This window comes from Phragmites australis, chromosome 24, assembly GCF_958298935.1.
Source record: "Phragmites australis chromosome 24, lpPhrAust1.1, whole genome shotgun sequence".
Classification (NCBI taxonomy): Eukaryota; Viridiplantae; Streptophyta; class Magnoliopsida; order Poales; family Poaceae; genus Phragmites; species Phragmites australis.
In genome coordinates this window covers 329370-469807 of record NC_084944.1, presented here as the reverse complement: position 1 = coordinate 469807, position 140438 = coordinate 329370, and the positions used below count along the sequence as shown (strand labels likewise).

Sequence of the window (140438 nt, the reverse complement as noted above, 5' to 3'; positions counted from 1 at the left end):
CGACACCATCATGACACGGCTTGAGGAGTTGTCCCAGCAGCTTGGTGAGGTACAGGGCGACACTGATTATGGTGGCGACACCGAGCATGACGCTCAGGACCGTCGTCGCCGGCGAGGACCTCGTCGTGTGGTACGTAACCAGGATGATTCTTTCTCTAAAATTAAACTCACTATACCTGAATTCAATGGTAAATATGATCCTGATGCTTATCTTGAGTGGGAACTTGCTGTTGATCAAAAATTTGCATGTCATGCTTTTCCTGCACAACATCAAGTTAGAGCTGCTACTAGTGAGTTTACCCATTTTGCTTCTATTTGGTGGCGCGAACATGGCAGCAAACATCCCACTGAAATTCCTACCACTTGGGATGCTTTAAAAGTTCTCATGCGCCACAGATTTGTTCCCTCATATTATGCTCGCGATATGCTTAATAAACTACAGCGTTTAAGGCAAGGTACAAACTCTGTTGAAGAGTACTATCAGGAGCTGCAAACTGGTATGCTTCGTTGTGGTTTAGTTGAGAACAATGATGCTGCTATGGCACGTTTTTTGGGTGGTTTAAACCGTGAAATTCAGGATGTGCTTGATTATAAGGAGTACAATAATATTACTCGTTTGTTCCATCTTGCTTGCAAAGCTGAACGTGAAGTGCAGGGACGACACGCGAGGACACATGCTAACTCTTTTGCAGGTCGCACCACGTCGTTCCACTCAGCCCCTAAGCCTGTGGCCGTGTCACACCCAGCAGCGCCATCTCCACCTAGCGGCACTCCGAGTGACAAGGCAGCAGCAAAAACTCTAGCACCACATCACGCAACAAAGGGCGCCTCTTCCTCTGGACGCACCAAGGACATTCAATGCCATCGCTGCAAAGGTTTTGGTCACGTGATACGGGACTGCCCCAACAAGCGCACGCTGATTATACGTGATAATGGTGAGTATTCTTCAGCTAGTGATTCCGAAGAAACCATATATGCTATGCTTGCCACTGACGTTGCAGGAACCGAAGAAGAACATGTGGCTGCCACTGACGCCGACAAGTATGAGAGTCTTGTTGTGCAGCGCGTTCTCAGCACGCAGGTTGCACAACCAGAGCAGAACCAGCGCCACACCTTGTTCCACACCAAAGGCGTTGTGCAAGAACGATCTGTTCGCATCATTATTGACGGCGGCAGCTGCAACAACTTGGCAAGCACGGATCTGGTGGAGAAGTTGTTTCTCTCAACGCGCCCACACCCACACCCCTACCATATTCAATGGCTAAACCAGGGCGGCAAACTCAAGGTAACACGCTCGGTACGTGTTCATTTCTCTATGGGGTCCTATCATGATTATGCCGATTGCGATGTTGTTCCCATGGAAGCCTGTTCGTTGCTGCTCGGTAGGCCTTGGCAATATGATACGGATAGCTTACATCATGGTCACACAAACCATTACTCTTTGATGTTTAAGGGCAAGAAAATAATTCTTCATCCAATGACCCCTGAACAGATTGTAAAAGATGACATCGCTAGAGCTAAACAACACCAGCAGCAACCGCACATACAAAACGAGATTAAACTGAAAGCTCTTGTTTTGCTAGCCGCTAAATCTGATTTCGATGAAGTACATGATGATAATCTGCCATGCTATGCGCTTGTATGCTCTCATGTGCTATTTTCACTAGATGATGCGCCATCTTTGGACATACCCCCTGCTGTTACTAAGCTTTTGCAGGACTATGCCGATGTGTTTCCGAAGGAGTTACCACCAGGTCTTCCTCCCATTCGCGGCATTGAGCACCAGATCGACCTTATCCCAGGCGCCCAGCTTCCCAACCGCGCCCCGTACCGTACCAATCCTGCTGAAACAAAGGAGATTCAGCGCCAAGTCCAAGCGTTACTTGATAAGGGCTACATTCGTGAGTCTCTTAGCCCTTGCTCTGTTCCTGTTTTACTTGTTCCAAAGAAGGATGGTATCTGGCGCATGTGCGTAGATTGTCGCGCGATTAACAATATCACGATTCGTTATCGCTATCCTATACCTCGCCTTGATGATATGCTTGATGAGCTTAGCGGTGCTGTTATATTCTCCAAGGTCGATTTGCGTAGCGGGTACCACCAGATTAGAATGAAACTTGGGGATGAATGGAAAACGGCATTTAAAACAAAATTTGGCTTATATGAATGGTTAGTTATGCCGTTTGGATTGACTAATGCTCCCAGCACATTTATGCGCTTAATGAATGAAGTTTTGAGGCCGTTCATAGGACTGTTTGTGGTTGTTTATTTCGACGATATTCTAATTTACAGCAAGTCTATGGAAGAGCATTTGGAACATTTGCGTGCTGTTTTTGATGTTTTGCGCGCTGCCCGTTTATTTGGTAACTTGGAAAAGTGCAACTTCTGCACACAACGTGTGTCGTTTCTTGGCTATGTTGTTACTCCACAGGGCATTGAGGTGGACAGCAGCAAGATTGACGCCATCCAGAGCTGGCCCACGCCGACGACAGTTACGCAGATTCGGAGTTTTCTTGGGCTTGCAGGATTCTACCGACGGTTTGTGCGTGATTTCAGCTCCATTGCCGCCCCGTTGCATGAGCTCACCAAAAAGGGCATTCCTTTCTCCTGGGGTACGGCACAAGAAGAGGCATTCACCATCCTAAAAGATAAGTTGACACATGCCCCCTTACTACAGCTTCCTGATTTCAATAAGATGTTTGAACTTGAATGCGATGCTAGTGGTATTGGGTTGGGCGGTGTTTTGCTTCAAGAGGGAAAACCAGTGGCTTACTTTAGCGAAAAATTAAGCGGTGCTAGTCTGAATTATTCAACTTATGACAAAGAACTTTTCGCTTTGGTTCGCACTCTACAAACTTGGCAGCATTATTTATGGCCTCGCGAGTTTATTATTCATTCTGATCATGAGGCTTTAAAACATATTCGTAGCCAAACCAATCTGAACCGTCGGCATGCTAAGTGGGTAGAATTCATAGAGTCTTTTCCTTACATCATCAAACACAAGAACGGGAAAGACAACATTATTGCTGATGCTTTGTCGCGTAGATACACCATGCTGTCCCAGTTAGACTTTAAAATTTTTGGCTTACAAACTGTGAAAGAACAATACGCCGATGATCCTGATTTTAAGGCCATCATGATGCATTGCAAGGATGGTAAACCATGGGGTAAATTCCATGTAAACGATGGGTTCTTGTTCCGCGCTAACAAGCTATGTATTCCAGCAAGCTCGGTTCGTCTTTTGCTGTTGCAGGAAGCGCATGGTGGCGGCCTCATGGGACACTTTGGCGTTTACAAGACACAGGAGATTCTGGCCGCACACTTCTTTTGGCCCCAGATGCGCCGCGACGTGGAGCGCTTTGTTGCACGCTGCACCACGTGCCAGAAAGCTAAGTCACACCTGAACAACCACGGTTTGTATATGCCGTTACCTGTCCCTACTTCTCCTTGGCTCGATATTTCTATGGATTTTGTTTTGGGCTTACCTCGAACTAAGAAGGGGAGGGATAGTATCTTTGTGGTTGTTGATCGATTCTCTAAAATGGCTCACTTCATACCATGTCATAAAACTGATGATGCTAGCAGCGTTGCTGAATTGTTCTTTCGTGAGATTATTCGTTTACATGGTGTTCCAAATACAATAGTCTCAGATCGCGATGCTAAGTTCCTAAGTCATTTTTGGAGATCTCTTTGGAATAAACTAGGAACTAAATTGCTTTTCAGCACCACTTGTCACCCACAAACAGATGGGCAAACTGAGGTTGTGAACAGAACCTTATCTACCATGCTTAGGGCTGTGTTAGACAAGAATCTGAAACTTTAGGAGGATTGCTTGCCCCATGTCGAGTTTGCTTACAATCGTGCTACACATTCCTCCACGAAAATGTGCCCTTTTCAGGTTGTCTATGGTTACATTCCACGGGCGCCAATTGACTTGCTGTCCTTTGATCCTTTGGACGCCCAACATGTAGATGCTGTTGCACGTGTTAAACAAATGTTGGACATCCATGCGCAAACGCAGCAGAACATTGCGCACACTAATGCTAAAAATCAGGCTGTTGGTAGTAAAGGATGTAAACTTGTTACTTTTGAACCTGGTGACTTGGTTTGGTTGCATTTGCGCAAGGATCGCTTTCCTATTTTGCGCAGGTCTAAGCTGATGCCACGTGCTGCTGGTCCCTTCAAGGTGTTAAAGAAAATTAATGATAATGCTTATATACTTGACCTGCCTGCAGAATATGGTGTTTCCTCTAGTTTTAATGTTGCAGATTTGAAACCATATGCGGGCGAGGATGAGGAGCTGCCGTCGAGGACGACTTCGATTCAAGAAGGGGAGGATGATGAGGACATCAACCCCGACACGGGAATGGCTACTCCAACTGAACCAGCACAGGCGCCACCAGGACCACTCACTCGAGCTCGTGCACGTGAATTAAACTTCGTGATGATTTTGAAGAATGAAGGACCAGAAGTTTCCTAAGTGCATGCGCCATCTATGCTCATGATGAACCTGCCCAGAATAATGTCTAGGTGTTGGCCACCTATGTGTTTTTAGTTTTGTCAAGAAATAACCAGGAAGGTGCTGCGCCACCTAAATCAGGAAAGGGGATCAAGGAGATGGCGTGTGGCTGTTTGGGCGCCTATTCCCTGCCTTGTGGGCAGGCTGGGCGCCTACCTTCCTCACGCCTCCTCCCCCTATTTAGCCAGGGGCTGCGCCCCCTCTTTTGCTTGGGTTTTCTTTGATAAGTTTAGCCATTGTGCAAACGTCCTGTGCTGCAGTTGTGCTCAGCGGCCACCTGTGGACAGCCATTGTGAACCCCAATTCGTGAGCGATTGATATTCAGTTTTGCCTTCATCTTGTTCTTGCTTGTTCTTCGATTGCTTGCAGGAATAGAACCTCGTGTTCAGGTTGATCTTGCCACCAGCAAGGTCAATAACCATTTGGAGTTGGTTCAGCAATTGCTAAGGCGCCACGACCTGTTCGTTCGTAGTCGGATCGCGAGAGTCACCTCCTCCACAAATCAAAGTTATCCCTCTCACCGAAAGATCGGGCACTCCAGCTCCATCATAAGCCCTTGATCATCTTTCTTCTTAGTGTTGCTATCTTGATCAATCTTTATGCACTTTCCATTTTCCTTTGATTATGCAAGCAAACAACCAATGGAACCATATAATTGCACTTGCATCCTTGTCTCTTTTGCCCTTTTTAATCTTTGCTCATTATTTCTTTACTTTTGCATACTTCATATAACATGAGCTTGACTTTACCATTTGCAAGTAAAAACCTATTCAAGCTCAACAAACTTATTAGTCCTTTAATTATTTTGTCATTCAACCACCAAAACCCACTAGGAGGCCTAGATGCACTTTCAATCTTCCTTTTTTGGTGATCGATGACAGCACAATTAAAGTTTACAAATGATTGATAAAAATGAGATTTTGAATCCTATGATATAGAGAGCCCCTCTAAATATGTGCATTGAATGAATTTCAAATTTTAGCCTTAAATACCAGATGCACATATTTAAGGTAAAGTATGGGAACTCCCCCTATATCTTAGCATCCATGGGGTACACAAGGTGTGTGTGAAAGTATTTGTGATGCGTATGATAAGATATACACAACAACAGAAAGCTGAGTCTCTGTCAAATGCGGACAATTCACAATCAAATACGGAACCTCCGGTACGGAAAAAATCGTAGAAAAAGTGGCTCATCCGGTTTGAGGCCTTGCCTTAGTGGCTTGGTGGCTCAAGAGTTATGATCGGGTGCCGATCGAGAGCATATCTTTGGTGGAGCTCCAATGTGGATTAGAGGTGGCATTCATGCTGTCGAGACCATAGGATAAAAATCCCTTGTGCCGAGTTTGTCTCTCTACCTTATTTATGTTTCTGCATTTATATACTTGCAATTTACTTGCTAGAGTAGCTTGGAATCCTCTTGAGTGGTCGAGTAGACACAGTAGATAAACCTAGAGTACATTTAGATAGAAATTAAGATAGATTTATCTTGTGAAGTTTTTTGAAGCTATTTTGGTTTAGGTTTCTAAGTGTCCTAATTCAACCCTCCCCTCCCCCCCCCCCCCCCCCGCCTCTTTAGGGCATCACCGTTCCTCACACCTCCGAGTACCAGCATAATAATTTGGTCTCTTTTCGATTCACAAACAAACGTTTAAGATGCAGAATTATAGACAAATATCACACCACCTTAATAGGAATTCCTTTCATCATCTCGTCATCGTCTTATTGACTCTTATGCTTGTATCGAGATGTTTCGCACACTAGACATGAATGCAAGTCTGATAAATCTTTACAATAGAGGATACAATCGTTTAGACATGCATGTATCATTTCTACATCCATCCCTAATGGACAAAGAACCTATTTGCTTCGTATGTGCTTTTGGGCAGCTCATTTCCATTTGAAAGCATATCTGATAAGAGTTCTAATAGCATCATGAAACTCTTGTCCAACCAACCATTGTTTGCTTTCAATTTAAGCAGTTCAAGCACGGATGACAACTTTGTGTATTCTGGTTTACATCTAGGGAACAACGGTTTCTCCCAGTCCTCAATCAAGCACATGAATTTTTTAAAGTCACTCTGAGCACTCAAGTTCGTTTGCATCGCACAACATCTGATCCAACTTATCATCATCATTTGCACCACCACAATCATCATCATCTGCACCAAAGTCCTCGTCATCTTCTCTTCTTACATCGACTTTCAGGTTCTTCAACGATACCAATGTCTTCGTGTAACACATTCTACTTTTCACCATGTTTGGTCCAACATGTGTAGTTCATTTTGAAGCCCCTAATAATTAAGTGTGATTGGATTTGTAGAGTTGCATTCTGTCTCAGAAATGATCTTTCGTTTCTACAATCACAACAAGGACAATATATAAATTCAACACCCTTCTCCAAACGATCCTCCTCGGCAGTTGCCAGAAAAGCCGTCACACTATCAAGGTACCCTTGGTTTGTACGAGAACCCTACATCCAGCCACGATCCATCTACAATATACGAAGTAAATTAATGTCAAATCAACCTAATAAAACAGAGCAACCAAGCTTTTCATCGAAAAAAATGAAGCTACCATGTATGCATGCATGAATGAACCATACAAATGATAATTAATCCAAAAATAATTAATGACTACCATTATATTATATACATGAAACCTAAAAATAAGAGGAAAACATTAATTCAAAACATATCATTAAATACTATATAGTTATTGATAATTTTATTTTTATACACTAAAAATCCAAAATTTATCTATCACAACTAGATTAAAGCTAGCCATTTATAGTAACACATAATTAAACCTTGATCTATACTTTGAGCTTCATATATACCTAGAACAATTAATATATTCTAGATCATCATAAAAAAAAAATCTAAGTCTAGATGTAGATATAGTTGATCTCTAAAGCCTAATTAGAACATAAATCTACATCATCTATGTAACACCCGGTTTCAAAGGAACAAAGCCGGGCATAACATATGTATGCCAAGGTCAAGTTTCATACATGCGTTACATCATCAGTGTATCATCATAATGCCATTATTACAATAACATTATTAACTTATTACAAAAGGATCCGAGGGTCTAAAAGAAAACACAGCGGAACAAGAGAACTTCAGTGCCAGTGGGTCTTCCATCTTCCACAGGCATCAACCAGGGGCACACCAGCCTAGAACAGCAACTCCGGATCAAAGTCATCCTCATCGAAGGAACCAGCTTCATTAACGGCTTCTGAACAGCTGAAGGATGCAAGAAAGGGGACAACAGGTGTGAGTACAAAATGTATTCTGCAAATGTGAGAAAATCATGCTATGGGGCTAAGTCAAGGAAAGGTTAGACACTCGTTAACTGCACTAAGAAACTATGATCTATGACTTCAACAATGGGCAGCCTATTTACTAAGTGAGGAGACACAACTATGACAAAGGGGAACAACTCATCGGATTCCATCCGACTACCAAGACTCACCAGGTAATTCCATTACTCGGCTACCCGACCAACTATACCAAAACCCTGATCCCAGCTCATCAAGAAGAAGTCCGAACCCGCTCTTGACCGTGAACACGGCTGATCGATCAGGTTTATACTCTGCAGAGTTTGCACAGCTTTCCCCACGAGTCGTGATTCCCGTGTTGCTTCACACTTCCAGGGTGTGGAGCCGGGGTCTAACTACAAGGCCTTTACAAAGCTCTTGCTGATCCGTAGGCACCCATTGAGGTTTCACCGCTAAACAGACGATTTCATCGCTACAGAAGCCCCCTCTTGTACCATTCGACCGTCCATTGGTGCCCACAGAACTGGAGAGGTGGCTAATTATTTGGCTAGGACGTACTCATATAAGCCCCGTGATTGTGTGGTTTAGCCAGGTTACATGCTTCAAGAACCGGTCCTTAGGATCCCACACAAGAACAACCACAAAACAACTGTGCATTACCCGCACACGTGCATTCCCACACCATCATCATACAAACATTATGTTAGGATCTCTATATCATGTTGCTACAAAATTATCATACCCAATTCTTATTACATAATTATTAGTCAAAATTAACATTTACCAAATTATGACAGCACTAGCACATCTACCCTTCATTACCCATGATTCATCAACGGCGACAAGGATAATAATACAAGAGCTAGTAAACCCTAACATGGGATTCCAAATTAGACAAGCATGCAATGAAGGATAACTAACTACATATGAATCCTAAAACAGGAGCAAGATGTTCAAGAACACTTGCCTTCAGCTAAGGGTTGTTTGAACTCTTCAAAAACTTGATCTTGTAGAATCCCAAATTGATCACATCCTAATCGACACATCGAAAAAGTACACAAGGGAAACTACTAAGAACAGTACACCAAACAATACTAAAACTAGGTAAAAACCCCGTAAAAAGATTCTATACGTCGCAACGAATATTTGAGCGTGAAAATCGCCCAAATCGAAGCTACAAGCAAAAAGTTATAAGCTTTTGAAGTTCCAGGGGCTTTTTTGTAAATTTTACTTAATTTCAGAGATTAAACCGATTTGTTTTTTATACTAAAAATCCTTTTTACTGTGCAAGGTGATGTCATAAAGAAAATGAATTATTTTTTAATAGGAAAAGGTTGGTGGACTGGGTCTATGGCTTGTGAACCGAAGGGAGGGGCTTCAGTCCACCGGTCCACCGTGGACTGAGGGAGCCAACGGGCATGCACTCGGTGGCGGGGTAGCTGGAGAACGGCCAGACCAGTGCTCTGGCGGCCGAACCTCATGGACGAGCGGTGGAACATGGAGAGGGGTGCGTGGGGATCGTCACCTTGGGGTGCTCGAAGGCCCGAAAGGGTAGTGGACGGCTGGCGACAAGGTAGACAGCGGCGACAGTCGGTGAAGCATCAGGAATGGGCTCTGGCAGCTCGAACGATGACGGCAAGCACCGGGTTCGACGTTGAAGAGTCCTGCAGGTCCGGAGAATGAATTAAAATAGCCGAAGATGGCTCGAAAACAGAGAGAAAGGGGCAGTGGCGCGCTTCACCGGAGTTGAAGAAGAAGGCGTCGACGGTGGCGTTTCCGGCGAAAGAAATGAGGGTGAAGGGGTAGCTCGGGTGCAGAACTTTGTGAAGAAGGTAATTGCTGGCTTAAATAGGCGCAAGAGGGGGAGGAAGTGGACCGGCTAGGTGGTTTCCATACAGCGAGCTAATGCCATAAATCAGAGTAATGGAGAAGGAAGGAGGGGAGGGGGCAAAAGGGGTGGTTTCGATGCAGCGAGTGAAGGAGTGGTGGAGATCGCGGCATGGTCGGATTTGGCAACTGAACGGCTCAGGAGGGGCGGCAATTTTGAATCAGGCAACAGAATTTGGAGCTGCCCAGGCGGACGGAAGGAGGAAGAAGCAGAGCCGGCTCTGGCGGCTCGGCTGTGGGCCCGCGAGGCAGAGAGACAGAGGAGGGAGGGGGCCGGCTCGAGCACGGGGGCAGTGGCCAGCTCGGGTGGGCACGAGCAGACTAGCCCGATGGCCCACGTGGGAGAGGGGGAGGGGGCCCACACTGGGAGAGAGAGGAAGGGAGAGGGGGATGGAGGAGATTGGGCCGGAGAAGGAGAATTGGCCCAAAAAGCTTTTGACATTTTTGAAATTCCTTTTCATTTTACATTTTGAACCAAATTCAAAAGAGGTTTAAACGAGCGCCTTCTAGCGAACTTTTGCAAACATTTTGCACACATAAAAACCTATTGCAATTACGACAGCATGACTGCATCAAACATGAATATAACCTATGGCAAATTTAAATTAGAAATTAATTTCTTCTATTTGAACAAAATTTACAATTCCTATTTTAATTATTGCAAAAAAAATGAAAATTTAGGGTGTTACAATCTACATCATCTAATGAATAGAATAAAACTTTGTCATCATGGAAAAAATCTAGATCTAGCTAGCTCTCCAAACTAAATCTAGATCATATAAACTAAATTAGAACATAATGCTTACTTTACAGTAACAAATGTCAATGAATCTTCAAGTTTTCACCAAAATCTAACATTTTTTTGTCAAAATCGCCGGCCTCTCCCTCCAAAAGCTGTGCACTGTTCTTTACTATTCAATCAGCACTGTTTTGCTTTGATCTAGAAGTAGGCGATGATGCACCATTCTAATATTATAGACGGCTTCATGTTTAGAGCCGTCTGAATTGAAGTGTCCCACCACCCCCCGACCATTTTCTCAGACGACTCGTATTTGGAGCCATCAATATTAATTGTACAGATGGTTCCTGTTAGGAGTCTGTCGGTGAATCAAGAACCGGGGGTCCCCGAATCCCGAGGCCAGGCCAGCAATCCGCCACGTGGCGCCATCCCGCGGAGTCTCCTCTGCGAGGTAAAAAAGATTAAGTCCCAGGAGAGGGCACTTGGGACCACAGTCAGTGGTCCTCGAGTACCCAAGTTTCCCGATGATCTGCGAAGTCTAAGTACCGGGAAGAAAGTGCTCGGGGAGATATACGGTGACCCCCAAGCACCCGAGTCCCCCGACGATCAGGAAAGCTAAGTACCGGGAGAAGTGTGCCCGGGGTCGTGAGCGGTGGCCCCTTGGGCACCCAAGTATTCCGAGGACCCACTGAAGGAAGTTCTGGGAGAGAGTGCTCAGGGCTGCGAGCAGCGGCCCCCGAGCACTCGGTTCCCCGAAGGTCCGTACAAGTGTGCCCGGAAGAGAGTGCTCGGGGAGGTGAATAGTACCCCCGAGCACTCGGTTCCCCGAGGATCAAGAAGGGGCATTCTCGGGAGAGTGCTCGGAGAGGTGAACAGTGACCCCCGAGCACTCGGTTCCCCGACGACTCAGAGAGCCTCCTGACAGTGGCCCTCGAGGGGCCCACCGATGAGGTGTCAGCCAGTCAAAGGCCCAAGGCCGCATTTAAAGAGCGCGCGTGGCCTGTCACCCCCAACTGCTCCCGGCACGCTCGGTGTCAGTTCCTGCCACATTCTGGCAGAAGGGCGTGGGGTCATTAAATGCACGGGTCCCATCCCGTGCCATCCGGCCCGTTCGGGATAACGTCGTAAGGGCCGAGGCGTTCCATCTGGCGCGCTGCTGTGGCAGGAGAACAAGACATGGCGGGCACGCCGGGCCGCTCTGCGGCTGCCCGGTGGGCCCTCTCCACGGCGCCCGTTGCCAGTGCATTTATGGTGACGGATGACCGGGCGTGGGGCGCATTTTCCACCCCCGGTCACTTCGCACAAAGGCTATGATGACGCTCTTTCCATTTATGGTATCTTGGAACTCGTGCCCCCCTCCCGTTCGGGGCACACTACTGCCGGTGGGTATTTAAAGCAGCCGGCAGCACAGACAAAGAAAGGCTCTGAAGTGAATCAATCGCTCACAAGCAAAGACAAGCTGAAGAAACTGATAATAGGCTTTAGGCAGAGAAGAGAAGAGAAGATCGAGAGCACCCAAAGCCAACAGACACACGCAGACCGAAGAACAAGGAGCCTCAGGTTCTAAGATAGACAACATTCTTGTAACCAGCAACATCCTTGAGGGACATTCTCAGGGCATTTATAGTATCCATACAGGAGTAGGGTGTTACGCCTCCGTGCGGCCTGAACCTGTCTAAACACCAGCGCATTTACTCCGTTCCCCACTAGATCATTCCACCCCACCGGCCATCGTATTCATACCCATTTATTTCTCCAGCGAACATATTCAGGATCATCCCCCTGGCCGAATCTCTAAAAAGGGGTCCCTCAGGATCCCTGCGATAGGAGTTAATCCTCCGACAGAGTCGTATGTGATATTTATTTTACTATAGATAGCTCCAAATATGAGCCGTTTGTATTAATTGTACGGACGGTTTTTGTTTGGAGCCGTATGTGATATTCGTTTTATTACATACGGCTCTAAATACGAGCCGTCTATATTAATATTATAGACGGTTCCCTACTAAAAGCATTCCACCACTTTCGGACACGTCTCGTCATTATCATAGACGGTTCTTGTTTAGAGCTGTCTATGATAATCTTTGTACGGATGGCTCTACAGTAACCGTCTGTATATGGGTGTCCCACTAAATCATTTCTGTAGTAGTGGGTCCCTCCCCCTTCTCCTTCCTCACCGAGCCTTGTTCCACTTCCACCCAACGACAGAGCTAGATCGATCACCGAGGCAAGCCGATCCATGGCGTCGTCGTTCATGTACCACGGCTCCTCCATCGGGACCGCGATCGTCTGATTTTACGGTGGAGTGAAGTCACCGTGAGCTGTTGGATTGTGAATGGATATATTAGGTTAGCACTACAGTACTGCTACAGTGCCATTGCTACAATGCAATCGCTAAGCCATCACCTTTCCTACAGTAGCCACCGTCAAGACACTATAGTTCTCTCACAATCTATTGTTCCCCTCTAACTTCACTCCTCCAAAGTAAAAGGAATTGGATCCAAGGGACAGTGGGGGTTTTGCTTGTCCTCGCCACGCCTTGCTTTGGTTCAGCTGGGTGGGAGGTGGACCGGGTGTTGGTGCACCGATTGCATTGGTATAAGGGTATGTCTAACTTTTTCACGACTAAACTTAGTAAAGTGTGGTTTGTCATAAAAATATGACAAATAAATTTTTAGTTATAAGTGTAACAAAGTTAGTTAAAATCTGAATATATACCGTGTTGACCAGAAGACTAACAAAATTGTAAGAGCTAACTAAACAATGGGCTAAAAAATTATAACATGACTAAGCTTAAACATATCAATAGTAGACATAACCAAACGTGCTCTACCTCCCCCATCTCCCAAGGGACCTGTTTGTTTTTTCTATTTTTTAGATCCTCTATGTCAATAAGTTGATGCCCCTCCGTATCCTTTACGTAGAGTCTGTATTTCTACTCATCTTTGTTTGTTCTCCTTACATCGTAGTACAGGCGCATGTATCAAAAAAACTCGGTGCACCAACACCCGATGCGTGGGAGGGCAGTTGCAGTAGGGGCCTTGCGTCACACTCGGTCATGGCAGCATACTCGATGACACGGGTGGCTCGCAAGCATGTGGGAGCCATTTACAGTGACAGACGGTGAAGCAAGGAGAGGTGAACGGCGGGAGACTGCAGGTGCAGAGGTTACTTGCGCGGTGCGGAAGAGCCGAGAGCACCGATGCATGGGCGACGTGTGGTGACCCAAAAGCTACTGCCGCTTTCTCATGTGCTGCGTAGTAGGATGGCAGCTGAACCCGTGGGTTTAGGTACCCGATGGATTTAGGTTTAGGTGTAATCGGGCAGCATGGTTGCAGAGGAGTCGTGGGCACGAGCGTGGAGTCGTGGGCACGGGCGCAGAGTCGTGGGCCGTGAAATCGGGCGGCACAGTTGCAGCGCAAGCACGTGCGCGGCGCAGACGTGGGAGGAGCGGAGGAAAGGGGATGACAGGCGGGCCCGAGCTGTTAGAGAGAGAGAGCTGGGGAGTGGGCTGGGCTTCGGCTAGGACTCAAGAGCAGGAGATGGGCCACGCCACAGCAAAAGAACGGTGTCACAAACCTACCCCCCTTAGGATGAATCTTGTCCTCGAGATTCGAAAAGATTAGAGAATAGATGGGGAAATTCTGCCTTCAGATCTTCTTCTCTTTCCCATGTGGCTTCCACTTCTGAATGATGTCTCCACTGCATCTTGCACATACGGATCCTTTTATTCTGGGTAACACGTTATGATGTCTCAAGAATCCTGACAGGGTATTCCGAATAGGAGAGATCCTCCTGCACATTCAATTCCCGCATCGGCAGCTGCTCTTCTAGAACTCTCAGACATTTCTTCAATTGCAAGATGTGAAACACATTGTGGATGTCGGAGAGCTGGGGTGGCAGTTCGAGCTGATAGGCCACTTCACCTCTCCTCTATAGTATTTTGAACAGTCCAATGTATCAGGGTGACATTTTCCTTTGACCTTGAATCTGCGAAGGCCTTTAATCGGAGATACCTTGAGATATACGAAGTCTCCGACTTTGAAGGTCAACTCCAGACATCGATTGTCCGCATAACTCTTCTGCATTGACTGTGCCGTTCGCAGATTGTTTCAAATTTTCTGTACTTGCCTTTCTGCTTTCCTTTAGAACTTTTGGGCCACATACTTGGCTTTCTCTGGTCTGATTCCAGAATAGCGGGGCTCTGCCATATAGTGTTTTGAAAGGGGCCATCTTTAAACTTACTTGGTAGCTATTATTATACGAGAATTCTGCATAGGGAAGATTCTTATCCCAACTCTTGCCATTCTTTAAAGTACATGCTCTCAACATATCTTCTAGAATTTGATTGGTCCTCTCTGTCTGTCCATCAGTCTGCGGGTGATAAGTTGAGCTAAAGTTCAATCTGGTGCCCATGGACTCATGCAAATGCTGCTAAAAACGTGATGTGAACTGGGTACCTCAGTCAGATACTATCCTTTTGGGTACACCATGAAGACACACAATCTTGGACACGTACAACTCCGTGAGCTTCGGTCCTCGGTATGTCTCATTGACTGGTATGAAGTGAGATACCTTTGTTAACCGATCTATTATGACCCAAATCGAATTATACCCGGACTGTGTTTGAGGTAATCCCACTATAAAATCCATGTCAATTTATTCTCATTTTCACTCGGGTACCTTTAGTAGTTGAAGCAACCCTACTGGTCTCTGGTGTTCAGTCTTAACTTGCTGGCAGGTATCACACAAGGTTACATATTCTGCTATCTCACGTTTCATTTCGTACCACCATTAACGATCCTTGAGATCTTGGTATATCTTGGTACTTCCCGGGTGAATAGAGTAAGTTGAGTCATGAGCTTCACTTAAAATTGGCTCCTAAATAGACTTCACATCTGGAACACATATTGTTTTCTTATACTACACCACTCCTTGCTCATCTTCCGTGAATCCTGGAGCATTGTCATTCTTAATGAGTTGTTTGATCTCTAGAGTCTTCTCATCTTCTTGTTGACCCTTGCGTATATCCTGGTCCAAGGTAGAATCCACTTCTATTATAATTGTTTCTGTGCTCGATACAATTCCCAAATTAAGCTCCTCAAACTCTTTACATAATCTAGGTTGTCTTTCTTGTATAGTCATTATACTGACATAGGCCTTTTTGCTCAGAGCATCTGCCACTATATTTGCTTTTCCTCGATGGTTTTTGATTCCAAGATTATAATCTTTGATGAGTTCTAGACATCTACACTGCGTGAGATTGAGATCGGGTTAAGTAAAGATATACTTCAGACTTTTATGGTTGGAGAATATCTTGCATCTTTGCCCTATTAGGTAATGTCTCCAAATCTTAAGTGCATGAACCACGGCAGCTAATTCCAAGTCATGGGTAGGGTAATTCTCCTCGTGCTTCCTAAATTGCCTTGAAGCATAGGCTATTATGTGGCCTTCTTTCATTAACACACATCCCAAACCTTGGCGCGAGGCATCACAGTATACTGAGAATGGCTTATGTGTGTCGCACATGCTTAGCACTAGGGTGGTGGTTAATCTCTTCTTTAATTCATTAAAGCTGGTCTCACGAGCGAGAGTCCACTTAAATTATTTTCCTTTCTCCAGTAGCTCCGTCATTGGCTTGGCGATCTTGGAGAAGCCTTCTATAAAGCGACGGTAATATCCTGCTAAACCCAGAAAACTCTGGATCTCTGTAGCGGTCTGCGCTAGCTTCCAATTTAGAACTTCCTTCACTTTGATGGGGTCAATGGATACTCCCCCTACTGAGATGATATGACCTAAAAAAGTGACTTCTTTCAACCAAAACTCACACTTGCTCATCTTGGCATACAACTGATTCTCCCTGAGCTTCTGCAGAACCATCCTCAAATGCTCTTCGTGCTCTTCCGCATCCTTCGAGAAGACCAGAATATCATTGATGAACACAACCATGAACGTGTCCAGATAATCCATGAAAACCTTGTTCATGAGGTACATGAAGTATGCTGGGGTGTTGGTCAATTTAAAAGGCAAGGCAAGAGGTACTTGTTCTTAATGGTCACCTCATTAAGTGCATGATAATCGATGCACATTCTTTGAGTTCCATATTTCTTTGGCACGAAGATAACCAGGGCTCCCCAGGTTGAGGTGCTGGGATGAATAAACCCCTTGTCTAATAGCTCTTTGATTTGCTCCTTGAGCTCAGTCAACTGATTGGCATTCATTCGGTACGGTCTCTTATATATGGGAGCAGTGGCAGGTACTAATTCAATAATGAACTCAATGTCTCAGTCTGATGGCATACCTGGCAATTCTTCAGGGAAGACATCTGGGAACTTGCTAACTACTCTGACTTCCCCCGCTGCCTTGGCCTGGTTAAGCTTGATATTCCCTCATGATGTTGTTGTGAATTTGAACTCCACCTTGGTGCCACATGAATGTGTCAACTGAACTATCTTGGTGGTGCATCATATCACTCCATTGAACTTAGCCAACCAATCCATTCCCAGAATAATATCTATTCCTTTAGACTCCAAGACAATAAGGTTTGTGGGAAATTCCACCCCTTTAATGGCAAGGATTATCCTAGGGCATACATGCCTCAATTCCATTTCTCCGCCTGGAGAACTGACTATCATCTGACTTTTCATTATGGCTATCGACGGACTATGCTTTTCTACGAACTTAGTTAAAATAAAGGAATGTGTTGCTCCAGAATCGAATAAAACTGTAGTGTGGTGAGAGTTGGCGGGAAACGTACCAAGTACCACATCCGGGGCGTCCTGGGCATCCTCCGCTGCAACATGTCAACTCGCCCACTCACAAAGTTCTGACGAGGTTGTTGCTGTGGCTGGCATCCGGGGCGGTTCTGATGCCGGTTGTTGGTTTGACCCTACTGTTTCTTGGGACACTTATTGACAAGGTGCCCGAAGTTCCCACAGCTAAAGCATGGGCTAATGGTACTGGATCCCTAGCCAGTGCGACCTTGCTGTTGCTGGTTCTGGTTCACTGGGTGTGGGGCCTAGTAGTTGAAGCGCTGCTGCAGCTAGGGCTGCTGCTGCCAGGGTTGACTAAAAGATCCTGAGGTCTGGTTAGGTGCCCTCTGTTGCTAGTTCTGGCCTGCCTAATAGTACACCTGTCCTGTGGGTGGTGGGTTAAAGCGAGGACGGGTGTTGTTGCATGAAGACTGACCCTGCATCATCCGCTTGCGCTCTTCTCCTAAATTATGCTTCTTCTTCTCCAGAATAAAGACTCTGTCAACAAGTTTCTGGAAGCTCGAGTACTCATTGGCTGAGAGAGAATACTGAAGTCCCAAGTTCAAACCTTATAAGAATCAGTCTTGTTTCTTCTCATCGGTGTCCACATCTCTGGGGGCATAATGGGATAGCTGCGTGAATTTGGTAAGGTATTCACGCACTGAAATGGGACCTTACTTTAATCCAAGAAACTCCTTCCGTTTCAGTTTCACTTCCCCTGCTGGCACGTGGTGCTTGCTTAAACTGTCCTTGAATTCTCTCCAGGTGATCTCTTGGGGGTCATCATGGGCTGCAGTGTAAGCCACCCACCAATCTGAAGCTAGTCCTACAAGCTGATGAGAAGAGAAGAGGACTCTTTCCCTGCATATGCACTAAGAAATCTGCAGCTTACTCTCAATCGTCTTGAGCCAATCATCAGTGTACATTGGCTCGACTGCCTGTGCAAATGTAGGTGGCTTGGTGCTCAAGAAGTCCTTTAGCTTGTTCTATGACAGTATTTGCGGTGGCGATGGTAGTGCCTGATAAGCTGGGGGTGCATGTTGAAGTCTTGCCACGGCCTACGCCAGTCCCTGCATAATCTGAGTCTGCGCAGCCATCATCTGCATTGGTTCCACTAGGTTCCGGTTGGTCCGCCTGTTCCATGAGGGAAACGTGTCCTGGTTGTCGCCCTGGGGGTGAGCATTGGGATTACCGCCTTCAGCGTTGTTCCTGTTGGTGCTAGCATTGTTCGCATTCCTCGTGTTCACCATCTGACGGTTGCCAAGACATGAGATTGGGAAACGAGAATAGGCCAAGGATAGATGAAGCATAACAAAGAACTCATGAGCCAATATATAGATCGAAGATGGATACAACTGCAAAAGACAAACTTTCACATCGCACCAACACACACAAAGCAAACCTAACACACAAGTTCACAGCATCAAAAGCAAATAGGTTCTTTACATCATAAAACAAATGACTCTAAACGGTGCTAAACTGCTACTATGGGAAAACTGCTAGCTCAAGAACAGTTGCCACCCTCAAAAAGGTCATGTGGTGCAACACGCAGAGCGGCGTCGAGGCAGAGCTTCTTGCTGGAGGGAGAGAAGGGCAACTCTGGCTCGGGCATCTCCTCTAGTTCCTCCTCCGAATCATCAGTCATCATAGCCTGAAGGGTGTGAATCATATCCTTTGCCACAGTGAGCCTCAGGTGCATGTCGTCTAGCTCGTCAATGGCTCTATCCAGCTCTTGAGTCAAGGTGTCGATGAGGTAAACCTGCTCCACCAATCTGGTGTCACCCTCCCTGTTGGTGCAGGCAAAGGTGACCTCCAAGCTGTCATTCCTACACTGCGGGTAGAAGCTATATTGGTAGTCTAAATAATGACATGGTACTCTGCGCAGATGACTCAAAGTGCCTGGCAAGCTGCGTCACAGATCCCAGCTGCAAAGGTCTCTTTCAATGCGAGGGCTGAATGGATCATGCACGCCCTATGGCCATCGTCGTCCGGGCGCTTCTCAAAGATGATCACCTCCACCATCCAAGTGTAGCCATGGCTGTTGAGCGGGGTCCTAATTCCCTTGTAGATCGGGACCTCCTGATAGCCCAGACCCTCGAGGATCATCCAAAGCTTGTAAGGGAACTCCCCGTATGAAGTCCAGAAGAGTGGAACTCCACGGGCGGCTGGAATGCCCAAGTAGCCTCTGCGGGAGCTCTAGTAGGAACGAAGCCTCCAACCTGCTTGCGGGGCGTCTGCTTCGTGCAAGCCATCTAAAATTTTGAAAGAGAGAGAGGAATCAGTAACCATTTTACAAATATTTTATAAATAACAACAATAGAAAGGAGGGTAGAAACGACACTGGTAGAGTAAAAGATTTTCATAAATTAGTTTTTGATAGAGATATATCCTTCATAACGACCATTTTTAGATAGGCTTACGTCCTACGATCAACACGACTCTGATACCACCTCTATCATACCCGATTTCAAAAAAACAAACCAAATGCATTCCACATGTATGCCAGGATCAAGTTTCATACATACGGTGACCTCATAAGTGATAACATAACAGTGTCATTACATAACGATAAGATTCAGTACAAAAGGACTCGTAGGTCTTAAAGAAACTACTAAGATAACTCCAGCGGTAGTGGGTCCTCCATCCATCCACAGGCATTGTCTAGGGGTGCGCCAGCCTAGAACCTGTTCTTCAGGTCGAAAACTTCTTTCGCCTAGAATTCAGCTCCATCGACCGGGATGTCCTCGAAGTCCTCATCTTCTGAGCAACATCAAGAGGTTGAGAGAAGGCAAGCGTGAGCACATGGAGTACTCAGCAAGTGTGGGAAAACATGATATGAAGGCTTAAAGCAAGAAAGGCTTGACTCAGGTTTACTGCATCTATGCCATCCTAATATAGCAATCATATTTACTATGTGCGACGACATCAACATTAAAGGAACAGCTAATCGAATTCCATCCGACTACCAGGCTCACCAAATATCCTATATCTAGCTACCAACTCATCAGGGTACCACCACCATACTACCCAAAACTAACCATCCAAGATCCTCACTATTCATGAAGAAGTCCAAGCCCGCTCTTGACCGTGAGCACGACTGATCGATCAGTTTTATACTCTGCAGAGTCTGCACACTTTACTCACGAGTCGTGATCAACTCTTTTGTTGGTACCCGTCGGTACCTTACACACTTTTAAGGTGTGCGCCAAGAGATCACTATAAGGCCTTTACAAGGTGTCTCCAAATCCGTAAACACCCACTAAGTTTTCATCGCTAACAGGGATTCCATCCACTGCAAATGCCCCCTCTTGTGCCACTCAACCGTTCACTGGTGCGTACATAATAAGGAGGATATCGAATTAATTGGCCAGACCGTACCATATAAGCCTCGTAGTTGCGCTGTTATGCCGGGTTACAGGTCCATGAACCGGTCCTTAGGATCCTAAGCAGGTACTTGCACATCACCCAATGCGCACAGAGCATTCATACAAACCAAACTAACCTGTCTACATCCCTATGTTTCATGTTGCTACAAAAGATTACCCAAATCGGATCATGTTGCATAGACTATTAATCAGATTAACATTTATCCCACCCAACTTGACATCACAACTAAACATTTCTTCCCTTGACACTCAACTACAACACCAATGACAAAGATAATCATGGAAAGTACTAATAAACCCTAAACATGATATTCCTATTGACAAAGTATGCAATTAGAAAGTAAAAGACACATTTTCCTACAATAAGATCAATGTGATCAAGGACACTTACCTGCAGCAGCGGGTTGCTCAAACTCTTCAAAGATCTGGTCCTGCAAGCTCACATATTGCTCATCTCCTATAGCAATCGCGGACACCAGAAACAGGCAAGCACAAAATTTAATAACAGTACACTAAACAGAAGCAAAGCGCTATGAAAAGCCTACTAACGGATAGTACTCGCTACCACGATCGCATGAGCGCAAGAATCGCCTAAAACAGAGCTATAACGGAAAAGTTATGAGGGTTTTAAGCTACATGGGCTTTTCTGGAAAAGAACAATGGCTAATTTGTAAAATAGAAAGTTATAGGGCTTATTTGTAAAATTAAGGGACCATTTTGTAAATAAGTAAAAGTTAAGAGGGCTAAAAGTAAAACAATGGTACTAACAGGGGCATAATCGTGAAAATAGTAAAGTTATAAGGGCCTAAATGCAAGATCATCTAATTTCAGAAATTAAAGTATTTATTTTTTTTAATTGAAAAATCTAATTAGTGCGTCAGCAGACTGACTAGGCTCTGGTGGGTGACGTGGCCGACACGTGGAAGGCACGTGGCGCTGACGTGGACTATGAGTGCTAACTGGGATTATGTGACACATGGCCGCTTCCTAGTGGCTCACGAAGGGGTATCCAGGCTTCTAATTGTGGTCGTCCATCTACAAGCGCTCAACCGAGAGCGGTTGGGGGAAGACGGGCGGCCGACGACGACGAAGACTGGCGGCCGACGACGACGAGGAGCGGCGGCACTTACCGGAGCTCGGCGGAGATGGTCGTGCAGTGGCGGAACGGTGTCGAGGAGCGGCTGAGAAGACTTCTTGTGCTCCTACGGTGTCGGTGACGTCCTCAGATGCGACGGGGAGGGCTCGAGCATGGCGGTCAGCGACAGCGGAGCTTTGAGCGGCAACACGGTGACTCTGCGTGATGGGGTTGAGCGGGGATGGGGGAACCAGGAGCACGGTAGGATTGGGCGATATTTATAGGCGCGAGGGAGTGCGGGGCGGTTGCGGGATCGTGGGCACGGGCACGGAGTCATGGGTGACGTTTGGCGACGTGGTTGCAGCACGAGCGCAGGCGCGGAAGGAGCGGAGGGAAGGGGATGATAGGCGGGCTCGAGCGGTCAAAGAGAGAGAGCTGGGGAGTGGGCTGGGCTTCGGCTGGGCCTCAAGAGCGGGAGATGAGCCGGGCCGCAACAAAAGAACGGCGTCACAGGTGGTGGGTGGGGAGTGATTTTGCTCTGCCCACATCCAACCTGATACATTGTCATCCCTAGCTCCGCTTATCTCGAGAACCACAATGATAATGGCTTATCTTGATCAACCTTTTTTGGCACCCAACACGGCCCAAGCACATACACGAACCCAACAATCGGCATAGTGAGGTGACACACTCCCGCCCAACGAGAAAATTGATTCTTTTTGCCATCGCAAAGACATGGCTTTGCTTATTTGTCACTTTTATAGTTGTCTTCATCTATTTGTTACCCGGAAGATCTTTTTTATTTTCTTGTCATTGTCCCATTTTAATTCGTTTTCCTTTTTTTCCTCTCAAACCAAGTAAAAGGATGGATTTGCCCCTGGCTCATCCCAGCCGAACCATATCCGACTAGTCCAACTAGGTCTCCTCTTGGCCGACTCAAGCTCATCCTCTTCCTCTCTCTTCCCAGCAAGATCCCGTTCCGAGCCACCGCTTGGCCCTCCTCTCCTCCCGCCACCGGTCGCTACCCCTCCTCTCCTCCTGGAGTCCTAAAGGGGTATGTGATTAAGCTAGCTATAATATGACTGATAAGGATACAGCATTCATTTCAGCTGTAGTTTTTCATAGGATAGATCGTAGGAGAGGAGCTTGGAGTTTTACCCAGAATGGATTCAATCTGTTCAGTCTTTGTTCTTCAGAAACCGACAGGTGCTACTGACAATACAGGCTGCCACAAGTGACTTGAAGCTGAACTGGCAGACTTGAAAGCAACACTGGCAGGCTGGACTGAAGGAGTCAAACGAACAAGGTGCTGAGATTGGAGAAGCTGAGAGTACAATGACAGAAGAGTAAATTCGAAACGCCCAGTTTGCTGAACTGTTAGCAAGCATCCTCCTTGCTCTTGTTGAGACCTTGTGAGCTCAGTGCACGAGGTGTGTTTGATGTGAACTCATGTAGCAATATTGAATACTCATCTTGCGTATATGATTAGAAGATCAAATCTTGTAACCAGAAAAACAAATCTTGTGTATATATATATGTATGATCAAATGTTGTATATATGACAATATATATGATCAAATCTTGTATTGAATTGTCATCTTGAATTGATACATACATGATCAGAAGAATTATTATGACCACAGCATGACAAGTTGTCGTGCAGCACAACATACATGACCAGGAGTAGGACCCAAAGGCCAGGAGGAGGAGACGGACGCGACGCCTCGTGCCGCACCCAGACCCAGCGACTCCCGCGTATATAGCGCAGCTCGCCTCGCCTCCTTCCCCTCCGCGCCCGCGACTCTCTCGAGTTGGAGTTGGGTTGGACTTGGACTCGATGATCCACCGCACCAATCCCCTCCTCCTCGTCTAAACCCTCGCGCTCGCAGCCCAAAACCCTAGCCGAGACGCCCTGCCGCCGCCGATGGCAGCGGACGCCATCGAGACCATCGTCGTCGCGCCGGCGCCGTCGGCCGAGGACTCCGTCGAAACAAGCATCGCGCCGCCGCCGGTGACCGCGGACACCGTCGAGAACATCGTCTTGCCGCCGGAGCAAACGGTAGTGACGGCGACGCCCAAGCCCTTGACTCTTCGATAGTTTGTTCACGTGCTAAATCCTTTTGGGCGATCGCTGGGGTTTTTGGGTGCAATGCGCTTAGCTAGTTCACGGTTCACCTTTGGTTTGGATTGCTTATTGCGTTGCGCCCTTTTTTTGGGGGGGTTCATCCCGATCATTATCGTCTGATCGAGATGCGTTGTGTTCTAGCTAGGAGATGAACCGGCTTGGAATGTTTCGTTTAGAGATTTGTGTTGCTGTGCCGAGCGTTTAGTTTAAGATTGGTTTTACTGTTCATACTACTATTTTCCCTGGAGCTTTTAGATCGTCAGGTGTCACACACTCACGCACCCAAACGATTGCTTAAGCGTTCGTTTTTGCTACGCTTTTCTAAACCACAATAAACCGGGCTTTGTGTTTCGTTGCTTCAAAATTTTGAATTTGGTGGTAGTCTCTCTCTCTCTCTCTCTCTCTCTCTCAACTTGTTAGCTCTTTGACTGATTATTTGGTTCCTCGATGCTTAGGTCACTGATATGAAGGAAAATGAAACTAACCATTGTTTGTTGGCGCTACCTTCTAACGATAGTGAATCCTATCATACAGTAATTTTTCTCAAACTTATTTCTTCTGTGTATATACAAGTTCTTAGTCCCCAGTTTACCTCTCATTTTGTCACCATTTTTGTTCGTCATTCACGAGCAGCCAGAGGAGGCTGTTCATCCTTTGGGGCATTTACTGGTGGAGGATCACCAGCCATCCATGGTACAGCAGATCATCATATGTCAACACTTAGCATATCACTACTGATCCATCTAGTTCTGACTCGTCTGTAAACTTATTATCCATTTACCCTCGTTTTTTTTTCTTTGCAACATGATCTAGGTTGCTTCTGACAAGGACAGCACAGAAAGTGAGAAACAACCACCACCGCCATGTCCTTCAGTCCAACAGCAAAAACCTATGGTGACAGTCATTTCTGCGTAGCTTAACTCTCAAAATATTACACTAGTTCCTTCTAAAGGGTCACTTTTACCTTCTCAATTATGCTGTGTTCTTTAACTCTTATATCTTTTGGTCCTCAGTTGGGTTGTGCTGGAAATGAGGAAAGTCAGGATGTTTCTACCAGTTCCAGTATAATTTCAATAAACTACTGTCCACCATCATCTAATATCCTGTTGGTGCGTAAGTAAAATCCATCACACTGGTTTTGTTCATCATGTTCTTTAAAACTATTCTGGTGTATTATTTTCATCTCCATACTCTACCGGTTACCTTTTCTAGATTCTGATCTTGATTAGTAGCTGCAAATGACAATTCTCCAATGTCTTTCTTCAAGTTGCCATCATAATTGTGCGTTAGCCAAAAGCTCGCACCTTAATACATTGCCGTTTAGAATTGTATACTTGTGCTGCCTAAACATCTTTCTCTACTGCTATATTTATATTAGGTTGCTTTTGCGGTCAGATCTGATGCATCCTCAATAGCCTTGGTATATTGATGGTCTTTGTTCAAAAGAGTACTGTTTTGTTCTTACCGATGCTATTTTAATGCTTTACTCAGAATTTCATTATTTGCTTAATTTCCTTGCCAACTGCACTTTGGTCATGTCAGCCCTTTTCATTTTGCCTCGTGTAGTCATATTCCTTTTGAACTAGACCGTGTGACCACTTTTATCAAGCTATCGTATGTTTTTGTTGCTTACACTCATAACTTATTTGAACTTACGATGATCATGATTACCGTACAAAGAGGGAGTTGCCTCAGCATTATCATCCCTGGTTACGTATGGAAGATCCATCCACTGAAGTAAGGAACCTCTTTCATGCAATGATCAGATTTGGCTCCATAGTTCATACTTGTTCTCCACTCTTCTAGGATAGGGACACACCCACACCTGCACGCACGTAGGCACAAGCGAATGCTGCAGATATAGTGTTATATTTTTGTTCTATTTGTTGTGCAGGACATTGATGATATTTCTGGCGATTCCCCTACAACAAATGACCAAAGTGATTGTAGTGATGTTGATTATTATTTTCACAATCCAATAAATCGTTGGGATGATCACTATCGATTTATCCATGGAAGAGACAGAAGATATTGTGGCCCTATAAGGAACTTTAATGACCAACGTGATCATAGTGATGGTGACTATAATTTTGACAATCCAATAAATCGTTGGGATGATCGATATCAATTTCCCCAGGGAAGAGGCAGAAGAAATTGTGCAAATTCATGTTGTTGTAATGCTAGAAGAAATCATTGGGATGGTGGTTATCCATTCTTGCCTGGTTTCATAAATCTACGCAACCCCATGGTAACCCATCTATGTTCCCTTTGTATATATAACTATACAAGCCATTATTTTACCATCTCAAAATACATCTGGCTATATACATTCTTCAGTAGTATTGTCATTCAAGGGTTCTTCATGTCTATTTGCAGCCTTCCAACTTCATACTAGACAGTACATATTTCATTATTTATATTTGTGATCCTTGGATATCTGTGATCATTTTTCGCTTTTTGACTGTTTGATTCCACATCTTTCACTTTTTTTTTCTGCCCTAGGCTTCTGTTAATATTGAGCATGGGAGTCGCTGGTCCTCTCCTGAACGAGACCATGGAAAGAAAAGATACAATGTGGTAAGCTGGACTTGTGTTGCGCTTTCATGACTGATACATTTTTCTTTTTGCTCTTGAAATAAAGGTCAAAACAGTTTGTAAACTGATTTTTGTTACTTCCACAGGGTGCCGCACTTTTCAATCCTCATCGATGGACATGTTTTCTTAATTGTATCCTCCAGTGTATGGTTCACACCGTTCCTCTTGTGTTGAAGCTTCAGAATGCCTATCACCCATATCCATGTCCCCGTAAGTAATCTAGTTCAATATGTTTCTTGCAATTCTTGTAAATGTCTTACCGTTCAGCATTATCTTCTCCACATTCTTACCTGGTTTTGTGATTCTATTCGGGATTCTGTAGGTGCTTCCATTGGATTCTGCTGTTACTGCTCGTTAAAACTGCATATTGATGAATCTATCAGGCTTTCCGGAAGTGCTTTCTACCCCGATAGTTTTGTCAATTGCCTGAGTTGTATGTTTGTTCAACCAACCCTTTTATTTTGCTTTGCATAAACTTCCTTCGCTGCGTCTACCTTGCCTTGCTGGTTGTTTTGCATGTAGTGCATATTTCAATTTTTAGTAGCTATGATGTTATGTGCAACAATAATGGTACTACTCACATGAAAAATATCGTGTGGTAACTGGTACTGTAGCAGATAGCATGTTGTTGTTGTGGAGGTTTGGAAGTGATTAAGTTGTTAGTTGCGTAATCTTGTCGGCTTGGTCATCTTACTTGCAATATATACCTCATGATGGTCCATGTAGTCTCATTAGTAGAAACTTTAGAATTTTAGAAATACATACTTGAAATGCATGATTGAAATACACTTCAAAGGGGTAATGATATTTCGAACTGAACATAGTTGTTTACAAATGATCTGTAGCCATATCACCAGAGTTTACGAGTTTCGTACAACAAGACGCGCATGAGTTTCTCCGCTGCTTGCTTGAAAAATTAGATGATGCCTCGGTTGCTCCCATGTCCTCATTGGAGGAACCCTCTTCAACTGAAGAAGGTAGCGTTGCAAAAGAAATCTTTGGAGGCCGCCTAAAAAGTCAGGTGTGCTCACTTATTCTCACTTGTAGTTAGTTGATCCAGATGATCTCCAGCGCCTTACTGTTATTAAAGACTTATATACGTATTTTCCCCTTTTGCTCAGTTGCGTTGTGTAGAGTGCAACCGTTGCTCAGATAAATATGAGCCTTTTCTTGATCTTAGCCTGGAGGTTAACATGGTGGACACTCTGATGGATGCATTTCAATCTTTTACAAAAGTTGAGTTGATTGAAGACTTCATGTGTGATGGATGCCAATCTCGTGTGAACATGGAAAAGCACCTCAAGGTAGAGCAGGCGCCAGAAGTTCTTGTAATCCATCTCAAGCGTTTCATTAATTCTGGAGTAGATATATATAAGATTTGGAACAAGGTCGAGTGCCCGTTAGAGCTGGATATAAATCCCTTCGTGAGCCCCTCGGATGATGTGAGTTCCAGACTTCCAGTTAATTCTAATTTGATTATATTCCCAACCTTATGGCTGATGTGCAATTGTGTTGTTGCATGCAGACATCTCAAAAGTATGATTTATATGGAGTTGTAGAACACCTTGGCCAATATGGCAAGGGTCATTATGTTTGTTATATCCGATCATCTGAAGCTGATTGGTACAAATTCAATGATGATAAGGCAAGAGAATCTATATTTCTATCAGTAATTTTTTTTGTTTCTAAGACGTCGTTCAGTTGCATGGTTCTGACCTTTCGCTGTGCAGGTATCAAGATTTTCTGAGGATGATGTTTTGAATGGTAACGCTTATATTCTTTTCTATGCCAAGCAAGGTTCATCCCCATGGTTCTCTACCTTACTTGATAGAGAGGACAAGGTTCCATTGGATAGTTCAGAACGTTTGGCAGAAGAAGGTTTTAGCGAACTTGCTCTTCTCAACAACAAAGAAGAGGAGTCCACATCTCATGGGCAAGGTGGTCCAGATTACTGCTTAGGTGGACGAGCAGAGGAGAATGAATACATGCCTAGTTTGCCGGACTTCTCCCAACATTTACAAAGAGATGCAAATGGCAATATCTTGTTGGATGCAGTAGATAAACTGGAAGGTTGCGTGCAGGGAGGCTCACAGCGAAAGAATGAGGACAACCGCAACTTACTCCAATTGTCACATAAACACGAAGACAATTACGATCACACGAATTTCTCCCTGCAGGGTAAGTGTGATCGAGTTCCTATGCTAAGATAAGTTTTCTAATATGATGTGTTCATAGTGTTATAGTTGTTTGTTACTTTTTAGAAAGGAAAAAAAAAGTTGTGCTACAGTAGACTTACTTGTCTTTATCTTATGTTCGTTTTTATAGAAGATGAAATCGTGGGTTCTTCTAGAGCATCATCTATCCGGATGTGCACCCCGGAGAAGAAAACAACTGTAGAGTCCATCTCCAATCATGAGTTGAGAAACGGCAACAACGGCACTAGTAAGAGCAACTGCAAACAGCTCTAGTGAGTCCATTCACATATAGTAGGGGTATGAAAACATTCTAGTGTTTGTAATACAGTCACTCACTGATATATATGTACTCTGGTTGCCGTGGATGTTTTAAACATGAGATATGCTCGCGTGCGTGTATGTATTTACAATGCGCCGAGTAATATATGGTCGACAATTGTATTTGTTTTTTAATCAAAGTTTTCACGCACAATCGGGAAGAGAATTTTTTAGAAACGTTTGCATTGCTTCTACTACAACCCTTTTTCTTTTTGCCTTGCTTGACAGGATATATATGTTTTTTAATTTGATATTATACGTGCTCTTGTGCTTGCAGATGGTGGGGAAGAAGGCAGAGGAGGAGGGGGTAAGAAGAGGAAGCGGAGGAAGCCCCCGTCTGCAGATGGTGAATCGAAAGCATCAAGGAGGAAGCACCGCGCCGTGGCAGATGCGAGGCACTTCCATCTGTGTAGGCGGAGAGCGTGGCCGGTTGCTGCAAAATTGAACAAGAGGCCAAGGTAGCTCAGCTGCACCTCCCGACATATCCGCGAAATTGAACGGAGCAGCCTTGAGATTGAGATGTACATATGAACCGAAAGGTCGTGACTAAATACTGCATTTTGGGCATCGATTGTGACTCAGCCCGACCGCCTCTCCGCTTTTAGTTCCGTCCCTCTGGTCCACTTGCTTACCAGCGCGTTTTTATCAATAGCCAATTTACGTCACGATTTCGGTCGTTAATCTCTGCGTCTTAGTTATTCCAGTAGTCGCCTCCCAGCTCTAGTTCAGGACCCATGCATACACCTGCGCTGGATTATGTTTTGCGTTGTCTCCTGTTACATTTGCAGTTGTACGATTTAAGATGGAAGATTGCTGCCATGAAGTGCCAAGATCTGCCTCGGTCTGGTTAAATAGAACGTACTCTCACCAGAGGCCGACCAAGTTTCGCTAAGCAACCAGGTTAAAATTGTAGACACCTACCGTACAGTCAGAACACATGCGTACTAAATACGGAATGGTCATTACAAAGCAAAGGTATACGTTTAGGTACCGTTTGAGTTCCCTCTGAAACAGAAATAAAACCACCGGGAAAACCATTTCTGTTACAACTCCAGGTGCTAATATGACTTTAGCCAGTACAGCATTCACGATAAGTTTTTCTTTTTCTTTCTTTCTTTCCTTTTTCTCTAAGTCTCATTTAAGGTTTTTCGATACCTACAAACTCCTAGACAAATCTGCCGGGCAGGCCAATTTGTCACCCAGTTGATGGGAGAAGCCAGCCACAGAAGAAACGTATAGGAGACTTCACTATAAATTTATACTTAGAGGATCCGATCCTGAAGATCAGTGATGATGTTGGACGCCAAAGAAGTCAACTTCTTTCCGGTTTCCCCAGCCATGTTCTTGAGAGAAGACAGATCCTGAGTGGCCTGCGGAGACAGCAAAACGAAGAGTTAACACAAGTCCGTCAAGGAAACAAAAACCATGCTACTGGAGTGTTACCTGGAATGAGATTCTGTTGATCAAATCTGAAGTACTAAGATTCACATTAGAATTGTTCGCTGGATGGCCAAATAGGTCAGCACTTGATATGGCAGAGGAACCCTACAACGAGGTAAAGTCAGGGGAGTGTAAGATTCAACGCAGTACTAATAAATCCAGTAATTCCAAAGGCAGCAAGCCATGCCAACTACACACTGCACTGCGCCTCTGTAAACACCAAACTTGAAACGGTATAAACAGGCCTGTTGTATCGCGGTTTGTAAACAAGATCACAGCTAAGCTTGTTAATATCAAAATAGTGAGGCAGTAATGCTTACAGAAAACTTTTGGAGAGATAATTGAGCCTCCTTTTCGAAACTGGCTTGATCACCGAAAAACTGAGAGGATGAAATTGACTTCGCATTCGAGAATTTCTGCCTTGCTTCACTACTTTCCTCAACCTGGACATCATTGAAACCGATTATTTCAGACTCCTTGGAACTCATCTCAAGAAAAAGAAAAAAGACTACTTTGAAGTTAGACGTCAACAAAAGAAAATTTAAACAAGGCTACATGGTACTATAACGTATTGTTATGCATATATGAACTACGGAGACTGGCATGATACCAGTAAGAGCTCAAACTGATATTTGAAAGGGCATAATTAGAATGAGCTGGAATATTTTAGGGTTAGCTACATGTTTAAATGCATTGGTAACAAATAGTCTATCAACAAAAGCTTATTGCAGAGTAATCATGCCCAAACTAACATAAAGTAACCAACAATTTGGACATTTCTTGAGCTAGAGAAGCATCAATGACATATGATCACCAATCTTCTGTTACCAGATTACTAAGCAGGAAGGTCAAAGTATTTATATATAACATGCAGAACTAATATTACAAGCAGGGGAGAATTCAAAACAGTTTTAGCTTCAAATGTGTACACCCAATCTATATGCAGATGTGATACGACTATTTTACCACCCCTACATGAATTAAACCTTTTAAACTATTGCGTTACTCAATGGTAAGACTTCAATGTGGACACGTCACAGTGTTTTTGGTCACTAGCTAGCTATTCCATAGCATGTGGCCACAGACTTTGACGACCTAACAGTGGGAATGAACACTCCTGAAAGAACTAGAAGTTGTCGTGTGTTTTTTTTTTTTTTTTTACTCTTAACGCACAGGAGAGTTGCGTGTCATTTCATTAAAGAGGAAGAAAACAAGGTATAACAGAACACCTCACCAAAAAGAAAAAAGAAAAAGGAACAACAACAGAGGCAATAACGCCTGAGAAAAAAACAAGAGAAGGAACACAAACAAACACAATCTCCGAATACTTCTCCCAAAGAGTTCAAATTAAGTGGAATAGTGGAACCTGTTTGGAGTTCTGACTTGGTGCAGACGTACTTACGCAAAATTAAGACAACTGGGGACAGGATTCATCATGTTTCTTTGAATAAAACAATGGTTACCTGCACTTTGGATGAACTGGATGTAGATTTTTTGTGGTATCCACTGTCCATCCCAAATTCAGCAAAGAAGTTCGAAGACTTAGGGGGTGCAACATGTCCAATCATCTGGTTATCTTCTGAACTGCTCCCAGTCCCAGCAGCAGGTGCATTTTCCACATATTCAAATCGGGAAGTATGGGATTTGCTCCTAGTTGTAGTACTCTCAGTCACCGGTGGCAGGACGGGAGCTGGTTTTTCGGGCTTCTGCTCATAGAGGCTTTCATTTGGCTGCAACAAATGGAGAAGTTGTTGGAAAGGAAATCCCACATTACTTAAACAGGCAAGAGAAGGAAACTTGGTCGTTGAAATTTAGTGGGAAACGATAAATATGAGTGAGTAATAATAGCTACTCTTCCTTTTCACTCATTTGGAAGAAGACAGGGAAAACAGATACTGTGACTTGACATCATATGAAGATGAAAAACAGGACCAAAAATGGGGCAATGGGTTCTTAAGTTAATGAAGTTCACACTCCAATGTACACTGCAGAAAGCATACCTTTGATGTAAGCTTCCGCGCACCGAGTCCACCGGTTTTATTTCCAGGCTTCTTCGCACCAATTGACTTCTTGAAAGAATGGGTTGGAGCTCTAGGTGAACTAACAATCTCAGACTCATTCTTCTCGTTTACATTTTCTTTTGATGCCTCTGTCAGCTTGAGATCTACAAATGCAGCAGCTTGATTTGAAGCCTGGGAAGCAGCAACTGGGGAAGATGGCCAACTATTATTCCCATCTTCTGTGGAGCTTTTAGCAACCTCTTTGGCAAGCAACTGCCGGTACAAGTCAGCAGCTCTTGAAGTATACTTTGCTTCAATTTTCCCACCATCTGTCCAACCATGCTGATTAAAGAAAGCTTGTGCACGGTTATTTCCTCCATAAACCATCATTTTTAACTGCTCTTGAGTCCATGAATCCAAATTTGTTGACCTGCATACCAGAGCATTTTTTTCAACATTAATTGAGGCATTTGATGTACTATTGGATAAAGTAATAATTATGTTAAAGAAATACATCAAACTTCCCAAAGGATAAGATGTTAGGTGGTCAGGATCAGAAGGAAAAGCAAGTCAGTTGCAAAAGATGAAGACCTATCTGACAAAGAATAGCATTCAGGCAAACTTAGTCAGCTTGGACAGGAGCTCATATTAAATACTGTATGTACTTAAAATCAGATAGTCAAACATGCTAAGTCTGTGATACTGATGTCAGTCAGGATCACCATCACCATACAGGAACTTTAGAACTGTATATCGCACCAAACAGTTGTAATTACACTGCAAAATCACCGAAAAAACAAGAATGTAGCACCAAAACTAGACCTTGCCCCTCATGCACAGCATAGATTGCGTATCAATCCGTATATGCGACACCATATTACAACATACTTTGGTATCACAGATCACATGAAACCTAAACTAGCGTGACAGGCAAACCAGAACACACAAAATTGAAACACGTATATGTAAAATCCCTAATCAGGCAGCTAAAAATTCAGATTTCGCATTCATATAATATTATCTGTATATAAAAAAGGCCCTCTTCTGCATACACACACGTGATCGATCGGTCAAGAAGTGCAGAAGATCAGTAGCATTATACATATAGTGAACCACGGCTACATTATACGTGGACGGGTGTGAGATGAAAGAGAAGCAGGTGGGATGGGGTGAGTGTGAGGAGACCTGGTTACCTGACGAAGGAGACGTGGACGCCGAGGCTGCGGTGGACGGCGGAGCAGTCGATGCAGAGGAAGACGCCGTAGGTGACGGACGCCCACGTCGGGTTCTTGGCGTTGCAATCGAAGCACATCTGCATGCATGCGCAAAGCATCGTCACCGCCGGAAATTACACGGAGAAGGAAAAAAATCACACACAGAGCAAGCGAGAGAAAGCGCGATCAATCTCGAATCCAGAATGGAATCAAACGGGACGAGATGATCAGCCCCTAAAAACAATAGGCAAGGAAGCGCACCTTGTTGTCTGATTTGGCGTGGAGCTTGCGGAAGACAGCGCTCTTATCGGCGAAGGCCTCCGTCGCCGCCATCGCGCCCACCCAAAGAGACGACGCAACCCAACCCGATCGAATCGAGGGAACCGCTCCGCACCGGATTAGAAAACTTTTACACCTACTCGATCGATGGATCGAGCGAGAGGAGATGGAAGGGAAGGGAAGGGAAGGGGGTGCAGGCGAGGAGGAAGAGGAGGAGGAAATGGTGGACGGTGTTGCCCTCGCCTCGCCGCCCCTCCGCCTTTGCGTGCGTGCGTGCGTGCGTTGCGTCTTCCGATGGAAGCGACTTCACTTTTGGGCCGTTTGTTCCGTCAACGTGGGCCCTCTATAGCTTTGTTGGGCCAAGACAATCTGTTGAGCCTTTACGGACCAGAAGCCAGTCTGGTGTACTTGGGCCTTTTTCAGGCGAGAATCAACGAAATTTTTTATTTTTGTATTTTTAAATCAAAAATTGTAAATATATACTTCCATTTTGAAATTTTACTATTCTATACTTCAGGGTGACAGGCCTGGGCGACGAGGCCTTGTGGCATCCACGTTTGTCCGTTTTCACTCAATCAACGGGCGATAAGTTTTTTTATTTAAGGGCACATCGGTCCTCCTATTAAGTATAGTGTTCACTTCATTCGTTTTCTACCCATGTAAAAAGAGAGGAGAAGGGAGGAATAGGAGAGCGGCGAAGCTTAGCTTGCCGAAATTCATCAGTGTTGAAGGTAAATAGCCTAACTTTAGTTAAAAAAATTACAAATCAGTTAGGTTTACCATCAGATCTAGTTTTGAACATATGATATGCATCACATCTAGGATTTAGTGGTATTAGACATTAGGTTTTTAAGGATAGTTGTAACTATTAGCGGTATGTTTTTTAGATAGTTGTATATGTTAGTCCTATGTATTTTAGGGATAGTTATATTGTTATTAGATTTAGATATTTAGAGTAACATGAGTAATTGTTAAGCCTATATTTTCTATAGGTAGTTGTATTATTATTAGATCTAGTTTTTTAAGCAACATAGCGCAATTATTTGACATAGGTTTTTAGTGCAACATAGAGTATCATTAGTTGTTTGATTTATTATGTTTTGTTGTTGTAATTTTTTATCGATCATGGACAGATATGTCGAATAAGTGGTATTTTTAGTTTTTTTATGCAAAAAAGAGACACTGTTTATGGTATCGTTAGCGTTCCATTTAATTCTTGTTTTGTAAACCATAATTATCATATGAATTTACAAGTATCAAGGTATGGCTCTCGACCATCTGAAGCTGCTTGATTCACGCGTGGATGATAAGCACCACTCCTACCTAACTGATATTAAGACGGCTAAGCTCTCGGTGCTTCGACCACGGGTTTCAGACGAACTCATGAGGTTGGAAGAGAGTTGGATTCTCATGTTTGCAATATATTCCCTTCACGTGCTTATATTCTTTGTGAAGTCTTGTACTTCTCTAGTTGTGGTTATACGAACTGTTCACCATTAGCCGACCGGTACTAGATCACGCCCCCTACAATACCACGCCTAACGACGAGGATGAACCAACCATGGGTTCATTGTGGTGATGATGATTGTAAGGTCTTTTAAGATCACATGTATTCCTTTTTTTTATTCTATTAATTTGTTTGTCTAATGATTCCTCTCTACACAGCCGACGTGGGTCAACGCATAGACGCACAGGGCGTACCAAACATCACACCCCAGTTTGGCAACCTCTTGTTCGGCGACATGAGGTGGACACATTACTCCTACGAGGATATACTTAGACGTTCCTCATTGGGAGTGTCTTCGTTGTGCACACGGGATAGAGACTATTGGTGATTTACATCGAGGATTACACGTCGCATTGGGAGATGCGCTAATTTGGTCAGTACCTGCAGTTCCCCTACCCAATTCTGTATCATGCCTGCTCACATGCATAGGTTTTTTTTTTGAATAATTAGGTGGATACCATCGCAAAAGTCCTATATTAAAAAATACCATCGGCTGTGAGGATGACATATGGGCCCTCCTTACACTGATGGTATTTTACATTTTTTATGATTTTTACGATGGTACCCAGTAAATTGCTCCTAAATTTTTTGATTCATTATTTTCAATTTTTATTCACGGGACCATACCTCGTGTAATAACTCATCTTGCATGTTCTTGTGGAAGGGTACATCAACTACCATGTGGGCGCCATTTATTCAACCGTGGAGAAAGCATTGGGACAACGTGTTAGTGGACTTCATTGATGAGGACCAGCTGCACTCTAACAAGATATTCACGGAGTATCTGGCCTGGTTTCTGCCTGCGTAACACCCCGGGGACCACCACAAACTCAAAATATCACTCAAACCAACCTATAGGTCGAAGCTTAAAGAAAATTTTGGCAGTACCTCCCCTAAAATTGGAGGTATAACTGGCAGCAAACATACATAGAGACAGATAGAAGTTTATAGAACATCACACTAGCAACATATACACTCTAGCACGGAGGAAAACGCCTGGATCACATCCAAGCTGCCACGGGCCAAATCATACATCACAGAGCAAAGTGTCACCATCTAACAACATAACAAGTTTAACCAAAAGAAAAAGGTGAATGTGCAAGCAACGTGCAGCTACCCACCCCACATGCACGCCATCACATCAAAAAGTACCTCAAAAGAAAGCAATGATGAAATTCAAAAATATTTCAACAAGCGAATTTGTTTTAAAGAGCTATTTAGCCACAATTAATAAAGCAATCATCTTTAATAAAAACTAGAACCGGAACATATTAGCAATATCAAGAAAATGTGGCTAAGCAAGACCAACATCAACCTCGACCATTATAACATCCTCTAGCTTGATCCTTCACAACTGCATCATATATAAGCAAAAATAAAAGACCTTGCAAAGTAAGACATTGATGACATTAAATTAAAGAATTTAATATGAATCCATATGCATGTACATGACATTCTCTTCGTCACACTTACCCCTCATCAGGTAATGTAAGGGTGTGCACCATACCCCTCCTCCGATAACATATAGTGTTATGTCGGTATGGTCGCGGTCAGAAGACGACGACAAAAATTTCAATGCATGAGATGCATATGCATGACATACTTCATGCATAACTAACAATATAACTTACATTATATGCTTAAGACTTCAAGAATTGCATAATGTAGTAATAAACAACCGCACGTGACATATCACAATTATTGTACTTCATAAATCAAGAATCAAGTAAACTTCTGAAAGTTAAACAACATTGTAACAAGCTCATAATCAAATTATCAGGTTAGATGTATGCATTGAACTTAAAATAATGGAGGCAACCAAATGACAAGTTAAAGTGTAGCTATCCGCTACATTCGCTTGCCTTCACTGGCAATGAAGGCGGGCACTAGTGGCAACCTGAAGCGACACAACTTGAACAAACACATCATTAGCACCAAGACACAGCAAAAATAAAACAAAAGAAGGCACACACTTCTATGCCTAAAACCCCACAAACTCGACAACTGAAGGCTAAGGAAAGACATATACCAACTAGCTCACTGGACGCCGAGCAAGAACCGCCTCTAGCTCAGTCAAAGATCAAAGAACAAGATGCAATGCACGTGCTAACTCTCGCCGGACAACAACACCAATTAGCCAAAAACTCATACACTGCTTAACCAAAAGGAGAAGGACCAACGCCATTGGAAATCTTATGACAAGAACTACAACCTCCATTATAACCATACACTCACATCCGACACCGATTAAGCCTCAAATTGAATTGATGCACTACTCACTAATCGGACCAACCACGCACTCAATCGATGACGTGGACAACCGACCTCAACCTCCTACAAGCATCTAAAGACTACGAAGAAGTCACCTTTGTAGCCTAACCGCAAACCGGCGAAGAAAAACGATGGGCTCGCGAAAGACCTCCTTCTCCTCCCTTCTTCTCCCTCTTTCCTCCCTTCCTCTTCTTCCTTCTTCTTCTTCTCTTCCTCTTATTCCTTCTTCTTTTCTTCCCTCTTTAGCCGACCGACCCCTCTTCTCAGCCCCCACTCCTCACCACCTTGCTCGCCCCCTGCGCTCACCAGTAGGTTGCGCTCTAGTCAACAACTGGTGGTAGGGCGACACAATGGCTGTGGGAGGTGGCAGCGGTTGCTTCCGAGGCAAGAGGCAGTGACCGGCGACGGCGTCGATGTCGGCTAGGCCGGGCAGCACCCGTGATGGAGGTGGCGGCTAGCGATGCGTGGGGGCATATCAGGCCAAGCGAGTGAGTGTGTGTGGGATAGGGTGGGAGACGATCCCGCTGAGCCTTATACTCTTTTTTTTAATTTATTCAATGGTTTAAACTCATTGAGCTCATCACGGATTCACCGAGTGCCCTAACGCGACGTTAGATAGCAAAACAGAATCATCTTTATGAGATCTATGCATCTATGGTCTCCAATCGTCCATCCAAGCAACGGTTCAAAATGTTAAAATTCGTTAAAGTTGTCCAAATGGGCCTTGTCGGTGACATGGGAACCGGGGGTCCCCGACTCCCGAGGCCAGGACAGCAGAGTGCCACGTGGCGCCCTCCCTCGGGGATTATCTCTCCGAAGGTCCGATAAGACCAAGTTCTAGGAGAGGGTGCTCGGGGCCATGAACAATGGTCCCCGAGTACTCGAGTTCCCCGATGACCCGAGAAGACCAAGTTCCAGGAGAGGGTGCTCGGGGCTATGAACAATGGTTCCCGAGCACCCGAGTTCCCCGATGACAAGAGAATTCACAGTTCTGGAAGAGGGCGCTCGGGGCCATGAACAGTGATCCCCGAGCACCCGAGCTTGAAAGTGCCTAGAGGGGGGGTGAATAGGCTTTTCTGAAAATTAAAACTAAAACAGCGGATTAAATCTGCCGGATACTCCAGTGAATGTCGGATACTCCGGTCCCGGTGAAGGTCGGATACTCCAGTCTGGTCCGGAGTATCCGGTCTATTCCGGAGTCTCCGGTCTATACAGGAATTCTAGAACAACTACGAATTAAAGCAAATAGCTAGAATCTAAGGTTGAAGCTATGACTACTGGATATCACAGAGCTAGAATAACACTTAACACTAGCAAGATGATCACTAGAGCAATTTGTATGATGAATCACAAATTTCACAAAATAAAATAAATTGCACGAATACGAACACAAGAGATTATCCCGGAGTTCGGCCACCTCACAAAGAAGTGCCTACGTCTCCGTTGAGGAGCTCACAAAGAGCCGGGTCTTTTCCAACCCTATCCTCCTCTAGCGACCACCAAGATCAAGCTAGAAATTCTTACTCAATTCGAAGATGTTTACAAACTTCCCGTGGCACTCCACAAGTTTGGGTGCTCTACGGGCGACGCCTTGCCGTCTAGAAGCACAAAGCTTCAAGAGAAATGATCGCAGCGAATGCTCGATGAAGAACTCAATGCTCAAGTGGTTTAAACCCTCTCCAAACACAAACTCTCTAAATTTTTGTAAACTTTGCACTAGAGATGGTTGGAAGGTCTTTGAATGCTCTTAAAGTGCTCAAGAGGTCTAAAGTTCACCAACAACAGCAAGCCCTCAATGCCATGGGGTGTGGGAGCATTTATAGCCCTCTCTCAAAAACTAGCCGTTACTGTTTTGTCAGAACTGACCGAAGTATCCGGTGAACACCGGAGTATCCGGCCCTAAATCCAAAACCGGCGTCAGAACGGTCACAGAACGTGTCAGAACTAGCCGTTACAGTTCTGTTAAATTACCGGAGTCTCCGGTCCTGACAGGGCTTCCAAAAACATTAAGTCCGGAGACTAGCCGGACCCTCCAGCCTCTCCAGGTACCGAAGTATCTGGTGAACACCGGAGACTCCGGTCCTTTTTATCAAAAAGATTAAAACTAAATCTCTTACCGGAGTATCCGGTGAACACCGGAGACTCCAGTCTTTTTCAATTAAAATAAAGCCCTAACCGAGACTCTCTGGCGGAGTCTCCCTCGGAGACTCCGGTCTGTTAACCCATAAATTACCGGAGTATCCGGTGAACATCGGAGACTCCGGTGTTTTTCCAATAAAAATAAACCGTAACCGAGACTCTCTGCCGGAGTCTACCTCGGAGACTCCGGACTAAATACTGAGTACCGGAGTATCCGGTGAACACCGGAGTATCCGGACTCAGTGAATTTTTGCAGAACTAACTCGGTGTCCGTGGGTGATTTTGTCTCTCAACTAGTTGGTTCTAAGGGATAGTTTGAGCATTGAGACACTAACCAAGCAATCAAATGCAATCCTCTTAATAGAGCGGCTATCCTAGACTCAATTTCAAAAGTAAAAGAATTTAAATCCTATTGAGTACTCTTTGTTGATTGTCCATTTGTTTCGACGGGCGTCAAACGTCACTTGTCTTTTTAACTAATGCTTAAACCTGTTCATAACTTAGATAAGCATATTAGTTCCTTAATTGTTTTGTCATCAATAAGACAAAACCCACTTAGGGGGCCTAGATGCACTTTCAGAGTTCCCTGAGGATCCGAGCAGTTAAGTTCCTGGAGAGTGCGCTCGTGGCCATGAACAGTAGTCCCCGAGCACCCGAGTTCCCCGAGGACCAAGAAAGGGCATATCCGGGAGAGAGTGCTGGGGGCTGTGAACAGTAGCCCACGAGCACTCATAGTTCCCCGAGGGCTTGGGAAGTCATTCGCCGATAGTCCCCACAAAGGCTCAGCGGTGAGGTGTCAATTGGTGAGAGGCCCGATGCTGCATTTAAGAGGGCGCGTGGCCTGTTACTTCCAACCACTCCCCCCACGTCTGCTGTCAGTCCCTGCCACGGTCTGGCAGGGAGGCATGGGGACATTTAATGCGTGGGTCACATCGCGCGTCATCCAGCGCGCCTCGGGATAACGTCGCAGGACTCGAGGCGTAACGCCTGCCGCCCTGCTGTGTCAGGCTCGCTCTGACCGGGCGGGCACGCGGGGATGCTCAGTGGCTGCCCGGCGGGCCCTCTCCGCTGCACCCGCTGAAAAGCGGAATGATGACGACGAAGACCGGACGGGGGGGCGTTTTCAACCCTCCCCGTCACCTCAAGCTGCAGCCTATGATGGTTGCTTTCCATTTAGGGTGCCTTGGAACTTGCGCCATCCTTTCTGGGCACGCTACCCGCCCCGACGGGTATAAAAGAGGGGCGGGCTCCCCGGAGAAGAAGGACTTGGACAGAAGACACGAAATGAACTCCGGACGACGACGACGACGATGGAAGAAGCACGAAGCTCTAGACTTAGACAAACATTCTTGTAACACGAGAGATCCTTAGAGAGACATTCCCTGAGCATTTATAGCATACACACAGGAGTAGGGTATTACGCTCCATGCGGTCCGAACCTGTCTAAAATCCCCTGAGCATTTATTTCCTCCTACATCCGATCATCCAACCCACCTGCATCTCATTTGCTCCCATTTATTTCACATACGATGCGGACTCAGAATCATCCCCCGGCCAAATCTCAAAGGGGGTCCCTCCGGATCCCCGCTTGTGGAGTTCACCCTCCGACAGGCCTCCTGGCCTGGCACGACCTGGTAGCTAAGTGGGCCGTCGTGCCGTGTCGGCTCACGTGCTGAGCCTTTGGTCTAAGCATGACCCACTTAAGGTCAGACTGTATTGTGCCGGTGTCGGCGACATGGGAACCAGGGGTCCCCGAGTCCCGAGGCCAGTACAGCAGAATGCCATGTGGCGCCTTCCCTCGGGGACTATCTCCCCGAGGTTCAAGAAGTCCAAGTTCTGGGAGAGGGCGCTCGGGGCCATGAACAGTGGTCCCGAGTACCCGAGTTCCCCGAGGACCCGAGAAGGTAGTTCCGAAAGAGGGCGCTCGGGGCCATGAACAGTGGCCCCGAGTACCCGAGTTCCCCGAGGATCCAAGAAGTGCAAGTTCCGGGAGAGGATGCTCAGGGCCATGAACAGTGGTCCCCGAGTACCCAAGTTCCCTGAGGACCCGAGCAGACACAGTTCCGGGAGAGGGCGCTCGGGGCCATGAACAGTGGTCCCTGAGTACCCGAGTTCCCCGAGAACCGAGAAAAGACATATCCGGGAGAGGGCGCTCGGCGCTACGAACAGTAGTCCCTGAGCACCCGGAGTTCCCCGGGGACCTGAGAAGCCCCTTGCAGGTGGACCCCACAAGGGCTCAGTGGTGAGGTGTCAATTGGTGAGAGGTCATTTGCTGCATTTAATAGGGAGCATGGTCTGTCACTTCCAATCACTCCCCCCACGCCTGCTGTCAGTCCCTGCCACTGCCTGGCAGGGAGGCGTGGGGACATTTAATGCGGCGGATCCCATCGCGCGTCATCCAGCGCGCCTTGGGATATCGTCGCTGGGCTCGAGGCATATCGTATGCCGCCCTGCTGTGTCAGGTTTGCTCTGATCGGGCGAGCATGCGGGGTTACTCGGAGGCTACCCGGTGGCCCCCCTACTGCACCCGCTAAAAAGCGACATGATGACGACAAGACCGGACGGGGATGCATTTTTAACCCCCGCCTGTAACGTCAAGCTACAGCCCATGATGGTTGCTTTACATTTATGGTGCCTTGGGACTCGCGCCATCCTTTCTGGGCACGCCAGGCCGTCCTGGCGGGATATAAGAAGGGGTGAGCACCCCGGAGAGAAACAAAGTCTGAAGAAGGTGGAAGTGAAGTGATAGAAGACAAGTTCAAGAAATTCAACAGACAAGCAAACAAGCTAACGAAACTGAGCAGATGCTCACGAAGATCGAAGCTCTAGACTTAGACAAAAATCCTTGAAACGTAAGAGACCCACAAAGAGGCATTTCCAGAGCATTTATAGCATACACACAGGAGTAGGGTATTACGCTCCGTGCGGCCCGAACCTGTCTAAAATCCCCTGAACATTTATTTCCTCTAGCATCCGATCATCCGTCCTGCCTGCATCTCCCATATACTCTCATTTAATTCACGTATGAGGTAGATTCAGAATCATCTCCCTGGTCGAATCTCAAAGGGGGTCCCTCCGGATCCTCGCTTGTGGAGTTCATCCTCCGACAGCCGGCCCGTGGCACAATAGGCCTAATGACCTTTTTTGGCCTGTTAAGCTCGTTAGACCGTTAATACATGAAAAAAACTCAAGAAAAATTAGAAAAAAATAAATGGGCTAGGCCATACCGTGTCGGCCCGATGTGTCACATCTCCAGCCCAGGCTGTCATGCTGTGCCAGCCCAGGCCGATTAAAAACAGGTCATGCCATGCCTGAATCGTGTCTACAGTGAAAGACCTCAGGTCGGCCCATTAGGCATGGCTCATCTAGACATCACTAAAATTCATACTCCTCACGGGTCCCACGATCACAACTAAAATTCATATTTTTGGGTATTACAGCCTCAAACGCAGACAATGTCACGTATACACCGTCCGAGGTGTTATGTGAGGAACCGTCCAAATAGTATTCTAATTAATCATCAGGAGGATCATTGTTCATAATCACAACCTCGACGATTAACCAGAATACCATTCCGGTAGTCCCGGCACGTGTTTTGTGCCCAGGATCGGAACACATGCCTTCCAACTCAAATATCACAACACAGTTTAATAGAGAGCAAATAATTAAACTGGATTACCATTGTTAAACAAGCAACTGCTTCCACAATTTACAACAAAATAGGAACAACAACAACTACTACGCAGCGGAAGAAAAACCTATACAACAAAAGAGTATGGAGCCGTATGCCCTTAGGCTCCATACCAAAAGCGCCGGAGTTCGGAGTAGAAGGTGCTACTCCTGCCCGCCACCCTGATCGGCAGGCACAAAGTAGCCGAACACTGCCCCATCTTCGCCGACCTGCGAACCTGAAAGCAACTTAAGGGCAGCACCCTTAGTACGAAGGTACTAGCAAGTCTTACACAGTATGAGTATATATATTCTCGACTCCAAGGATCATGCATTTAAAGCTGTAGCAAGGATTAAGACATGTTTAAGTTCATTAAGCGGTAAGCAACCTAGACTCTAGGTGTAAGCAACTGACTTAACCAACCACCGACTCAAACCCTGCCAACCAACTGATCAAAACAGATATATAACAACAAGTGTATAAAAGCAAACCATTCCCACCAAACCACCAACCACATACCGACCAAACCACCCCAATCCAACCATACCACAACCCACATCGAAACTCTACGACCAAAATATGGTCGCTCGGTGGAGATAAGCGATAGCGATGCTCATGACCGAGAGCGCGGCAGCTCGAACTGATTATACACCCTGCAGGGGGATACTCCTGGACCCACACGACACAGGGACCATACGGCTTGTGCCACCCGCTAAGATGCGCACAAGGGGGTACCCATGACAACCTTTCCCAACCAGGCCCAACCATGTGGATCAACCATAGCTCGGCACGGCGGTATTAGAACTACTCCCCGAGCAAACTAATACCGCTAAAAGCCCGGACTCAAACCGGACTCACACCGTCTATGACGAGGCCCACATGACCACGTCTGCGAAGGTAATCGGCTCGCCTACCATTATATCAGCATGTGGTGAGTAAGGTATGTGCTAAAGCCGACTACACCGATGATCGGTGCTTAACCGGTGCAAGCGGTCTACGGTGTCCGGGTTCCCTCCCCGAACTGCCTGAGGACTCCTCGTGAGCAGATGACACCCCTAACACCGCCCACACCTCGTCTCAACTCACCACTCACCAAACCGACTCATCATCAACACAACCATAAGTGCGAACAAATAATAAGTCCTAGGCTCGCGACAACGGTGGACGCCGTCGTCGACTTCTACCGGAAAGCCTAAGTACCACTAAGCATAGCGAACTAAAATTAGACCTCGATGACACCACTAGGCTCCTAGGAACAACACATGACACGTGACCGAAATGGGATAATGCATCGGCATAGGTTCTACCCAACTCGGTACCCGACACATGCAATGTATACATAAGCGTAGATAACATATTAAATTTTCAAGTAGACACGGTGCAATATGAACGATGCTTGCCTTGCTGCCCTGAATCAGAAAGGTGGGACGCCTCACGATCGCCCACGGCCTCCGGGATCGACGGATCGGCGTTCACTACAGAGAGCAACGCGTGCAATGTAATGAGCATGTATGAAATGCGATCATGTAAGAAAAATATGCTCCACAATACATGACAACATTATTCCAAGATCGTACTGTCCAAACCAGAATTTTCCAAGTGGTCTCAAAAAGTTTGGAGTTCCTACGAATTAACTACGAATTTTACAAGCTATCAGCTATCAGGAAAGCCTGATAAACCGTGCTCGGGGTGCCCAGGATGAACAGTACTCACGGGTACCCGGGGTGAACAGTACCCGGGGGTGCTCGGGGTGAACAGTACCCGGGGGGTGCTCGGGTGAATAGTACCGGGGTCCTCGGGATCGACCGTGCTCGGGTGCTCGGGGTGAATCAGTACAGGGGTGCTCGGGTGCTCGGGTGAACAGTACCCGGGGGTCGTCGGGTGAACAGTACCCGGGGGTGCTCGGGAGTGCTCGGGGGTGAACAGTACCCGGGGGCGCTCGGTGAACAGTACCAGGGTCCCGATACCAGGGTCCTCGGGATCGACTGTGCTCGGGTCGTCGGGTGAACAGTACCCCGGGGTCGTCGGGTGAACAGTACCCGGGGTGCTCGGGAGTGCTCGGGGGTGAACAGTACCCGGGGGCGCTCGGTGAACAGTACCAGGGTCCTCGGGATCGACCGTGCTCGGGTTCTCGGGTGAACAGTACCCGGGGGTCGTCGGGTGAACAGTACCCGGGTGCTCGGGAGTGCTCGGGGTGACTGCGCTCGGGTGCTCGGGTGAACAGTACCAGGGGTCGTCGGGTGAACAGTACCCGGGGTGCTCGGGAGTGCTCGGGGTGACTGCGCTCGGGGTGCTCGGGTGAACAGCACCAGGGGTCGTCGGGTGAACAGTACCCGGCGCTACAGTAAAATCAGCCTCGCGCAGCTCCAGAACAGCAACCATTACGAAGGGAAAAACTGGGCTAAACTAACCTGGGAGTCTCTCTAAATCAAAAGTAAAAATGCCTAGAAGGGTGTACAGGGTCTAGACTTTGCTCAACCGCCTAGTAACATGATTCCTAACTCAAATCCACATAAATCCTCATTTGTTCCCAGACTGCAAAACTTTAAGAACTTTGCAACCCTAGTTCCAGATTCAAGATCTATCCAACCAAAAATGAGCATACTTGCCATGGGAGCCTAGCAGACTCACCCAAGGTCCTTTGCTGAGGTTGGTGACCGCCAGTTGAAGGAGGAAACGACGGAAAATGGCTTGGAGAAGAGAGGAAAAACTGCTGCTTCCTTGCTTCTCCCAAAGAACACCAAACAAGTTCAGAACCAGCTCGAATTCCTTCGGGGAAACTGAAAATGAATTGGATGGACGAGTAGTCCTTGAGCTGGTGGTCTCGTGAGTACCACATATGTACCTTGATCTTGCTCCCAGAGGTAGGGATCCAAAAGGGGAAAAAGGGAGCCTAAGAGAGAGAGTGAGAGAGACAGCCAACTCCAACTTGCTTCCTCAAAAAGCCTCATATGGTGGAGTGGGTGAGGAGTACGTATGGGCAAGTTTGAGGGGAGAGAGAGCTGTTGCCCACTTATAGAGAGATATTTTTCCACCCAAGTGGGCCCCATTTACCTAGAGGAAAGTCCAGACTTGCTTCCAGCTCCTTTATTTCTCTTAGTTTTTCCTTCTCCCACCTCATTGACTCAAAGTGAAGTGCTCCAGTGACCCAAACTGGAACATGAAGCTGAAATTGCATGTTTTAGGATTAAAACACACAATTATGGATTTCGGGACGTGACAAACTCGCGTAGCGTATGTGCGGGACACGTACCCGGTGTACATGGACCAGGGATGGTCGTTGGCGGTACATTTCTTCAACACCAACAGCAGATGTACCCTAAATTTAGCTTACAAAGCACTTTTGTCAACCTATGTAACATTTGTTCGCAGAGGGACCTCGTGCAACAGATAGGGATGGAGGCCAGTACTGATATCCAATGGATAGACCATGTGACAGATGTCCCTGCCTCTGAGATACGTGGGGAGTTCCACAGGAACTATGAGAAGGCGTAGAAGATCACGAATATGTTCACTTGTAGGTCAATTTTGGACGTTGCTCATCGACTCTCCGCTTCTCGAGCTGCTCAAATGCCTCCTATTCGGCCTCCCCCCCCCCACCTGTGATGACGATGGCCATTGCTCTGAGTCCTCACCCCTCATCGACGTTCACGGCTTGGCCTCACCCATCCCTACGTTCGACGTATGCTTAGCACTACAACAGCTCCTACAGGTCCTCATACACAGGTGTCGATGAGTATTACGGTGGCAGCTCCTCTAGGCCATCTTACACATATGTCGATGCGTCCTCATCTTGCGTCAGTACTTAGAGAATCAAGTATCTATGTACTTCATAAATTCATATTTGCAATTGGTGCTAGCATGTTTTGCTCCATAAACCACATGCATAGCTCGATGATTGCAATTGGTGCTAGCGTGTTTTGCTCCACAAACCACATGCATAGCTCGATGATTTCGATGACATACAAACGATGACATATTACCTGGAGCAGATTATCAGAGAAGGTACCACGTACTATGAGGTTGACTTTGACACTTTCCTCGACTCGGGTTATACACAGAGATCGTGACCTCCAAGTTAGGTGCCACATCTCCTGTATGCACACAACAGATCTAGGAGGAGTACGCGACACTAGCTCCCAACAGCCGGCCTTCGCGGACAGTGGTTCCAATGGACTTGCTCACATACTTAGATATCCACATGAAAGCATAGAGCCACATGATATCGAGACCGTATGAGCATAGGAGATAGTTTCAAAACAGGGACTTATTTATGGTTTAAAAACTATTTTAATAACTATGTTGCTTCCATCAAATATTGTTAGTATCTTATTCTACTATACATACTGATAAGAGGGGATGATGTTACATAATACTGGTATAATCAATTATATAAGTGGTGTGACGTTGCTTTCTAATGATGGATTCGATGAGGACGCATGGTGTGGTAGCTAGCTAGGCCGGCCCCAGTAACAAGCATCAAAGTGAGAGGTGGCTCTGGCTGGTGCTTAATTTGACGATCGACTTGATCAAAAGATAAAAAGGACAAATGGAGACCCGGAAGTGATGTGATGTGGACCCGATCGATGGAGTGGAACAGTCAAAGCAGTGCGTGAACCACGTTTCTTCATCGAATTGGATACGAGTAGTATTTGGAGAGCGCACGCTCACCATATTATTTTCAGTAGATACTTTAATTTTTTTAATATTATTATAATATATTTTTTATTTTTAACAGCTAACGTATTTTTGTGCGATTGGCATGCGTGCGTGTATCACATGAGGGACATATGCAGCTCCCCTCCGCGTTGCTGCTTTCCAACGACAGGTAAACGTGGGGCTGTCCCCGGCCCCGCCACGCCACCAAAACGTGCGTGCTCGTAGCATTTGCGCGAGGAGAGGAATCCAAAAGCACATGAATTGCGTTGGCGTTGTGGCTGGCGTCAACCTGCACTAGGCAACTTGTGGGCCACGACCGACAACCCCGTTTTGATACATTTAAAAACGGTTTTTCTCAAAGAAAAAAGTCATAAGCTATTTAACAGCTGATTTTTTATCTTGGTTTTTAATGGTTTTTTAGTTGGCTGAAAAAATAGTTGTGACTAAAATGAATAAAAAATTAAGAAACAAACTAAGGCAAGCTTTTTTATTTTTAACACTGACTTCCGATGTCTTTATGTTATGTTAAAAAACTAAAAATGTATCATAAAACTCAACAACTAAAATTATACCGTCACAACTGATCCAACAAGCACATAGAAACTGCGGCCACGTACCTGCAAGTGGCCCCACCCGGCTTATTTTTTATCATTAATCTCCAGGTCGCGGAATCACATCACATCCACACGCATCTATCTGTTTTTTTTTTTTTTTGTTTAAGAAAGATAAAGAGAAGCACGGCGATAAACACGTGAAGACTTTGGGGGCCAGGTTTTTAACGATAAGATCGCGCGCGCGGGTCGCTCTCCTCCCTCCCTCCCTGCACGTGGGCCACTGTACGGACAGCAGTCAACGGTCAAACAAGCCGGCTGGTTTTTTTTAAGGAGGGAGCTCATCCTTCCTTAGTACTGTCTGCACGCGTATATAAGATCATAACTATCTTAAATTTTTATCTTAAAAATATTATTACAGCATCTTTTATCACTATTACAATATCCCTTATTTTTTATCTCCAGCAACTACTTTATTTTCTACCTTCTAATTCTCTTTCTCTCTCCGGATCCGCTGTCAGACTCTGTGAACAATACTGCTACAATAACCGACATGGTTTTCTGCACCCGGTCCCACTGCAGTCTCTGTGAGCAGTGCTGCTACAGTAGTACGGGTGCTACAGTAGTTCCGCAAAGTCGTTGGAGCGTTTTCTCTCCCCGCAGTACTGTAGCAGCGGATTTAGAGCTGCTACAGTATCCCGCAAATCACTGTAGCAGCCGGATCTGCAGAAATGCCCCCTCTGCTGGAGATGGCCTAAACCTAGCTTAAACATGCATCTACTTGGAACATGAAAAATATTATATCAGTGCTTCCGTAGTAGATGAGCCGAAACCTGATTTTTTTAAAAAAAAAAGAAAAGTCACTTGATATATACGGCCCTGTATCATCAGTTCTTGTAAGAATTATGTATGCATTCCAAGCAGATATACAGAGTGTGGCTCAGGAGGAAATAATTAAGGTCTTCTCTTGGGGCATGGACGCAAAGTTAGGTTCTGGTTGTGGTGTCTTCACTTCATTCGTACCAACAATGGTGCTGTCGGCTCATGACGGAGAAACCGACGTGCATAAAATGACAAAGTTTGCAATGCAATACCCTTTAATTTGCATTCCCACAACGTGGAAAATATGCCTGGTTCCCTGGACACCGCACTAATGTACCTACAGGAACTAGAGCAATTGTGAAATTTTAAATGGATTTTATGAAAAATACATGTTGTCCTTACAGCTACGTCAGAGATTATTTTCATTACTAATTGAATCACGATTAAATGACACGGGGAAGATCCGCTCGACGTTTTTTCACATCCAACAAGTAATTGATGCCACCGCTTGTCTGAGGGGAGGTTTCCAGATTTACCCCCGGCACGGCAAGGAGTGGCCACGTGGCAGGGGCTTCCTCTTTCGTTTTTTTTTGGGTCTGGGCCTAAACCATTCTCCACCCACCATTTCTTTTGCTTTCCCTCCCTCCCCCCCTCCATTCTCCACCATTTCCTCTCGTCGTCTCCTCCTCCGATGAACCTGTGGACGGACGACAACGCCTCCATGATGGAGGCCTTCATGGCCTCCACCGACCTCCCCGCCTTCCCCTGGGGGGCGCCCGGTGGTGGCAGCTCGGCCGCCACGCCGCCGCAGCAGCAGATGCCGCCGGCGGTGGCTCCGGCCTTCAACCAGGACACGCTGCAGCAGCGGCTGCAAGCCATGATCGAGGGGTCCAGGGAGATATGGACCTACGCAATCTTCTGGCAGTCCTCCGTCGACGTCGCCACGGGCGCCTCGCTGCTCGGCTGGGGCGACGGCTACTACAAGCCCTGCGACGACGACAAGCGCAAGCAGATGCCCATCACGCCCGCCGCACAGGCAGAGCAGGAGCACCGTAAGCGCGTGCTCCGCGAGCTCAACTCGCTCATCTCCGGCGCCGCGGCCGCGCCCGACGAGGCCGTCGAGGAGGAAGTCACCGACACCGAGTGGTTCTTTCTCGTCTCCATGACGCAGTCCTTCCTCAACGGCTCCGGCCTCCCCGGGCAGGCGCTGTTCGCCGGGCAGCCCACCTGGATCGCCTCCGGCCTCTCATCCGCGCCGTGCGAGCGCGCGCGCCAGGCCTACAAATTTGGCCTCCGCACCATGGTCTGCGTCCCCGTCGGCACGGGGGTGCTCGAGCTCGGCTCCACCGACGTCATCTTCCAGACAGCCGAGAGCATGGCTAAGATCCGATCGCTCTTTGGGGGCGGGGCTTGGCCTCCCGTGCAGATTCAGGCGCCGCCGCAGCAGCCAGCGGCCGGAGCGGACCAGGCTGAGACGGATCCTTCCGTCCTCTGGCTCGCCGACGCGCCGGTTATGGGCATAAAGGACTCCATGTCGCACCCGTCCGCGGCCGAGATCTCCGTCTCCAAATCGACGCCGCCGCCGCAGATCCACTTCGAGAACGGGAGCACGAGCACACTCACGGAGAACCCCAGCCCCTTCGTGCACGCGCCGGCGCCCCCGCCGGCGCCGGCTGCTGCGCAACCGCAGCGGCAGCACCAACACCAGCACCAGAACGGCCAGGCTCATCCAGCCCCCTTCCGCCGGGAGCTCAACTTCTCGGAGTTCGCGTCCAACCCCTCCATGGCGGCGGCCCCGCCGTTCTTCAAGCCCGAGTCTGGCGAGATTCTCAGCTTCGGCGCCGACAGCACTAGCCGGAGGAACCCGTCGCCGGCGCCTCCCACCGCCACCGCGCCCGGGAGCCTCTTCTCGCAGCACACGGCGACCATGAACGCGGCCGCGGCGAACGACGCGAAGAACAACAATAAGCGTTCGATGGAGGCCACTTCCCGCGCTAGCAACACCAACCACCACTCAGCGGCGACGGCGAACGAGGGCGTGCTGTCCTTCTCGTCGGCGCCGACGACGCGGCCATCGACGGGCGCACCGGCCAAGTCGGAGTCTGACCACTCGGACCTGGAGGCATCGGTGCGCGAGGTGGAGAGCAGCCGCGTGGTGGCGCCGCCGCCGGAGGCCGAGAAGCGGCCGCGCAAGCGCGGGCGGAAGCCGGCCAACGGCCGCGAGGAGCCGCTCAACCACGTGGAGGCTGAGCGGCAGCGGCGGGAGAAGCTGAACCAGCGGTTCTACGCGCTCCGCGCCGTGGTGCCCAACGTGTCGAAGATGGACAAGGCGTCGCTGCTCGGCGACGCCATCTCCTACATCAACGAGCTCCGCGGCAAGCTCACGGCGCTGGAGTCCGACAAGGAGACGCTGCAGTCCCAGATCGAGGCGCTCAAGAAGGAGCGCGACGCGCGGCCGGCCCCGCAGGCAGGCGGGTTCGGGCACGACGCCGGGCCGCGGTGCCACGCGGTGGAGATCGACGCCAAGATCCTGGGGCTGGAGGCCATGATCCGCGTGCAGTGCCACAAGCGCAACCACCCGTCGGCGCGGCTGATGACGGCGCTGCGCGAGCTGGACCTGGACGTGTACCACGCCAGCGTCTCCGTCGTCAAGGACCTCATGATCCAGCAGGTTGCAGTGAAGATGGCCAGCCGCGTATACACGCAGGAGCAGCTCAACGCCGCGCTCTACAGCCGCCTCGCAGAGCCCGGCGCCGCCATGGGCAGGTAATCGTGGCGAGCTCAGCTCACCATTGGCTGCCAGATAGGGACGATACTGTTACTCGTACTCGCCACCTGGTCGTCGTCTTCTGCCGTCGACGTTACAATCGCCAGAGATTCAGGAGGAAGAATAAGACGACGATAATGGTGGTGGTGTAAACTTTAGAGAGGAAAGATGGATGATGATACTTAGCTGCTGATGTTGTTCATCGACTTCTTGTTTTTGCTAGTAGCGTGTTACAGTAATTATTAGCAGGAACCGTCCGTCGTTGTCAATTACCTATTGTTATGAGTCGTGATGGTGGATCGATCAATGTACTTTACAGCAGGATTTCGCTTGAACTGGAGTCGGTTTTTTGATCGCATACAGTGCAGTGTCTTGGTTGGTTTATCATTGGTTGGTTCTTGTTGATTTCTTTGATGGATAATGGGTGTTGCTGTTTGGACGAGAATCGTTTTTAAAGGGATTTGTTTTTGCTAGTAGCGTGTTACAGTAATTATTAGTAGGAAGGATTAAGCAACCGTCAGTCGTTGTTAATTACCTATTGTTATGAGTCGTGATGGTGGATCGATCTATGTACTTTACAGCAGGATTTCGCTTGAACTGGAGTCGGAGATTGATTGGATCAACTGCTACAGTATTGCAGCAGAATATAATTGAAGATGATCTTATCATTAGTTGTGTTTCTGTACGAGACTTTTCACGTAAAGATCATGTGAGATCCTCTATTTTCTAATTCAACGGTTGAAAGGTAACGCGTACCGAAGAGAAAGAAGAGGAGACGCCCGCTAGAAGTGAGAATCCGATCTTATGGAATGTCGAACCGTGGCTGGCAGCGTGAGTTTAGCACGAGTACAATAGGATTTGCACATGACATGAAAGGACATGTGAGTTGGGTTTGGGTGGGTAAACTTCACATCAAACAACTTGCTAGTAGGAATGAAGGCAACTAAAGTGATGGAGAAATGAAGAGTACAAGGAGAGTGGCGCATGTGGCTCTCAACTAACGCCACCTTTAATTTGTGACTCGGGTAAAAATATAGAATTAGACTATATATATAAGTATATTTATTGAAATAGGTAACATGGTGTTGTATTTATAATTTTAATATTCGTATTTGATACATTATTTATTGAAAATAGAATTTTGCTACATCGTACGTTGAAAAATAGTGGACCCGTGTGCCGAATATGGGCTACAGTGCCATATTCAGCACACTATATGCCGAATATCAACCGTATTCGGCACACCGCGTGCCGAATACGGGCTACAGTGCCATATTTAACGCACCGTGTACTAAATATGAACTTTGCCTGCCGTGCGGTCACTAATTCGACACATAGTCATATTTAGCACACCGTATGACGAATACGGAACTATAGTCCGAATATGGGTTTTTCGACGTACGGTGAACCGAAAATCTATTTTCGGTAAATAATACATCAAATACGGATACTAAATTTGTAAATACGGTAACATATTATCTATTTTGATAAATACCACAACATATCTAATTTTAAATTTTTGCCGTGACTCGTAGTGCTGCTCTCTCCCTCCATACTCCCTGCATCACAAATCCTGTGCGTTGATCCTACTCTACATACGCAATACATCCTTCAGGTCGGCGATTAAGCCTGCTGCGGTTCCTCTAAAACAATTCTAAATTTTTTAATCTAATAAAACTAATTCAAGGACCAAGACAATAATACTCGGGATCGGAGTTGCTGTCTCTCTGCAGCAGAACCAAGTAAGCCGAGCGCATGTGAATCAATATGCAGAGATATTTATTGGCAAAAGGTTTGACGAACATGCAGAGAGCCAGAGATATATTAACCACCTCCGAGAGTGCGAGTCACATGCCGCAAAGAGTTGCTTTCTCTCTAGAATAGATCCAGGTAAGGACTGCTTTTGAAAGAAACCCTGCTGTACAAAATATTTGGGTCTGAATTCTGAAAGGTAATTTGGATAGCTAAGGAGAAAGCACCAGTGGTCTAGTGGTAGAATAGAACCCTGCTACGGTGCAGGCCCTGCTTCGATTCCCGGCTGGTGTATTTAATTTTCTAATCACTTTCCCTGTTCTGCTTTATTTTGGGAGGAGTTTAAACTACTGCAAAAGCTTTTGTTTGCAACATCTCACACAGTTTTGCTCGTGTTTCATGAAGACCCATGGTTTCAAGTTTCAACTACCTGATCAATCGCGAACGGCAAAATTGTGTACTTGAATCTCAAAGCGATTTTGACAGTTCTTCGCCAAAAACTGTAACTGTGTTTTTGGAAACCAAAGTTGGCGTCAAAACGTGAGTTTTAAGGCGAATTTTGCTGCTCATGAGCGATAAAGTACATTTTTTTGGCGTTCCGGGACCGCTGAGGCAACCTAGGGGACTCAATCATTCATGTGTGTTTTTCACGTTCTGGGCCGTTCCCGTGAACTATATCACACTTTTTTTTGGCTGCCGGGGCATCCCAGCTGACTTGGCCTTTCGAGCGTGTCTTTTCCCATGAGCTTTTTGGGTCTGCCGTCGCACCCGTTTGCGCATGCTTTCGTCGTTATTTTGGGTCGCCTCGTGAGCTATAGCAAGGCAAAACTCGACTCTAAAACCGTGAAGTTAAATTTTCTAATAAAGTTGCTTCAAATCATCAGCAGTGTATATGAAAACTGTTCTCTTAAATTATAACTTTGTTTTTAGGAAACGTGAGCTATATGAAGGTACAAATTGACCATAATACCATGAAGCAAATTTTACATATAAATCAGCAAACTATGAGCGAAAAGGCTTCCTAGCATCTTGAGAACGTTTGACAGACTAGAGCACAGAGCAATCTTGGTGAATTACCTCGAAAAGTATTACTTTCGTTTATGAAACTAAAAAAATGAATTTCAAACTGATACAAAATCGTTCTGGGCACAAGCTGGAGTAGAGCTCGCATACAGCAATACGACTGTAAACGATTAAGCAGGTCACACGTAGATATCAAACAGGCACACGCAATTCATTCCTCTCCCCCTCTCATCGTCTCAAAAAGACAAGGCATCATTGTAATCTGGGTAAAAAAAGACAAGATATTCATTCACCCAGCAACGAATGGATACACATTCTCAGCTCGAATATTATATGGACATGTATGTTACAAAAAAAAAGGATATGCTTTACATGTGTACAAAGAACAAACACGAAACTGACCTCTATGTAATTGAACCCTGTACATGCTATGTACTGAAATGCAAACCTGATCAGCTGCTCTTTGGTGGAGTATTAAGGCACAAACTGTATTTTGTTTTCCACGCTATGAATGCTGATAAGAATGCCTTCCACTAGGGTTTGTAGGAGCTGATGTTGGAGGGAGCTGAAGATGGTAACCGGACCAGTGCAGGTTGAGGTGGGGGTGCTGTAAGGGCGTAGGTGAGCCTTGACGACGAGCTCTCAATTAGCCCAGCAACTCCAGCAGCTGAAGATTGTGCATTGGATGGGAGGAATAGATCGTGTTTCTGGTCCTTGTAAGCGCTCCATACCTACAAAAGGAAAAATATTATTCAACCCACTAAGATTTTTTCATTTTCTGTTTGGTGAATCACTTGTCAGGATCACAAATCTACTCCCTCAATTTCATAAGCTAACATCGACTGTTATGAGTGAACTGTACTGCAGTGGTGAATTACTTACATCAGAAGAATTCAGGACTTCACGAACTTTAGCACAGTGTGCACCTTCCGTTGCAAAAGCATGAAGCACCTGTGTAAATCAAAGAGAAAAGATTGCACTAAATAAAGAGTCAACAGAACAATAAATAAGGTGTCAACAAACAAGCCATGGAGATTGGAGGGGCCATCTAAGCATGAAGAAATGTAACAGCAAAACTAAGTACATCAACAAGTCAATGGAAGCGGCACAATCCAACGTATGTAAGCTCCGAAAACTTCTGTTTTCTTTTATAATATACAGTGCCTACTTACAGGAAATCTATCCGTCCAATTCTTTTGTCCAAATACTTCATGAATTTTCAGGTTTAAAACATTTCAGGCTAAGCTAAAAATGCAGGATGTACAATATTTTACAAGTCAATCTAGATACCCAAAACAAGCAAAAAGGATGCCAATTCTACTTTATACATCATCAGTCCCCAGTTGGTTATCTCATATGCCTACAGAACATTTATGATTGATCCAATTCTGCGTTTTCTAGGGAGACCCGATTCTGTTTTGATTGCATCAATCTGATGTGAAGGCCGTCCCACAAAAAATAAACTCAGGGTAATAATGGAATTGAACTAAAAGGCTAAACGATATCTCAAAGAAAGAAAGAAAAGAGCTAACAGGAAGTTGATGTTTACCTCCACTGCCAAAACACGCCCAATTGAAGCCTCTGATTCATTCCACTTCATTTGATTACAGAGTCCCTGTCTTCCACCAGCACGCCAATCAAGAATACCAAGAAGCACTTCAACAAGACCAACCCTATTTTGTTTCGTTGTGAAATACATAACAAAGATTAGATGTTGCAAGACTTGAACACGATTCCAAGCAAAACTACGCTGAGTGAATATATGGTAAAGAACAATATTTTTGCCACTGAGGTAGTGTAAGATGATGCAAAGAAGCTTTTGAGAGCTACTGGATAGCATTCCTTTTGTTTTAGAAGGCTTGAAGAAATGGCACATACTGATTTAAATTAAACAAAGAAGGCATTAACTGTATCCGTGTTTAATCAGCATAAAAAAATACATCAATAAAATGGATCTCATAAGAAATTTTCTAAGTATGGAAAACAGGCATAACCTGAGATACTACAGAATACCTAGATTTGCATTTTGCACTGTTTCACTTAGTATTTGTCTTCTTCGTATCACGCAAACACGATTGAGTTTGGTCTTCAAATTGCATGGCTATAGAATATCACCTATAGCCGTTAAAAAACTTTTTTTTGGGAAAATTGAAAAAAAATTACAACCGAGTTTGACGGAAAATTTAGCTTTTAGGGCAATTTCATACGATATGCACCAGTAACTATATAGGCATCTTTAGGAGCTTACTTTAGCCCCTGTGCAACTAGCGCATCACGAGCCCGATTACCAGCACCGACTACACGCTTTAATGTCTCCAATGCCAGTATACTTCCACCTTGCCATCCAATTGCTTTCATAAGCAGTGGTACAACCTGCATGACAGTTGAAGCAAGAAAAGATTATGATGGGTCCTTCCTTAGATGCCATTCATGAAACAATGTGCAATCTATTAATCATACTGGATTATTTTTTAGTTTCTCCCTCAATCAGTTGTGAGAACTTATGGATTTTTCATGCTGTCAAGACAAGCATAATTCAAAATAAAAGAGGTAATAGTAGTGTTCTAAAAGTGCTAGGCGGGCTAGGCGGTGATTAGGTGCTAAGTGGGTGGGTGGCACCTAGGGCCTAGGCAGGCTAGTTGGCCAATTTTTGGAAACAGTGGTAAATAGTTACTGTTTGGAATAGGGCCAACAGGACTAACCAAAGTTGTATGGTCTGCAGTTGAACCGATAAAAGATGCCAGAAATTGAATCATCACAGGCTTAAATATTTATCTGAATACTACAGGGCTAGACATAATAATTACTTTTGAAAGTACTGCATTCCAGGTTCATGCTGAGCTTAGTATTATGTGACAGCCCAAAGTCTGTAAATACGTAATTAAGCATCATTAGCATTGCACTTAATTGTTTTGAGCAAGTTTTGACATGCAATTCAAATTAAACATAAGTGGTTAAAGTCAATATTAAATGGTGCTTTGTGAAAAATCTCACAAAGTTGTTGTATAACATAGAGTGGGAAACAATTTTAGAAATTAGTCCATGTCATATGAAGAATATAAATGAATTTTTCCAAATTTTTGAAAATTATTTTGAAGGCATAAAAATTATAACAAGTCAGAAAAGCTTGCATCTTTGGAGCATTTTGGTTTGAAATTGGCTCAGGCTATTGGGGTCAAACAAGTTAAAATAGATTGCACGTGAATTATAGTTTCACACAAAATTTGTCCCACGAATTTTGGACCACAAGAAAATATCCAAATGGTTTGGCAAAGGGATAGGGATATTTTTGGCTGGCTATTGTTCACGCTCATCCCTCTCTCCCGCTCTCTCCGTCGCCGCTTTCCTTGACTTCGGAGGCTGGCCACAGCCACGTCACCGGAAAGCTGGGTCACGGCACCGTGCTCCTTCCCGAGGTGCCGAGCGTCACACTTATCTCCTCCCCTCGGCCTCCCTCTCTGCTCACTCTCTTTTCTCAGCCGCCACAACATAGAGCAGGGCCGAGCACACGCACACACGCGCCCCCGCCAATCCATAGCGCCCGAACCACCATCTCTCGAGCCCGAGCCGTGAGGAGCACACAGGAGGGTTGCCGAAGCCCTCTCTTTCTTGGCCGGATTTTGGCATGCCACCCCTCTCTTCTCCGGCTCCGACGCATATCTTCGCCCCTCTCCGTCGAGCCACCGCATCCGTGCTCCTCGCCAATCAAGCCCGTGGTGAGCCTCCCCGTACCCTTGTGATGCTTGTGTGCGCGCTGTTTTTACCTTGTCTCGTCGCCGACGTGTGGTTCCCCAGTGACCTGGGCACTGCCGCTCTTGTGCGTCGCCGCTGGCCACTTTCCGGGCGAGCTCGTCGGCCGGAACCAACCCAAAAAGTTTCCCCGTGGTGCGCTCCTCGGTGCCCCGGCCAGGCCGATTGGGCCGCCGCTTGCCGTCGGCGTGTGCCAGCCGAGATGGCCCCACCCGCGGTCTTTGTGGCTAGCTAAAGTCTCGGTAGAAAAAGGTTTAGGCCATTTAAATGTTCGGTAATCTCAGAAAAAACGAAATTGAATATTGGTTATGTTGTTAAATCGGCTAGAAACTTGTAAAATGCATAGAAAATTAAATATTGCTCCGAAAATTGTGAAACCAATTTTGTTAGATTTGTATGATCATACTCTACATGTTAAAAATGCTACGAGTCATGAAATGTGTGCTGAGATTTAATGGATTAATGAAATATGTTTAAGCTTCATTAATTCATAATTAAATATTGTAACTCCAAAATTGATGAAATTAGTTTTGTTAATCTTATTTTATTATGCTCTGTTCATTAAAAATACACTCACGTTAAACATAGTTAACTTTCTAATTTGATTTGAGCTTGGTTTAAGCTTAAGTTAATCCATAACTTATTAAATGTTTAACAGTAAACCAAATTAAGGAAACGCATAATGTTATAGTCTCGTGCCATGATGCATTGCATCTCCACGGTTGTCATACACTGTGAATCATCTTTCTCTGCACAGCATTCTTGCTCATCATTGCATGCGTTCTTTTAGTGAACGAAAAACCGGAACGTGATGCAGGAGTGATCGAGGATGACACCGAGGCACACCACTTCCGTGAATTCTGTATAGGTAGCGTCAGACAGACCTCGAAGCAGCAAGGCAAGCATCTAAGCATACTACACGCTTAGTTCGAATTGAAGGGAGTCTCAATTGATTAATTATGCTTGATGTATGTTTGTATGTGTTGAGTCAAGTGTCGGGCTTATTCGGGTAGAAACTATGTTGATTGCATGATCGCTACGTGGTGTTGTTGTTTATCCATATCTTTGTAACCTTGTTCATTAGGTTGATGTCTAACTTAAAAGTCACTCGAAATGCTTAGCATTGCTTAGGTCCTCAGTAGAAGTCAAGTGACAGTGCCCTTGTTATTCGCGAGCATAGGGCTCAGTTATGGTTTACGAATACAATTATGATGTTTAGATGGTTGGATGAGTGGTGAGTATGAGACGAGATGTGGACGATGTTAGGGGTGTTGTCTGCTCAGGAGTCCTCGGGGCAGCTCGAGAGAGGAACCCAGATATCGTAGACCGCCTGCATTGTTTAAGGCTGTCCGTCGGTGCAGTTGTCTCTACCACTTACCTTACTCACCACATGTCGATCTAATGGTAAGGCGAACCAGATATCTCTGTAGCTGTGGTCATTTGAGCCTGAACATCAACGGTGTGAGCGGACAGGTTTGTAGAGGTATCTAGTTTGCTCCGAGAGTAATTCTAGATAACTCCGTGCCGAGCGATGTATGATCCATATGGTTATGGCTTATCGGGAAAGGTTGATACGAGTACCCCTTGCGTGAGACTGTGTGGACACGTGAGCCGTATGGTCCTCGAGTCGTGTGGGTCCAAGAGTATTCCCTGCAGGGTATAAAAATACTTCGAAATGCCACGCTCTCGATCATGAGCATGCTTTTGTTTATTTGCATCGGTCGTAGAGTTTCCGATTTTGGTTTGGTGGTTGTGGTATGTTGGTGTGAGGATGAGACGGTTCTTTACAGTTATTTTTATGATGGTCCTATTTACATTTATGTTCATATGGAGGTTTGCGGGGAAGTTTTGTCCATGGTTAAGTATAGGTGCTCACACATATATGTCTAAGTTGCTTATGCACGTTAATTTACTTAACCTTATGATATTTTTCCTTGCTAATGGCTCAATGCATAATCCTTGAAGTCGGGCTATTTATATGTGTCCTATATGGATTAAGTTTTGCAAGTACCTTTGTACTCACGCTGCTCTTTTAGGTTCTGCTGGTGAGGAAGATGCGGTGTTTGGCTACTTCACGCCCATCGGCGATGGCGATGGGCATGAGTAATGCATCTTACTCTGTCGGTGTAGCTTGTGGTGGCGGTGCCTAAGGGCAAATGGTGCCGCTCTCCTTTTGTTGTTATTAGTTGTTCTTTCGTTACTTAGTTTATCTCTTTATGTAAACTGTTGTAAATAGTTGTATGTTTAAGAACTTGTAATATAACTTTAACTACTCGCTCTTTTAAACTATTTTGTGATGCATATGTTGGAAATGCATGAGTTCCGATCTTAGATACAAAACACGTGCCGGGACTACCAGGGCAGTATTCTAATTAATCGTCGAAGTCGTGATTAAACAAATGATCGACTTAATCATTAATTAAAATACTGTTTGGACGGTTCCTCACATATTACCAAGCTTTATCAAAAAAAAAAATTATGAGAAGTCAAATCACAAAAGCAGCCACTGTTGTATCAGCAAAAATATAAAAAAAATGCTGTTAAAAATTGCACACGCCATTACCTTAGAAAGAGTTGCAACAAATGTAAGAAGTTATAAGTCAATACCTGAGGAGTTCCTACACTTGTTGCTGCCATAGCTTCTGCACAAGTTGTGCTAGATGCCAGCTGATGTAGCACACGCAAACAACTAAGGCGAACACGTTCTTGAGAAGTCTGCACGGTGGTTTCAGGGTGACCGTCAAAGTTGTCATCACTAGGTTCTGCCTGTGATCCACTTGTGCCCTGCCCAGATGCCATAGTTTCCCTTCTTCCCTCATAGGCCATAGCTGCAACAAGCTTTGGAACATAACCTAGGTAACCGACATGGTCTGCAAGTGCCGGATGAACCCGCAGCAAGGAAACCAATGCCGCGGAAAGCAGCAAAGGAAGCTCTGGATCAACAGCGTTTGCTTCATAATGTGTAGCAGCAACAGAGGATACATACTGATCTAGCAGCCCTTCAAGGAATCTTTTAGGGTTTCTCAGTGGAAACTTTGGGTCCTTTAGGAAGAGTCTTACATAAATTCCACCAACCTGAAATTTGCACAGCACGATAACATTTTAGCCAAAGTTATGGAAATACGCAATAAAGAAAACAGGATAGTTATAGAACAAAAAACTACCTGAGGTTCATCTTTCATTACATGTTGGCCAGATGCTTGTTCAGGTACATCCCAATCAACAACATGTCCTTTCAACTGCTCTTGGTAGAGGTCAGATGCCATAGTTGCCAACTGCGCAGAAAGAGAAGCTGCCATTGCAGGTGTCCATACTAGTTCAGGAGTTTCTGTTGTCTGTTCAAGAGATGAAACAACAGCTTCACCAGGTCCATCTTTAATTACAGAAACCAAACCGTCAGGCAGGAATCTAGCAAGTGTGATCGTCACCCTGGGACCATGCATTGGTTGCCCAACCAGTTTGCCCAGTAAGGATGCAGCTGAGGCTCTTTGCTGCATAGGGATTTCCTCTACATAATACATATTAAGTGAGTAATATGATGTACATAATTAGACATGTAAAGTCTCTGTAACAAGCTAAACATGAACAAATAGAGCCAAGAGGAGAGCAGTTAAGACGAAGCAATTTCTTTAACAAAAAAACATCAGGAACTTCATTGGAGTCGTGAGCATAAGAAATTTCAGCCAAAATTTTAAAAAATCAATTAATTAAATAAGCAGTTGTGCATTAAAAAAAACATCAGCTGGTACCAGAAAAACAGCAAGAGCATGTAGAATGCTAGAACATGCAAATTATGCAAAACAATGGAGATAAACAGAACATCAGCTCATAGCCACAGATGGATATCTAACTGTAGCAACTAGCAACAATATACTAAAGTAAATATCACACCTTGAAGTGGCAACATAAGTTCAAGAATGTACACGACACCACCATGCTTGGCAGCAGCCCAGGCTAGATCTGGTGTGCTGGCTAAAGAATACAGTACAACAAGTGCTCCATCCCTGCAAGGAGGATTGCAGTGGAGTATCTGAAATAGCAAAATGAGGCTTGTCCTTTCTGCAACCATGGCCTCCAAACAAGGAGCATGCTTTGTCAACAGAGAAAGAACACTTAAACAGATTTGTGGGATGTTGCTTTCAGGAGGAACATGCAGTGCAAGGCATTCAAAAAGAGGTATCAACCGTTCCTTGGAAGCAAAAACAGCAGCCAAGCCTGGATTACTTGTCAGAAGATTCTGCAGTAAAAAAGATGACATACAGTTCAGGAAATGTGCCTCATACATAAAAGCTTAGAAAGTTCTCTTTCAATAGAAGCACCTGAAGTGATATTAGCCCACTTTGGAGGTTTGAAGTAACTTCAGAATCTCCATCTGTCCCTGTACTTTCTTTTGCCAATGAATTATCTTTTTTCCCTTCATTAGTTGAACCACTGACTTCCTCATTTTCAGTAGTGGATGTGTCAATAACTGAGCCATGTTGATGCATCGTATTTTCCTCCAAATTAATGAAGTTCCACTTTTGTACTAATTCTGCTATAAATTTAAGCAGAGCAATGCAAAATTCTTCCTGATCACTTATTTCAAAATCCGGCTGATTGTTGTAAACTCTCAAGTATACATTACCAACATTCAATTCTTTTGATAAAGCTTCGTAGGTGAAAGACTGTGATTCCGCCAAATCGTATGAACCATCAGGGCCTTGACTAGCACGCTGCTGGTCAACAAATTTGAGGAGCTCCCCTCTGGTGGAAGAATTCCATATGATCTGCAGCAAAAGGAAAGTTTTCTTGAGCTCAAAATCATCTGCACAAAAACAACCTAATAGTATGGATTGTTGTGCAATAGTTCTCTGTGGAATTATGGAAAACAGCTTTTAATTGCTCATAATAACACAACATATATTGAAGTGAATCATCTGCACACGTACAACCAAATAGTAGATTGTGGCAAAATAATTGCACATGTAGTGTCACAAGGAACACAGCTTATATTTGCTCCTGAAGCAGTTGCATGATGTATATTGATGAAGCAATAGCATGCATCACTGTTCTGAGAGTGTTCATTCGTAGGCAAAACATTGTTAGGAATGGCAACTTGTATTCAATTGTAGCCCCATGAGGGCGATATATAGACTACATGAAAGAAACCATAGGACTAGGAGATTACCATAATACCCTTGACTATTATACCCTTAACAAACATGACCTGCCACACTTACTATTAAAAAGGGGTAGGAACTAGGGAGAATGTGACTATGAAACTGTCCTCGCGACATTTTTGAAGCTGATATCTGGTGATAATTCCCTAAACTGAGTCTTAGTGTTCATGACCACACACTCGTATAGCAGCACGTGCATGCATTCATGTGTATGTGGCTATGTGCTCATGGTAATGAAGTCATAGAGAAATTTTACTATTGGCATGTTACCGATGGAGTAAAATTAGCAAGTTGCTTAACATATTGCAGATCATGTTCGACTGATATACGAGATGATAAGTTTAAAAGATATCAATTTTTATGGACTTATCACAATGCTCTAGGCGTATAACACAATTGAAAATAGAACCCATTACCTCTGGTGACTCCAAATTTGAATTTAGATTTGATAATAACTCTTTAGGTGTGTTGTTTCTCAGCATATCAGCAAGCTTTGGAGTAAGAAGTGCCTTTAGTGCATTGTATGCAGGTTGGTTAGATGGACACAATATTCCATCGCTACTGACACCACAAAGCCTAGACAAAGCCTGAGTTGCACGAATAGCATGAAGATTTTTGGCGATCTGCACCCTTGCCCCAACACCATGCGTCTCACTTGTCTCATTCTCTTCAGCTGTTGAATCGTATTGAAGCAGTAGGGGCAGCACATACCTGCAAGTACATTTCAATTAGATATATCAGAGATATAACTCTGCATTTTTCATGCCTTTTTTTCCTCCTAATGTACCATATTTCAATTCAGTCAACAAGCATAATATGTACAGAATAATTCATTCAGTATCTAATCTCCATACGAATTATAGAAAGTGCAACAAGGATAGCAGGCAGATACCATAAAAATCCAGCCGCTAGCAGGGCATTTTGCAATTCAGATGACACTGAGACATTAGCAGCTGTTTGCAGAGCAGCATCGACAGCTGAGGGTACAAATTCAAGTTCTGTACAATGCACAATGTCCTCAACAAGACCACCAAACTTAAGAATCTCAACTCTTCCTGACTCAAACTGGCTGAGAACTGAGAATGTATGCATTATGTTGGAGACTATTCTTGCAGCTGGTTCATTTGCCGGAGTTGTGGGCTGAACAATGCACATACAACGTGAAAGAAGTGTTGCCAACAATGGAATACCACCATCTCGTATAAGTTCTTCTCCATTTAATGAAGAAGATGCACATCTAACAGAGCATTACAACAAGAATATGAGATAATGGATATTCAATCAAATTGAGTGGTTTTTAAGAAAAGGTATAAACATTGTAAAGTGAGTCTGTATTAGCTTACGTAAGCCAAATTAGCTCTGAAGCAGCTATCAAAAGAGGGGCTCTATCAGATGAAAGAAAATTGCTGTCATCTTTATCTACAGTAACTGCATTTAACAACATAGGATAACCGGCATATTTGAATGGTTCCAAGACATGTCCATATCTCTTGTACAAGATGCATTGTGCCTTGAGTAAGAGTAGCAGCCTCCAGACTTGTGGTCCCTGCAATCCCTGCATACTTGCCTGCATGTATAGATGATAGGTTCAATGTAAATAGTCAACAATGTGAAAATACTGGGGCTCACTTTTTTTGCACATATTCCACTACTTACACCAATTTGTAGGATAAGTTTTACAAGGTGGAAATTTTCATAGAATAAAAAATATATGTGCCAGTCACTTCAATGAAAGAAAAGGACGAATAAAATAAAACAACATAAGAAACAAAAAGAGAAGCCATGCAAAAGGTAGAATGATATCTGTGGCCATAGGAACGGAGCAGCACCTGCAATCGCTCATAGGCCTTTTGCACAGCAACAAACTTCTCCCTTCCCTCAGGGTTCTTGTCTGGATGGTATTTTATTGCTAGCTTCCGGTATTGGCGCTTAAGCTTCTCCTCGTCAATGTTTTCAATTTTGTTTCCCGAATTGGCCGAACTAAACTCGGATGACTGCTTGCTACTACCATTCTCGCCAAGAATAAGATCATCAAGAGAAATTTCCAATATCTTGCAGGCTTCTTCTTCAGACAAATCCATTGGACGTCGAGTTAACTCTTCACGCCACATTACCAACAACGACTGCAGAAATTCCACGTGTTCAACAATGGGCCAGTTAGGAAACCTAATCTCATCACATAGGTTACGAAGGTAGTAACGATGGCACCACATCTCATCTTTCAGATTCGGGTAAGTCACAGGTGGCATAGGAGCATAATCATACAATGAATGACAATGTTGAGCCAATTTCTGAGGAAAATCGCCGAGATGTTGCAGAACCTGCAAGAACAAATTGGATGAACAAAAAAAATCTAAACAAGATTAAAATCTCAAGACTTTAAAGCAATAGTTTTAACAAATAAAAATAAACAGTGTAGTTAAAAGACCTGACGAATAAGGTTTTCTCCCCGCATCTTGTGGGTCCATATAATTTCTGGTGTGTCAGAATCAGACACCATAGCACCCGCAAAAGCAGAAGGTCCACTGCGTTCTAAGACATACAGCAAAGATTCTGGGAGTAGTCCACCTAGTACACTACGCTTTGCCAAAGGCAAAGACGAAGATACTGCTGCCTCTTCACCACCATGAAAAGCTTGATGAGTATGTGTGGCCGAAAAGAGTTGTGCGATTGATAGGAGATTTGAACCAGGATACGCTAACGCAAAGTAAAAGGCACCAGTACTATAAAGTCGAATCATAGCTTTAGGATTTCTTGTAACAATAGCCTTAAGCAATGAGGCAGCCGCTTCAACAATGCTTGGTTCCCCAGTAAGCATAGCCTACATCATTTCAAATTGTTTTTGTTTTCTCTGTCAGTGTTTGATCAATGATTACACTTAAAAGAAAGAGAAAAATATATCCAAAGCAGAACATTGGAGAGTTCAATCAATTTATCACAATCTAAAGCATGAGTTTTACTGGTCAGAACAATAGCTTATCATAAACACAACTGACAACTGTCTGTGTTGTTTTGTCGATAGCTGCACTAACAGGTTTACTAGGGAGTTACAATTTAGGGCTCGTTTGGCAGGGCTCCAGATTCTCCCAGAAACGTTTTGGTTTCAGATTCTCTCTGGAAACGTTTCTCTGGTGAATCACCCTCAATTTTCTGAAAACGTTTGGCAGGGATTCTGGATTCGGATTCTTGAAGAAAAATGACCTGAGTGATTCTCGAAACGGGTGAAACACCATTTTGGGTGATTCTCCTCGTAGTGTTAAAAATGAGAAACGTTTCAGGTAATTCAAGGTGAAACATTTCACGTTTTGGTGCGTTTGGCAGGGATTCTAGAGAATCACCAGAGAATCTGAAACGTTTCTTGCAACCAAACGGGGCCTGTGATATTTTAATGGTCACTTACATCAGCACAATTTATTAACCGTGCTGTTTACCATCCTGTTTATATTTGTGTACTAATATATTAATTGTAATTTAAGAGAATGCTACTTGCATTTTAAGGGAATGAAGGCCCTTCCCATGCACATATATGATCGATAGTATAATCAGGCTACCATATACAACTGTTACGGTAAGGTTTCACTACCACTGCCGGAGGGCCTGAGCCACGCAAGGTGCAGGTGTGCAGCAGCAGAAGCCAGTTTAGGGTTCCTTGGCTTGAGGGCTTATTTAGTTGTTCAAGTTGTTAGGCATTTGTTATTCATTTAGATAATATTGTTAGGCAGCCATCCTACTAATAGGGGTTCAGAATTATCATTTGGGATTAAGCAATAATGACGCCCTCCCTGACCCTCTGCTGCGCCGGCAGCACCTCCTGTGCCACAGCACCACCCGATTGCTGCGGTCCAGGAGAACACCCTCCTGTTCATCACACCTATAGTTTTTGCCACCAAAACCTAACCCATAACCACAACATCTAGTCTCCACTGATGACAAAAAAAATGAAAACAAACACTTGAAGCTATAGAAGACCTGAGCAACATGAGGAAGACATCTTGGACTTGACAATATACGTTTCACTCTAGGAGTTGGAGTTACTATTTCGCCTGCATCATCAAGATCAGAGTGTGCAGATGCCATACTGTGCAATATGGATAATGCAGTGTCCCCAATCTGTAAACAGAAATCGATTTTGTGTGAGTGAAAAAGTGTGCAAAATATTTTTTTTTTGAACAAATAAATTGTGCTAGCTACTGAGAAGGGGGAAAATAGCAGCAAGATGTGTGTGTGATTACAAGCTTCAGATTCAATACCTGAGTAGGAGTCAAAACAGGTACTCTAACAGAGTGCCTAGCGCAGTCCTCGGATGTCACATAATCTTTTTTTTTTTTGAAAAAAATAAATTGTGCTTGCTAAGTGCTAGCTACTGAGAAGGGGAGAAATAGCAGCAAGATGTGTGCGCGTGTGTGTGTGCACGAATGTGTCTGATTACAAGCTTCAGATTCAATACCTGAGTAGGAGTCAGAACAGGTACTCTAACAGAAAGTGCCCAGCGCAGTTCTCGGATGTCACGTAATCTTTTCCAGTCAGACATACCAGAAGCCCAACACTTTGTTGTCCAATCAATTGACTTCTTTGACCACAGCCTTCGGACAGCATCCTTTTCAAATGGACCAACTTGTGTACCATCTTTGTCAATGTACATCCACTCCTTTGGAGGTTCCATAAATGCAGTTGCTGCGATGAGGTTAGATTGCAAAGGAATTGCTGTCCGCTCAGATGCTTCATGAGAAACAGTAAGCAAATCAACAGCCAAAACACAGCCTCCAACCAAAACACATGCTTCGACATTTGAAAGGTCATTCATCAAGGCCTACAAAAACAAGGAAAATAGAAGGGAGCAGATTTCTCAGCATTTGAAGGTATGTCACATCAGTGAAACCATATTAGTAATTGGCTATTGATAATTTTGTCCAAAGCTAATGTACATGTCCCAAAGGCATGTCAAGAGATCTATGGATTCTGATGTATAGTGCCCAAACAAGACAACATAAAGAAAGCCTGCTGATGTTTGCATATATAGTATATCTTATGCCATCTTACTATACATTATAAAATGGAAAAAATGCAAGAGGAAATTAGAGTACAGTGAGACCAACCTTTAACAGAAGTAGCAAACGATGCCTTAATGCCCTATCATCTGTTCTGTCTAATAGAACAGTAATATGCGCGGTGCCATCAAAATGCCCAATAACTTTATAATGTTGCTCATAAACTATAGCCATTGCCCTTGAACAAAGTTCTCTTACAGAAGAACCTCCACCTCCACCAAAGCCATCCAATCTTCCCATGTCACACCGATCATCAGATGACCCTAGCTCATCAGGAACCGCGCCATCCACAGTAAGACCAATATCTGCATCACACAAAAACCGATGGTATAGAGCTCTGAAAAAGGCAACAGGATCACGTAGCGGAAAATCCTGTGCTCGATAGTTGCTTCCACTTTCAAGCAGCAACCGTAAATAGTATTGCCCCACACAGACTTCTTTGGACAAGCTAGGGTAGCTAACCGAAAACTCAGTATAATTCCATGAAATTCTTGGTAAGCTGTCACTACCACCAGCATCCTCAGTGACTGAACTTCCAGGGACAATGTCATCGGTTCTTTCTTTCTCAACATCAAGGTTATGAACTTCAGCTTGCAATGCTTCCTTCAATTCTTGCCTTGTGCGTTCATTCCATATCAGATCCGCTCTGTTGTGATCTAGACTGAATGCTTTCCAAAATCCATACCAATTGCACAGGAGCCTGCCAGATCCAACAGGAGTGTTTTCAACCACAACCTGTGCAGGGACTGAGAAATCTGAATGTGTGGAGCTGATAAGGTTTCCATTGGCATTGGAGTCCACTGAATAAACATGTGAATCCAGCTGTGGTGTCCCAGTTGGATGATTATTTTGAGAAAGGGCCTCAGGTACAGAACCATGTGAAACTGAAACTGCACGAGAAGGATCAATGCTTATACCAGGTGAAGGGGTGTGGGCAAAAGGGTACTGACCAACATGCCTCTGATGGACATCTGCTCCTCCATAGGTACCCACATTGGTGGGCCTGAACAGTTCACCATCCTCAACACCATTTGGGGGCATCCCTTGTTCTGGTTCTGCTATACTCTGACTACCACGAGCCCTCCTCTGCTGAAGTATCCGTCTTTGCCTTCTGCTTAACGGTGCTTCATCATACTGGCCCTGTGAATCTTCATCTGGTCTTGTATGAAGATAAGCAACAAGTCCAGGAGGAAGTATTCTTGACAGCAAATCCAGAGCAGGTTGATAAGAATCAGCCCAAAGAGCAACAAGCTGCCGACTAACATCCCGCCGCTCACCATCAGGGAAGAAGAACGCATTTAACAAATGCCTCAGAAGAGCACCATCCTTCAATGCTGCATCGCGCATGGACTCTGCTGCAATTGCATCTTCCTCAGCGATTGTACGCATGATAACAGAAACAGTCTCTCTTACACTTTCTGCCGGATGTGCAAATAATGCAAACAAACGGCGGCGCAAACCAGCAACTTGACGCAGTAACTCAACAAATGTAGCATGTTGGGTTGTTTCACCATGGGGTTCACAAAGCATAGCTTCAAGGACTTCCACAATGGACAGAGATAATAATGGTGAAACTGATATTGGCTTCAATCTGTTAACAAGGATCGGGACATACATTGGCTGCGAGAACAGTACAGACTTTGCATGCATGTAGGTAGCATGGGATTCACCCCTTGTATCCATTAACATGGATGTATCTCCAGGACCACCACCAATTAGCATAGCCACAAGCCCAGCAGCTTCAGCTGCTACTCCTTCTGAACCATTCCTAAGCAAACCCATTATTCTTCCAACAGCAACAGGAAATGCCATCACATGTGATGCCACACTTCTTGATGTAAGTAGCCTGCGTAAGCATGCAACAAACCCCATTATTGTTGCTGCTGCTTTTGGAGATGGAGGCGGAAGAGGAGGAGCATCAGCAGGGAGGTTTTGTGGTGTGGAAGGAAGAAGACTAATTAAAGCCATTAAGACAACTTCAGGTACATCAATATTGACAGGCACTCCAGTGTAGGGTATACATGCATTGAACTCCCTTATTCTACGCCATAATCTGATTTTTGCTCCGGGGACAGTGTCAGATGAAACTACAGCCTCTTTAGCAACCGCAGCTAAATGTTTTATGTGCATGCTAGCAGCCTCCATATCAACAGCACCATGATGAGGCATCTGAAGATGGGCTCTCCCACAAGGTGGATCTATGCGATGACCTGGCATCGTCAACCTTGGTAGCACTGGAATTGCACACTGTCTCTGAAAGCAACAAAGAGAATTAAAGAAAACGTGAGGTGCAAGGAGGAAGGTGAGTATACAGAAAACACATGAACCATGACATAAATTAGACTCTGCGTACTATACTACTATCAGCATCAAGTCTACTATATGCTTGAGTAGAAGAAATTCAAGGACATGAGGAAGACCAATCCAAATATTATACATGGAGCTGCACGACAGTTACATTGCACTATGCAGCAGGTCGTTACAATTCAGTCCTCGCTATGTACATTTTAAGTCATTATAAAGTTATCTATTACATATAGAACATGTGATTATGTGAAATGGCCGTGTTCTACACATAACAAATAAGTATACACATTGAAATGGGAACATGTATGGTGCTTATCCAGGTGTTTCGGTCATCATTGCACTTCTGGTGCTTAGCAAGCATATTAGTATTTGCACAAAGAATTGTAAGCAATATATGTAGCACGTATTTGAAGAGACTATTCCATTCGTGCAACTTCTTATGTGTAACTGAACATAAATGATTTGGAAATAGAGATTGAATGCTGACCAGAACGCATGCCTTTAATTTTTTGTTCAAATGGATGACTTGGTTGGGCTAAAGTACAAGTGAGGCGGTCATGCTGGCTAATCACCATAAATTTGAGTGTTGACATGTATCAAGTCAGTATATATTTAACTCAAGTGGTGCAGAATTGAGAAAGATTAAAGAAGTGATACCTGATTTTGTAAAACACCCAGAACTGTAGCAAGTAAATTATCACGGGAAGTACTAGCATATACCTGAGTGAGAAAAGCAAAAGAGAATTAGGAGGCACCTTTTGTGTTGGGATAATGACCATGAATTCATACTTACATGAATCGGGCAGCCATCATTGAATTCAAATGCAAACATCTGCGGCTCTTCTGCAAATCGAACAAGGGCACTTACTGCTGAGAGAGGTCGGACAATGACAGCCTGGAAAGATAATTCAGTGCAAATATGTAAGAACCTATCATGCTAAAGATATAGAAAAAAGAAATGACAAGCAGCAGCAGCAGCAACTGAGCCATTTGTCCCTAGCAAGTTGGGTTTGGCTAGAGATGGAACCCAACAAGAGCCACAAAAGATGATATAAAAAAATATAAAAAGGATATGACAAGCAATCTAGGGAAAATATATTCAAAGGAGAAAACAAAGACAATGGTGCAGAAGTAAAGTGGTCTTTGGCACTAAAACTAACTAGTGTTTCCCGTAACTAGATTTGTCAATGGTTGAATGGTTACAGCATGTCCATATGTAAAAAGTTCTAGGCATGAACCATTCATAAAAAAAATGACGACTAATCATCTACCTCATAGTTCTCCGGACGTCTTTCAACTAGTGAAGTGTTTGTAAGAACAAGCAGACGAGAAACAGAGTCACCCTGTTCTCCAAGTCCACCCCTTGGTCCAACACCCAAACTCAAGCTCTCAATGTTAGCAGTGCCATGTGCAGCAGGACGTAACCTTGTTACTGACCATTCTCCGTGTCGAGTTTCAGCAGCTCCAACTGCATCCATAGCTGGGAAAGAAGTCCACAGGCAATAAAAAAACAAATGAGAACACAGTCACAGGCTCACAGGCAACAAACAAACCATCAGTTTAAGTTTCCGTGCCCTTTATTACATGAGATACATGTAGGTTTGACAACATAGATAAATGTGTTACTAATACATGAGATATATGTGAATTTTTTTATCATCTGATACTTGAAGGTGGTACTTCAATTTATTTTATTTTGGAAGGATAAATCAAATTAAGATGTTGCTTAGCTACAAAAGCATATGGATGGCAAGGTGGCATTTGCTGCATAAAATGTGATTCACTAGAAAAGAGCATATAGAAACGTATACTCATGCACCTTCATCGTTATAAAATAAGTCATATTAATAGCTTAATAGATTCCCTGATAAAAGAGCAGCACAAGTAAAGTTCATCGTCACTGGAGATAAAATGCCTACCTCTTTTTGCTATAAAGTCAGCTGCTGTCATTGACTGTGAATTGTCCGTAGATAGAGACAATCCAATCATTGACTTGGCAGTTTTCGTCTGAAAGATAGACGACATAAGTTACATTAACCTGTGAAAATCTGTTTCACTGGCAACAAGGAGTAAAATAACAGGAAAATAAAAATAGAAGGGCAGAAGGGTGTACCAAATGCGATATAATCGCAGTGTTTGTGCTGCCTGAAGCAGCCATAAAAGCTTTTGACTTCCTACCATAAAGGGGGCATAGCACAAACCCTCCACCTTCAGTAGTCTTCCTCCCATAGCTATCCCCCAATAGCACAATAGCAGGAGAATTCATATCTCTGAAGTCCAAGCACCAGCGCATATCACCAGAAGCCTCAAGGAGCTCAACACCCACTGAAGTAACCTTAAGTCTCTACGGAATGTTTGTTCACGTACAGTAATCAAAGTATCAGATATCAAACGCCGATGATTAAACAACAGTATATTACTTTGATAGAGCATTTTGTGAGTACGTTACAGAAGAGGTGCCCTGCAACCAGCTTTAGGTAGGTAGCTAACTAATCACCATTGCAGTGGTGCACGACAATAATCTATTTCTATTCTACTAGGTGGCCCACCCTCATTTGTAAGCACGTTTGTGGCACAGTTTGAATAGTAGCTTTTTTTTTTCATTTTTCCTGAAGATAGAAAAATCACAGAAATTTGAGCAAGGAAGATCACTGTGCAAACATTTTCACATTATTCTCAACAGTTGTGCTTGAATCGGTAGCTTGCTAAACTAAGTCTGGGGCTATGACACAATCTGAAGAAGGGAACACATTTTGACCCTCTGAATAGCTACAGGAAGCAAGTAGGGAGGGTATAACACATGCTACTTGCAGATTGGATTGGGCATGGAAGCATGCATCAACTGATCAGCACCAAAAAAAAAAGTAAAGTAAAATTATTTGCAGAAATTGAGCCTTGCATCATTAGTTAGTTAGTGACAGTAGCACGACACAGTAGACAGTAGCGGGATGCGAAGTGGAGAGCAAGGAGGTGCCAGAACACAGAAGGGAGCTTACGAAAGGTGCCCATTCGTGGGTGCGCCGGCGGAGGTGGAGGAGGGGGAACTCGAGCAGTTGGTGGGCAGGGGGGCGGAGGCGGTGGAGCTCAGTGAGGATCCCGGCGCGCAGCGGGGATGAGAAGCGCATGGGCTTGAACTTGGCGCGAGCATCGGTGCGGACGGCGAGCGTGAACTCGTCGGCGGCGGCGAGGGGCTCGGCGTGGTCGAACTCGGGGCCGGCGTCGTAGGAGTTGGTGAGGCTGAGCGTGGCCGGGTCGAGCGTGACGACCCCCGAGGCCGCTATGCAGAGGATCCGGCGGTACCTGCCCCGCCACGAGTGCTTGACGACGAGGCACCGGACCAGGTACTCCGGCTCCTCCATCGCGGCGGTGGGGGAGACGGCGGAGGAGGTGGGCGAGGCCTCGGCGGCGGCGTGGCGGCTGGCGAAGTCCATGGCGGCTAGGCCGGCATTAGGGTTCCGCGGCCACAAGGGGAAGGAGTGGCGCGAGTGAGTCGGCCCCAGCGCGGCGGCCGATCTCGAAGCGAGGCGAGATCCCCCTGGTGCTGCCGGTCGCCGGCGGCGCTGTGGGCGAAGAATCCTTGCGGGGATGACAGATGTTGTGTGTGTTGATGGTGTCTTGATCGATTGGAGTTGAAGCTGTTCCTTCCGATCTGGATTTGTTTTGTCTACCTACATCTGCATGGACGGAAGGAAAATTTTAATCGAGATGGGACGGAAGGAGTCCAGGGCAAGATTATATAGTTAGAATTTATAGACTTTTTTAAAATAAGTGTTTATTGCTTTAAATAAAAAAATAGTTAAGTTATGAGTTTAATTTTTAATCGTTTAGCACACCAGCTTTTTAAAAAAAAAAAAACTAATCTCAACCTACTTATTATCTTTTAATTCATTTCATAAGAACTCAACTTAAAAAAAATCATAAGTCAATAATAAATTTGACGTTTGTTTCAGCTTATCAGTAGAAGCAGAAGCTAAACATGACCTATATTGTAAAATTCCTCCCAAGTTGATTAGAGTTTTGTCTACACCACCATTAGTATGTAACAAAATTTCATATTAAATAAAAGATAAAAAAAAAATTTATTATGAATTATTTTACGACATAGGATCGAATAGTAATTAATTTTAGATATATTATAAAAACTAAATACTTTAGGATACATAATCAAATTTTCTTTCCGTGTTCGCTCCAGCCCCATGGATTTAGCTTTTCTTTTTCTTTAAAAAACTAAGAATAACAAACGGTACAAAAACATAAGGTAGTGTATGTATTGTCTACTTTTTGTTTTTGGTGTGATAGGGTTATGATTATAATGTAGGATAGCCCTGTCCGAATTTATCACTCCTAAAAGAAAAAAGCAACAGCTATATATACGAACGAGTAGGCTGCTAATGGGTCAGGTTGAAGCCGCTTTTTTGGGTTGGGTTGAGTTAGTATATCATGAATTTTTGAACAACTACGTCTGAGTTAGAGTATATCATGAATTTTGCAGCTATTTTTATCCTTACTCTAAGTCTCTAATAGATTTTTTTTACCTCTTTGTTTTTGTGGGATCTTATCGATAAGGTGCGATGGCTTAAGTTCTTCGGCACTCGACAACACCTGAGCTCTTAAGAAGAGACTCAAGATACTACCAAAGCATCAAGTTTAAATTCTTAAAACCTCTGAAATGTTGGAATAAAGTTGTAACAAAGTTCAGCTTAAAACTACAGTGTTGTAATACATTATTTTATTTGCAAATATATCTGTTTTTGTTATTGAGATTTCTAATCGGGATACTTTGATAATGGGGATATCTTGCTCTATTCCTTGCATTGCAAAGTAAGGGCAGCAAGCAGCAGCACGAAGCGGCAGGTAGCAGTAGGCAGCATGGCAGCACCGCAGCAGGCACCCATGGGTTGAACCTTTGGCTGGGTTGATTTGGGTAGAATTAAGCTGGTGAGACTTGTATTCTTTCAGGTTCGTGGAGTACCATGACCACATCAACAGACAACAGCTAGCCTTGTATTCTTTTAGGAGTTGGCACAGTCAGAGACTTCTTCAGAGTAGACATATTATTATTATTAATTGCAGGGTTTTCTTTGGGAATAATAACAAACAGGCTATATATGGAAGCGCGCGGGCAGATGAAGTACGTATCCCAGAAAATCTCGTGATTCATATGCCTTTTTTTTTCAATTATTACAAAGAGAGAGAGCATTTCTATGGTGGGCCTGGCCTGGTGATTCGATGAATCTCGACATGGCCCATTAACCTCGCTTCTCTAGCAGACCAAAGAACATGAACAACGGAGACCAAAAAAGCCTCTCAAAAGGAAGAAAGAAAAAACACAGATACCAAAGAACATGTATGTAGTGCACCCGAAAATCTCCATTTTAATTATTCACAGTCCAAAATTAATCACAATTATCAGTGAAGCAACAACTCAACACAGCTACAGGGGAATTGGGATTTTAAGAAAGAGAGAGCGAGAGAGAAGAAACAAAACAACAAGAAGGAATTCATGCATTGCAATGCAAGTGAAGTGCTCACTGATTTCTACTTGTACATTTCCTAGGAACATCAACCAGGAGATGGAGACCTCAGCTTGGTTCACATGGATGGCATGGCAGCATCCATCGATGTCAGTTGCATGCACCACCATAGTTCATCGTCCTCTCTCCGTTTCTCTCTGCATATCCATGGTCAGGAATCCAACCATGACGACAAAATTAAAGAACAACCTCCGAGGCATGGCTCATGCATCGCTGCATCATCATCGCCTAACTCATTTCATGCATGCATGGATCGATGATCTAGCTACGGACTGGATCCATCACTAGATCCATCCTCCAGCCTAATTAATAGTCTGGGAACGATCTCATCGCCTCCACCATCGACGGGGGGAACACGGCCCCGCCGTTGCCGGCGTCGTTGCTCATGTTCGCCGACACCATTGGGGCGAGCGCCGCGGCGTCGACAGGCGGGAACTGGCCGTAGAGCCCCCTGGGCGCGCAGAGCTGCAGCTCCGATGCGCCGGGCGCGAACAGGGGGATGTCCGGCGCCATGAAGTGCGCGTCCAGCGGCGGCATCAGCTGCGGGTCCCCGTAGGGAGGCGGCGGCCCGGCGTGGGCGTGGGCGTGGGCGTTGGCGCAGCTCTCGGACGAGGACGAGGACGACTCGTCCTGCGCGGCGGTGACGGCCGAGCCCCCGTTGCGCGCCAGCTGGGGCGCGCCGCGGGCGGGCCCGGGGCTGTCGAGGCCGGTGAGTTTCTGCACGATGGACATGAAGTCGCGCGGGTTGGTGCGGATCACCTTGGGCGAGTGCGTGTAGATGATCACCGGCTGCGGCTGCGGCTGCTTCTGTCGCGGAGCCGGTGCCGGCCGGTGGCTGTTGTTGGTGGCGGCGCCGTTGGACGACGACGACACGGACGAGTTGGTGGAGGAGGGCGAGGCCTTGTTTATGTTGTGGGAGTCCCTGTGGACCTTAAACGCGGCGTGTCGCGTCCCGCCCGCGCCGGCGCCGGCGCCGGGCTGCCGCGGCGATGTGGGGCTCATGGGCAGTTGGCCAGTGGGTGGGTGCAGGTGGCTGGCAATGGATGGAGACGATATGATAGATACCTGGACGTACGGGAGAGAGGGATCGATAAATAGCAGGGATGGAGAGTGCATGTCGGGATATTTGCTTGCTTGGGTGGTTAGCGGGCGAGAGGATGAAGGAAGGAAGGCCGCGCGGGGATCCATCGATGGTGGCGGTTACGCTACTACCACATGCACTAGCTTATTTTGCACCCCGACTCTCTTCTCTCGTGCATTGCATGCATGCACCCAGCCAATGACTGGTGGGTCCGGTGATATATATATGCTTCAAACTTAGATAGAGGCCCTTATTTAGGGAATAATACCATACTAATGCATTGCACAACAAGTGGTAGTAGCCTGCTTTAATTAGGTGGCGGGCCGGCTGAATAAGGCCGGTGTATGTGTGCATTGGCGGCCACATGCAGCTCGTCAATTCATTTCATCTGCTGAGCAGCAGCCAAGCCCAATTGACTTGTGGAGGATTAAATTTCTGGAGCCAATCGCGAGAGCCCACGCAGGCAGACACACTAGGGGCCACACGACGGAATGCCTCACAAAGAAATGGAGGAGTCCAACCACAACGGCTCCTCGTAACAAACTTTTCCCTCCCGCCCACCTTCTCTCCAATCCTGGATTGCTCATCCGCTTGCTTCGCCGATCGCCATCACCATCGCCTATAAAAGCAACCAATCCCCCGGTTTGCCCCTTTCGTGAACCTGTCATCCCCCGCTCCGCTCTCTCGGTTCCCAGTTCCCCACAGCCCCACCGCAAGAAACCACGCCATCGGAAGAGAAGAGAGGACACGAGCGAGCAGCAGACAGCGCTAGTGAGGCAGTCGGCAAGAGGACGTGGAGACGGAGGCGTCCATGGAGGGGTGGCCACGCTGGCGAGAGCACAGGAACAGAGGCAGCCGTTTCAGGGCGGAGATCGAGATGGACAGGGGGTCCTCCGCCATTCTTCCCAGGTAAACACCCCGGCCCAATCCTCATCTGCTTCTCTCCATCCTCTCTCCTGCCTGTTGCTCCAGTCCATGGATTCTTTCTTGCTGTCTTCTTCTGCATCCATGGGTTCTTGTTTCGTTGGTTTCTGAGCTCGTGTTTTCTTCGCTGGATTCGTGCTTCCATTCTTGTTTCTTCTTCTTTTCCCTTCTCTGAATTATTCGTCGTGTTTGATTCGCTGCACTGGGCAGGGGGTCGGGGTTCGGGTTCGCCGCCGCAGTGCGAGAGCCGCTGGTGAAGCTGCAGCGGCCCAAGTACGAGTTCGAGAGGTGGGATTGGGGCTACTTCGCCTGGCCTCACGACCGTCTCGACGGTAAGCAACCATGCTCACAAGCTCTCCTGGCTCATACTGATACGTCAATGAATTTGGACGGAATTCTTAACCAGGTTAATTGATCCTTCCGTATTGTTGGTTCCCAGATTGAGAAACTGAGGCTGTATCTCTCAGTTTTCGAAGGAACCAAGTAGAAATTGCCGTATTAGTTAACAGATTAGTCAGCAAAATCATGCTCGGCGATGCTGTGATATAGTTGTTTCTGACATAGTGAAAAAAGTGTAAGGAATTGTTCAGAACTGCACATAGGGTAGGTCAACGAATCTGGACAGGAAAGTGCCTTAAGTTCATGACTCGTTTCATTTGCTTTCAGAACCAAGCAGCAGATATACCAATGAATTATCGTAGTAACAGTGTATAAACTTCTACAGTTCAACAGTATGATTTGATTGATTCATCGCTACTCCTTACATCATAATTTCTGACAAAAATCCCTCGGCAAACACATTCTCTGACAAGAATATGAAAATGTGGCTGTTTATGCTGTAGGCCTGTAACATCAGAATTTCTGATAAGAAACTGAGTTTCTTGCGTCTGCTACTGCAAGCGTGCTCACTGGTTGTTTATGTGCACAAAATTGATGGGGTGCAACGTACTAGGAGGATGCATTTAAAGTTTCATGAAAACCATTCTAGTAGGATTTCACTGATCCATCAGAAGTTCTCCCTATGAATAATGCCATTGCAACCCAGTGTCTGACAATAAATTGAACTCATGGTCGATCGATTCAATGCTACTCCGTACTTTTAATAGTGCCATTTTAATACATGTAGTAATGCAATTTCGACACAATTTCTGACAAAATCATCAAGAAACACAGTGTCTAACAAGAAACTGAAAATGTAATTGTTCATGTGTTGGCTTCAGGGTGTTTTCGGCTATTTGTCAAAGTTTTCCATGGATTCATCGCTAAGTCATATTCTGAGCAATGCTACTGCAGTACAATGTCTGACAAGAAAGTGACTTTTGATTCATGAAGCCAATATTGAGATGAGGGACAGTGACCCGGAGGCGACACTTGAGGCGGACAGGAAGGCGAGCGAGAGCTTCCTGAACCGGAGCATGCTGCTGCTGGAGAGGTATGCGATGCACCAGCACGCGCAGGAGGAGTATGCTGCAGCCTGGCCTCGCAACCAGCTCGACGGTAAGCATGCTAAAGGTCCTAGTTGATATGCCAATAAATCTTGATCTCTATCAAGTTTCATAGTTACAATGTATAAACTTCCACAGCCCACACCATGATATGATCGATTCATCGTCAGTACTTAACTTCATTAATGCCGTTTAAACATACTTTATGTCTTTATGATAAGTCAACAGGGTGAAAAGTACAAGGAAGATGCATAATCTTGAAAAGTTTCATGGAAATTGGAAACCTTGGGACTAGGATCTGATCGATTCGCCACTAGTTCTTAATTTCAACAAAGCTACTCGAACATAATTTCGGACAAAATTCCCCAGGAAACGCAATGTCTGACAAAAACTGAAAATGTGGTTCATGCTGCAACAACATAGGGTTATATTAGTTATGTGCAGGGTGTTGTCGGAGATTTGGCGCTTTTGCAATGTTTGTTGGAGGCCATGGAAGTACCAATTTCATTGATTCATTGCTAATTCCTAATCTGAGTATTGTGTTGCAGTACAATGTCTGACAAGAAACTGAACTTCTGATTCATGCAGTCAATCTGGAGATGAGGGGCAGTGACGCAGAGGCAACACTTGAGGCAGATTGGAAGGCGGGGGAGAGCTTCCTGAGTGGGAACACGCTGCAGCTGGAGACGTGTGAGACGGATCAGCGCACGCAGGGGCGGCACAAAGAGCAGGAGAAAGAAGAAGCCGAGCTCCGGACATCCCTGCTCGTTGACGACAAGCCCGTAGCCGTAGGACGCAGATCGACACGGCGTCGCCGTGGGTGCGCAGAAGCTAACCGGATCATGCATCATGGCGGCGCAATGCAGGGTTCCTGGGCTTGTTAGCTACACACCATCTGGTTGCTCCCATGCCTTGGGCTGCATGCACTTCGAGTTTGATAGAATACATCAGTACATCTGGCCTGATATGGCTTTCAGTTTCAGCTCGTCGGCCGTTAGGATAGAACTACCACAGAGATGTTTTTCCGTATCCCCCCCCCCCCCCCCCGAGAGAGAGAGAGAGAGAGAGAGATGTTTTTCAGTTGAGACCTGTCAAAGAAACAATATTGAGCTCAGAACTAGGAGGGAGCATTTTTTTATGTATAGTAGACGGTATAAGCATTCCATTACATGGTTCAGAACTAGACATAATTGTTTTCAGTTCAAAACTGAGTGAAAACAATTTTCAGTTCACAGAAGGAGCGGTTTTGATGTACAGATATTGTGCACTAAAGGATTCCATTACATGGCTCTTCTGAACCTCAGTTCAGTCAGTTGGTCACTGACTCATTGTTTTGCGTTGTCTTCTTCATCTGTAGTTTCAATGGCAATACCATGGCCATGGCATGCATGGCCTGGCCTGATCCATCATGGTCCATGGTCACCTCACCTCACTGTCTCCTTCCCACTGACAGGCGCGTGACCTCCATTCATTCATCAGCATGTAGGGCACAGCCAGACAGGCTGGAAATTGGAGAGATCTTTGGGAGCGTTTGGTTTACAGTGTCAATAGCTTATCTGTAAATGACATTTGTTCGCTACAACTAATGTCCCAAGCAAGGTTTTCTGCCTTACAGCAAAACATAGCAAATGCAGTATGCTCCCTTATAATCTGTTGTCACTGTCGGAGCACAGAAGGCCAGCTGAACAGACAGAGAGATAGGGATTCCTGATCCAGCTAAAACACGCAACTACGTCACATGAATGGCAGCCAACCAACTGAACACAGAAATGCAAGCAATGCTGCTCGACAACACACAAGCAGAGCAGAGTAGTAGTTGATAGGAAGAAGAGCTGGCCCTGGGGTTGGTTATTTATGATGGGCATCTCCCCAACTACCGATCAGATCACCAGACACAGCATCTCCATGCATAGTACAGAGGAATAAATAACCACCACAAGCAACAGCAGCAGCAGCTGATGCTTGCATTGCCTTGCAGCTCAAAAATCGGCTGGCCCTCCATCCTCACTCTACAGTAGTAGCCTGTCAGAACATCTCAAGCCAAGGATGGAAGAAAGCAGCACCAAGGGATCCAATGCAATGCAATGCAGCAGAAAGGCAGGCAGGGTATTCAAGTCCCTCCCTGCACAGATTAGGTCGACACAAGAAACAAAATGGCACCACACACATTCACTCCACTTCAACAACCAGAGGCAGAGAGAAGTAAGCAAGCAAATCATTAAGCTTTCCAATCCAATCCAATGTAATGAACTGGGGAGCAACACAACATAACATAAAGATAAACAAGCAGGTTACAGAACGACAAAGGCAGTGCAGAGAGGACACAAGTCAATTCCCGAACCAAGACCCTTCTCTGCTGGGAATCACAACTGGTTCGCTCTTGACTCCACCTCTCACACTCTCTCCTACAGTTTCCATTTCCTCAAGTCTTCAAGGAAGCTACTAACACAGGTTGGTTATACAGAGTCTACTACCAACAAATCATACCCAAGTCGTCGTCATCTTCCAGCTTATTATTACAAAATCAAAGAAGCATACTGAAGCTAACCTTCACAGTCCTGATATCCGAGGAAGGGAACAGAGAGAAGCAAGAAGAACTGCGTGACCAAAATGCCCGGGGGGGGGGGGGGGGGGATGCTGTGTGATTTAGCCGGTGCAAGTGAGAGCTTGACAAAACCCTTTCTAGTTGTGAATAGCACTAGCTTCCCAAAATGATCAAAATGCCCCCACTGTTTGTTGGGGGTATTTTTGCCATTTTGAGAGGCACATGGCGGGAAAGAGGAGTTTTGAAAATTCTTCATGTGTTAGTTTTGGGTTCTCGTCAAATCCTCCCTTGTACCTGAGCTGTCAGAATACCTGAGATGCTAGCAAGTATCAAAAGTAACTAGACTTGCAAGGCATTTTGGTCTGCGTCAATCTGCTCCCCTCCGTTCCCACCCAGCCATTCTTGCAACTAGTCGGACCCTGCAGGCACCGCCTCAACCCGGCTCACTTCAGCACCTTTGAGTGCGGTTGTAATCTGGTGAATGGTATTGCAGACATGGCTGTTGATTGCAGTCACACTTGAGAGGTTGAGCTTGGCTGAAGGTACAGCACTGGCCAGCACCTGCATGCCGACGGTGAGGAGGCAACCACTGGCGGGCTCATCTGCGTTACCTGGGCTGCTTTCGCCGTTGCCAGAATTTGCGCTAGTTGCTGCAGGCAAAGGGTTGGTGGCTGGGAAGATGGCAAAGCCCAGGGGAAGGAGAGGGATGTAGGAAGGATCATCGCCGCTCATCGTCACTTGGATGGCATCGACATCCACAGTCGCAAACACCACAAGGCTTCCACCATCAGGGTGTGTGCTGCTCTCCTGCAGCAGAAGCTCCACATTCTGCGATGAGTTGCTTGCAGCCTGTGGTTTTCGGTTGCAAAAATGTCAGTTCTTCAAAATTCATGACAATACCTAATTAATGCAAAGATGCACAGTTCTTCAAGGTATTCTAAAAGAAATGAAAAGGGTGATTAAAGACAAGACACTGTTAGTTTTACTCACAAGAAAGATGAATAGAAACCATCCTCAACAGTTTACTCATGTTTTTTATGACCACCAGGTCAGGCAAGTCAGCATGTACTAAAGTGTAAAACGAAACTACGGGATCAATTCAGATTATAACGTTTCAAGGAAGCATATGATCTGCATGGATTGATACCATAATAGAAGGACTTCTTAGACATAATATTTCCTTTCGTTCCAGATTAAAAGTGAAGGTATTGACAGTAGCACATGAAACCGAATTTTTGGTAGCAAAGTAACAGTGATGCATGTGCTTAGCCTTAGCTAGCCTGCCTATCCAATCACATTTATTGTGGCATCTTGAGTACTGTACAGCTCAAGTAGAGGGTGTTAATTTCATGTCCTTGCCATTGGTAGCAAATAGTAAGTGCTTGTTGAACTATTAAAATGAACAACAGTTCTTCACGATAGCACAGTTACTGCAATAATTCAGTAGCAGTGAACAATCACGAAATTTGCTTCCTTTTTGACAATTTTGCTATTGAAAAAATAAAAGCTGTATACTTTTCTATTCACATGTTTCCTCAGAGGGAAATATTCATATATTAACAGTTACTAATGTATTATTTTCCAACTGCATACATAAGGCCTAGATGACGATTCCTAAATAATATCATGATCAGTAGCACTTAAGAGGTAGCTCGTCGTGACTATACCCTTCCAGTAAGTACCATGTACTGATAGGACCATAAAAAAGGCCAACTTAACAATTATGCTCCTGAAGCAGGAAATTGGCTACATAACATGTGTGTGCATAAACACTTCACTTTTTTCAAATACGAAAACAATTGAGTAACAAGTTCCGACATTCAGAAGTGGAAATGAGGTACTTACATTAATGCGAAGAAGAGAAATGCAATTCCTTGGGTGTGATCCATTTGCAATGTGTGCCACCTCATGAAGTGAGCCCCCGTTTGACAAAATCTCAAGCTGCAAAAGCAAAACATCCGTCAAGACACTACTAAATTTAGTTAAACAAGAAGTGTGCGCAAGTGAAACTAAGAATCCAAACAACAACCCGGCATGTAGATACAGACATACCTGACAGCGCTGTTGTTCGTCTGCAAGAAGCTCAAAGACCTGCTGATGGCTGAAAGGAAGCCAACTTGTGGAGGCGGCAGTCAGGATGACCCCGCTGGGCAGCCCTGGATCGGTGTTCTTCCGAGTAGTGACCCTGATCGTGTCCTCTGTAGACTCCGAGAGCGCCGTCCAAGATTGGCTCCCAGAAGCACTGATGTTGGCACAGAAAGTGGTGATCATCCGTCGCGACAGCTTCATCATATTTGTTCTCGCCTCTGGGGTGCGGATCACTGGGAATCACAAAGTAAGAAAAGTGAAAAGAAAAATGATGGTTAGACTCTGTCAGGATGGATGAATTACTGTTGTCATTCAGAATACATGCAGCACTTGATTGTTGCAATTAGCAAGACCGGTCAAAGGTCCCAAATGGCACATATACATACGCTGCGAGCAATTTCCTTCCAAAAAAAAGATGACGACGATAGAAAAATAGCATCTTGGAAGCAAGCACGCAGGATGAGCAAGTGACGTGGTGGAAAATGCAATTAGTACCAGCAATCTAGCAGCACGTTTGTACACAGCTGGTGAGAACTGGGAAGTGCAGAGCTATAGATAGTATACCTCCGAGGTCGGCTATGTTGCGGGCGAGCTCGCTGGCGAGGCGCTCGCACTGGCGCTGGAGGAGGGACACCCACCGCGTGGCCCCGAAGGCGCCGCCGCCGGCGACGTAGTCCTTGAACACCTGATGCAGCGGCTTTTCTTCCCCCACCATCTCCATGTGCTCCACCCACACCACCTGCATGCAAAGTACGCGTGTCATCCCATGCATGCCATGCACTCTTGTACAGGTGTCTTCATGCTTACCCTTGAATAGCCATTGGGCATGTCCCGGATCATGCAGCCGGAGGGGCGCCTCCGGCACTTGACCACCGGCGAGGTCTGCAGCGCATCCAGCTGGAACCCCTCCGCTGGGAAGTCGACGACGGACCAGGTGCCCTCGTCCACGTTGTGCACGCAGTACCGGAAGAACACCACCTCACGCGCCGGCACCAGAGGAGACGGGAACTGCACCTCCGCCTGCATCTGTTCATTCGTTCAACGCAATCAAATCAATTCAAGCTTGGTGCCTCACATTTTACGTACATTAACAAGGTATATGAGTTTTTAATCATCAGTTAACACATGAGAATTACCAAGAGGATAGATCCACTGCCCAGATGGCCAGAAGCAGCTCCATGGCTTATGACTTGAATGGTTCTTGCCTTGGACACGATCGAAGGGAACAGCTCCATCCACTTGTTCTGCCATAAACAAGATTAGATAGTTAATTTGAGGAATAATTAGGCAACATTTTGCACAATAAATGGATCAAATTAACTGAATACTCACTGCATCGAGGAAGGCATCGACCAGCGTGATGCTGTTCATGATGACCACCGCGCTGTCCCGCGACCCCTCGGTCCTGCTCGCGGCAGCCACGGACGCTCCGCCCTGCTTCCCGCCGTCGACCGGCCAGCTGAACATCCGGGCGTGCTCCTCGGCTGCCATGACCTCGGAGCTCGCGCCTCGGCGGCGCACCCAGAGCGGCTCGCCGGCGCGGCACATCTTGGCGAGGGTGTCGGCCGCCGTTGCGGCCAGGTCCAGAACCAGCTGCCTGTCCTGCTCCTGGACAGGCGCCATCGCGCCCATGTACGACGACGTGGCGTGGTGCTCGGTGATCTGGTGCGGCGGCGCGAGGGCGGGATGGATGAGGTCGCCGCAGCCCATGACTGGAGACTGGTCGGTGAAATGGCTCGAGTAGACGCTCATGTCGAGGTCTAGCGGCGGCATGAGCACCGGCGGCGGCGCCGATAAGCAGCCCAGTGCGGACGCCGACAGGCTCGGCTGGCGGCCTCCGCCGTATCGGGTGGCGATGCACGCCAGGCGGTCGAGCTGCATGCACAATGCACAGCGTTGGTTCGAATCGACATTTAGAAAAGTACTTGCTCGTCCAAGATTATGGCATTGCACGCCGTGCTTAGTGTTTAGGAGATCCGAGTAGGCGGGGAGGGGCACGGACCTCGTCCTTGAGCCTTGCGTTCTCGATGCGGAGCTGCTGCTCCTCGTAGGACATCTCGCCGAGGACGGCGGCGTGTCCGCAGTTGGGGCAGACGACGTTGCGGATGGCGGCCTGCAAGCGGTAGTTGTCGCCCTTGAGGCTCTCGTTCTCAGCGCGCAGGAGCACGTTGTCGGCCCGGTCCTGCTGCGCCTTCATCTGCGTGCGCCGGTTCTGGAACCAGAACTTGACCTGCCGGGGCTTGAGCCCCAGCTCCTGGCTCAGCTTCAGCCGCTGCTTGTCGTCCGGGTGCGGGCATTCCTTGAACAGCCTGCAAGGTCAGCCATGCAGCAATGCACGCATCAGATCAGATTAACCATTCCATTCGAGAACAAGAATGTGATAGAAATGCATCAGTGTTGCATGGTTAAGATGATTAATTCTTACGCCTCCATCTGCTGGATCTGGTGCGCCGTGTGGCGGTGGTACCGCTTCTTCTTGCCGTTGACAGCCAACTGGTTGTGCTGCTGCCCGCCGTCCGCCGGCTGGAGATCGAGGCCGCTGTGCTGCGGCTTCTGCTCCGGCCGGTCGTCGTCGACGTCGGCGAAGCTGAGCAGGCCGTCGAGGTGGCCGCTGCCGGAGCCGCCGCTGAGCCCCATGTCCATGTCCATGTCCAGCTCCAGCTCCTCGTCCTTGGCCACCTGGAGCGCGCCCATCACGCCGCCCTCTTCCTTCTTCACGCACACGATCGACACGAGTACATACCAGTTGTTCAGAGTCAAAGAAAGAAGACATTTTTCCTTTCTTGTAGACATACAGAAAAGAGCATGCAGCAAGGCAAGGGCACGGCGGAGTACTCACAGGTATTAGGGCGGCGGCGGCGCTGGTGGAGAAGTGGTGGAAGGGCATGGCGGCGGCGGAGGAGGACATGAAGCCGGCGAGTGCGCCAGGGTTGGGGATGAAGAGCGCGTCGGGGGAGGAGGAGGCCCCGGCCATGGCGGCCATCGAAGACAGGACCTGGCAGTCTCCAAACATTGTTTGTTTTCCTTCCTCGACCGGTGGATTAACCGATGAAGAAAGAAGTGACCAGAGCAGTGTGTCCCTAATAGAAAGCAAGAAATTAAAATCCAAGGCGAAGCATGGCAGGGAGAGTACAGGAGAAGAGGAAGAGGATTTAGCGAGGTGGGCAGGAAAGGGAAAGATTTGGAGGAGGGAGAAGAGGGGAACCGGAGGGAAATGGGTGCATTGTGAAATAAAGGAGGGGAGGGTGAATTGTAAATGGCATCAGTAAATACCCTGTCGGTTGTTCCGTGTAGGCGTAGCCCGCCCCTGCCTGCTTCCTCGATCTTCCTCAACTACTCAGCGCAACGCAACGCAAGGTTGAAGAAAAAGAAGAAGAAGAAGACGACTTCTTGGATAGGATAGTAACTCGATCTCTTCCCCTGTGCTCTCGTCTCGTCTTCCTCTCGCAGCTGCAGCAGAAGCAACGAGAGAGCAAGAGAGGAGACGGTGCTGTACTGATGTGCGCTCACTGTGACTTCCTCTTATTCCGCCATTCCTTCCGCGTGAGCGAGGCCCCACGTGGCAGCGACAGTAGTCGTACGTCTCCCACGTGGGCCCGCGTGTCAGTCACTCAATCACTGGCGCTTTTCTTTGTGTAGCAGCAGAGCGTATCGTGGGCGGGTGGTACAAATAAATGCGGTAATTAGGGAGCGGATTACAGCCGGGGTGAAGGGCAGGGGCAGTAAATGCGCGCCATAACTGCGCGCTCAGTAACGGATAGGGCCGACCAGTGCCGCGCGCCGGAGCACCCTCTGAAAAAAGAGAGGGGGTCACCGGAGCTGTCGTTGTCTCGCCGTCGCCGGTGGTCGCTGTCGCTTGACTACCAAGACGGAAAGCCCATCGTCGTCGACAAAGTCAACAGCCCTCTCGCTCCTTCCCGCCCTCGCAGAACACGTGCATCCGATCTGGGCCGTCCCGTCCGGTGGCGAAACCGCGTTACGGCGGGCCACGCCCATGTGTGTCGCCAGGCCATGCGTGCATGCATGCATGCGTACGTACGTGCGAGACCAAGATTTGCGACAGCAATCGAATCGCATGCACCAGCAAGGAATCGAAGGGAAGGATCGGATCGCATCGTCGGCCCGCACCGCACTGCTACTGCGATGCTAATAAGCAACCAATGCGCGTACCATATCTTCCATCAGTCGGTAGGTGCTATATCGTTGCTGATGCTCGATCGTCAGCGGAGGAAGGAAATTCGCCGGCCGGCCGGCCGGGAAGGCGACTGGTCAGGGAAATATATGCTCTGCTCACCGCCAAAGTGACCATGTGCACCTAATAGTGCGCGTAGCCCTCCCTCATGGTACGACGACGCCTTCTTTACTCAACTGCATGCACAAATTTACTTCAGGCATGTGATTTTGAGTCTTTTCGGGTTGGGGCCATACAATGTATGCAGCATCCTCATGGGCCATGGGAAATTCGGCAAACAACAACATGGTAGACGCAAGAAAATTCTATAAAATATTTTACAAAAATATCTTTACGAGATCTTGATTCATGTTTTCTTTATTCGATCTAACGGTTGACACGTGCAGAGAGACGTGTCGTGTTGAGGGAAATGATCTTTCAAAGGATTTGGTCCTATAAAATTTACTTCCATATTTAGATCAGACCCACACAAATATATCCCAAGACATAGAATATATTTTTATACTTTTAAATCTAAATTTATAAATATATACATTTGTTTTCAAATTTTACAAATCTATACTCGCCCTTCTTATATATCGTCTATTTGAAGGACAACAAGTGCATGTCATTCTTATAACGGACAGCATGAATATAGAAGTGCAGAATTTCAAAACGGAGGTATATATTTATAATTTTCGAATTTTAAAAACAAAAAAGTAAAAAAAAAATCCCAGCCAGACAGCAGTTAACACGTGGCCTTCAGTTGGCGTCCCTTCTCTTCTGGCTACGGACACTCACCTCGTCGTCGGACCGCCACCGCCAGGCAAAATGAAACCCCCTTGACCCCTTCCGCCAAGGGAATGGCTATGGCTCCCCTCTTCGCCGCCGCCTCCCACGCGTCCCTTCTCGTCCCTTCCCCCCTTCCACCCTACCGCCGCCCGTCGTCGACGAGTGGGGCGAGCCGCGAGCCAGGGACGCACGAGCCCGAGCCTCCCTCCGCCGCGGACCCGCCTAGCCCTGCCGCCGACGACGAGTGGGGAAAGGAGCCGGCACCGGCGCCGCCGGAGCCGGAGGGAGGCGACGAGGAGGCGGAGAGGAGGGAGGAGTTGAAACGATGCTTGGTGGACACGGTGTACGGCTCCGACTCGGGTTCCGGGCGTCCACGGAGGTCAGGGGGGAGGTCGTCGAGCTCGTTGCCCAGCTCGAGGCGGCCAATCCCACGCCCGCGCCCGTCGAGGCTCCGGACCTCCTCGACGGCAACAGGATCCTCATGTGAGTTATCTTGTTCCCTAAAGCTGTGATCTTTCTTCCTTCTTAGCAACTCGATCGAGCGATTGATTCGGGGGTGATGAATTGATATCTGCTGCAACTGCTAATAACCAGCCATGTCGTTCAAATGATTGGGGGTGGACTCAAATCTGCGATGCTTGGGGGTGAGCCATCAGCTTGAAATGCACCTGAACAAGTAGGTTGCCTTCTGTACTCAAAATTGGGCTACTTCTTTAGCCATATGATTTGTACATGTACAAGTACAACCATTGAATTAAGCGCTTAGGTCTCACAATACATAGCGAAGGCTTCTCGCGGATGTAAGAAACCATTGACTTTTCCAGTCCGCGACAACTTTGCAGGATGCTTACCTATTTTATTGTATTGGTTGAGGTGCTTGTAATCATCAGGTGGACCATTGTTGTGTTGCCTTTAATGAAGTAGGACTAATACCCTCTTGTTCAAAGACATATCGTATGAAGACTTATTAGACAATCATCTCTACATATGTGGGCACATGCACACGTCATGTTCTGCTTCTGGTAATAGAGTGTCCTCAAAATATTTGTCATCAAACATGACACTCCTTTCATGAACTTAATTATTCTGGCTTTATGTGATTAACCCATTCCAAGGTAAGATGGTTATATTAATAGTGTGTGGTCATTGACTTGCAGATATACAGCATATTCTGAGCTTCTGCCTATTCTAGCTGCTGGGGCAACACCTTTCGTCAAAGTATAGCAAATATCCCAATAAATTGACTCAAAAAACATGACAATAGTCAATGCTTCAACCCTTTCAACTCCATTCGCTTCATTTTCATTCAGCGCAACTGCCACTTTTGAGGTTCAAAGTCCGTCAAGGATAGAGGTACATAATTGATTGTCATGCAACCCTTTGCAGCAAGCATTCGCTAGCATTGTAGGCACCATTTCTGGGCAGCCACAGAGGCCGGTCCTGGCTCTTGACAACCTACCTGGACAAAGACTTCAGGATCTCGAGAGGCGATGGAGGCTTGTTAATTCTTGCGAAAGAGGGAGCCCTTTGCTAGATCAATTGTAAATCTGTGATAGGCCACGATGGAAGAGGAGATATATCATTATTCAGAAGTCAGAACTGCACAGAACTAAATAGAAGAGTGCCACATTCTTTACCTGTCTATTGAACAAGCTTATTTGCATCGATATATGAATTGCGATAAAATCTCAGCAACGTGTATTGAGTCGACTAGCTTTCTTGTGTCTTTCAAGAGACAAACTGTGATTGAATTGATACAACCTATCACATTTTGTGCATCACGGAGCGATTTTTACCCAGTGTTCATGACTACATGAGTCACAGATGCTTCAGATTCAAAATTAGCTACGTGAGAGTCCGACAGTAGCAACTATCACCATGTTTCACCTTTGTTTTAGTGAGGGTTAACAAGTTTCATGGCATATAGGGAGACTTATTTTGAACGACTTTAAAGGGCATCAGACAGAAATTATTCCAGACAAAAAAACACTTACAAAAAATGGAACTTGGTATATCTTAACTTTTTCTTTACATAATTAAACTTCACACAAGATACAAGTTTCCCCAATATAATTACAGAACTATTCTTATCAGAAAACCGTCCTGTTCTTTGCCTTGTGTCGTAATTGTTACTGCTCCTTGCTGCCAAAATTGTGGAGAACTTTGACGTTTACACATGCTAATAAACTTGATACAAACAGATCACATTCTTCACAGATTCCAGCAAGGAAGCTTAATGCCATTGATCTATCCAATAGCAACATCACATATTGAGAAGATGTTACTCGGTAACTCCAATTCATCCTTCATCGTCATTCCTGATGTTTTTAAGAAAAAAAAACGGGCACTCAAGGTTAGACCAGAGGTTTGTCAAAAAATATGTCGAGTAGTAGTACACAAGATATCTATTAGGTCAAATACTGGATATGCGTAAAATATGTCAAGTAGTAGTACACAAGATATCTATTAGGTCAAATACCGGATATGCGTTATGAAGCGTACCACTTTTACCTTAATATACTAAAAAGAACAGATTATTGGAGTAAATAGTTAAGACTTGTCGTGTGCATGCTTCTGATTTTGACCAAACTTAAAAATACTATTCAGATAAGGGGAAATAACACAGAAGTTGGCTATATGATTATAAATATTGATGCTTAGCCAGAAACCACAAGGAATAACAGTGATAGTAAAGTACATGCAAGATCAATGCAACAAGTTTGGGATGCAGATACAAAATAAACCAAAATTTACTGTCAAGCCCAGTAACTTTCAATGTCATACACAAAAACATCCCTACCATAAATTATATCACAATAATTAGCTTTGGTTGTTACTGTTGAACAGGACAACTCAGTGTATTGCTATGCCTAAAAGGTCGGATATACAGGGTATGGGTATGGTTATAGGTATGGCACATATGCAGAAAGCACCCTATACTAGAGAGTAAGTACACACTGCATATACATCTACCCCCCCCCCCCCCCCTAAACTCACGGTGGATCAACAACACCGAGTTTGGAGAGAAAATATCCATGTTAAGCTCTTGTTTGTGCTTTTATAAAGAAGTCAGCAAACTGAAGGTCTGAAGGCACATACTGAAGAGTCACAACCTGATCTTGCACTTGCGATCGCGTATAGAAAGCATCAACCACAATGTGCTTGGTGAGTTCATGCTTCTTTGGATCCCGAGCAATATTGATCGCACCAGTGCTGTCAGAAGAGAGAGGAGTCAGTGCAGTAGCTGGCACACCGAAATCCGCAAGTAGCCACTGTAACCAGGTGACATCAGCTGTCAATGCTGCCGTAGTCCACAACTTAGCCTCTGCACTTGAACGAGAAGCTGCCGTTTGTTTCATGGTCTTCTAGGCAATCAAAGAGGATCGAAGGAAGACACAGTAGGTAGAGAGCAAATGACGATCAAAGTGATCATTAGCTCAAGTCGCATCAGAGTACGCCTGAAGCTGGAATGAACTAGAGCGAGGGAAGAAGAGATGACGAGAAGCGGTGCCACACAGGTAGTGCAGAACACACAAAAGGTGGGTGTAGTGTAGCTGGGTGGGGGCGGAAACAAACTGACCGAGGATGTAAACAGAGTGAGAAATATCAGGACGAGTGATCCTAAGATAGACAAACTCCTATCTAGATGGCGATAGCGTGGGATCTGCAAAAGGCTCACCGTCAGTGGGCCACAGGTGAACACCAAGCTCCATAGGTGTCTCAGATGTGTGGTGATCGATGAGAGCAGCGTGAGTAAAAAGGTCTTAAATGTATTCCTGAGAAAGATAGATGCCATTACACGTGAAAGAGACCTAGATCCCAAGAAAGTAGTGAAGGGGGCCAAGTCAGACATCAAGAACTTGTCACTGAGACGCTTCTTTACAAAGTCAATGAACTGAGAGTCATCACCCGTGATAATGAACTTAGAGTCATCACCAGTAATAATCATGTCACCAATATAGAGAAGAAGCGTGCAACCACTAGAAGTGTGAATAAAGAGAGTTGGATCGTGGTCGCTAGGCTTAAAGCCAGCATTAGTAAAAATCGAAGAGAAGCGCTCAAACCAAGCCCAAGGAGCCTGTTTGAGACCATGTAATGAACGGCGCAGATGACAAACCATGCCAACAGGAATAGAGTATCCTAGAGGTGGCTGCATGTAAACCTCTTCACACAGGTCACTATTGAGAAGAGCATTCTTGACGTCTAGCTAAGATGGACCATTGGCGAATAGAGGCAACAGCCAAAAGAGTCTGAACAGTGGTCATGTGAGCAACTGGAGCAAAAGACTCATCATAGTCGTGACCATGTTCCTACTGAAAACCACAGAGCCACAAAACGAGCCTTGTAGCACTCAAAGGGAGCCATCAGAGCGGATCTTGACCTTACAAACCCATTTGCAAGTGATAGGAGTGACATGAGAGGGCAAAGGAACAAGATCCTAAGTGCTAGTATGCTCCAAAACGACAATCTCCGCAGCCATAGCATGCTTCCACTCCTGATGAACAACGACCTCTCGGTAGGTCATGGGCTCGACAAAACCAGCAGTTGCGAAGCCATAGTGCTCAGGTGGCCGAATAGTACGACGATCGCGTAGATCATACCGAGGTGGAGATTGTAGAGCAAAACGGAGAAGAGACGGAGAGGAGTCACCTAGGTGGAGATTGTAGAGCAAGACAGAGAAGAGACGGAGAGGAGTCAGGCGGTGGAGGATGTCGGGGATAGCGAGCGTAGAAGTGAGTGATCTCACGAAGAGAAATCACAGGAGAAGGTGGTGAACCAACTAACGGTGGAGCAAAAGGTGGTGATCATGGAGATGATGGTGGCTATGGCAAAGGAGCTGGGGAGACTGGTGGCTGTGTGAAGCAGGATAGTGATGAAAGATGTGAGGATGGCAATGGAAAAAACAAATCAGGAAGAGTCAGGAAAGAGAAAGACTCTGCTGAAGTGGATGGACAACTGGTGGAAGAACGATGATAGGAAGAACGGAATTCGTCAAAGGTGACTTCTTGAAATATCCTCATCCGACGAGCAACAAGATCATAACAATGATAACCCTTGTGCTCCGTACTGTAGCCAAGGGAAACACACTAACTGACTAAGAAGTTAGCTTAGTGTGCTCACGAGGTGGAAGAAGAACATAGAAGACACCCAAAGCACCGATGGCGACTGTAGCTAGAGGTGTGCCATAGAGACACTCATAAGGAGTACATCCCTGAAGAACAGAGGGCGGCTTCCTGTTAATTAGAAAGACGGTCGTGGAAACAGCCTCAGCCCAGAAGTGGGGTGAAAGGTCAGAAGAGATTAGAAGAGCACGAGTAGTCTCGAGAATGTGACAATGCTTGCGCTCGGCAATTCCATTCTGAGCATGAGCACCAGGGCAGGAGAACTGAGCAAGAGTGCCCTGATCAGCGAGATAGCGACGATGAGCATTCGAGACGTACTCACCAGCAGAGTCAACACGAAAAGCGCGAATGACAGAGTCAAATTGAGTACGAATCATAGTAGCAAACTACTGGTAAATGAAAAGAAACTACCCACGAGAAGACATAAGGTAAATCCAAGTAAATCTCGAATAATCATCAACAAAGATCACATAATTGGAGTGACTCCCTTTCGAAACGAAGGGAGAACGCCCCCATACATCAGAGTGGACAAGACCAAAAGGATGCTGAGATACATAATTACTAGAAGGATAAGGGAGTTGCTATTTATAAAGCTTGCAATCCGTACAATGAAGAGGAGTGTCACCAGAAACAGGATCTAAGACACCACTACCCACCAAGGTGGAAACTTTAGAACCTGAGAGATGTCTTAGACAACGATGCCACTGTGCAAAAGTGGTGGTAGAGGAAGCAGCTGATACGAAGGCAAGAGAACTGGATGACTGGCTGTCCAAAGTAGCAGAAAGAAGACGCAGGCAATCAAGCTCCCAAAGGCTCTAAGAGTCATGACGTCTAGGACCAGTCTCCACCAAAAGCTCAGAACCAAGATCCTGAACACAACAAGAGTCAGCCTCAAGAATGATACGACAGCCATGATCAGTAATCTGACCAGCAGACAAAAGTTGCATGGTGAGTTTAGGAACATGAGAAACTATAGGAACATAAAAGGAGGAAGTAGATAGGGTGCCCTGTCCTGCAACAGGAAGGGGGGTGCCATATGCAGTCTGAACTATGAGTGATGAGCTGGAAGACGACACAGAAGATAGATAAGCTGAATCTGGAGTCATGTGAAAGGAGGCACTAGAATCAAGAAACCATTTGGATGATATACCTGCATGGGAAGAAGGTGGTGTGGAACCAGAAACCTGAGCAGTAACCCTGGGTACTGAGGTAGAAGCTATAGTAGTCAGACGGCGAAATAACACGAGAACCTTCTACTCGGTGGCAAACACCGAGCAAGAACTCGACTAAGTGAAGGGTCCACCTACCCCTAAGAGGAGCGGCCACCACGACAAGCCTACTTGTCGCGCTGCTTCTTACGACATGCCTTAGCAAGGTGTCTAGGCCTGTCGTAGTAGTCGCAGACGACACCAGAAGAGGCCTCTACCACCACTGGGGAGGGTTGTGGCATCAAAGTAGGCGGAAACACCTGGGAAGGTGTGGGAGAGCTGAAGAAGGGACTCGAGTAGCCAGGATGGAGGCAGACAGCTAAACCCTGCCCACCTCCCGCTCGAAGACATGTCTCCTCAACTCGCAGCTCAGGCATCGCCTCATCAAGCGATGGGCGTGGAAGACCTATCAGTAACTGTGATATGACAGTCTCAAACTCAGGGCGGAGCTGAGAGAGGAACTCATTAAGCCGAAGAGTCTCTCTCTGACTCATGTGGCGATCACAGCACATGCAAGTGCCAACACCACATAACTCTGCACCCAAGTTGTCGAGGTTGTGCCTAACTGCAAGCATCTAACGGTGGAACTCCTCCACAATGGAGTCCATCTCAGTCTGTGACTAAGCCTCCTCCACAACAGCAAGGTACATCGCCTTGTTACGAATCTCATAACTACAGGTGAGCCCACATCAGCTGCATAGTGACGATGCCCTTAAGAGACATCGTGAGCTCGACCTCCATGCTCGCAAACAAGATCGCCTTCGCATAGGCCTCCTCATGCAGCCAGGTCTCATAGACAGCGAGGTCATACTAGTAAGTCTCCATCTCAGCCTCGAAAACATCAAGAAGTGTGATTTTGGTATCATCATCAATTTCCGGTGGGTAACTGAGTGAAGTCGGAAGAGCGGGACGAGAATGTGCTCGCTCGTCGGTGAGATAGCCCCACAGCCGATGACCACTCATGTGGATCTCCATGTGAAACGCAAACTCCCCATGTTTGTGCCATCGAAGAAGACCGAGCACCGCAGGACCGGAATGGCACCTAGCCTCCCAGGGGACGCCATGAAGGCAGATAGGCACAGAAACAACAACCCTCTATTTTTTTGGAATGGACTCACATGAACCTAGTAAATAGACAGAGGCAAACGCACACACGAGACCCCCAGGCCCAAGCGGCGGAGCCGAGACTCGGGCGCACGTCCACCAACAGCGTCTTCTTCGACCCCAGGCCGGAGCACACGACGGAGGGAGCCGAGTGGTGGCGACTGCTCGAATCAGGCAGCAGGCGGCGGGCCGGGCACGGATATGGCGAGGCACACGCAAGGAAACGACGACCAAGGCGGGCAACACCATGGCAGCGGCGGTCCGAATCAGGGTGGTCGAGTCGAGCAGCACTGTGACGGCGGCGGCTCTATTCAGGACAGCAGGCGGCGGGGTCGGGCATAGATGTGGCGGGAGCTAGAGCAAAGGGAGCCAGATCCGGAGCAGAGGGTGTCGAATCCGTGCGAAGGGGGAAGAGAAAGGGGAGGAGAGGTGGAGTTGCCTTCACCACAGCCAGCGGTGGTGGCTCACCAACCAGTGGTGGACTGAGGATCGAGAGCCATGGTCTCTAATACCATGTTGAACTGGACAACTCGATGTATTGCTATGCCCAAAAGGTCAGATGTACAAGGTATGAGTATGGTACATATGCAGAAAGCACCCTATACTAGAGAGTAAGTACACACTATGCATATAAATCTAACAGTTACTTGCTTCTCTTGTTTATGTAGGCTTCTTCAAATTTCATCTTACGGGCTGAAAAGTGATAACTACTGATTTGCAGCAAAACTCTGAAAGGTTTACCATTTGCCAGTGCAGGTAATGATATGTTCGATGTATAAGGGCTGTCAGCATGACACAAAATGCCTTTGGCAAGGTAAAAAACAGAGAGGATCAACAAACCCGAAAAACATAGTAGAATTCTCAAATAAAGATATGTGACAACAGAAAACATGTAGCACAGCTGGAAAGCTATGGACTTTACCAGATTTCATGTTAAGCCCGCATCCTGCATCCTTTTGAACACCTCATGCACAGATGAGGGATCTACATCACATCTGACACCCTCACCTCCGTACTGCACAAAAAGGTATTCTCTTGAAGACATTGGAGGGGGTAAAAGATCAGATATCTCCACCAGATCTTGGTTGGGTGTCAAAGGTCTATCCCTTTGGTTTAGTGAATAATACACATCCGCCAGGAGAAGCCAGACAAGGTCAGCATCCATACAGGCAAGTCCTGCCAATGCCCTTATAGCAGCTTCTCGCAAACCTGTCAAATTACTGTAGGCAATACCTACCACAAGGCCACAAACCCTCTTTAGCACACTTTCTAATGCAATAGCGCTTCTCTTGTTGGAAGATATTTCAGCTATCATGTCCAGGACTGCAATCTGAACCTTTTGGCTGGAGATCTCAGCCATAGGTTCCTCTGAGGTAAGCGAGGTATCCCTATATGGTAAAATGATTGCTTTTTCATCCATCAGCAACATTCTTTTTCGACGGAATGGAGATAAAGCCAACAATCTCCAAACAATAGATCCATCCTTATGAAACCGGCGTACATAAAAATCACCACCAGATATACCAATTGCTCTACTCAATACTTCAGTGCACTTTCTAACAACCGGCTGCAAAACAATACTATGGTCAGGGCAATATTACAAACAAGGAAGACAAGTTACAGTCAGGCTGAAATTAGAGCAAAAGCACATAAAGTAAAAACAAGCAAAAGAAAGTTCATTTGTTTAGAAAACAGAAACACATCTAAATACTTTGTTTATAGACTAATGCATCAAGAATCCATTAGAGATCCAAAGTGATCACGGCAAATTCCTGATCCAAGCTCAAACACACAAATTATGAAATTAGTCTTCTTCACTCAGAAACTAGTCAAGCAGAGTATGATAAAGATTTGTTGCTTATCAGTTGAACAGTGTGACTGTGACATGTTCTTGTGGATCAAAAGCCCTCAACCATGATTTCGTGAAAGGAAGACATGAAACACTAACAAGTATTGCTATAAGCCAATTTGAGAAACATTGTTAGTTCATCCATAAATGTTCATGGTAAAAATAAAGAGACAAGCAAGCTAAATGAATACAGACATAACTTACACAACAAAAAACAATCAGATGTGAGAAACCATACCACTGAGATCTTGTTCCTTAGACAGATAATCAAGTACGGCCATAGTTTGTTCATAGCTGGGAGTAATCTATTCTCATCAGCATCTTCGGTGGCATCTGTACCATCAAGTTCATCAAATGACAGAAACTGAATGGCCTCCTCAATAACTGCTTTGCTTCGATTTTCACACTTATAAGCCTCCTCAACCTTGGCGATAGATATAATAGCGTTCTAGAGACAATAGATAACATTAATAATATGGCTACAACTGTCGGAAATAACTTTTTTGCTGGGTTGATACATGAAAGTTTGCAGGTATATGTTACTTCTGAATGTAACATTGCAGTAAATTTTCGCCACTATTTAATACAAAATACAATAGAAATTACAATATGAAAACTATGTCACCAAGTAATATAAGGTAGCAAGATTGCAATAGCAGTTCGAAAGATAAAAACACAGCATTGTCCCATTGATATCAAAACTGGAAAACAAATAAACAGTAGTACATAGTTGTCCTACCAGTATTGTTTAAGTATACAATTAAGCAAGACATTCCTTGACACAAAGAATGAAAATATATAAATCAAGTTAATAGAAACCCATTATTTGGAATATCATTGCAAATGATGGCCAAAAAGTATAGCAAATAAAATAGTGGAAACAAATGATGAAGAGAAGGCCGTAAAAATTACGATAATGTTCGCTTTCCAAGTGCAAGATTAAAAAAGCCACAATTTTGAACTTACTACAATTTGTTATCCCTATTAATAGAAAAAATACCTCAACAACTTCAAGGGCCACAAGACAGGCTGTTTCCTTTCTTGAAGAAAGAAGTGGGGTGACAGCTGACAAGCAAGAGCCAGCAAGAGATCCAACTATTCTCCTATATCTTCTCATCTCATCCAGCTTACAAAGTAAATCTTCCCAATATTCCAAGCTCATAAAATCAGGTTGAGCATCAACATTCATTCTTTCTGATGCAATAACAAAGACTGAGCATTAGTGACACTGCAATGTAAAATCCCCTTGGAAAAGTAATTCCCAAAAAAATCAATATAAAGTACCAAAGGAAATTGTATGAAAGACTAAACTACTTTTAGAAGGGTTAAGCAGGCTGAGCCATAATATATTGCATATGAAAGTAAGGAAACTGGCGGCAGGATGTAGAAAGGTAACTAGAACACGCATAAGAGGATTGAAGTCACAGGAAAACCCTAGCACACTGTTAGCTGGTATCATCATGGTTAGATATCCACACAAGAATTTAAGCATTTAAAACTTTAAAGGAAAGCAAGCAAAAAGGAATTAGCGAGAGTGTCACAGGACATATGATGCAATCAGAACTTCAATCAAGAATTTGCAAGAGTACTATACATTAATAAAACAAGAAATCGTTAAACCAAATAAGGAAGTCAAAAGTGGCATATCTCCTTTACTTTCTTGTTTAGATACTTAGATGAAATATTAGCATACCATATATTATCAAATATCAGCAAATACCAAGATAACTCAAAAAGCAATGAGAAGCAAATTCCCATGAAGATATAGTGGAGCACGATTTATTTATATGCTAATTGATCATCTGTTACTACTTTGATGAACTACAACCCTAGCTAGCTGTTGTAAAACATGCTGAAAAACAAAAATGGGTCATGTCAAGCTATTACCAGACATTGCACTGGATTCCATTCTCTTTTCAACCATAGTTTGGACTGCTTGACCTTCAGAACTGGCCTTCCCATAAAATGACTGAGCCTCATCTGGCAAACTAGTAGATTCATGTCCACATGCCTTGGCAATCTCAGAAACCGCCTAGATAAACCAAAAAGGAGCATGAAAATAAACTACTTGCTTAATGACACATGAAGCATCAGTAATGCACAGGCACGCTCTGACAAAGAAAAAGGAAGATGAAAACAAGTACATACATATGCTAGAAATAGAATCCTGCACAGGCCAATTATGTGCTTGACTTTGCATAGATTTCAAGTCTAATAAAAATGTTGTGGACTTCACATATATTTATTTAATTAAGAGATAAATAAGCATAAATAGCCATTTTAGAAAACCTTGTCTAACAAAGTGGATGTATTACTGTACTACCACACACCAACACGTGGACTCAAGAACAATTATAATGAAAGCCTCCACAAAAACATCATCCCTACTGTGAGAAGGTATCAAAACTTGGTGACCTCATATTAGAGCCAAATGATCAGTAAGTACAAGTCATAACCCCAGACAGCAAACAATAAACTGACACACATAAGCTCAAACAATCCCCTTTCGGTCAAACATTAAAAAAAAAATACTGTTTATATCATAGTACCTTCAGGAATGGAACAGTTAGATGTGGGTGGTCATGTCTGCCAAGAACCTCCAGCTCGGAGGAAACCACTCGCATCTGCAAGAATTTACAGGCATCGCGATGAACTCACACATATGAAACTTGCTTGCAACATTAGTTTTTTTTAGTACAGGAAACCCCTTGTTCCTTACTCCCATCTAGATCATAATATCCCCTAAAATAATACATTAAACAGGAAGGTGCTTCCAAAAAGTGAAGTGACCGACTTCAAGAACAGTAGAGCGGCCATCAATGTGCTGACTTGATTGATCCATTATTGCTTATGAATCCCGCAATTTTCTTACAGAAAAATTACAGGAGCACTACCCAATTAAAAACATCATTGAAGAAATGGAAACTTTACTCTTAAGATCTACATCCACCCTAAAACATACCGGTTCTTCCAAGAAAGGTAAAATATCATGAGAAGCACCAATGTAACACAGCATGGAAGCAAGAACATCAGGAACATGGGGGTTCAGGTCCAAGTGACGCAACTGTCTGCAAATAGAGTCAACAATGTAATCTGCATTTGCGACAACAAATTGGCCAACCTGTACGGGCAGGAAGACAAATTTTAAATACAAAATACAATGATGATTAAACAAAATCTGGCATGAGATAAGGCAATCTATTACCGAATAATGTCCGCCAGCAGCAGCAAGTGCTCTTAAGACAGCATCTGACGCGATTCTTATCTGAGCACTTGAGCTGATAAGCTCACGGAGCAGAAGATAAAGGGAAGAGTGCATGAACCCACTACGTGCAAAATCTTGACCAAGAACAACACCCAAGATTCCAATTCCTTCTATCATTATCTGAAATAAGAAAACTAAAAAACCTGAGCAGACAAGATATAATCCAAACAGATATTACTTAAATAGAATAGCAAAAAAGAGTCAAACAAAACAAATTTATAAATCACAGTTATTCATTATTACTGTATGCAACGCAGTTGTATCACGGAAGAAGTGCAATGGCAGGTTCAACTCTGTTAGGCATAGCTCAGTGTCATTCTCTGTTGGAAGATCCCACACTTCAGGAGATACATATTCATGCAGAATACTACCAATGCAATGAAGAATGCTGTCTTTAGTGCCCTTTCGTTCATTAAATCCCCAGATATCTCTTTCATTAGTAACTTCGTCATGTTTAACACAAGCAATTAATTGATCATTCTGACAAGCTGTCCTTATCATCTGTGCTGATCTCTTCTTGAACAGTTGTAAAAACATACCAAGGGATCGATCTGACAAACCATACATAAGCTCGTTGAGCATGCAAACAGCTGAACTTGCCTGGCGCAGTGTTTGTCCAGCCTCACTTCTCATGTACCACCTCTGCAAACTGTCTTTGTAAATATCTTTGGCACGCAGCTCAGTGCTCAACCTCCTAAATTGATCGAGTAGAATATCAACAAAAACAGATAAGGATGCACCAGTTTCTTCCCCTAGCATCAACACAAGCAAACAAATATGATGAGCCATGATTACAGCATAGAAAATGGCATCACTCATAAAATGTGACAAGTCGAACAGCCCGTAAGTAGTTCATAAAGTACCTGAAACTGTTGATAGACCAACAAGTCTAATTATTCCAGCAAGAGCCAAGTAAAGTTTCTGACTACCAGTGTGAACAAACCATGGTGGTACATGGGGCAACTCATATTCAACTGTATAGAGTATTGCATTTGGCAAACCATTATCTTGGATAACAGATATTTTGGAGGCTGCAGATGTAGACTTGGCATGCAGAGAACTATGAGTCATATCTTTAGAATAGGCGCCACTCTTCAACTCAGCAACTGAATAAAGAAACCCAACGGACAGTGGCTTTGATACAATTAGCTTGTCCATGGAACCAGAGAACTGTGAGCTATGGCTTATGCATAAACCCAAACAATCAAAGAAACGAGCAGCAATAACCTGACAGGGGAATCAATTTCAAAGTCAATAGAAGAATCATAGATCCACATAAGGGGCATCAAGAACTTCCCGGAGCCCCCAGAGAGAGAGAGAGAGAGAGAGAGAGAGAGAGAGAGAGCTCACAGGAGAACGGTGAAGATGATTTATCAGAAACTGAGGGCCTGCAAAAAAGGTCAGAGCCAGCAACCTCCTGGCATGTGAAAGCGCAGTTATCTCCTCACTTCCAAGTACCACTTGCGGTAACCTTTCAACTAACCTGCTTGACATGAAAAACAGTTGAGAACTTTGCTCTCACATGCCACCATCAACTGTGGTCGTTTTAGAAAATAAAATAGCACGAACCTGGTAAAAATATCAGAAACCTCATTTTCTGTTATAAAATTGTGGCCCTGCTTAAAAAGATAATCGAGAGCATCTTGTGCAGCCTCAGACACAGCTGCAGCATCATCACATGCCAGAGCACATAAGCATTCCTGCAATATTATCTTTGTGAGGTTAAAAACTAAATACAGATTCGAGTCAAGGACTAGGAAAAGCTAGCAGAGGCAAAGGTCTGAATGCCTGGTAACAAATTCCAAAAGATAAAAGACATGCAGATATGATTACGCAGTTGTAATATGTGAGCATAACTATATATCCAACACTTTCATGCTCTCACAGGTGACAAAAATATTACAGTTCACATACCACAAGTAGCATCTTGCTTCTCTTTAATGTACAGCAGCAAGTAGACAAAAGCCCTCTTACACCACTAACCACCGACCTCCTCACCTTCTCAGATGAGTGAATAGAAAGCTGCAAAGATGACACAATATTAAGCAAACTTTGAATACTCACATTTTTTTTACCTATAGGATAACAAACAAAGGAAAACATACATGTGGGAATGTGGCAGAAAGCAATTTATCAACATTGCTAGTTGTTTCTTCAAGCCATTTTTTGGTCCGCTTTACATTTAGTGCCTTTCTATCAGCAGAAGAATTATTGACATCAGAGGTAGAGTCGCCTGAAGCTTCATCATGGACTATCTGTTCAGATAGACTTTTGGTTGGTAATTGGCGAAGCATTTGCAATACATGCTCAGTTGAACCACTGTGGCCAGAAGAATGAGCACAATTCTCATTTATAGGTATATAAAGTGCGCTAAAATTTTCCTTGTCATTTAGGACTATCATCAAAGCCTCAGTCAATCCTAGAATGGCTTGCTCAATGCTCAAAGAACTACCAGCAGCACCAGTAATCATAATCTTAGATGTGTAGAGAACCTTTCCAAGGCGACTGACAATTCCAGGAAGGAAAAAGGCAAGTGCATCAGCAGAACCTATCTAAACAAGAAAAAGAGTTAAATGAATTATAAGCATAATGGGAAAAGAAAAGTAATAGTCTCAGCAGGAGGAATCATGCCTGCAATAACTAAAAACCATTGAGGAATCTTGCATACAACAAGGGTACTAGGACATGCCAATCATAAATACGAGGTTGATTATCTTACTAATGCAATAAGAGGAAACTGGTACCACACATATCATATATGAAAGTAGATACAGATAACATCAGTTGAATATATCTTATTCATTTTTTGTTTCAAGACTAATAAAAATTGGTAGATTGATTATCATGCCAATCGGCCCAATGCAACAGCTAACTGCATAGCATTGCCTTGGTTCGTGTACCTTCAGTCTATTTCATGCTCCTATGTTTTGTGCCAGGTGTTGCTGGGGCTGATATACTAGCATGGCAAGTGGTAATCAATGATATGCTAAGATCCTTAAAAAATATATTCGCTTAAGCATTTCTGCCTGGATGCATCACAAGAGCATGTATGGTTCTTCTCACCTTGGCAATAAGAATGCGCAGCGTGTGCAGCGATTCCTTTCTAACATCTGCACTTCCACGGTGCCCCCTTGATGCCTCAAGTTCTGATGCCTTCCATATGAAAGCAAACAAAAATCAGAATTAAAGCTTAGTCACCCAGAGAAGAAACAGATACACAATGGATGCAAACCTGGAGAAGAAGTGAGAGCCAGTGTCCCACAGCAGCTGAAGCATTTTGCGACCGAAGGAATGCAAGCAAGCACTCCTCTGGCTGTGCAGAGTACTTTGAGCGAACTACACTTCCAACTTCCAAGCTTGTACTGGTTGGGATTGCAGGCAACACTGTTGCTTGCTTGCAAGAACAAGAGCGGTCCAAGCATGGCTGTAACTGCAAAACCATGGCTCTGAAGCATCTTATGATTCCCCCGCGGAATTCCTCTGAAGCCTCCAAAGGTGAAAGCATAGCCCCGGAAGTCAACTTTTTCAGCATGGCGACCATCTAGCAAAGGAAGAAAATACGCTGCTAACGTTACAGATGTAACTAAATGGATTGAACATAGAAGAAAACAGAATCGCATGTTGCGCATGCTAAAACATCCAAAGGCACATCATTTAACATCATCCTCAGTTGTCCAGAAATCTATTGTCAAATCAAATACTACTAGACACTAGACTAGTTACACTGGGCAATCGACAGGTTTTAGTAAAGCAGCTAACTAGCAGGTTGCTAGGTTCTATCCAGGGATTCCATGATATGAGGCTAGGCTAGAGAATAAACAGGCATCAGCAGAGCAGAGTGAAGCACCTCACCTGATTGACCGAGGTGAGGCGGCACTTGGTGAGAAGCACCTCGAGGCAGGCCAGCCCACCTTCGACGACGGCATCAGTGATGTGAAGGTCCCCCGCACTCTGTCCTGGGGCATTGCCTTCCTTCCTGCACTGCACCGCCGCATCCAGGAGCAGGAGCAATGGAAAGACTGTATAACTAGAAGGTTAAAGAACACAAATTACCAATCAAGCCCTACATTAGCACGCTGAAACCAAAATCAAATAAGGTGGAGGAGAAGGGAGTACTCGAAGCATAGCTGCAGGGCGGGGGCTGGGGCCGAGCGGAGGAACGCGGCCATAGCGCGGAGCGAGGATGCGGCGGCGGCGGCGGCGGAGGGGCTGGATCGGGAGCCGGAGCCCCCGCGGCTGCGGAGGAGGTCGAGGAGGGCGACGGTGTGGGGCTTGAGCTGGGCGAAGACGGCGGCTAGGGTTTCGTCGGAGGCCGCCGCCGCCTCCATGTCCGCGACGTTGAGGAGTCGTTGATGAGACGTTGAAGAGTGGTGCTGCGGAATTCGGGAGGCGCGCTTGCTCCCTTCCCGTGGTGGCGGCACGGCTTCGAGAGAGAAACAGAGAAAGGGTTCAAGGAGGCTGGCCGAGTAGAAGCGCGACGAGAAAACGGGGGAAGAAGTGGACGGTGGCGTAAATTTGGAACTGGACAATGTTTACGTAGATGAAACGAGAAAACGCAAACTTCTTTTGATACCTGATTGGACAATAAAGGCGTAACTCTGATCATGTCAAGCTTTCCATAGTAGCTTCCTCCAGTCTCCAACGGAGAAGATGCTACCATACATTCTCGGCTCAACGCTCTCGTCTACTCTACTGCAACTCTGCTACCATACATCCATGAATGTGACTCAGAGATTTGCAAAAAAAACCCAGACACCTGAGAAGCTGTAAAGACACTGCCAAGTGCATGTTGCATTCCAAAATGCCTGTGTCACCATGTTGATCGAGCAGCCATTGGTGTCGCTCTTCTACATCAGGATCCTGGCCTCCGATCATACATCTAGAGGACAACCCTGAAGCACAACGATCATCGGCCAAGGCAAACATATGTACAATCACAGAGTAGGTTTCTTTCTTTACTTGTTCAGATTTCCTCCCAGCAGAGCAGCGTGATGCTCTGTGGTGATTTCGCAGCGTCCGCAGGTCTAATCGAGGTCGCTACAGTCTTGTCAAACTGAAAGAGATTGAAAATTGATTAATGTGTTCGATATACTGCGTTGAGTCTCGAGTGGAATATATAAAGTACAAAGTTTAGAGAGCAACAAACGTCTCCCAGAGTTAAAACAGTTATATTAAAATTACAATTAATACTAAACTAATATCTAGAGATATCCTAAATACACTTTAACACGAACCGAACGACTCAGACTAAGCTAGTCTCTGAACTGTCGGAGGACATTTCTACAGTTTTGAATTGAAAGGTTATGCTTAAAAAATAAAGTGGTAGTGTTGTACGGATGCAAAACGACAGGTCCAGTACTACGAGACAGCACCGTGCAAGCTTGGTTTTCAGAAAAAGAGGTGGTCAGTGGATTTTTATTGTATCCAAACACCTCTCTGTCTCTGCCCGTTGCTAGTTTACAGTACATGCAGACAACAACCGGTGATAAAGCTTCAGATGGCACTTGGTCTGCATAAAACGAAGATGCAATAATTCTTAATCTGTTACTAGATGGTATCCAAATTAAGCAGCCGGAGGTTCACCTTTAAACAGGGCATGGGCATCCAAATAAGCAGTAGAAGTAGAAATTAGATGGAGAAAAGAGGGCCTTAAATAACAAAAGATCCAATACTTTAATTTAGAAAAAAAAAAAGCGCTTGCATGGTTTTTATTTTATTAGGTTACTATCAATATCTGCTTTTTAGGTCTAATGATAAGAGCAGAACCATAAAAAAAGAGTCGGCAAATGGATTGAGAATGAGGTAGATTTTTTCTAATTATTCATTGAGCATATAGAAACAAAGTTGGAACTACAAAATAGAAGGGTGTGGTTTAACCTCCAAAAAGGAACTAATTATATTAAATTCATTCTCTAAAACTAATTATATACTACTAACTGCAGGTCAGAAGAAATAAAAGCACAAAGCTGTCAGCTATCTGAATTCTGACCAGATCAAAGCTAAAATTTTGAGACTTTGCAGATGCTTGGACTTTTCATTTGGATCAGGCCAACGCATATATTCTCACCACAAAAGTTAAATTCATGATTGCTAGCCTGGCTGTCCAATGCTAACAATAATTAAACTCCGTCAATAACTTAAGCAGAACGTAAAGGGTTATGATTGGCAGCCGTGCACTGAATTATGTGAGAGGACGATACAGGGCGAAGAACAGCGAGAACACCATCCGAATGATCAACAGAACAGACAGAGGACGAACACACCGAGCACGATTCGCATACCATTTTTATGGGTGTGCTTCAATGATATGCACATCAGGATGATCTCCTAATTATCCTTGACCAGCGTCTAATCTTGCCATGACATGCAAGCAAACACTGACAGGAACAGGCGAGCGCAATCAACCATTTAACCATGTAATTTTGTCCTAAATTGACTCCTTCTTTTTTGTTATTCACAGGATCGAGCACATCACCTCACCTGCAGCTTCCTAAATTACTTAATCTTACTGATTGATCTCCCAAAAAGAGAAAAGAAAACCAACTCAAGATCGAAACCAAGTAACGATGGATGCGCGCGTGCATTGGTCAAATTCCGGTAGGCATGTAATCAGGAGAAGATGTTGTCGAACGCCGCGGCGGTGATGGCGCGCGAGAACTCCTGGAAGTTGATGCGTCCGTCGCCGTCGGTGTCGGCCTCCTTGATCATGCCGGTGAGCTCCTTGACGGTGAGCGCGTGGCCGAGCCTGGCCATGGAGTGTGCGAGCTCGGCGGCGGTGATGAATCCGTTGCCGTCGCGGTCGAAGATGCTGAAGAGCCTGCGGAGCTGGTCCTCGGAGTAGGGGGAGCGGTCGGCGAGGAGGTCGGGCGCGACGAACTCGGAGAACTCGACGAGGCCGTTGGAGTTTGTGTCGGCGTGGGTGATGAGCGCGTCGAGCTGGTCGGCGCTGGGCGTGAGGCCGAGGGAGCGGAGCAGGGAGCCGAGCTCCAGCTGCGTGAGGGAGCCGTCGGCGTCGCGGTCGAAGGAGCGGAAGATGTCGCGCAGCTCGGCCAGCTGCTCGTCGTCCAGCCGCGACTGCTGCTGCTGCTGCGCGTGGCTGATGGTGGCCGCCACGGCGCTGGCACCCCGGCGGGTCGTCGTCTCCGGAGGCTTGTGCGCGGCGGCGTCGACATGGTCGCCGGCGGCGGCTGTGGTGGCGTCGGTCATGGCGAAGTCGGGGGAGGCGGGGAGGGAGACGAGGAGGAGGATTTGGGTGGTGCGGCCGGAGAAGGCGGATCTCGGAGGACGTGGTGGCGCCCCGGAATGATATCATGGGGGTATATGGGCGCTGGTGACGTGGCCGCCTCGTCAGGGCCCACTGTCAGTGGGAGCGAGCGCGACTGTAGTGGGAGGCACGTCGCGGCGGCCGTTTGGATCGACGGTAGTGTGAGGCTTCTCTCTTTTAAAACGAGACACAACGTAGGTTCGATTTGGAATACGGGATTTTATCTCCGTTATTCCCGTAGAAACTTAACTACTTTCATGTGAAAAATCCCATGAGATACTCTGGTTGGCAAATGCTCCTTGAATATACATACATTAGTCATTCAACTGATAACGTAAGAATCTTCATTCATGCGCACGACTAGTGAGGACTTGGATGATCATGATTTTCGCAGTAAGGTTAGACATTACCTTTGTTGGGGAGATTCCGGATAATAAGGTTGTGATGGGTTGTATTTGTAGGGTATTTTCTGTATGGATCGTTTATATAGGGTGAGAGAAGTAAGCGGAGTAAAATCATATCTGTTGAAAAAAAATTTGGTTGTTTGTATTTATTTGGATAAACTAAGTTAAGTTTTATTTAGTTGATCGAATTTGAGGTCATATGAATACATATAAAATTTAAGATTATAATTAGTTACATGTATGAAGATTATTTTATAATACTAATAAATTGACTCGTCCGCATAAACGGATATAGTATCATGCATACGCTGAACTAGACTAGAATAGTATATATAGACAACCAAACATATTTATTTATGAGATCATAGTATTCGTTAAATCAGATCACATGATAGACATTGAAAGTATTACGGATGGACTGTAAATACACAAAATCACTTGATTGCACTGTTAATGCAGTATCAATAAATCAATAGTAAGATGGCAGTGTGTGATACAGCAAATCATGAAATTGGCTTGCGCATACACGGTCCTCCTCGAAACGGGACAGACACGCTGGCTGGCATTTCTAGCTTGCTGCATTCTAGAGAACTAAAAAAACTTGCTGCGTTCCATGCGCTGTAAAAATAAAAAATAAAAAACTTCTCTCCTTGTGGGATAAAAAAACTTGCTGCGTTCCATGCGCTGTAAAAATAAAAAATAAAAAACTTCTCTCCTTGTGCGAGTGACGAGATAATAAATAACGGCCCTCCCTTCGTTAAACCCCGCACGGGCACAGTCGACTCGGCTATCCTCCTCCCCGCCCGTGCCACAGTAATCTCCGCCGCAATGCAGCGCCTCTCCCTCGGATCGCCACCCGCGAGGCCTTGTGCCCTTGAAGAGGAGCCCGAGGACGAGAAGGCGGCGAAGGCGTTGGTCAGGGAGCCCGTGCCGGACAAGTCCATCCACTTCATCCCCGTCCTCACGCTCCTCTGTTTTCTCGTCCTCTTCCTCCTCTCCCGCGACCCATCCTCCTCCGCTGTCACCGGTACATCTCTCTCCCCATCCCCGTGCAATCAATCCAGCGGAGCGCCTAACGCTCTGTTCTTGCTCGCGTGTGCAGATTTGCCGGTTCTGGCCGCCGCCACTCGCTCCCTCGAGGTCACAGGTGGGTGCCCTTCTCTTTCTCCCTGCCTGCCATGGGAGACACCGAGGCCTTCCTTGTCGCACCTGCTTCTTAGCTCTCATCTGGCTGCTTATCTGCGCGCATTGCAGCGGAGGCGACAGGGCGCAGGAGTGGGGGCGTGTACCGGCGGCTCAAGGAGGAGGACGCGACGCAACCACAAGGCCGCGGGCGTGGGCGGAGGCTAGGGATGGGTCAGCGGGGGAGGTGATGATGTCAGCATAGGTAGCCGTTGGAGCGAAGATAACGACGAAGACGATGCGGCGGAGGAGCGAGCGTCACCTTTCCATCTTTTTCCTTCCCTGTTTTGGCACTCGAAGGTGTAAGTCAGAATGGCAGTGGTGCCATCGTCATCTTCTTTGGATTCGTTCAGCATGTTGCACCGACTCCAAGCATACTGCATATGCTCACCAGCAATCCTAGCTCCTCAGGGCGCAGATTTAACCACCATCATCACGTACAGAGGTCCATGGATAGATAGATCGCAACTGCAGCTTCCTCTTCTCTAAAGAAAGGAGACACATCCTTCCCTCCCAAAAGAAAAATAAAAAAATGGCATCGTCTCTCGGCAACAAGCCTCCAGGCTCCAGTGTTATCAATAAACAGCACAAGCTCTCACCAGTTTGGCAGTTTGGTTCGGGTGTTTGCTACGCATAAGGTTATGCACGATTTTTAGTAAATTGTTTAGTGTTATAACTACGATAAACCATGTTTTATTAGCTTTCTAACATACCTGTTATATGCTTTGTTTTTTTACTAATTTTGTTACATTTGTGACTAAAAATTCGTTAGCCGTACTTAGCTAATCTTAAACCTAGTAAATTTAGGCGCGAACCAAATCCACGTGTAGTTGCACCAGAACAGCAAATACTATAACTTCCTGAAGAATAAATCTCATAATTGTACTGCCACACCCTGGCCTCAAAGAATTCAGACTGGAGTTTAGGCACCCAGCAAAGACACCTCCAAAAGGTGAAGCCCCAACTGAAATACTGTAACAACCATACAACATCATTACCACACCAAGAACCTCATAACACAAAGCAGCAATGCAAAAACAGATACGCCGACAAGCAAACGCTTCACCAGCAGCTAATAATATTTGAACGTAGGAATGGCCAAGGTGCCCATAGGTTAAATCACAGCTGTTTCACAAAATGTGAACAGGACACGCAAATTTTGAGTTACTGTTTTCGTATTACCATAGATTGCTGTGATGTTGGATGTCTTTCTAGCGTAGCTATAAGATTAGAGTTTGTTTTATTTGCTTCTCGATTAGAGTATCTGTAGCACAGCTTTAAGATTATCAACAGCATCATAAAAGGGCAGATGTGACAAATACAGCCTCTGTAGGCGAATACTACAAAAGAGTCAAAACACAGCTGAAAAATGAACATATGCCTCCAGAAGGTACCTAAAATTCACAATAATCCAACAAAAACAATCTAAAACATAATGAATGGTTCAAATTTGTGTCATAATTAGGTATGGGTAGTCATACCAGAGCAACCAGCAGAGCAATCGGAACATTTAACACTAATTTTATGCATGACTACATCAATTGACTTAGATAGCCGGTCAATAATAGCTCAACTGCAAAACAATTACATTAACTAAAGGAATTGCCCTTGGGTGATACAACGACGATTCAGTGCTTTTGGTAGTTTGGGGGCAAATAAAAGCATCAATGCAAGATTACAAGTAATGCTTCATTCCCTACTATTTTCGCAGATTAAAAGGGGAGTTGCAGCTGACATCTTATCTGTAATTCTACGTTACCATCGTCCATGGATAAAATACATAAAGAAAACAAAATAGTGGCATGATTCCTTACATTTTCAATCGGTCTTGTAACTACAGTCTATTCATGAACAATACAATGACAGCTGAATCGCTTGAATATCTTAGCACGTGCCTGGAACTGAATTAGCAAGAAACAATAGATGGGACTGAGGGTTTGTTTGTTTTTTATTATGATTTTAGGATTCAGAATCGAAAATAAATAAATCAATTTTACAATCTAGATTTCACAATTTGAAGACAGATTATGCCATAATACAGGGAAAGACTGCTCCTGAATTGTGAATTATGACACATATTTACCCACCATTATTATTATAAACATAACATTTTGTTTTTTTTTCTCCCTTCGTTCTCTCCCTCGCTATCAATGCTTCACTGGTGCTGGTTCTTGCACTTGCGGGGGTTGCTAGTGCTGTAACCGGGGTTAGGGTTGGCAGTGCCGTGCGCGACGGTGAATATGGCCTTACGAAGGATGAGGAGGACCGAGAGGAAGGGGAGCAGGAAGGCGGAAATATGGCTAAGGATGCTCTTTGCCTTTCTTAAGGCCTGTTTGTTTCAGCTTCGGATTATGGCTTTCAGCTTTTACAATCTGAAGCTGAAACAAACAGACAGCTTTTGGTTATAGTTTTTTAAGATCTGCTGGTTGGATTGTGGAAATATGAGAAGCTGGTTTTTCTCAGCTTTTGATAGATTGTGAAAGTCTATTTTACTAAACTGTCCATCAAAGTTTTTTAGAATCTACAATCTAAAAGTTTTTCACAATCCAGCTTTTTACAATCCAAATTTTCACAATCCAGCTTTTATAAACTGCTTTTCAGAAACTCCAGCTAAAATAAACAGACCCTTAATCATCATGGGTGGAGTAGGCTTCCTGCAACCGCAAACATTTGAGTCTGGTGGGCCGGCCCAACTAAGTGTCAGCCCACAGGCAAAATGACCCCATCATTCAGCGGAGCTTCGTCGACCACCACCAATCCCCAAGCGGAGGAGAGCTCGGCGGCCGCGGCGGGGCGGCGACAACAGAAGAGGCCGTCGAAGATGGTGCGGAAGGCCAAGGTTGAGTTCGACGAGCGGCCGCCGGATGACTTCGACCCGAAGAACCCGTACGGGGACCCGGTGGCGATGCTGGAGTACCGGGAGCACCTGGTGCGGGAGAAGTGGATCCAGATCGAGACCGCCAAGATCATCCGCGAGCGCCTCCGCTGGTGCTACCGGATCGAGGGCATCAACCACCACCACAAGTGCCGCCACCTGGTCGACCAGTACCTCGAGGCCACCCGCGGCGTCGGCTGGGGCAAGGACGCCCGCCCGCCCGAGTTCCACGGTCCAATCCCATCCCATCCCATCCCATCTCTTCTTTTCGTTATTCATTCTGTCCACTTTGATTGATCGATGTGGTCGTTTCTGCTCTGGTGCGCAGAGCCCAAGAAGGTCGTCGAGGCGGAGTAGCGGCGCTGCTGCTTCTCGTGCTGCTCTTCCTGGATTGGAGAGGTGAGGCCTCGTCCCCTCTGCCTGCTAAAACTAAATGCAGCTTAAAATGAAATGCTTTACTCTTTGTCACACGCAGTAATATGTATGGTGGAAAAAAAGTGGATTATTGGTGATGCTGCAAATATATTGGTACATTGTTGGGGCAACAGTAACCTGACAGAGATAATCGGAAATACAATAGAGTAGAATTCTAAACTAGCACAAATGCAGGAAGGGGTTTTCAGTTGACTGTATGTGTGAATTGTCCTTTCCGTTTAACCCTTTGATGGAATTTTCTCTTGTTGAGCATGATTCCTCGTGTCCTCAAGCAAAGGGTTCGCGTTTTCTTGGTATTACATACACTTGGGGATGGGAACTAGGTACACGTGAAGATGGCAGCAGTGTTCACCTCTCACTGCTGCTGTTAGCTTGTTAAGTCTTTCTTACCTCGTCCTAAGATATATATCAAACATCTGGATAAATTCTAAATTTCTCAATAGTGTACCCATTTATAGTGATAGGCAGTCAACTATGTAATTGTATCAATTAACTTTTGTTGGCCTGGGCCAACAATTTTCTCTAAAGTTTCTCTAGGAATCGACCTTAAGTTACCTTCTATCTGCATTTTCACTGGAATTATATGAGATTTAGAACTTTGTAGCTTTTATCATGCATTATTAGACCTACTTACTATTTGTGCTGGTTTTACTTCAACAATTTGACTTTGATGAAATATAGCAGAAGGATATCATGTATCCATGTTACATCCCAGCTATACTCATTGTTGATTGTAGTAGGTGGGGAACTTGATTAACACGGTACTAAGGTATGCTGTGGCACTCGGTCTATGGGTCTAACTGTCTAGGTCAATAATTACATGAAAGGCACTGGTCTTCAAAATGGAGTTGTATGAACAGTGTCTAAAGATTGTAAAACTAGTGTCTTGGCCATCATTTTTGAACAGGTGATCTAAACCTAAGGATGAAAACACTCAACAGTACTTTTGAATTTTCAACTGGAAAACCTCCATTGGCACCAAAGTATGTGTGTGTTTTCTAGCTATCAATTTTTCTAAAGAGTATCTTTGTATCTCTTTATGGCTTCTTTAACAGATTCTTAAGCTCGATATGTGTTGTATCAAGAAAATTTAATACAGACATCATCCTCCACTCCTCAATCGTCTGTAATATTCTCATGCCATGAAAAGAAAGAAGATATAGTTACTTATGATTATTGAGGAATATTTGAGGTAGTTATGGTGTCTATTTTGATCAAATATAATATGTTAGTGCCGGAATGCAACCTTTCACTCAAACATGTTTTTTGTTTGCTTACTTCATTGCACATTTCATGGGAATATATGATCATTCTTCCGACACGTCGATTGCACTGGTACATCTATCATGATGGTCCTTATGTAACCATGGAAATTGATTGTGGGAATAGACAAGTAAAGCTAAATAGGCATTGCTTATTTGAAGAACCACCTGAATAACTAAATCAGTATTTTCTTATTCTTGTGCAGGTGATCTTTCCATTGGATTGAAAGGAGTAACTTGCAACTGCTGCAGTTCTTCTTTTGCATCCGAAGTTGCTGATAGACTTCCAATAAATGTTGTCCAAGAAACATTCTTGTGCCTGTACCTTTTCTTGTCCTCTTGTGAAATTGAGCAAATCGTCGCTTGAACCTTGTGCTTTGTTCTTCAATTTCCTAACTCTAACTTTACAAAAGTGGCGTTTAGTAGGTCTTTTTCCTTGCATGTTTGATCTGCAAGGATGGGGAAGGCAGTTCTTGCCAACAAGTTTCTTTTCGGGCGATGTTTAGCATGAATATAAACTTTACTAGCTCCAAACCTTCGCTGGAGCAGCGAATTTATCACCATATCAGAGAGACATTGCATGCCCAAGTCCTTTTGATACGCTTCGTTTATCAGCTGAGCTACCCGAACGAGTTGCTCTACGCGTCTCGAAATCTGCCCGTTAAGGCGTATGCATGTCTTGTGTATTGTATATGTACAAATACTAGCTTTGAAGAGCATTCTGACATCTCATCTGGGTGAAAAAAGAAAGGTTTGTGGAGCATCTCTGCAGCTAGTACTTTGTGCTACTAGTAAGTAACCCTGTTTGAACTTAGATAACGGCAGCCAGCCCTGCTACTCATCCACTAGAGATTTAACTCTACATCTCGATGAAAAGGGAGCGGTCACCTCCCCAGCCTGTCTGAGTCCTTGAGATTCAGAATTCATGCCAAATCCGTGCGATCAGCTCAAAGAACACAAGATCGCGACTAGTTAGGCAGGCAAACATGCCTGATCTGAAGAAAGGAAAATACAGACTCATTTGGTTCCAGGCCACCACCTAAAACCACCGAATTCCACGACAAATCGCCCTAGACTCACTCTCACCTTCAAAACTCAGCTCAAAATAAAACACCAGAAAACATGAACACCTTGGAGGAGTCGCTGCTTTCTGTTCTTATAAGTTAAGACCCGTTGTCCCAACATCAATGCGTATCAAGAAAATGTTACCATCAGGGTTAACTCAAGGCACTTCTGAACTCAATAAAACAACCAAAAAAAGACACGAGAACTGTTAAAAAAGAATACATCGGCAAGAACTTCAAACATATTGCTCATAGGGTAAAAGACAACCGAAGGTGCCCGGTGACAAGAGATAGGCTACGCTGCTGGAGATAGAGAAGCGACTGACAACCACGAAAACAGGGCTTCTGTCTGAAATTTGATGCAACTAAGGCTGTGTTTGGTTAGCTTCATCCTGCATGAGACCGTCCAGAACGTGTTTGGTTCATTGGATGGTGCATCGTCCATGACGAGATCTCATACAAATTCTAGGTATATTCTCTCTAGATGTTGTGTCATCTCCTAGGCCAAAATCGATCGCAGGAAGAGACATCCAGGATCATGAACAGTAATCAAAATTTCACTCGGTTAAAACAGTGGTCTTCTGTTACTTAGAAATCATAAAACTTTTTACACGTGTTTCATAATCCATGTGCAATTCATTTTAATTGAATTCACTAAAATAACTATGCAGAATTGAAACTAAAATTATAAAAAATGACTACTTTTTATAACTTCTTAGCAATTCTTCTAACAATACGCCCTCCGCCGCCGCCGTCCAAAAACTACCTCCCTACAAGCCGTCGGTCAACTGGGTCTACAAGCCACCGTTAGTCGCCTCAGCTACCGTCAACCTCCCTCCAGAAGGTCCGTCGCTCCTTCCGCCACGTTGTTATGTGAGACGATCGAGCTATGGTGTCACAGGGTGACCTAGGCCGCCTCCCTGCCGCCGTAGATGCCGTCGACCGCCTCAAATGCCGCCAACGTATCAGGGTCCTTGCACCCAGTCAAGCTGCTCCAAGCGTTGATGAGCAGATCTCCGAAGAAGCTGCACAGCTGGGGCGTGGTAAACGGACCAAGCGAACCAGCGTCAGGATCAATGGCCCGGAGTGGGCTAATGATAGGCGTGGGCATGGCCCGTGAGAATGGCGCGTATATGTGTGGCGCGCGGCTTGAGTTGGAGGCAGGATGTAACAGATAACGATAGACTCCTTCCTCCCCCTTCTCTGCTCTCTGCCCCCTTCTCCAAGATGAACTGCGACGAGTTGTTATGAACAAGCCGATTCAATCCGTCGTCCTACGCCTTCTCTAATCTCTCCACCCCTTCTCTAATATTGGCTGCTAACATCCTGGTATCAGAGACATTCGATCCTCCGCAAGCTGGAGAGCCACGATCACTTCACGCGTCTCCAGAAGAAGCAAGGTGTCATGGATCCGCAGACCAAGTTGATCATCGAGGCGATGGAGAAGCACCTCGACCACAGGCTCAACCTCAAGTTCGAGGAGTCCGACCTCAAGTGGGAGAAGCGGCTTCACGAGCTGGATCTGCAGCGAGAGGACCGCATCGCCGCGCTCGAGACGACGGCGGCGGCGTTGGAGTCCTGGAAGCCGCAAATCGAGGGCGTCGTCGACACCGTCAAACTACAAGTTTCCAAGCTCAACAAGCACCTCGAGCGAATCGCGCTCGATCCAGTGGCGGGGAATGCGGGACTCCTCGGACAGTCCATGTCGGCTACCGCGCGCCCACCTGCCGGATCACCAGCCAACGGCCCCGATGGGCACCGCGTCGACACTTCACACCGGGAGCATGAGTTTGGGTCCGTGATGACCTACACTCACCTCCCGGTCAAGGGTACGTTCGATCACAATTCTTCTAAGCAATTCATGGATACGTCCCATTCTGTTGGTCGCTTAGGAACTCGATCACCACACACTCATCACACCAGTTCCCCATACCTCAACACAAAAATCCTGAAGATCAATTTTCCCCCATTTGATGGTAGTAGCCCTCGCTTGTGGCAATCGCGGTGCGAAGATTATTTTGATCTCTATGCGGTTTCCCTTGAGATTTGGATCAAAGTCGCCTCAATGCACTTCACGGGTGCAGCGGCCCGCTGGCTTCAGTCAGTGGATCACCGTGTGCGCCATATCGGTTGGGCACAGTTCTGCATCATGTTGCATGACCGATTTGGTAGAGATGAGCATGACCTTCTCATTCGCCAGCTCTTTCACATCAAGCAATCTGGCTCTGTGCATGAGTACATTGACCAATTCTTTGCCTTAGTAGATCAATTAGTGGCCTATGAATATGTCACAGATCCCAGATACTACACTATGAGGTTTATATATGGTCTCTGTGATGATATTAAGTCCATGGTGTTAGTGCAACGTCCACAAGACTTCGATACTGCGTGTGTTCTTGCGTCTTTGCAGGAGGAGGTGGCGGATACAGCACGCAAACGGGAGTACCGCAAGCCGGATTATTCTGTTCCCAAAGGAATTTCTAAAGGCCCTCATCCACTACCACCACCTCCCAGTGCAACTAGCTACACCAGTTCAAGGCAATTGGACACCCACCGTCATACTGATCCGCCTAAGTCTCTGTCAGTGGAGGAGAAGATGGCAAATCTTCGTGCCTACCGCAAAGCCAAAGGATTATGTCACAAGTGTGGGGAAAAGTGGAGCAGGGACCATACTTGTGCCCCTACAATTCAGCTCCATGCTCTCCAAGATATCCTAGAACTCTTTCCTGATGCGGATGATGCTGTCACAGTTATTTCTCAGCAAGCTGACAAAGTTGATTACCAGTTGCAGGTACCCGAGGCTGTTCTTCAACGCCATCTCATACGCCGTGGTGACAAATCAGTTGCTCAGTCCTTGATCAAGTGGTCGTCCAGGCCTGCGGCACATGCGTCATGGGAGGATACTGAAGCTCTTCGCCAAGCCTTTCCGTACGCGCCTGTTTGGGGACAAGCAGGCACTCAAGCGAGGGGGAATGTCAGGGTCCTTGCACCCAGTCAAGCTGCTCCAAGCGCTAATGACAAGATCTCCGAAGAAGCTGCACAGCTGGGGTGTGGCAAAAGGACCAAGCGGACCAGCGTCAGGATCAATGGGCCGGAGTGGGCTAACGATAGGCGTGGGCGTGGCCTGTGAGAATGGCGCGTATATGTGTGACGTGTGGCTTGAGTTGGAGGCAGGATGTAACAGATAACGATAGACTCCTTCCTCCCCCTTCTCTGCTCTCTGCCCCCTTCTCCAAGATGAACTGCGACGAGTTGTTATGAACAAGCCGATTCAATCCATCGTCCTACGCCTTCTCTGATCTCTCCACCCCTTCTCTAATATTGGCTGCTAACACAACGGCCCCTCCCAAAATTCCAACACCTCCTGCTCGAACGTCGTTGCTCGGCCTCCTCCGCTAGTTGGCATTCACTGGTCAACAAACCATTCCCTGCTCTCAAAAGGCTACCAATTTGAGGTGCAGCTGCCGCTGCTGCAATCTGTTCAGCTGTCCCTGGAGCACTGACCCTCTGCGATCCCCCTTGATTAGCTTCTCGCCTTGGTGTTGGATCAGCACCATGGATCCCTAATGGAGCTCACTCAGGATTGGGACTTCTCAACTGGAAAGCAGTTTCAGGCTGAAGTCCTCTCACATTTCAACTCTTCGGTGCATCATCGATCCTCATCACCCAAGGGCAACTTCTACCTGCTTGCAGTTTTTCGTCGCTACACCTTCCATTTAACAGAGGAATCAGCAAGTCTGGCTCTTCATGCTTGCTTGGGTGGAGCTCCTGCTGGTTTCCATGTGACTTTTTAGCACGACCATCATTTCTGTTTCTCCGTTGCCTCTAAGCACGCTGGTCTGCATATATGTTCTATGAAAAGATTTATTTCCAAGAACTTTGATGTCTATTTCCACCTCTGGCGAGATGGAGGTGATCAGTGGGCTCGAGAGAGAAAAGCTTGGGACATTAAGGAGGAAAAATCTTGGACTCTAGTTTCTTATTGTTCACCTAAGCCCAGGAAAACAAAGCATGTTTCTTTTGCTCCTAAGATTGTGCAAGACTCTTCGGTTATGAAGTTCAAGCCTGCATGTGCTCCTCCCTCCATCAGAATTGGAAATATCTTTTATCCTATAGATCATCCCAAGCAAAGCTTCTTCATTGGTGTTCGTCATGTCCAATGTGTTTGACAGAGGAGTTCTTTCTCCTCTTTGCAGAAAAGCAATGGGCCAAACTCAAGGTCAGATATTCAGCTAAGGAAAACCTTTGCCAGTCTGAAGCATGATCTTGGCATTGAAGGTGTTGCGCTGCACACCTCCCCATGCAACCAACTTAAGTCCACGCTAACCCCCTCATAGTTGCCAGCCAATGTATGAGATACTGCCTTCTCTCACCCAGAACCCTCTAAATTAATTTGTTTTAATTGCTTGGGGATGGGCCACTTTGCTAGAGATTGTTCAAAATAGGTGAGATGCAAGTACTGCTTTAATTATGGTCATATTGCAAAAACATGCTTCAAGAGGCGAGGGCTCAAATGGCGGAAAAAATATGAAAAGAAAGTAACTTTTATTAATTTCTATTGCATCGGGGACTCACCATCTCATAATGGTAATTTGCATCCATTTGGGGGTTTCACTATTTGAGGAGAGCCGGAGCAGGTACAAATATTGCCTGATCAACACCTGCAACCTCACAAAGGTGATGGAGATTGCAACAATACAGTGATGTCAACTCAGCAACCTCAACAAAACAACGGTTGGTCAACACGCCCATTAGTGCCAACACACCAACATCAAGTGGATGAACAATCAGAATTCCCAGAGGCTAGTAAAGCAATTGGATCTTCTTCACCATCAGTAAATCATTTCTTTCTGCAAGGACATGCCCCATAACACAATTTGCAGCTCCAACATCAGCAAGACCACCAAGTACCACATGTTGTCATACCAATTACAATGGTACAACAACAAGCTCAGTGACAGTCCTTTGTGATAAATGCTCACAAGAAGATAATTGCAGTTAATTTTACTGGCCAATGGTCTGCTATATGGATGCAACAAGTGCATATTGCATTGCCATCCACACAGTTCACCTTTCAATTACAACAACAAGCTCAGTGACAGTCCTTTGTGATAAATGCTCACAAGAAGATAATTGCAGTTGATTTTACTGGCCAATGGTCTGCTATATGGATGTGCCTATTGCATTGCCATCCACATAGTTCACCTTTCAATTACCAGCCCATACCTCTCACACCATCATGCTGCAACAATTGATGGTATCATTTCTCTTATGGATGCAGTCCCAAAACCCGTGTAAGTTCCTCCAACGCAGGTTGCTCTTAGTTCGGAGTTCAGATTGCAGAACTTAACGACCCCCCAGGAAAGTGTAATGGAAAAACAAGAAATAAAATCATGGGAAAAATATACCATCGTGAAGTCAAACATGGTCTTCAAGAAAACATATGTAAGAAGAAAGTTCAAAGGAAGCAAACCACTGAGAGACTACACTGTCATAAAGATATATGTTAGAAGAAAGAAGAGAAAAACCAATGCAGAGATAGCTACAGGTTTAGAACTTGTCTCACCTCAAGTAGAGGCAATTGGTAAATGAAATGATGTGGGTGCTACACCACTGACAGAAGACAAGCTTAGGAGAAGTTTGAGGTTGCGAAACAAAAACAAGGGCTGCAAGCAGGAGATTTGCTTTTGCACCACCAGTAGAAAGAAGAAAAGTAGACAACCATCTAGCTTGCAGGACCTTGATGCCTTAGTGGGCAATGTTTCATCTCTTCATATTTTCCATGGCCCAATTAAATTCCTAGATTTAGCTGACCTCAATAACTCAGTGGAACCTTATCCAGAAATACCTATCTCTGCTGTTTAGGCAGTGGCGGTACAAAGATGTCGACTATCTCCTAAGGAGGTGTCGTTGGAGCTGTTAATGGTGCAAAGGGAGGAGAATCAGCAATTACTTGAAACTAAAAGCTCATAGGCAAGCAAGCTTTTGACCATGAATAGTACAAATAGGAGTTGGAATGCCCTTAATTGGAATATCAGGGGTCTAAACTCTGATGAAAAGTGTAGAGCAGTCAAAGAAAAGTTTGAAGAAAGTTGTTGTGCTATCTTCTGTATACAAGAAACTAAAAGGGAAATCATCGATAACTCTTTCATGAGGAGCCTGGCCCCTAGAAGATTCAACAAATTTGCCTTTGCTCCATTAGTGGCTACCTCTGGTGGAATTCTAATAGGATGGAACATCACATTATTCATTGGCCAAGTTCATCATATTTCACCCTATGCTATCACTATACATTTCACTTCAATGCACAATGCAGAATAATGGATCTTAACAACAGTATATGGACCCTGCCAAGGAATTGAAATGAACGAATTTGTTCACTGGCTTAATAATCTGACAATAAGTGATTCCTGTAATTGGATGTTCATTGGGCACTTTAACTTCTATAGATCTACCGAGGATAGAAATAGGCCAGGAGGAAACATCAATGATATTTTGATTTTCAATGAAATTATCAGTAATTTGGGGCTTCTTGAAGTCCCCCTAAAAGGAAGTTTACCTAGAGCAACATACAGGAAGAGCCATTTCTTGAGTAGTTGGATTGGTGTTTCACCTCAGTAAATTGGATTTCAACATATCCAAATACTCTTCTTCTACCCATGGCTAAACCATAATCAGATCATATCCCTTGCATGGTTCAAATTGGCACAAAGATACCCAAAGCTTAGATTTTTTTATTTGAGAATTACTATATTGAGAATCCATGTTTCTATGAGATAGTGCATGCAGCTTGGAACACTGAGATAAGAGCATCTAATACTGCAACCAAGATAGTAGCCAAGATCAAAAATCCTTAGGAGAGTTCTTAAAAGGTGAAGCAAATCAATCTCACAGTTAAACAAACTAATCAAGGAGTGCAATGACATTCTTGAAATCTTAGATAAGCTAGAAGAGCAAAGACCTTTATACACACAAGAAAACAATTTTAGAAATATCCTTAAAAGGCACATACTGCAACTTCTTAAATACAAGAATGAATACTGGAGGAAAAGGTGTACCATTAGATGGGTAAAATTTGGAGATGAGGATACAAAATTCTTTCATGCAGCGGCAAGAGAGAGATATAGAATAAACACAATTACCATTCTAGAGACATTTGATGGAAGAATGGTCACTGATTACAATGAGAAATCCGCGATCTTGTGGGAAGCCTACATGACAAGATGGGTCACTCTGATCAGCCAACAATGCTCTATAACCTAGAGGATCTAGTACAACTTCATGATAGTCTAGAAGGGTTATCTGAGCCATTTACTAAGGAAGAGATTGACAACATTATCAAAAAAATGCCACTAGACAGGTCACCCGGTCCTGATAGTTTTAATGGGCTATTTTGAAAGAAATGCTGGCATATCATTAAAGATAATTTTTATGATCTTTGCAATGATTTCTATTATGGTACTTAGACCTTGAATCAATCAACAACTCCTTCATCACTTTGATTCCAAAGATTAACAACCCTGCGGATAAATGACTTTAGACCCATTTCACTCCTAAACTCAGTGCTCAAGCTTGTCACTAAATTTCTTGCTAATAGATTGCAATTAGTAATTCTTTCCATCATTCACAAAAATCAATATAGCTTTATCAGGAGCAGAACTATTCAAAACTGTTTGGCATGAGCATATGAGTATCTTCATCAATGTCACCACTCCAAAAAAAAAAAAGATATGGTTATTATGAAACTTGATTTTAAAAATGTTTTTGTTACTGTTAAGCATCAAATCATTTTCGATATGCTAAAACAGCTTGGTTTCACAGACAAATGGATAAAATGGGTGAAAAGAATTTCAAGCTTAGGCATATCTTCCATCCTACTCAACGGAGTCCCTGGTAAATCATTTCACTGTAGAGGGGGGGGGGGTGTCAGACAAGGAGATCTATTATTCCCCATTTTATTTGTTATTACAGCTGAGCTCCTTTAGTACATCATCTCATCAACAAGGCCTATACCATGGGTTTGCTCACTTCCCCTCTGGAACATACTCACACTAGTGATTTCTCTATAGTCCAGTATGCGGATGACATAATTCTGATCATTAAAGCCTCTCAAAGAGAATTATTCTACCTAAGAGGTCTTCTTCAGAGTTTCACACAATCCACGGGTTTAAAAGTTAACTATTCAAAATCTTGTCTAGTGCCTATCAATATTATAGGTGACAAAGCACAACAACTACCTGGAGTCTTTGGATGTCAAGTAGGTTCCTTACCATTCACATATCTCGGTCTGCCTCTCGGCACAACAAAGCCAAGAGTTAAGGATCATGCCCCCCTCATGAATAAAGTTGAAAGAAGAATAACGACAATATCCTCTATGCTAACCAGTGCTGGCAGACTTACTCTTGTCAACTCTATTATCTCATCTTTGCCTACCTACACCATGTGCACCTTGAAGGTACCAACCACAGTGATTGAAAGTATTAACAAAGCAAGAAAACGTTGCCTATGGAGAGGTTTATATGACAATGCAAGAGAGAAGTCTCTTGTTGCATGGAAGAAAGCTTGTATTCCAAAACATAAAGGTGGGCTCAGGGTGATTAATCTGCGCATACAAAATGAAGCGCTCCTTCTAAAACATCTTCATAAGTTCTACAACAAGATAGACATCCCATGGGTAAATCTAATCTGGAACACTCACTATGCAAATGGCCAAATCTCCCATACAACACAAGATAAGGGATCCTTCTGGTGGAAGGATATCATGAGCTTTTGTGATCATTTTAGAGGTGTTGCTTCACCTATTGCAGGGGATGGTTCTACTATTTTGCTATGGAATGATGTTTGGAATGGAAGTTATCTCAAATACGAACTTCCCTAGACTATTCTCCTTTGCAAAAAAAAAAAAATGTATCATTGGCACAGTTCATTTATGATAATTCTCCAGAACCGCATTTTCACAGACCTCTAAGTCAAAAGCTTACACAAAACTACGCATTTTGCAAAACAAACTTCAATAAATAGACAAACAGACACATGACCGTATTGTTGGGGAACTACGTATTCTTCATGCAAATTCTATGCTATCCCCTACAAATCAATCACGCCGCCGACACCATTCCTATGGATATGGAAATCTAAGTGTTGCAAGAAGCTCAAGGTTCACATGTGGCTCCTCTTCATGGATAGACTCAACACTAGAAACCTACTCAAAAGGAAGAATTACACGATAGAAGGAGACAATTACAATTGTGTCATGTGCGAACACAATATCAAAGAAACCACCTATCACCTGTTCTTCGAATGCCCATTCAGTGTTAGATGTTGGGATTCACTTGGTATAATGTGTGATCACTCAATTAGTTTCTTCCCAATATTACAGAAGACAAAAGATGACTTCCAAAATTAGTTCTTCATAGAAATCTTCACAACCTTGACCTGAGAAATTTGGAAGTAAAGAAATGCTCTCATATTTTAGAAAACAAGACCAAGTTTTCAACAGTAAAAAGCAAATTTTGCGGATACTGTAAACCTGCACCTACGTAGAATGAGCTCTAAGGGTCTATTTGTTTCCCTCCGGGTTGTAGGAATCTTGATTGTAGATCATGGATTGTAAAAGCTGATGTTGTTTGGCAAGTGAGATTCTGGGATGGTTGGTTTGCTGTATTTGGATATCAAAAGTCGGTAATACCCCTAGATGTTTAGGGTGGCATTTGTGTGCTGTTGTTGCTACGTCTCACATTTATCCTACAATAGTTTCTGACTGGCAAACAAGCAAAATGATTGACCGGCAAACAAGCAAAGTTTAGCCAATCTTATTTATCCTACAATAGCTCCTGACCGGCAAACAAGCAAATGTACATCAAATTGGAATGGCGTTTACCTTAGAAATATGATTATGCATAAATAAAATAACAAAAGGTACATCATCCATACAAATTTGAAATTTTGTCCATACAAATAACTTGTCGAAAATAATCTACTCTCTCATAGCAAACAAAGCATTAGCAATATTATCACGGAAGTCATTCATATCTCCTTCTTGAGATGAAGATACCCCAATACCCCAATGCATTGCCACCGCTCCCTTGAGATGAAGATGCTTAGAGTTGGTATTGGCTTGTAGTTTTCATCTTGATTACACATATCAAATTCTTTATCCCTCAAAGCACTATCTCGAATGAAGTTATGAAGAGTCATGCATGCAAATATTATTTTTGTTTGATTAAGTATAGGGTAACTTGGTAAGTCCAATAATATTCTTCACTTCATTTTTAAAACACCAAACGATCGTTCGATCACATTGCGAAGAGATGAATGAAAGTGATTGTATACCTCTTTTTTGCCACTAGGACATGGGTCTTGTCGAAACTCTGATAAATGGTACTTTGTCTTTTTGTATGAAGCTAGAAAATTGGCTCGATTAGGATAGCCCGAGTTAACAAGATAAAATTTTTCTGAAAAACAAAGTTCAACATGAGAAAAAATATTGATATTGAAGCTAGTGAGATGACAATGAAACAATATGTGACTATACCATGTGGAGGATGTGAAAACTTATCGGCATACTTGCGCAAAGCATCATTGAACACCCTCATATCATGTACTAATCCGGGCCATCCGGCAATAATGAAAGTGAACCTCACGTCGAAGTCACATACAACTAACACATTTTAAGTGGAATATCCATATCGTCCCACATGAGCAACCAACTGTTTGGAAGCCACAATAACAAATATGTGTGTACCATCTATTGCACCAATGCAATTATGAAAATATGGTACAAAATGAGCAACTAGAAGTCTAGTATGCACTGTATTGAACTCTAGATTTCTTGGTTTGACAATATCTACTGAGAGAAGATATATACTATCCAATACTTCATGAAATTTCCTACTTATTATTTTGGTTGATCTCTCAAACCGGTTTGCAACTTGGCCAAATGACTGTGGAGCCCCAATAATCCATAAAAATATGGCTAAACATTCAATTGAAGTCATATTGCTAGTTGACTGCAAGCCATAACTTGATACCAACAAGTCATGAAGACTATCAAAAAGTGGCCTACTCATCCTAAACATGTTATAGCAATATGTTAGATGATTCAATGTTCTCATAACCCAATCATAACCCGAGACAAGCGATTCTCTCCTCACCGCTTTGTTCAAGAAAAGTATCACCATATTACGTACCAAAAGCACATGCTACTGCTTCATATTCTTAAAGTAAATCTAGTTGATTAAGTGCAACCTCAAATTTTCGTCCTCATCATCACTTCCACTTGTGTTCATCTATGAACAAATTTATGATAGGTTACACAACTGACAATTGAACAACAAATTAACATCCTTCAAACAAATATTACATAGCAGTAGATACGTCTATTGAACAACAAATTAACATAAGTTCAAGTAAATATTACATAGCAGTAAATAGGTCCATTGAACAACAAATTAACATAAATTCATTAAAATATTTGAGGACTACAAATAGCCTTCTTTCTAACACCACATCTTCAACCAATTGAGCTTTCCTTCTTTGGTTGTTATGGTGCGGAACACATCACGGTGTTCAACTTTAACAAAAAAAAAACTAGCTAGCCATGAAATGCTCTACAATTCCTTCACCTACACCAGACTCCATAGCTGATGCCATCGCTTCCTTAATGGATTTAGACCTCAATTCACCTTGCATCACCTTCTTGGCTACAACACTATTAGCCTGCATAGTATCCAGTATGCCATTCATTATCTTAACTATGGGGTTCTTTACTCTCTTCTTTGAGCTAGTAGCAGTATTTCTACTACCCCCTCTCTTCAATGGATTGGAACCTTCAACAACATCTTCATCTTCTCCTCCAGCTCCTTCACCAACTTCTTCACCATGTCCTCCAAAACCTTCAGCAACTCCTTCACCATGTCCTCCAAAACCTTCACCAACTCCTTCACCAGGAACACAAGAAGAAAAACCATCTACTGCTATATGATGAAACATGATCTCCAGTTCATCTAGACACTATCGTGGACCATCCTTAAGTTTCTTCCATTCTTCATGTTCCTGAAAAACATAGACAATATTAGGATCACTATGGCTGCAATACAGTAGGATGTACAAAATGTACAACACTACAAATTTAGTACCTTTGTGTTCTCTATCCATCATGTGGGGCTTGCCGTCACCGTTCCTTTAGCACTATCCCATCCTAGGCCTGTCTATTTATTAATGCTTATCCAGAAGCTATATAGACCCTTAAGTGTATCCCATCCATTCTTAAGTTGCATTTTAGTGTAACACAATCCTATCCTTAATAAGTACTTCTCAGCTATGTTCTTGTAGCCTCTAGTTGTTATAACACCAAGAAGCTTATTCCCAGCTCTTATTTCCTCCTCACATATTTCACAAAATGTCATATTGTTTACGGTTCTCCAATCAGCTTTGTCTGGAACAAACTCGTCCTTCTATCAGTAAAAAAATTACAGCAAGCAAACAATTCAATTAGATAGAAATCACATCTGTACAGGACATACACAGACCTAGGTTCTTGTTGTGAACATATCAGTCACTAGTTGTATAGCTACAAATATTTGCCTTCTACTAATATGAATGCTACAAAATGCCATATTATTTACGGTTCTCCAATCGGCTTTGTCTGGGACAAAGTCGTCCTTCTATCGATAAAAAAATTACAGCAAGCAAACAATTCAATTAGTTCTAGCATCAGTTCTAGCATCAAGCAACAGATCGGTTCTCAAGTTCAAAATGTGTGTTCGGCCAAAATAGATCATCTACTGATATGAACGTTACAAGCATTTCATCAGTTTTAGCATCAGGCACATATCAGTTCACGCAACGGCTAAACATCAGTCAAACGATTCAATTACATACAATCCCACATTAGTCAACCATTCAGTTGAACTTGTACCTACAAATCATAGTATATGTATACACACTTATAGCTACAAATCACACATCAGACACAGATCACAACCATGCACAAAATTGCCTTTGGTTTGTTTACCTCAGATGAAGCACGAGCTGCACTTGCACCTTTGCCACGACTGCGGGAGCCAACAGGGTCGACGGGCCGGGCCGCGATGTCTGGAGGGGCGACGGGGCGGGCTGCTGTGGCTGGAGGTGCGCGAGGCCGGGCCGCTACGCCTGGAGACACGGCGGGAGGTGCGCCAGATCGGGATGCCTCGCCAGCGATGGCGTCCCTGAAGGCGAGGGTGGCCGCGCTCGGGTAGGACGAGCTCGCACCACGAGTCAAGGCGGGGAAGAGTTGACGAGCGCCGGGAGTCAGGTTGTGCGCCACCACGTTGACCTCCTCCACCGGATCCCATTTGCTCGCGCCGGGGAGGCCCTCCATCTTAGGGTGACGACGCTAGGGTTTCACGAGAGAGAGCGAGCCAGAGGAGTTAGGGAGAGAGACCGAGCAAGCCAGAAGATGGAGAAAAGCGATTCGATCGGATCACATGCCGATGACACAGGTGGGTAATACTAGGCAACTTGAGGACTAGTCTCGTTTCCGCTCTCCACACAATCTATAGAAGCTCCGTCGAGCTAGATTGTGGATTCGGCCACAATCCGAGGCTTGGATTGTGACAATCCATTTCCGAGTCGACCCATTTGTTTGCACAATCGGATTGTGAAGCAAAATCTATAATCCACAATCCGAAACAAAGGGGCCCTAACATTAGCCTCAATGTTTCCTCATAGCTTAGTTCTTTCATTTAGTGCTCTTTTCTCTCAAATAGCTTTCCTAGTTAGTGCCTTTTTGTGCAATATTAAACTCCTTTTCTTTTCCTGCACAGCTTTGTATCTCTTTTTCCCCCTTAATTAATTACCATTGTAGGGGTTTCCTCCACTATATTCCCCTAAAAAAATTCTTCTAACAATTATTAAGGACTCAAATAAATTCCTAAAAATTTGAAAAATTCAATAATATTCTTTTTTATGTGATGAACTAATTTCTAAAATTATTTCTAGCACTAGATTATATGGCGAATTTTTTTTTCCTTTTGTAATACTATGTTTATATACATTTTTATCATACTATACAAACCATCCAGCATCAATCCATTCAGGCAACCAAACAAAATCTTTTATCAAATCATCCTATTTCATAGGACCAACCAAATACATTTTCGTATCATATTATATATCCAACGAAACAAACTACTTGTACCAATTCATCCAAACCATCCTATCCCATTCAAACGCTAAGTAAATATAGATGCATTCTCCTCGCCAAAATATAGTGCTCAAGTTTTAAGGCAGGTGCTGGCAAGATGGATCAGGGTACTGACATAATAAATTGCCAAGTTGTCAAGGCGAATATGTTCATAAGTTGATTTTTTTGGAACCAGTCGCAGCAACATACAAACAAGGTCATCTCATATGTTTTGCCCTCTTGCTTCAAGCTTGAAACCTTGACTACTGTCGTTATGCACTCCAATTCATGACCCCGAAAATAGGATATGAAATTTATGCAACGGATTATAAAATACCGCTCTCTTTATGCAATTAGGTGCATAAACATAGCAACTGAGAGCAACAATGAAATCAGGTCCGGGAATATGATAGATAGATAAACTGAGAAGAAACACATCGACTGCAAACTAGAGATGCATGGTAAACAAGAGTTCACAGGAATGGATTCTAATGTTATAGATTGCTAATACCATATTTGATGACAGTCCCCTAAATGTGGATCTTAAAGTTCATAATCCACAATCCCAAGAACTTCAAGTATTACAGCCTTGTGTTCCAAAAAAATTAAAAAAACAGGAATCTCAAGGACTACTATTATTTGCCAAATTACCATGCTTAGAAGACAAGGAACTAACATAACATATTGTTGGCGTAACATAGCTGTTATATCTTTCCCAACTATTCCCCCTTGCAAAAACATTAGTTGCTCAAGTCCAATCACACACACAGACCCAAAAAAGAAAAGGAACATGAAGCTTGCCCAGAATATGAAGGAATGGCGTGTCTGCCAATCAGCTAATGTCAAACAAAACACAGACAATACAAAATGAGAATCCACTAAACTTAAAACAATCTGCGTTATGAAGGACTACCAAGGGGCAGCTTATCGTTAAAAAACTTTTGACGCCATAACAAGAAGGGAAAAAACTTCTACTTTGCATGCACAAAAAAAAAAAAGGGCAGACGGTCTGATCAGCCATCTCCCGTTTCGTTCAATGAGGCAACAAAATTCAGGGAGCCACATCATATACTGAGAACATATTCATCGCTGCAGTACCACTAAGATTGAGATAGGCACAAAAAAAAAACAGAGTCAACATTTGATCAGGGGATGATACTGCAACATTGCTCTAGGTTCTAGCTTTGAACTAACAACATATGTTTTAGAATTTCTAATTAGGCATGGTATGTAGGCACCAATTGGATTCTATAACAGAAGCTACCATCATTCCATGAGTTGCAGGAAGAGCAAAAATACGGAATTGGATTGTCATTCATCCATTGTTCAAGAACAAAAGGTTTGCGTACAGAGAAGAGAACACATTTTTCTTTAGAATTCCTGTTTGAGTTTTCTCTTACTCTCTTTTGTTCTGACCTCTGACTAAACTAGATGAAGCGACTTACGAAGAAGAACAGAAAGATACCTAGACAACTGGTATGGAAAAGAGTTAGGAGAAAGGATTTACACAGCAGGGTGCCCGGGCGTGCCGCCGATTCAAACCCAACTAAATCCCCTCGAATTCTGCATCCAGAACCAGCCCGCCACCTCGCATTCCCCAGACATCCAAGAATTGCAGGTTTGCAGTCATGCCGTCATCTTATTTCACCACTGCATGGTTGCTCCCCATCTCCTCCTTTTCTGGGTCAGCCGCGTCGTCCTTATGGACCATCTCCCAGAAGAAATCGGTGAGGACAGTCTCGTAGCCCGGCATCTTGGCATAACCCGGGAAGTAATTGATGTCAATGACGAGGTACCGGTCGCCGGCGCGGACATCCCGGATCATGTCGAAGTTGAAGAGCTGCAGGCCCAGCGCGCGGCGGAGGCCTCCGGCGACCTGGTCGACGAATGCGGCGGGCGGCATGACGGCGTCCTCGAGACTGATGTCCTCGTAGTACTCCTCTGCGGTGCGCTCGGTGGGGAGGTTGGAGACCTGGGAGAAGGAGACGGAGCCCTCTGCGGAAGCGTCGTCCTCGGGGGAGACGTCGGGCAGGCTGCGGCGCTTAACGCAGGTGACGTGCCCGCCGACGACGTAGACCTTGAAGATGACGCCGCCGTGATTGACGAACTCCTGGAGCACGAGCGGCGGGCGGAGCTTGCGGAGGCCCTCGCGGTGGTAGACGAGGGACATCTTGTGGGACTTGGCGGTGCCGTCAGCGACGAGGGGCTTGGCGATGAGCGGGAACCGGAGGGCGGCGAGGAGGCCGGAATCGACGAGCGCGTCGGCGTCGTAGACAACGACCTGGCTTGGGATGCCAAAGGTGCGATTTTTATCGTCGAGGGGGGCGTTATCGAGCTCGGAGACGACCTGGAGCATGGAGATGCGGTTGTGGAGGCGGTCGATGGCGTGGTGCGGGTCGACGACGGGGACGCCTGGGTGGCGCGCGGAGAAGGCCTCGAGCTGGGCGCGCCAGTCGTCACCGTAGAGCTTGTGAATGACGAGGTGGAAGGGACCCTGCTCGGTCAGGGGGCGCGAGGTGTCGACGGGGACGAGGTCCATGCCGCGCGCAGCGGCCTGCTCGACGAGCGACGGCTGGATGAAGCTCTGCTGCTTCTTGGGCGCGAGCGCGTAGCCGATGGCGTAGCGGCGGCTGTGGGGGTCGGCGGAGGAGGGGTCGGCGGCGGCCATTGGGTCGAGTGGGGAGGAATCGATGGAGATGGAAATGGATGGTTCTTGGAAATTTGTTGGAATTAGGTGGCGGCGGTGGTGGTGGTGGATAAAGGAAAGGAAGGACTATAGCGAGAAAAGGTGCCACACCACACGGATGTGATCGAGATGCCTTCCTTGTCTTCTATAATCAATCAAAATCAAATATCTTGGCTTTGAGGAATTGCTGCTGCTGCTGCTGCTGCTGCCCTTGTGAACCAGCAGCTTCTCCGTGGGCTCGGTTCACCGAATTAATATTCCTTCTACACCATTGTTGGATCGTGGATTCTGTCTGCCGCTGGCTAATGTGCTGAAAAACATGCACAATCGGTGAAAATTAGGTATGTTTTTCACAATTAAACCCCATGTTTTGCATGGCCTTGGAAATTTTGCCATGATCAATAGAATACGGAAAAGGCATCAATTGCATAGCTGGGCCGTAAGGCTTACGGAGAACAAGATGGCAAATGCATATGGGCTCATGGCTGGGTTGCTCTTGATGTTGTGGATTCTGCGAAAAGTATCTCTACTACTTACAAATTATAAAGTGTTTTCTGAATTTTTTTTTCATCCTCTACGTTCTGCCTCTCCACGTCTACTCCCTCTATTTGGCACCGACATGTGGATCCTCCCTGCATTCCCACTTCTGCTCCTCCCTCCTCCTTAGTTTTGATCTTCTTTTCTCTCCCTACCTCGCACCACACCACCGTCACCACCGCAGGGTGGTTTCCCGCTGTAGATGAATTCGTTCGGCCCTGGGTCCCACACCAGCAGCATCATGCCCGATTGCAAGCTGCCGCGCGCCTCCGTCGTCCTAAAGACCGGCGCGACGAGGTGCATACCTATAGGATTGAGAGTGATGACTAGATATGGTGAATAGACATCTTAACAACTTTTTGCGAAATTGATAGTCTTATCCTATTTAATCATTCAACGTACTTCTACAAAAGAATCATAACAGAACGCAATACAAATACGCAGCGAAAAAATTACACCTACTCAGAATGTCCGAAGACTTCGAAGAAAGATAAAAAAAACTAAACTTGAAGATTTAACAAAAAATAGGTCTCATGTTTGAATCAAACACTAGGTTCTATAACAAACTAATCCATGACTCATCCTCACACAAAAATTGAATCTTGAGAAAAGATCACTCAAAGATCAAGAGATAAACACCGGGTGAAGAAGATCTCCAAGATGATAGTCTAAGTTAAGAGAATTCAAGATCATATCACATATGTATGTGTATGTAAATTTTATGCTTTTAGCATTAAGAAGAACAATCTCCCAAGATGTTAAGATTTTAGCTAAAACAGAAAAATAAAAATCAACATCAAAGAGAAAAAACTTGAACACAAGGCAAGGCAAGAGAACCAAGAGAGGAAAACTAGAATGAGGGAAATTCAAGCATATGTAACAAAATAAACTTTATTACTCAAAGAGGTTAGCTCTATTTTAGTTGAATTATAGAGATTTTTCTATAATAGGCTAAGCACTTATCCTCCTCTCCTCTAAATCTCTAGCACAATGCTCTTATATGGGTGGCACAAGGACTCAAATGGCTGGTTCATCATCTCTCATATCTCTACTCCTCTATTTATAGACCTAGAAAATTTGACCCTAAAGTTTAGTAGTTTTTTTTTCCCAAAATACCTCTCTCTTGTAGTACACTCCTACCTACTACCAAGGGTATTTTGATCTATTTTCTTCTCCATTCATCGGACAATCTCGGCGCCTTCACGACTTAGCTTCACCTCGACACAAGCTTTACGATGATAACACATACTCGTCCAGTCATTCCACGGTTTTGAGGCCAAACCGCGAAACCCTAACACGCTTTCTCAAAGCGTGACTAGCCGCTACTTGCTTCCACATAAAGCAAGCACTCTGATGATGATGCATATCCTCTATCTTGCGATCTTGACCGCCGACAAGTCTCTCCCGCTCCTAATCCCTCGGGCCACCTTGTCATTTGCACCAGCATCCTCTTCGCTTGACTTTGTCAACATACCGTCTTCATTCTCTATTTCATGCTTTGTTTAACCTTCATGTGTATAGCTAGGATCACCCTTGACTCCACAGGGCTCTCCTTGATCGTCCGGCATCAAGCACTCGCTTAGCCTCGATCACCCATCATCGACCGCCAAGTTCCATCCGTTACCTGCACACCTTGAAACAAGCAAATATATTTCTCCATACTCTAAAATATCTCTAGGTTAGCATAAAATCAAAAACTTCAACTCAGAACATATCTAAAAAACGTGAACATCAGATATTCCGGTGTATTCTGCTCCTAAACACTGGACCATCCGGTGAGTATAACACTGTATATTCTCAAAAAAATTTGCTCTCTACAAGAAAAGGTTTGGTGAAGCTTCCGATGATCTCATATCCATCACCGGATAATCCGACGTGTGCCAATCCATCGAACCACCCTTCTGCAACCTCTTTGCAACAAAAATGTCTGTCACATTCTCCGGTGTTCACAAACTCAGCACCAGACTATCCGACGTACATAATAAAACTTGGCAATAAAAATCTCCTCTCTGTAGAAAATACTTTGGTGCTCTCAAAGTCCATCACCGAATAATCTGGTGTTTGCTTTTATTTCTGCTTCAGCATTGAAAATGCTCTGGTGCTCACTTTATTGTAACACTGGACTATCCGGTGTGGTAAAAAACACACACACCGGATATTCTGGTGAGATACAATTTCCTAAACTCTGAAATAGTCTGCTTCAATTTAAACTTTGGTTAGCCATAAACAAGATCACACCTAAACAAGCTCATGCTAATCAAAATTATTTCAAATCAACATTGTCAATGACTCATCACATGTAAACTAAGGCATATTTCAACTTGATTTCTCAGTACTCGCTGGGCATGACGGGTACGTTGACTGGGCCTGGATCTCATCTGTGAGGTCCTAGATCTAGGGCGTCCATGACTGAATCTCTCCGGTGAGGTTGTAGATCTAGGTCACCCTAGATTCCTCACTGCATCTGTCGACGCCTTTAGGAACCTGCTTCTGTGGCTCTTCGCCTTCACCATTACGCTCTTCTTCGTCTCCTGGTACCTCCTTCTCTACTCTATCATCGCGCTGTCGGCCTGCCACTCGCACCAGGGGCTCCGCTTCGTGTGCGGCTGACACCCCAGGAAGAAATGCGACCCGACAGAGGCATTGCTGTAGTTGTTCTTATACGACCTGCCCCTCGAGTTGGGACAACTGTCATGCTCGTGCACCACTCCAACGGGATGCTTGACGCACGCTACACGCTTCTGCCCTGCATCTTCATGCTCTTTGACTTCAGGAGGTACTGCCCAGCATTGCAAACCTCGACAAGAACGTCATCGCATCGTATCAGCATGTCGTCGGCAACTTCACCATGACACTATCAGCTACGACGACTGGCCAAGTTACTCTACTTCCAAGGCACCATCTACATGAAAGATGTGAGTACCGTGTTACTTAGCTTGGTACTTACGTATCCAAATTGAAGCCTAATTGGATTAGGCACTTGTAACTGAAATTGCCATCTACATGAAAGTTGCCTCTTTTATTTAGTCAATGTTGTTGTCCATGTGTTCTTTCTAAAAAAGAATTGAGAATGCTTGCCATATGGTATGTACACTTGTCGGAGGATGAACTTCTGTCGCAGGGATCCCGAGAGACCCCTTTTTAAAGATTCGGCCGGGGGGATGATCCTGAATGAGCTCATCTGGGAAATAAATGAAAACGGAAATAAATGCAATGGCTGATGGTGGTGGAGGATGATCGACCTAGTGCAAAAGAGATAGATGCACCGAGGTTTAGACAGGTTCGGGCCGCACGGGGGCGTAACACCCTACTCCTATGTGAGTGCAATATCTTTCCTTGAAGGAAATTCTTCAAGGATGTATTTGGTTACAAGGGTGTGTCACCTACAGAGAGCTTGAGGCTCCCGTGTTCTAGCTCTGCTCGAGCTTGTTTGTGATGTTCTTGTTCTACTGTGTTCGTCGCGTTTCTTCTATGTCTCTTGTTTGTGCTGTATCGTCTGGTCTGATCTCTTTTTTGCTTCTTCGCCTCGTTTCTTTTTTTTTGCTTGTTCTCCATCCTTTCCTTTTATAGGCGCGCCGACCTCGACTTATCCTGAATGGGAAAGAGGGGGCGCGAGTGCCAAGGCGCCACGGAGAAAGGCGTCATCATTCCGTCTTGGCGAAGTGACAGGGGCGGTGGAAAAATACGGCGCGCATCCGACCACCCGCCACTGTGGACATCCTCTGGTGCCATTAAGAGGGTCCACCGGGCAGCCATAGAGGCGCCCGGTGCGCCCACCCTGTCTTGTTCTTCTGTCAGGGTAGGGTGGCAGGAGGAGCGTTTCGATCCTGGCAACGTTATCCCGAGGCACCCGGATGATACGGGACGGGACCCGTGCATTTAATGGACCCACGTCCCCCTGCCAAAGCATGGTAGGGTCTGACACTAGGGCGTGGGCAGCTGAGAATGTCAGGATGTCAGGCCGCGCGTGCCTATTAAATGCGGCATTAGACCTTTGACTGGCTGACACCCCGCCGATGGGACCCTTCGGGTCGTCGGGCGATCTTGCGCGAACCTTCGGGGAACCGAGTCCTCGGGGGCTGCCACGTGCAGCCCCGACCACTCTCTCCCGAGCACTTCGGTGAGACCTTCGGGGAACCGAGTCCTCGGGGGCTGCCACGTGCAGCCCCGACCACTCTCTCCCGAGCACTTGGCTGTCTGGATCATCGGGGGACTACGGTACTCGGGGGTAAGTGGGAACCCTTCCGAGTACTTTCTTTCCGGTACTTGGACTCTGCGGGTCATCGGGGGACTGGGGTGCTCGGAAACCAGAGGCTGCGGCCCCGAGCACCTTCTCCCGGAACTTAAGCTCTTCTCATCCTGCAGGGGGGACCTTGCGGGATTGTGACACGTGGCGGATGGCCGGCCCGGTCTCGAAACTCAGGGACCCCTGGTTCCTGATACACCGACAACACTCCTTTTCAGTCCGATCACCTATGAATAGCTAACGTGGTCTTTTCCCTCCATGTGGCGCTTACCTGAAGTGTATTAATTCTTGCTACCGGAAGATGCCACTATTAGAAATCAATGTTAGCTGCTACATGAGCTGATGAGCATGAAAAGAGTTGAATCAGTTGTATACTTTTCCTCCTGGTGTAGGAATTCTCCCCTAGATCTAACGGTCGCAAGACAACTATCAGTGTTTATGTGCATGATCTTATACTCGGACAAGTATGTTTCTTAACTTCGTTCTGCTTTCATAACAGAAATAAGCACACTATTTCTTTCATCAATTGTTGTATCTTTCTTCAGGTAGAGCCTTGAGTTTATAGCTTTCTGCTGAAGCTAGCATCTATTGATTCTCATGTGAATGTGGATTTATATACTACATATGTGATTCCTTGTTAATGTCATGGTGACTTCAGATAAGTTATGTTTTTTATTGTAATGCTCGTGAACAATTTTTAAATCCTACATTCATTTTGTGAATGTTTAGAAAATATGCCAGCCAACTAGACCACTTTCTCGATCAGACACTTCATGGTTCCACAACATAGTTTGTTCATGGTTTATGTTTCTCATTTTTTTCCCTTGGCTGGTAGTAAGTATACATTGAGTAAAATCTATTATTTATGATTTGTTTCTTGCTGATTTTCAGTTGACATACATCCACAATTGAATTGAATTATTTTATGGATCTATCATCTAATTTTGACGAGTGTTCTTCATTTTAAGATTCACGATGCAGCCTTTCCCCTACTGACGGTGTATAGAATAGGGGTCCACTGTTCTGAGGGCCTACATCAGCCAATACCAATTCGTAGAAGATTCTTTTCCCATCCAAAATCCCACCACACGATCATCATGCATCTTCGCGACTAGAATCCTTACCATATAAGAGATTCCCGTGACCAACCTTCACTGATCGTGGGACATGTACATATCTAACCAGTCTATTCTCATTAAATGCATTTAACTCAAGTGTTTTCCTTCCCTAAGTACTTCTCCCCAACGGACATGACCCGATTTGTAAAAGAACGAAGAAGAAATGATCAAGAAAACTCATATATAAACAGTTCACAAACACTGATAATAAAATATACAGGACGTAGAGGTGTTATCTTTAAGGATGTATGAACCTGAATAATCCTTATATTCTTGAGTTATCATGAACACACGCATATCATAAGCATCATTCACACCCCATCAACTGATACACTAAAATCATTATAAAAATTAACCCTCGACATTTACCTAATAAACCTTTCCCTCCCTCACACCACCACCGCATTCACCTCCATTTTCAGATCCCGCCTCTGAAGCAGACGACAGCACATCACCGTCCCGTGCACTTCTCTGTTGATCTACACGTATCGTAGACCCAACGCTTAGTCTGTTCCGATAGTGGTTTTCTAGAGTTTTTGTTATTTTTCTATGGATTTATCGGTCGAATCGATCTGTTGAGTGGGGAGTTGTTGTTGGTTTATGGTTTTCTGGTTGTGGTTTCGTGAATCTGTGAGCTAATTCAGCTTTTGGTGTTGTTTGTAAGAGTGCAATACAGGAGTAGATCACCTCTGCAGAGCACTCGCTGCGATCATGACAGCCTTCGCAAAGCTCGAGAAGGTGTTGAAGAGAGCTGAAGTTTCCGATAAGCAGCTGGCATTGCGAGGCCTTCTCAACTCTGGATCCAGCACCACCGAAGACTTGCCGGTGCTTGCTCGT

General features: G+C 45.1%; 13 protein-coding genes across 17 annotated transcripts; 6 read left to right on the top strand and 7 right to left on the bottom strand.

Annotated features, from left to right (window-relative positions):
* Nucleotides 1-24392: 24392 nt before the first annotated feature.
* Nucleotides 24393-29694, top strand: LOC133907972 (ubiquitin carboxyl-terminal hydrolase 19-like). Its single transcript, XM_062350115.1, has 14 exons — nucleotides 24393-24459; nucleotides 24580-24660; nucleotides 24780-24875; nucleotides 25447-25503; nucleotides 25661-26014; nucleotides 26269-26343; nucleotides 26448-26571; nucleotides 26684-26794; nucleotides 27207-27382; nucleotides 27483-27803; nucleotides 27887-28006; nucleotides 28092-28539; nucleotides 28687-28803; nucleotides 29152-29694. Exons 1-14 carry the CDS (start codon nucleotides 24457-24459, stop codon nucleotides 29334-29336), a joined length of 2268 nt encoding a protein of 755 aa, XP_062206099.1. The 5' UTR covers nucleotides 24393-24456; the 3' UTR covers nucleotides 29337-29694.
* A 122-nt stretch (nucleotides 29695-29816) lies between these two features.
* On the bottom strand, nucleotides 29817-34083 carry LOC133907707 (probable ADP-ribosylation factor GTPase-activating protein AGD8). Its single transcript, XM_062349776.1, has 7 exons — nucleotides 33790-34083; nucleotides 33508-33626; nucleotides 32315-32744; nucleotides 31778-32044; nucleotides 30635-30757; nucleotides 30318-30419; nucleotides 29817-30244 (listed from the first exon to the last, which is right to left on the bottom strand). The coding sequence occupies exons 1-7, from the start codon at nucleotides 33859-33861 to the stop codon at nucleotides 30137-30139; spliced, it is 1221 nt and encodes a 406-aa protein (XP_062205760.1). The 5' UTR covers nucleotides 33862-34083; the 3' UTR covers nucleotides 29817-30136.
* Nucleotides 34084-50026: 15943 nt separating this feature from the next.
* On the top strand, nucleotides 50027-52864 carry LOC133907038 (transcription factor MYC2-like). The gene has a single exon (XM_062349030.1). It carries the CDS (start codon nucleotides 50118-50120, stop codon nucleotides 52194-52196), a length of 2079 nt encoding a protein of 692 aa, XP_062205014.1. The 5' UTR covers nucleotides 50027-50117; the 3' UTR covers nucleotides 52197-52864.
* Nucleotides 52865-55220: 2356 nt separating this feature from the next.
* Nucleotides 55221-74936, bottom strand: LOC133907340 (dnaJ homolog subfamily C GRV2-like). The gene is made up of 22 exons (XM_062349362.1): nucleotides 74229-74936; nucleotides 73346-73576; nucleotides 73152-73239; nucleotides 72504-72712; nucleotides 72026-72127; nucleotides 71890-71952; nucleotides 68974-71178; nucleotides 68325-68687; nucleotides 67847-67987; nucleotides 66306-66698; nucleotides 65707-66198; nucleotides 65221-65444; nucleotides 64770-65114; nucleotides 64294-64588; nucleotides 63038-63484; nucleotides 62610-62955; nucleotides 61883-62226; nucleotides 61326-61793; nucleotides 57217-57341; nucleotides 56518-56641; nucleotides 55851-55919; nucleotides 55221-55699 (listed from the first exon to the last, which is right to left on the bottom strand). The coding sequence occupies exons 1-22, from the start codon at nucleotides 74661-74663 to the stop codon at nucleotides 55502-55504; spliced, it is 7707 nt and encodes a 2568-aa protein (XP_062205346.1). The 5' UTR covers nucleotides 74664-74936; the 3' UTR covers nucleotides 55221-55501.
* Nucleotides 74937-77072: 2136 nt separating this feature from the next.
* LOC133907970 (protein MKS1-like) lies at nucleotides 77073-77932 on the bottom strand. Its single transcript, XM_062350112.1, has one exon. It carries the CDS (start codon nucleotides 77880-77882, stop codon nucleotides 77073-77075), a length of 810 nt encoding a protein of 269 aa, XP_062206096.1. The 5' UTR covers nucleotides 77883-77932.
* A 477-nt stretch (nucleotides 77933-78409) lies between these two features.
* On the top strand, nucleotides 78410-81247 carry LOC133907788 (uncharacterized). The gene is made up of 4 exons (XM_062349883.1): nucleotides 78410-78756; nucleotides 78982-79103; nucleotides 80104-80268; nucleotides 80805-81247. Exons 1-4 carry the CDS (start codon nucleotides 78659-78661, stop codon nucleotides 81098-81100), a joined length of 681 nt encoding a protein of 226 aa, XP_062205867.1. The 5' UTR covers nucleotides 78410-78658; the 3' UTR covers nucleotides 81101-81247.
* A 1215-nt stretch (nucleotides 81248-82462) lies between these two features.
* Nucleotides 82463-88337, bottom strand: LOC133908011 (homeobox-leucine zipper protein ROC3-like). 2 transcript variants are annotated; one of them, XM_062350144.1, is made up of 11 exons: nucleotides 88123-88337; nucleotides 87689-87929; nucleotides 87275-87561; nucleotides 86852-87158; nucleotides 86182-86724; nucleotides 85986-86093; nucleotides 85657-85875; nucleotides 85414-85588; nucleotides 84814-85082; nucleotides 84607-84702; nucleotides 82463-83610 (listed from the first exon to the last, which is right to left on the bottom strand). In XM_062350144.1, exons 2-11 carry the CDS (start codon nucleotides 87860-87862, stop codon nucleotides 83170-83172), a joined length of 2619 nt encoding a protein of 872 aa, XP_062206128.1. In that variant the 5' UTR covers nucleotides 87863-87929; nucleotides 88123-88337; the 3' UTR covers nucleotides 82463-83169. The 2 variants fall into 2 exon arrangements, with proteins under 2 accessions (XP_062206128.1, XP_062206127.1); XM_062350143.1 differs by having other exon boundaries at nucleotides 87689-88337.
* Nucleotides 88338-89796: 1459 nt separating this feature from the next.
* Nucleotides 89797-91590, top strand: LOC133906973 (probable plastid-lipid-associated protein 3, chloroplastic). Its single transcript, XM_062348942.1, has 2 exons — nucleotides 89797-90295; nucleotides 90970-91590. The coding sequence occupies exons 1-2, from the start codon at nucleotides 89884-89886 to the stop codon at nucleotides 91002-91004; spliced, it is 447 nt and encodes a 148-aa protein (XP_062204926.1). The 5' UTR covers nucleotides 89797-89883; the 3' UTR covers nucleotides 91005-91590.
* A 212-nt stretch (nucleotides 91591-91802) lies between these two features.
* LOC133906970 (uncharacterized) lies at nucleotides 91803-106823 on the bottom strand. Of its 3 annotated transcripts, XR_009907886.1 has the most exons (19): nucleotides 106478-106823; nucleotides 106214-106388; nucleotides 105594-105902; nucleotides 105425-105514; nucleotides 104467-104913; nucleotides 104276-104383; nucleotides 103931-104061; nucleotides 103712-103844; nucleotides 103225-103588; nucleotides 102605-103113; nucleotides 102302-102481; nucleotides 102059-102217; nucleotides 101646-101720; nucleotides 100984-101128; nucleotides 100097-100290; nucleotides 99335-99544; nucleotides 98171-98814; nucleotides 97989-98088; nucleotides 91803-92130 (listed from the first exon to the last, which is right to left on the bottom strand). XR_009907886.1 is itself a non-coding variant. In XM_062348939.1 (18 exons), the coding sequence occupies exons 1-17, from the start codon at nucleotides 106687-106689 to the stop codon at nucleotides 98176-98178; spliced, it is 4080 nt and encodes a 1359-aa protein (XP_062204923.1). In that variant the 5' UTR covers nucleotides 106690-106823; the 3' UTR covers nucleotides 91803-92130; nucleotides 98170-98175. The 3 variants fall into 3 exon arrangements, 2 of the variants coding, with proteins under 2 accessions (XP_062204923.1, XP_062204924.1); XM_062348939.1 differs by lacking the exon at nucleotides 97989-98088 and having other exon boundaries at nucleotides 98170-98814; XM_062348940.1 differs by lacking the exons at nucleotides 97989-98088; nucleotides 106214-106388; nucleotides 106478-106823 and having other exon boundaries at nucleotides 98170-98814; nucleotides 104467-104866; nucleotides 105594-105785.
* A 1945-nt stretch (nucleotides 106824-108768) lies between these two features.
* LOC133906972 (probable calcium-binding protein CML11) lies at nucleotides 108769-109632 on the bottom strand. The gene has a single exon (XM_062348941.1). The coding sequence runs from the start codon at nucleotides 109565-109567 to the stop codon at nucleotides 108971-108973; it is 597 nt and encodes a 198-aa protein (XP_062204925.1). The 5' UTR covers nucleotides 109568-109632; the 3' UTR covers nucleotides 108769-108970.
* A 1174-nt stretch (nucleotides 109633-110806) lies between these two features.
* LOC133906884 (uncharacterized) lies at nucleotides 110807-111585 on the top strand. The gene is made up of 3 exons (XM_062348847.1): nucleotides 110807-111056; nucleotides 111132-111182; nucleotides 111284-111585. Exons 1-3 carry the CDS (start codon nucleotides 110858-110860, stop codon nucleotides 111400-111402), a joined length of 369 nt encoding a protein of 122 aa, XP_062204831.1. The 5' UTR covers nucleotides 110807-110857; the 3' UTR covers nucleotides 111403-111585.
* A 2356-nt stretch (nucleotides 111586-113941) lies between these two features.
* LOC133907892 (NADH dehydrogenase [ubiquinone] 1 beta subcomplex subunit 10-B-like) lies at nucleotides 113942-116154 on the top strand. 2 transcript variants are annotated; one of them, XM_062349995.1, is made up of 3 exons: nucleotides 113942-114318; nucleotides 114415-114485; nucleotides 115429-115447. In XM_062349995.1, exons 1-2 carry the CDS (start codon nucleotides 114033-114035, stop codon nucleotides 114441-114443), a joined length of 315 nt encoding a protein of 104 aa, XP_062205979.1. In that variant the 5' UTR covers nucleotides 113942-114032; the 3' UTR covers nucleotides 114444-114485; nucleotides 115429-115447. The 2 variants fall into 2 exon arrangements, with proteins under 2 accessions (XP_062205979.1, XP_062205978.1); XM_062349994.1 differs by lacking the exon at nucleotides 115429-115447 and adding an exon at nucleotides 115990-116154 and having other exon boundaries at nucleotides 113943-114318.
* Nucleotides 116155-132310: 16156 nt separating this feature from the next.
* On the bottom strand, nucleotides 132311-133787 carry LOC133907641 (inositol-tetrakisphosphate 1-kinase 1-like). Its single transcript, XM_062349711.1, has one exon. It carries the CDS (start codon nucleotides 133680-133682, stop codon nucleotides 132654-132656), a length of 1029 nt encoding a protein of 342 aa, XP_062205695.1. The 5' UTR covers nucleotides 133683-133787; the 3' UTR covers nucleotides 132311-132653.
* Nucleotides 133788-140438: the final 6651 nt, after the last annotated feature.

Excerpts from the sequence above, each read along its gene's own strand:
- LOC133907972 (XM_062350115.1), top strand. Across the intron at positions 26,344-26,447 it reads GAAAGAAAAGATACAATGTG|GGTGCCGCACTTTTCAATCC; the intron begins GTAAGCTGGACT and ends TTACTTCCACAG. Across the intron at positions 28,804-29,151 it reads AAACGGCAACAACGGCACTA|ATGGTGGGGAAGAAGGCAGA; the intron begins GTAAGAGCAACT and ends TTGTGCTTGCAG.
- LOC133906972 (XM_062348941.1), bottom strand. The coding sequence starts at position 109,567 with ATGACCGACGCCACCACAGCCGCCGCCGGCGACCATGTCGACGCCGCC.
- LOC133907970 (XM_062350112.1), bottom strand. The coding sequence starts at position 77,882 with ATGCACTCTCCATCCCTGCTATTTATCGATCCCTCTCTCCCGTACGTC.
- LOC133906973 (XM_062348942.1), top strand. The coding sequence starts at position 89,884 with ATGGCTATGGCTCCCCTCTTCGCCGCCGCCTCCCACGCGTCCCTTCTC. Across the intron at positions 90,296-90,969 it reads GACGGCAACAGGATCCTCAT|ATATACAGCATATTCTGAGC; the intron begins GTGAGTTATCTT and ends ATTGACTTGCAG.
- LOC133907641 (XM_062349711.1), bottom strand. The coding sequence starts at position 133,682 with ATGGCCGCCGCCGACCCCTCCTCCGCCGACCCCCACAGCCGCCGCTAC.
- LOC133906970 (XM_062348939.1), bottom strand. The coding sequence starts at position 106,689 with ATGGAGGCGGCGGCGGCCTCCGACGAAACCCTAGCCGCCGTCTTCGCC. Across the intron at positions 101,721-102,058 it reads TACCTTTCTTGGAAGAACCG|ATGCGAGTGGTTTCCTCCGA; the intron begins GTATGTTTTAGG and ends AAATTCTTGCAG. Across the intron at positions 100,291-100,983 it reads GGAATCCAGTGCAATGTCTG|AAAGAATGAATGTTGATGCT; the intron begins GTAATAGCTTGA and ends TTATTGCATCAG.
- LOC133907038 (XM_062349030.1), top strand. The coding sequence starts at position 50,118 with ATGAACCTGTGGACGGACGACAACGCCTCCATGATGGAGGCCTTCATG.
- LOC133906884 (XM_062348847.1), top strand. The coding sequence starts at position 110,858 with ATGCAGCGCCTCTCCCTCGGATCGCCACCCGCGAGGCCTTGTGCCCTT. Across the intron at positions 111,057-111,131 it reads ATCCTCCTCCGCTGTCACCG|ATTTGCCGGTTCTGGCCGCC; the intron begins GTACATCTCTCT and ends TCGCGTGTGCAG. Across the intron at positions 111,183-111,283 it reads CCTCGAGGTCACAGGTGGGT|CGGAGGCGACAGGGCGCAGG; the intron begins GCCCTTCTCTTT and ends CGCGCATTGCAG.
- LOC133907707 (XM_062349776.1), bottom strand. The coding sequence starts at position 33,861 with ATGGCGGCGACGGAGGCCTTCGCCGATAAGAGCGCTGTCTTCCGCAAG. Across the intron at positions 32,745-33,507 it reads GTCCACGTCTCCTTCGTCAG|GTCAACAAATTTGGATTCAT; the intron begins GTAACCAGGTCT and ends TCTGGTATGCAG. Across the intron at positions 32,045-32,314 it reads CGCGGAAGCTTACATCAAAG|CCAAATGAAAGCCTCTATGA; the intron begins GTATGCTTTCTG and ends CATTTGTTGCAG.
- LOC133908011 (XM_062350143.1), bottom strand. The coding sequence starts at position 87,862 with ATGTTTGGAGACTGCCAGGTCCTGTCTTCGATGGCCGCCATGGCCGGG. Across the intron at positions 86,725-86,851 it reads ACGCAAGGCTCAAGGACGAG|CTCGACCGCCTGGCGTGCAT; the intron begins GTCCGTGCCCCT and ends TTGTGCATGCAG. Across the intron at positions 84,703-84,813 it reads ACGAACAACAGCGCTGTCAG|CTTGAGATTTTGTCAAACGG; the intron begins GTATGTCTGTAT and ends TTGCTTTTGCAG.
- LOC133907892 (XM_062349994.1), top strand. The coding sequence starts at position 114,033 with ATGGTGCGGAAGGCCAAGGTTGAGTTCGACGAGCGGCCGCCGGATGAC. Across the intron at positions 114,319-114,414 it reads CCGCCCGCCCGAGTTCCACG|AGCCCAAGAAGGTCGTCGAG; the intron begins GTCCAATCCCAT and ends TCTGGTGCGCAG.
- LOC133907788 (XM_062349883.1), top strand. The coding sequence starts at position 78,659 with ATGGAGGGGTGGCCACGCTGGCGAGAGCACAGGAACAGAGGCAGCCGT. Across the intron at positions 79,104-80,103 it reads GCCTCACGACCGTCTCGACG|CCAATATTGAGATGAGGGAC; the intron begins GTAAGCAACCAT and ends TGATTCATGAAG. Across the intron at positions 80,269-80,804 it reads GCCTCGCAACCAGCTCGACG|TCAATCTGGAGATGAGGGGC; the intron begins GTAAGCATGCTA and ends TGATTCATGCAG.
- LOC133907340 (XM_062349362.1), bottom strand. The coding sequence starts at position 74,663 with ATGGACTTCGCCAGCCGCCACGCCGCCGCCGAGGCCTCGCCCACCTCC. Across the intron at positions 62,956-63,037 it reads GTGGGCTAATATCACTTCAG|AATCTTCTGACAAGTAATCC; the intron begins GTGCTTCTATTG and ends TTTTTACTGCAG. Across the intron at positions 61,794-61,882 it reads TAATGAAAGATGAACCTCAG|GTTGGTGGAATTTATGTAAG; the intron begins GTAGTTTTTTGT and ends TGCAAATTTCAG.